General features: G+C 41.1%; 1 protein-coding gene across 1 annotated transcript; it reads right to left on the bottom strand.

The window, feature by feature from the left end:
• Positions 1-26487: 26487 nt before the first annotated feature.
• On the bottom strand, positions 26488-142174 carry MARCHF11 (membrane associated ring-CH-type finger 11). The gene is made up of 4 exons (XM_069556128.1): positions 141543-142174; positions 140203-140358; positions 53087-53279; positions 26488-26901 (listed from the first exon to the last, which is right to left on the bottom strand). Exons 1-4 carry the CDS (start codon positions 142071-142073, stop codon positions 26579-26581), a joined length of 1203 nt encoding a protein of 400 aa, XP_069412229.1. The 5' UTR covers positions 142074-142174; the 3' UTR covers positions 26488-26578.
• Between the last annotated feature and the right edge of the window lie 2005 nt (positions 142175-144179).

The following is a 144179-nucleotide window of genomic DNA, read 5'->3' as shown; positions in this document are numbered from 1 at the left end:
AGCAGCGTGAGTACAATGAGGGACACACGACAGGGACCTCTGTTCTCAGGCCCTAGGACAGTACTGATTCCACTTCCCCCTTGGTGGGGTCCATCTTTACCTGAACTCATGACTGGTGCTGTGGGCATAGATGTTGACAAAGAATTATACAAATTGGTGTTTCAGGCATGTACAGTCATTCAACTGTGTCCAACTCTGCTACCCCATGGACTGTAGCCCACCAGGCTTCTCTGTCCATGGGATCCTCCAGGCAAGAATATTGGAGTGGGTTGCCATTTCCTCCTCCCAGGGATCATCCTGACCCAGGGATCAAACCCTCATCTCCTGTATTCTCAGATTCTTTACTGCTGAGCCACCTGGGAAGCCCAAACACTACTTTTATTTTTAGATATTTTGAGAGTTTCATGAGTTGCAGGGGAGAAGAAAGTAAACTGTGGAGAGGTCATGTGTTAATTATTATTTGTTTTTCCCCTCTATGTCTAAGCCCTCTCTCCCCCACCCGCATTCACATTGCCTGGCACATGATGAGGAAGGATGAATATTTATCCAACAGAGTAGCCTTATTTCCAAGGGCAAGTTTTACATGTCCCATCCTGGGTGCTGCTGGCATTAAAGACTGTGAGCCCTGGGTGAGGTCATAAGGCTAGAATAGGAGCCAGACTTCCCCACATCTCTGAGCACAGCTAGAATTGATTCTAAGTGAGTCTGAGGAGCTAGCATGATAAATGAGAATTAGATTTGGCTCAATGACTAGGAGCACCAAGCAAGCTCCAGACGTTTGAATCCTTGAGCACTGATGGTCCCAACATTTTGTCTTGGTAATGACGTTTTCCACTGACGCTGACAAACTGCTATAATCTCTGCCCAACACCTGTGCCCAGCTGAGATGCCCACTTCCTTTCTCAAGTAAACATTCTTCTGGTAATGACAATCAAATAAAGGATTTGGAGCTAATAGTTACTTGGTTGTTCTGTAGGATGTTGCAACTGCACATTTATGAGATTTATTTTTAAAAGACCTACTCATCCTGATCATATTTTCAAAACAAGTTCTGAAGAACCACAGAATCTCCCAAGTCTGATACCAGTAATGATCATAGCATGCTATTATTCAGCCAACCTATAAGTCACAGACCTTCCAAGCTTGTGTATGTCCTGGATGAAAACCCGCTTACTTAGTTTCAAAGCACATTCTCTCCTATGGCCAGAAAAATCATTACCTGTGGAAGTGGTTTTTTATTTTAGTTAATCAGAGCTAGACATCTTAATGCAATTTTAGTCCAAACATAAAAGACTTGAGCCAGAAAGTTGTATATAAAAAGTTTTCCTGTTATTTTGATTAAGGCTAGTCTTACCAGCCTCAGGAAAAAAAAAAAAAAAGTCAACATAAGTAATATCCTGGTGTATTGTAAGTAAAAGTGAAAAGGAAAGGAAAAATTTCATCCTAAGTTTAATTTGCTCTTATTTTGTAAGAGGTTAATGCAAATTCTTCATAAACGTGGCTCCATGAAGATTTCTAATGAAACAGATAGTTGAGAAATTTAAAAATGCACATGGAATTCTGTTTCCTGGTGGCTCGGAGGTTAAAGCATCTGCCTGGAATGCGGGAGACCCGGGTTCGATTCCTGGGTTGGGAAGATCCCCTGGAGAAGGAAATGGCAACCCACTCCAGTACTCTTGCCTGGAGAATCCCATGGAGGGAGGAGCCTGGTAGGCTGCAGTCCATGGGGTCGCAAAGAGTCGGACATGACTGAAAAACTTCACACCACAGGCTATCAGAACTGAAGCAAGCAATAAGGATTAAAACCATGAGAGATGAGTGTTATACCCTCTCTCCGAATATTCTTCTGACATTACAACATACCCCAGCTATAGATGTTGACAAAGAATTGTATAAATTAATATTTTAAATGGTACTTTTATCTTTAGAGATTTTGAGGGTTTCGTGAATTTCGAAGGAAAAGAAAGGAAATTGTGGAGAAGTAACATTAATTGCTAACCATTAATTGTTTTTTCTCCTCTATGTATGTCCTTCGGAAATGAAAATAGAAGAGAATAATACTTCTTCCCCCATCCCCCAGGCTGTGTTGGCCTCTTTTTTGTGGTTACCAAGAGTTTTTCTGTTTACTATTATTATTACTTTCCTGAGGAGAATTTCACTGGGTCCTGAAGGGATGGGACGTAGAGATGCAGGGATGATGTATTCTTGATCAAAGAATGGTCTCCTACATACACACAAATTCTAATCCCAGAAAGTCGTGGCTATGGTATCTTACATGACAGAGGGGAGTTAAAAGGCAAAAATGTTCAGAGTGAATAAAAAAGCAGGACCCAATCATATCCTGTTTACAAGAAGCAGACTTTAATTATGCACGTGTGCTCAGTTGCTCAGCGGTGTCCAGCTCTTTGTGACCCCATGGACTGTAGCCCACCAGGAGTGGGTTGCCATTTCCTCCTCCCGGGTATCTTCCCGATCCAGGGGTCAAACCTGCAACTCTGCATTCGCAGGCGGGTTCTTTACCGATGAGCCACAGGGGAAGCCCAGACGATACTTTTATCTTTAGATATTTTGAGAGTTCAACGTATCTAGATCAAAGAATTTAATGTCCATGGTATTTCCCAAGCAAGAATACTGGAATGGGTTGCCATTTCCTCTTCCACAGGATCTTCCTGACCTAGGGATCAAATCTGGGTCTCCTGTATTGGCAGGTGGGTTATTTACCATTGAGCTACCTGGAAATTCAGAACTTTAAGTATAAAAATACAAAAAATTAAAAGGATGAGAAAATGTATATCATTACAAATATAAGAAAGCTGTTACAGCCCAGCTAATATTGACCAGGTAAAATTTCCATATCAGAGATAGAGAAGAACATTTCATGATGAAAAAGGTCAATTTATCAGGAAAACAAATGATATCTATTAGAGCAAAGCTTTGCAATATGTGAAATAAAAAGTTACAAGTGAAAAAACAGACAAATCTACAATGATAGTGGAATCCAGTACAACCAGTTAAGTTTTAAAAATCTGTAAGGATATAGATTTGAAAAACATTGACCAATTCATCATAATTGGAATTTATGGAACACCACACCCAACAATTACAAGAGCACACTTTTTTCAAGAATCATGAAAACTTCATGAAGTGTAGTACATTAAACTTGGCCACCAGTTAATTGTCTCTCCTCCTGTGAAGCGGTAGAATCTATTTTCTCACCTCTTTAATTTGAGCTGGTCTTGAGACCAATAGCACAAGGCAGAAATGATGTTATACTACTTAGGAGTCAAGGCCTTATTTTTGAAAGGATTAAAGGTTTAAATTAATTCATGGTCTGAGTTTCTTCCATAAGAAGCAGACAAAGAAGAGAAAAATTAAGTTCAAATTTAGTAGAATGAAAGAAATAATATGGTCATTATTTATAGATATGGACCTGATTGTGCATGTAGAGAACATCAGGTCGTAACAACAACAAGACATTTGAGAATAATGAGGGAATTTAGCTACATCTCAAGACACAAGGGCTACATAGAAAATCAAATTTTTTCTACGTGCTTGTTCAGTCGCCAGTTGTGTTTAACTCTTTGCAATCCCATAGTCGTGTCCGACTCTTTGTGACCCCATGGACTGCAGCCTACCAGGCTCCTCTGTCCATGGGATTTTCCAGGCAAGAGTACTGGAGTGGATTGCCATTTCCTTCTCCAGGGGATCTTCCTGACCCAGGGACCGCAGCACACCTTGCCTTCCTGCCCCTCACCATCTCCCAAAGTTTGCCCAAGTTCATGTCCATTGCATTGGTGACTCAGCCTCTGCTGCCCTTTTCTCTTTCTGCCCTCAGTCTTTCCCACCCTCAGGATATTTTCTAATGAGGCAGCTGTTCACAGCAGGTGACCAAAATATTGGAGCTTCAGCTTCAGAATCAGTCCTTCCAATGAGTATTCAGGATTGATTTCCTTTAACATTGACTAGTTTGATCTCCTTGCTGTCCAAGGGACTCTCAAGAGTCTTCTTTAGCACCAGAGTTTGAAGGCATCAATTCTTTTCAAAGAATATCGGTTCAAATAAATATATTTCTACATGCTAGCAACAAATAAAAAGATAAAATATAATACCATCTACAAAACCATAAAAATATAAACGACTTAGAAATGATTGGGAACTCCTGTACACACATGGCTGATTCATGTCAATGTATGGTAAAACCAATACAGTATTGTAAAGCAAAATAAAGTAAAATAAATAAATAAATAAAAATAATAAATAAATAAAACACACACACACAAAAGAAATGACTTTAAGAAAATATGCAAAGGACTTCCACACTTAAAACTATAAAACATGAATGAGATAAATTAATGAAACCTTAAATGACTGTTTATGTGTTGAAAGACTCAATATTCTTACAATGTCTATTTGCTCCCAAGTTCGTCTATGACTTCAATGTAAAGCAAAACAAAATCCTAGCAGACTTTGTTCCCTTTTGTAAAGCTGATGAGATGATTTCAAAGTGTATATGGAAATTTAATGAAAAACTGACAGAGCTGGAGGATTTACTTACTCTAAAAGTTCTCATAACTAAACTATAAGCATAAATTCTACTCCTAGGTATTTTTATCCAAGAGAAATATCTTAAAATATTTCTTCACAGAAGACTTATGTGAGAAAGATCACAGCCATTTTCTTCGTAACAATTCCAAAGTGGAAATAGCCTAAACATCCATCAAAGAAGAATAGACAAAGAGTCTGTTCATGTAGTGGAATACTACTCAAAAATACAAAAAAAAAAAAAAAAGAGCAAATAGCTGATACATACTGTGGATTAATCTCAAAAACATTTTGAAGAGCAAAAGTTGTCTGGCATAAATTGTACATACCATAGTATAGAGAATGTAGTATTTAATTTACATGAAGTTCAGAACAGCCAATGCTCATCCATCTCAATAGAAAATATGACAGCAGCTGTTTCTGGAGGGCACAGAAACCAAATGGAAATGGACATAAAGGAACTTTCCACAGTGATGAATATGTTCTCTATTTTCATTGGGACATTTGTTGCACAGGTATATACATTTGTCAATACTTATCAGTATTCTTGCCTTGAGAACCCCATGAACAGTATGAAAAAGCAAAAAGATAGAACACTGAAAGAACTCCCCAGATCAGTAGGTGCCCAATATGCTACTGGAGATCAGTGGAGAAATAACTCCAGAAATAATGAAGAGATGGAGCCAAAGCAAAAACAACACCCAGTTGTGGATGTGACTGGTGATGGAAGTAAAGTCTGATGCTGTAAAGAGCAATATTGCATAGGAACCTGGACTGTTAGGTCCATGAATCAAGGCAAATTGGAAGTGGTCAAACAGGAGATGGCAAGAGTGAACATCGACATTTTAGCAATCAGTGAACTAAAATGGACTAGAATGGGTGAATTTAACTCAGATGACCATTATATCTACTACTGTGGAAAAGAATCCCTAGAAGAAATGGAGTAGCCGTCAAAGTCAACAAAAGAATCTGAAATGCAGTACTTGGATGCAATCTCAAAAATAACAGAATGATCTCTGTTCGTTTCCAAGGCAAACCATTCAATATCACAGTAATCCAAGTCTATGCCCCTACCAGTAATTCTAAAGAAGCTGAAGTTGAACGGTTCTATGAAGACCTACAAAATCTTCTAGAACTAACACCCAAAAGATGTCCTTTTCATTATAGGGGACTAGAATGCAAAAATAGGGAGTCAAGAAATACCTGGAGTAACAGGCAAATTTGGCCTTGGAGAACAGAATGAAGCAGGTCAAAGACTAATAGAATTTTGCCAAGAGAACACACTGGTCATAGCAAGCAGCCTCTTCCAACAACACAAGAGAAGACTCTACACATGGACATCACCAGATGGTCAACACCGAAATCAGATTGATTATATTCTTTTCAGCCAAAGATGAAGAAGCTCTATGCATTCAGCAAAAGCAAGACCGGGAGCTGACTGTGGCTCAGATCATGAACTCCTTATTGCCAAATTCAGACTGAAATTGAAGAAAGTAGGGAAAACCACTAGACCGTTCAGATATGACTTAAATCAAATCTTTTATGATTATACAGTAGAAGTGACAAACAGATTCAAAGGGTTAGATCTGATAGACAGAGTGCCTGATGAACTATGGACAGAGGTTCATGACATTGTACAGGAGAGAGTGATCAAGAACATCCCCAAGGAAAAGAAATGCAAAAAGGAAAAATGATTGTCTGAGGAAGCCTTACAAATAGCTGTGAATAGAAGAGAAGTGAAAGGTAAAGGAAAACAGGAAAGATATACCTATTTGAATGGAGTTCCAATGAATAGCAAGGAGAGATAAGAACGCCTTCCTCAGCGATCAATGCAAAGAAATAGAGGAAAACAATAGAATGGGATAATCTAGAGATCTCTTCAAGAAAATTAGAGATACCAAGGGAACATTTCATGCAAAGCTGGGCACAATAAAGGACAGAAATGTTATGGACCTAACAGAAGCAGAAGATATTAAGAAGAGGTGGCAAGAATACAAAGAAGAACTAAACAAAAAAGATCTTCATGACTCAGATAATCACGATGGTGTGATCACCAACCTAGAGCCGGACATACTGGAATGCGAAGTCAAGTGGGCCTTAGAGAGCATCACTACGAACAAAGCTAGTGGAGGTGATAGAATTCCAGTTGAGCTATTCCAAATCCTAAAAGATGGTGCTGTGAAAGTGCTGCACTTGATATGCCAACAAATTTGGAAAACTCAACAGTGGCCACAAGACTGGAAAATGTCAGTTTTCATTCCAGTCCCAAAGAAAGGCAATGCCAGAGAATGCTCAAACTACCACACAATTTCACTCATCTCACATGCTAATAAAGTAATGCTCAAAATTCTCCAAGCCAGGCTCCAACAGGACATGAACCAAGAACTTCCAGATGTTCAAGCCGGATTTATTTATTTTTTTTTTAAATTTTTTTCCGTTTTTTTATTATTTTTTTAAATTTTTTTTTTAATTTTAAAATCTTTAATTCTTACATGCGTTCCCAAACATGACCCCCCCCCTCCCACCTCCCTCTCCACAACATCTCTCTGGGTCATCCCCATGCACCAGCCCCAAGCATGCTGCACCCTACGTCAGACATGGACTGGCGGATTTAGAAAAGGCAGAGGAACTAGATATTAAATTGCCAACATCCGCTGGATCATCAAAAAAGCGAGAGAGTTCCAGAAAAACATCTATTTCTGCTTTATTGACTATGCCAAAGCCTTTGACTGTGTGGATCACAATAAACTGTGGAAAATTCTGAGAGAGATGGGAATACCAGACCACTTGACCTCCCTCTTGACAAATCTGTATGCAGGTCAGGAAGCAGCAGTTAGAGCTGGACATGAAACAACAGATTGGTTTCCAAATTGTGAAAGGAGTATGTCAAAGCTGTATATTGTCACCCTGCTTATTTAACTTATATGCAGAGTACATTATGCAAAATGCTGGGCTGGCTGAAGCACAAGCTGGACTCCAGATTGCCAGGAGAAATATCAATAACCTCAGATATGCAGATGACACCACCCTTATATCAGAAAGTGAAGAAGAACTAAAGAGCCTCTTGATGAAAGTAAAAGAGGAGAGTGAAAAAGTTGGCTTAAAACTTAACTTTCAGAAAACTAAGATCATGGCATCCAGTCCCATCACTTCATAGCAAATAGAGGGGAAACAGTGGAAACAGTGACTGATTTTATTTTGGGGGGCTCCCACATCACTGCAGATGATGACTGCAGCCATGAAATTAAAAGACACCTGCCCCTTGGAAAAAAAAGTTATGACCAACCTAGACAGCATATTAAAAAGCAGAGACATTACTTCACCAACAAAAGTTTGTCTAGTCAAAGACGAACTGATTTTTCCAGTAGTCATGTGTGGATGTGAGAATTGGACCATAAAGAAAGCTGAGCGCTGAAGAATTGATGCTTTTGAACTGTGGTGTTGGAGAAGACTCTTGAGAGTCCCTTGGGCTGCAAGGAGATCCAACCAGTCCATCCTAAAGGAAATCAGTCCTGAATATTCGTTGGAAGGACTGATGCTGAAGCTGAAACTCCAATGCTTTGCCCACCTGATGTGAAGAACTGGCTAATTAGAAAAGACCCTGATGCTGGGAGATTGAAGGCAGGAGAAGGGACGACAGGGGATGAGATGGTTGGATGGCATCACCGACTCAATGGGCATGAGTTTGAGTAAACTCTGGGAGTTGGCGATGGACAGGGAGGTCTGGCATGCTGCAGTTCATGGGGTTGCAGAGTGGGACATGACTGAGCGACTGAACTGAACTAAACTGATCGACTGTATGCTTAATGTGTGTTCATTTTGCTGTTGGGTTTTCCTGGTGGCTCTGTCAGTAAAGAATCCGCCTGCAATGTAGGAGACCTGGGTTCTGTCTTTGGGTTGGGATGATCCCGTGGAGGAGGAGATGGCAACCCACTCCAGTATTCTTGCCTGGAGAATCTCCATGGACAGAGGAGGCCGGTGGGCTACAGTTCATGAGATTGCAAAGAGTGGGACATGACTGAATGACTAACTAGAGCACACAGCACATTAAAACAATAGAATTAATTTATAAGAAAAACTTAACTAACATGTCTATTTATTATAATTAGTAATTAACTATTACTTGTTTTAATTAATAATGTTAATTAGCATTGAGTTTTCAACCCCTTGGACAATCAAACGCCATAGGATAGGTAATCCACTGCTAGGCATTGATTGAAGGACCTGGGTAAGGCTCAGACAGTCAGCAACCTCATGAGATCCCAGGTTGGCGGGACACTCAGCCAGGAGTGGTCGCCAAACTCCCTTGGAGCGGTCACCATAGAAACCACAGTGAGAGAGGAGGCATGTGGGCTACTGGAGCAGCCAGTAGGAAGTGGGCACCGAGGCTGATGCCCCTTTGGTCAACCAGCTACACCCGAGACTGAGGTCAGTCTGCAGAGTAAGATCACATGCAGACCAGACATCCTCCTCCCACCACTGGTATACAATACAAATCTTTCCACTTTCCCTTCTGCCTCCTAAATAATAGAGAAGAAAATGGAGGAGAGTTAAAAATTATTTTTTAAAAAAGATTTAAAAATTAAATTTGCTCTTATTTGTTCACAAGATACAGCTTTTATTTAGAAACTTGTACTCTAAACCAGAAGAGATTGAATTATCTTAACCAGCGAATTTAAACATCTCACCCCTACCCCAACTGCACTTTCAATGCGAGTAGGGACCCCAAAACTCTAGAGTCACACTCGTAAAAACTAAAATCCCTTTTGTTTTGTTTTTGACAATCTGGGCTACAGTATATACATTTCAATTGGCTTCCCAGGTGAGGCAGTGCTAAAGAAACTGCCTACCACTGCAGGAGAAGAAAGAGATGTGGGCTCAGTCCCTGGGTCAGGAAGATGCCCTGGAGGAGGGAATGGCAGTCCACTCCACTGTTGCCTGGGAAATTCCATAGATGGAAGAGCCTTCTCAGGCTACTTACTATCCATGAAGTCGCAAAGAATCAGACACGACGGAGTGACTGAACACACATATACATTTCCATCCTGATTCATTCTGGTTTTTAGTCTTCATTCTGTTCTGGCTGGAGCAGGTGGGATCGTGGCAAGTAATGAGGCTGGATAGAGAGAAAGGAATCAACTTTTGGGTACCATTTTAGGAGTCTGGATCTTATCCTAAAGGCAAAAAGGAGGAGGCTTTGAAATGTTTTAAGTCAGTGAGTGACACAATTAGATTTGTCACTTGGAAAAATCACTCTGACAGAAGTATGGGGTTTAGTGTGAGCAAAATTAGAAACTGAGAGAACAGATAAGAGACTATTGAAGAAAGCTAGGCAAGAAGTCGTGAGGGTATTTTTTTTAAAAGAGAGTGGCAGTGGGTGTGGATAAAATGGGACTGGATGAGATCAAGGAAGTAAATCCATAGGAAGGCAGAATATAAGAATGATGCTTACATCTTGGCTTGGCCAACTGGGTGGGTCGTGATGTCATTTAATAAGAAAGGAATATGGTGCAGGGGTGGATTTGAGGAACAGAAGGGAGAAATGATGAGCTTTTAACCTGTTACTGTGAAATGTCCATGGAAGATTCAAGAGGATACCTCCAAGGTCCTCTTGCATTTTAGGTCTTAAAACTCAACAAAGAATTTTGGCTTGATGGTAAAGAAAATAAAGAGATTAGGAAGAACTAAGTAAACTCCTGGCTAAAAATTCTACAATGGAGTGGTAAGAAAAATTGAAAGATTAGGTGTTCAGTTTGCAAAAGGGTTGCTTTTTTTTTTTTTTTTTCAAAAACAAAACCAAATCAGAAAATGAATGACAGAGTTTCATTCATCTCACATAGCAAAAAGCTAACAGGTAAGTGGTTGCTGTCATTGGTTCAAATGTTCAATGATGTTAGCACCAATGTGTCTGAAGTTCTGTTATCCTAAAATTTCCAGATGGCTGTTTCAGCTTTAGCCTCCATATACATTCAAAGCAGGGAGGGGGAGGGTCACCAGTCTGACCCTTCTAATCAAGAAACCAGGAACTTCCTCCCAGTTACCCTACCTGGCTTGTGTCTATGTATCTTTTCCCAAATGGTGGCACATTGCCATCCTTGGCCAAAAAGCTGAAACTAATGATGAAGTTATATGTGTTTATACATATATAGTTGCAAGGGCTTCCCACATGACCCTAGTGGTAAAGAACTGGCCTGCCAATGTAGGAGACATAAGAGCCTTAGGTCAGGAAGATCCCTGCATCAGGAAGATCCCCTGGAGGAAGACATGGCAACCCACTCCAGTATTCTTGTCTGGAGAATCCCATGGACAGAAGAGCCTAGCAGGCTCTGATCCATTGGGTTGCAAAGAATCAGACACAATTGAAGAGACTTAGCACACACATACACATACAGCTGTAAGAGACAGCTGCAAGAGAGTAGGGAATTGGTGTTGGGTTGACTAAGAAATGGCATTTGCAGAGGCCAAAGCAATAGACAAGTGTCAGTGATAAGGAAAGTTGGGGAAGTCTATAAAGGGCATTAAGCAGAATCTTAATAGCTTCACTTAACAGAAAATTTAAAATCCCTTATCTGGATATTTTGGGAAATTTTAAAACATTTTATTTCGAGAGCTTTATTCATTTCCAATTTTTGGCTGCATCTTGTGGCGTGTGGGATCTTAGTTCTCTGACCAAGGATCAAACCTGTACCCCCTGCACTGGAAGGTGGAGTCTTAACCCCTAGACCACCAGGGAAGTCCTGCGAGCTTTACCTTTATGGGATACTAAAATAACTAGATGGTAGGTGGAATATCGTTGAGGCTCCGTGAGTCTGTACTCAGTTTCACCACTCACCACCCAGTAGTCGTCCATGTTTCATTCACCTCTTAGGCCAGACTTCCTTCATCCATAAAATAGAAATTATAACCTTTCCAAACACTGGACAGCAAGAGGATCAAACTAGTTAATCCAAAAGGAAATCAACCATGAATATTTTTTGGAAGGGCTGAGTTCATTGACTGTTCACTGGACTGATGCTGAAGCTGAAGCTCCAATACTTTGGCCATCTGATCAAAGAGCTGACTCACTGGAAAAGACCCTGATGCTGCGAAAGATTGAGGACAAGAGCAGAAGGGGGAGACATGGTGTCCAAGGATGACATTGTTGGATGACACCATCATCTCGAAGGACATGAGTTTGAGCAAATTCCAGGAGATAGTGAAGGACAGGGAAGCCTGGGGTGCTGCAGTCTATGGGGTCACAAAGAATGAGACAAAACTGAGCAACTGAACAACAAGAAAACACTGCCTAGCACAGAGTGAAGACTCATTAATGTCAGTTGCTTTTCTTAAATCATACAGTCTCTTTGAACAGGTCATAATATTCAATTATCATAGTGGAAAATTACATTCAAAGAAGTAATCAATTGATTTTTATTCTAACGCTGTGCCTTCTAATAACCATCCTCATCCATGATTTGCCAAGTAAAATTGTTTTTAAAAATTCTAAATTTAAATAAGCGTAACAAATAAACAAAAACTAACGCAAGGGAAATTTGGAGAGTGACATGATTCTGCTTGCAGGTCTATCTGATTGCATTGCATTATGCGTGAATTCCAATAGGTTTCTTAATTCAAGAGGCAGTCCCTGCGTGAAGGGAGATCTAAGCCATTAAGGGATTATGAAGAAACTGAAGCAGATTGTTCTGTGATGGCTCTTCCTGGAGCCTGAGCACGTATGCAATTTGCAACTTGAGTAGGAAGGCCAAAACCTGCACTTTTAAGACTTTGCCTGCTTGGTAGAGCAGCTGCTCTGGGTCCTGGAGGTAAGAGCAGAACAGTGCTCTCCCTTTTCACCCCCTCTCTTGTTTGGCTATCTGGTGACCTAGACTCTGCATGCTTTAAAGGTTTTACTGCAAATAATTTGATGACATGAATATGATGAAGGTATCTCTGGAAACATCTGCTTCCAGCAGTACCTGTGCCCAACTGGGACCCAAACTTAGAAGAGGCAGCCTTACTTAGCAAAAGTTTAGACACTGAGAATAATAAACTTGCAGGTGAGCACAAACTGAAGATTACTCTTGCTGTAGGCACACCAGGCAAATTTGTCCTAAAAAGACTTGGAAGATAATTTAATTTAATCCTTAATTAAAATTAAGTATCTTGAGATGGGGATAATTGTTAATAATATATAATTATAATAATACTCATTCTAGATTATCTGGGGGGACCAAGTGTAATCACAAGAGCCCTTATAAGAAGCCCCTATAAGGGACACAGGACAGTTAAAGTAAGAGAAGAGATGTGGTAGTGATGCACTTTGCTGATGGAGGAAGGGACCACAAGTCAAGGAAAGTGGGCGGCCTCTGGAAGCCAGAAAAGAGAAGGAAGCAATTCTTCCCTTGAGCCTCCAGAAGGAACCCTGTTGATTTCAGCTCCTGAAGATCCACTTTGGACTTGTGACCTCCAGAAATATATGATAATAAAGATGTGTTGCTTTAAGCCATTGGTGGGAAGTGGTAATTTGTTACAGCAGCAACAGGAAACTAACACCAGAGCTCATCATTCGTCTGTTTCACTGTCACATTTCTCAATGACCTCCTCCTCATCTTCTGAGAAGTGCCCAGGCTGAGATCCTGATGCTGGTAAAGACTGAGGGCAGGAGGAGAAGGGGACAAAAGAGGATGAGATGGACATGACTCAGTGACTAAACAACAACAATTTATCACCAATATTCTACACAGGGCATTTAAACATCAGTTGCATAGATAATTTTTGAAGCTCACAGAAGAGTCTCTAGGAAGCTGATATAATGAAAAATTGATTTTTTCATTTCAATAGCCATTAGGCCAACTCTATATGCAGTGATAAGATTAATCCTAGCCCAATCCATCCAATCAGGGACTTGTAAACAACCTAGCTTATGTGTTCCCAGAACACTTATGACTGCTTCCTTTCAGGAGATTTTGCTTCAAGCACAAAGGCCCTTAAGATATTTGTGGGACTTTTCCAGAGATCCTAGCTGGCAGAGTAACTTTTGGAAAGATGATCTATTCAGGAAAGAGTACATTTTTTTTTTCTTCTTCTAGGCTTAATATAAAGCATACTCCTTTTTTTTTTTTCTTTTTTGAAATGGTGACAGTCAGAAAGAGCTCTCTTTTCTCAAAAAAGGAAATAAATTATGGATTTTGATAGTGGTGGTGCTGCTGAAGAATGATGAAAAAGGAAGAGGTGGAGAAGGAACAGAAGGAGGAGAAGGAGAGGAAGAAAGAAAAGAAAAAAATTGCCAAGTGTTATGGTTAATGAGATCTTGCTAAGTCACTTCAGTTGTGTCCAACTCTGTGCGACCCCATAGACGGCAGCCCACCAGGCCCTGCCATCCCTGGGATTCTCCAGGCAAGAACATTGGAGTGGGTTGCCATTTCCTTCTCCAATGCAGGAAAGTGAAAGTGAAAGTGAAGTCACTCAGTCGTGTCTGACATTTCATGACCCCATGGACTACAGCCTACCAGGCTCCTCTGTCCATGGGATTTTCCAGGCAAGAGTACTGGAGTGGGGTGCCATTGCCTTCTCCAAATGAGATCTTAGAGGTTATCTAATCTGACTAGACCATGCAGTGCAATCTCCTAGCAGGTCAATGACCATGCTTTATTTTGCTTTAAAAATTGTCACATGATTTCTTTCTTCTTTTTTTTTTTTAACAGAAACAGGCCAGTGTATTTACTTAACATTTTACTTTACATCAATTTTAGATATATAGAAAAACTGTAGATAGTACAGAGAGTTACCATATGCTTTCATCCAGTTTCTCTTTAAGGCTAGCCAATTAATAAGGGACTTAGTGGTGAGCAGAGCCTCTTTGGCACAACTGAACCCTCTTTGTGCTTAAACCCAGGTGTGGCTCTCACCGGGTTGACTGAACTCACAGTATCTGCTATCAGCGGTCCCCTCAATATTCCAGCAGTCCGTCTCTTTCTCAGGCCCCTTTCTTCTCCATTTTTCACCCATTTTAAGTACTTTCAACAATCTCCTCTGATTCCAGCCTCTCCCTTTTTATTCTTAGCAGATTCATTTAGTGATTTTTCTCAAAATATAATTGTTGAGGACCCACTCTGGGCCAGCCAGTCTCCTAGGCATCGGGAAAGCAGCAATGAGCAGACACGGCCCCAGATTACATGGAGCTTGTACTGTGTGGATGCAGAGAGTACTTAATAAGTAGGCATACACTGTGTTGGGTGAGGAAGTGTTTTGCCAGGGAAACAAAGTGGAGTAAGGGAACCGGGAGGAGGGTGCCATTTTTAAGAGGTCCAGAAGGACCTCCTGACAAGAAGAAACTGAAGTGGTGCTGTGAAGACTGGAGGGCAAGAGTATTCTGGGCAGAAGGAAAAGCAGGTGCTAAAGTTCTGAAGCAGGAATATGCCTTATGTGCTTGGAAACCAGCTCAAGCCAGACTGAGCTGTGAGAAGGGTAAGAGGAGCTGACATCAGGGGGGCAACTAGAGTTAGACCACATGACACCTGTGAGAATGAGGACATTGATTTCATGTTCAGAGGGAAGGGACCTCCTAAGAGGGCCTTTGTGTAGAGGGAGACACGACCTGATTTACATTTGGAAACGAGGACTCTGCTGCTCCATTGAGCTGGGACAGTGGGGGGACAAAAAGAGAAGACTAGTTTCTTGGGGCAAAGCAACCAAAATTCTATTGTTCAGTCACTCAGTTCTGTGCATGTCCAGCTCTTTGCGACCCAATGGACTGTAGTACACCAGGCTTCCTTGTCCTTCATCAACTCCTGGAGCTTACTCAAACTTATGTCCATTGAGTTGGTGATGCCATCCAACCATCTCATCCTCTGTCGTACCCTTCTCCTGCCTTCAATCTTTCCAGCATCAGGGTCTTTTCTAATGAGTCGGCTCTTCGCATCAGGTGGCCAAAGTACTGGAGCTTCAGCTTCAGCATCAGTCCAATGAATATTCAATGAAATCAGCCCTTCCAATAAATATTCAGGGTTGATTTCCTTTAGGATTGACTGGTTTGATCTCCTTGCTGTCCAAGGGACTCTCAAGAGTCTTCTCCAGTACCACGGTTTGAAAAGCATCAGTTCTTCAGTGTTCAGCCTTATTTATGGTCCTACTCTCACATCTGTACGTGACTACTGGGAAAACAACAGCTTTGACTATAGAGACCTTTGTTGGCTGCTTTCTAAAATGAGGCCTAGGTTTGTAAAACTTTTCTTCCAAGGAGTGAGCATTTTTTAATTTCATGGCTGCAGTTCTAGTCTGCAGTGATTTTGGAGCCCAAGAAAATAAAGTCTACCTGTGTTTCCATTTTTTCCCCACCTATCTGCCGTGAAGTGGTGGGATTGGATGCCAAAAACCAAAAATTTATTCTCTCACAGCTCTAGTGGTCAGAAGTTCAAAATCAAGGTGTTCGGAGGGCTGGTCTCTGAAGGCTCTAGACGTGCATTCTCCTTCACCTCCTCCCGGCTCCCAGTGGCTGCCAACAGTCCCTGGTTTGCAGTTGCACCATCAAGTCTCTGCCTCCATCATCATCACACGGCATCCTCCTCGGCTGTCTGTGTCTCTATATGTTTTCTCGTGGCCTTCATATGAGGATGCAACTGTTGGATTTAGAGATCTGTTATCACCTTATCTTAACTAGTTATAAATGTAAAAATGTATTTCCAAATAAGGTCACATTCTTGGGGTCCATATGGACATGCATTGGGTGGGAAAAAGCATTCACCCCAGTATCTCTGGCTAAGGGAGCTGTGACAATGGTCCCCATGAGTGATGATGGTGGTTTAGACCAGAAAGGGAGGGAATGACCAGCCATCAGACTCAGGAAAAATGTTACAGAATTGACAGAATTCACTAGTGGCCTTACTGTGGGACACAAGAGGATTCAGGGGTGACACCAAGACTTTTGGCCTGAGCAGTTAACTGAAAGAGTGGAATATTCATCTATGATGATCGCAGGGGAGCAGGTGTTCAAAGCAAGATCAGCAGTTCTGGTTTGGATAGAGTCGGAGATGCCTCAGCTCCTATTTCAAGAAGACAGGTTCCTCTAGGCAGAGGCACCTTAATTTTCTTCCCCCAAAACTACAGACTCATCCTCACCTCTTGCTTCCCTTTCCTCCTTCCCCTCCAGTTGAGGTCAAAGTTTGAATACTTTGAATACTGTTTACAAGCTCCAGAGAAACCTGGCTACAGTTCATAGTGTTGCAGAGTCTGACAAAACTGAAGTGACTTAGCATGCACACACACACACACACACACACACACACACACACACACACACATCTGAGCTCCAGATCCTTGCCCGCCCCACACCCTCCTCAGGGAGCTTGTAAGGATCATCTCCTTCCCTCACTTAATTAATTAATTATTATTTGGGTGCACCGAAATGCATGTGGGATCTTAGTTCCCCTACCAGGGATCCAACAGGCGTCTTCTGAATTGTAAGAGCAGAGTCCGAAACACAGGACCACCAGAGAGAGGTCCCTTCCCTCATTTATTTACAATTTCAGCCTCTCAGTTGTACCCTATCCCATGTCAGCTTATTTCCATTTTTGCTTGCTTCCTGGAATGAAGGAGAGAAAGAAAACCTTTTTTAAGGGAGAAAGAAAACTCTGTTCTGAGAACACAGCTGTCATGTAGTTTTCGTTGCCATTCATAATTGGATCACAAATTCTTCCCCACCACCAGCTTTACAGAAACCACTTCTGTCGAGATTATCAAGGCCCCCTTGCTAAATATCACTGATGCTTTGTAGTCTCCACCTAACTTTTTAGTTACAATGAATACTCTTGAGGGCTTCCCAGGTAGCGCTAGTGGTAAAGAACATGCCTGCAGATGCAGGAGACATAAGAGACGTAGATTTGATCCCTGGGTTGGGAAGATCCCCTAGAGAAGGGCATGACAACCCACTCCAGTATTCTTCCCTGGGAAATGCTATGGACAGAGGAGCACGGCAGACTACAGTCCATGGGGTCAGCAAAGAGTTGGACACGACTGAAGCAACTTGGCATGTCCGAACTCTTGACCTCTTTTCCCCTTTTGAAGCAGGTTTTCCCTTTGACTTCTAAACTTTCATCTTCCTTGGTTATTCTCCCCATTCTGGCTGCCCCTTTCTCTTGTCCCCTTCCTGCTCCACTGTATGCTGATCACTCTCTCTCTCTCTCTCTCTCTCTCTCTCTCACACACACACACACACACACACACACGCACACACAACTACTTCCAGCAGAGACCTTGCTCTTGAGCTCTGGACTCACACATCCGAATGCCTCTTAGATGTCTCCACACTGCTGTCTTACAGACACACACACTCAGCTAATCCACAACAGAACATTGGCTCCTTCTGCCACCTCCTCCTCTCCAGATACTCTGGCTTCTCCTGAACTCTCTCTCACTGCCTCCTGATTCTTCAGGTTCTCAGTTTCGAGGTTACCTTCTTTAGGAAACCTTCCCTGAGCCTTCCATCTGACTCCTTAGTCCTTCTTATGCACTCCTTTCTTAAATTCTTGTTTCTGACATCGCAACCCTTAAGCCACCTACAGTAAGTCCCCTACATAGGAACCTTCAAGTTGCAAACTTTCAAAGATGCGAACATGCATTCTGTCAATGTCAAGCATGAGTGGAATTGCCATTTGCCCTCATCTCCTATTGCTGACAATCCTTCAGTGCTACCATCTCCCATTTCCTCCACCTCCTTCAGCCAGTAGCTCTTCTTGCCTGTTCACTTCATGCCAGCCCCTGTGTGCCAGCTGTTGTACTGTATTATTTCATTTGTCAAGGTACTATACTGTAAGAGTAAAAATGTTAATTTTTGTGTTTGTTTGCTCTTTATGTGTTATTTGTGTGAAAAGTGTTACAAAAATACTATAGCACAGTGCTATATAGCTGATTGTGTTAGCTGGGTAACTAGGCTAACTTTGTTGGACTTACAAACAAAATTGGACTTACGAATACGCTCTGGAACGGAACTCGTTCATGTGTAGGGAACTTACTGTAATTGATTTGCCAATATATTTGACCTCATCCTCCCCAAGACCACGAACTTCTTGCAATCAGGCTGTCTCGTGTCCATCCCCAGGTAGCCTTCCCTCGGTGTCACCTCATGGGCAGTCCCTTGGGCTTGTTACCACCATGCCCCACGTTTTCCTGTCCTTTCATTTTTGCTGCTTCACCTGATCTCTTCTTGACTTCTCTAAGGAAGGGGGTGTGTCCAGCTCATCAGGAAAGCTGGTTCTTCATAGTCACCACCAGGAGCAGCCTGCTGTGTGCCTAGTCACAGTGCTTTTAACCATGGCCTAACAGGCTACAGGGGCTTCCCATGTGGCTCAGTGGTAAAGAATCCGCTTGCCAATGAAGGAGAGGCAGGAGACTCAGGTTCCATACGTGGGTCGGGAAGATCTCCTGGAGAAGGAAATGGCAGCTCACTCCAGGGTTCTGGCCTGGAAAATCCCATGGACAGAGGAGCCCACTGGGCCACAGTCCATGGGGTCACAAAGAGTGTGACATGACTGAGCTCATTCATGCATGTCACATCAAAGGATGGCTCCACCTCATCCGCCTAAGGCAAGATTGATGAATAAGAGAGGGAATTTACAGAAGTAGCATCCTGAGAGCTGCAGCTAACCCAGCCAATCACACTGTGAGCAGCATAAGTTGGGTGGCACTGTTTCTTCTTCTCCTAGTCTCTGAATCAATGCCTTGGTTCCTTCTTAATTCCTGACATTACCAAGACTGTTATGGGAAGAATGTCCCACAGAGAATCTCCAGCATCCTTCCACATTGTCCTTGTTGCCATAGTAGCCTCTAGGCAATAAGTATTCCCCTTAGAGCTGTGATAAGGAGCTAAAGGTGGCATTGTCAGAAGGTGTTTCTCTCCTGGCTCCTCTCGCCTATGGGTGAGGTCCTTCTGTGGTCCAGCAGCTAGGATGAATGTTCCTGCTTTCTGGCTCCATACAGCAGAATTTAAAATGCCCAGGTTACCATTATTCGCTTATATATATTAGATTCCATTGTCTGTGCATCTGACAGCAAATCTCTTTTTTCTCCTTGGGACACTATGATGATTTCCCCTTAAAGCCCTGAAAAACTTCTCAAAAATACAAGAAATCTTCACGAAAATTAAGAGACTGCTAACCTGTTTTGGAAAATCAATGTGAAATGCTTTGGAGTAAGGTTTTTTATTTTAATACACCATCAAAATTTTACAGATGTGGGACACCCTTGGCAGTCCAGTGGACAAAGCTCTGCCTTCCTGCTACAGGGGGCATGAATTTGATACCTGGTCATGAAACTGGGATCCTGTATGTTGCATGATGTGACCAAAAAAGAAAATTTAAAAAATTTTACAGGAAATCATACATTGTTTTCATTCCCCCACTGGATCCTAAGGGAATATTTCTTAAAATAACTTTGTATATTAGTCTTGACTAATTGGCTAAACAAATTCACTGTGTATAAAATAGCATCTTTATGAAGATAGTGAATTATTGTGTAGATTCCACAGAGGCCTGAGCTTTGAGCTTTGTTATAAAATATGGCACCTGTTGCGATTCTGTATCACACAAACACGATGGGAACATTTTTTTCTGAACTGATAAACCGTAACTAAACTAACAGCCTAAAGTATCTTCCTAAGATCTTTAACCAATTATTTCTAAATATACTGAACGTAAATTTATACTGTATGTGTTACATCATTATATGAGCATATATATTAAAAATAAAAATCAAATTTTCACCACTGAAGTCTGATAAAGGATGATCTTGGAAAGAAAATGTTAGAATATCTGGTATTTGCAATCAACTATCATTAAAATTTTTAACTAAAAAAAGTAAGCTTTAAAGGAAAATATGGGTAAGACATGTCCAGTGTTTAAATTGAAGATAAACTGCTAGATGATAAGGAATCAAACTCTGGATAAGCAAAGAGAAATTAATTTTGTGATTTAACTCCACAGATAAAGAAGGACTGGGAATCAAAAATAATAATACAGTATGTAAGTGTTGCTTAGTTATGAGGGAAAAATCAAAAAGAGAAGAAGAATAGCAGTCCTAGACTGAAACAGAAGCCGACAGTGAGAGCTTGCTTTATTTTGGTATAATTTTAACATATAGAATTAAAACATTTTTAATGATATTTAAGAAAAGACAGATGATAAAATTTATTTACTCTGGGAAATGTTTAGAAGTACTGTCAATAAGTACTGCTCAAAATTCTCCAAGCTAGGCTTCAACAGTAAGTAAAGCAAGAACTTCCAGATGCTCAAATTGGATTTAGAAAAGTCAGAGGAACCAGAGATCAAATGGCCAACATTATGCTGGATCATAGAAAAAGCAAGAGAATTCCAGAAAAACATCTACTTCTTCTTCAGTGACTATGTTAAAGCCTTAGACTGTGTGGATCACAACAAACTGTGAAAGTTTCCTCAAGAGGTGGGAATACCAGATCACCTGAACTGCCTCCTGAGAAGGTCAATAAGAAACAGTTAGAACTGGACATGGAACAATGGACTGGATCCAACTTGGGAAAGGAGTACTTCAAGGCTGTATATTGTCACCCTGCTTATTTAATTTTTATGCAGTGAATATCATGTGAAATGCCGGGCTGGATGAAGCACAAGCTGGAATCAAGATTGCTGGGAGAAACATCAATAACTCAGATAGCAGATGACATCACCCATATGGCAGAAAGAGAAGAGGAGCTAAACAGCCTATTGATCAAAGTGAAAGAGGAGAGTGAAAAAGCTGGATTAAAATTCAACATTCAAAAAATGAAAATCCAGTCCCATCACTTTATGGTAAATAGATGGGGAAACAATGGAAACAGTGACAGACTTTATTTTCTTGGGCTCCAAAATCACTGCAGATGGTGATTGCAGCCATGAAATTAAAAGATGCTTGCTCCTTGGAAGAAAAGCTATGACCAACCTAGACAGCATATTAAAAAGCAGAGACATTACTTTGCTTACAAAGGTCCATCTAGTCAAAGCTATGGTTTTTCCAGTAGCCTTGTATGGATGTGAGTTGGACCATGAAGAAAGCTGAGTCCCGAAGAATTGATGCTTTTGTACTGTGGTGTTGGATAAGACTCTTGAGAGTCCCTTAGACTGCAAGGAGATCCAACCAGTCCATCCTAAGGGAAATCAGTCCTGAATATTCATTGGAAGGACTGATGCTGAAGCTGAAGCTCCAATGCTTTGGCCATCTGATGCAAGGAACTGACTCCTTAGAAAAGACCCTGATGCCGGGAAAGATTGAAGGCAGCAGAAGAAGGAGATGACAGAGAAGGAGATGGTAGGGTGGCATCACCAACTCTACGGACATGAGTTTGAACAAGCTCTGGGAGTTGGTGATGGACAGGGAAGCCTGGTGTGCTGCAGTCCATGGGGTTGCAAAGAGCCAAACACGACTGAGTGAAGGAACTGAACTAAATTGTCAATAATAAAGAAACTATATTCTATTTCACAAGAGCTTCAGCATGCTCTTTGCTTCAGAATTAAGGTTTTTCTGTCTTCTGGGAGAGAGGAGGAAAATCCGTTTGATGCTCCAGTTTTCTATGGTAGCTAGCGTATAGCAACAGTGGCTGCCTGCTGCCTGCTGTAGGATGTCTCCAGACTCTCTTGAGGACAGGGTCATAATTCATTACATTTTGCCCCTGATCTTGAGAACTGGGAGTGTGACCCATAGTTACAGGGTCAAGAGAGGATAGTTATTCCCCCCAAAGTTGACCTTGCCGGCTTTTAGCACCTAATGCTTGAGCACCATGTTCTCACTGGTCCCTGTGGGATTCAGTCCCAGCTACTTAATCAAATCCCATAGGGTTTGCCAACAACAAACTGGCGCTTGCCCTGGGTGCTTGCCATCTGCCTCCACAAGGACTGAATCATGTGCTGCTGCAGCTGCTGACCTCCAACACCCCCTGAAGGAGTTCAGGGTGGAGAGCAGAAATGAGGCACTCTGTGCTCCAGGAAAACTGGCAGGATGGGTCTTCAGATAGATAATCTCAAGAGCTGATTCTATGAGCTCTATGAGCCCAGTTCTTGTATCTCCTCATATAGAGAAAAGCAGACACCCTTCACAGTGCTGACTGTTTTCTCATGACTAGCAGAAGCCTCACAAGACCAGCACAAATTTCCACACACACACACACACACAAATGTGCATGATTGCATGTATACTTAGCAGCAGCAGCAGTGCATACTCAGTCATGTCTGACTCTTTGCAACCCCGTGGACTGTAGCCCACCAGGCTCCTCAGTCCATTGGATTTTCCAGGCAAGAATACTGGTGTGGGTTGCCATTTCCTCCTCCAGAGGATCTTCCCATCTCAGGGACTGAACCCACATCGTCTGTGAATATCCCACATTTCAGATGGATTCTTTACCACTGAGCCACCACCTGGGAAGTCCTGATTGCATGTATTCCCCCTTCAGCAAAATCACATATATGCTGTCTCTTGCCCCATACCTCTTTAGAGGAGCCTCTCAGAGCTGTCTGGGTGCTATCTCCTGGGCTGCGGTCCTCATTTTGCCCCCCAAAAGCTTAACTCGAAAGTCTCAGGTTGTGCTTTATTTTTTTTAAGTCAACAGGTTGTATCACTTTTTCAGATGTACCCTACACTCCCTCATGTGAGCTCTCTCACCATTACTGGGACATACCTCTGTTTTACCCCCAAGCTGTTCCTGGAATGTTCTTCTCCACTTACCTGATTTGCGAACTTCTGCTCATGCCTCAATGCCCAGGTCCTGCCAGTTTCTCAGTGATGCTTTCTTCAGTTGCCCCAGAGACACCTGACTGCTCCTGTGGGCTGCCACTGCCTTTCACTCACCTGGAACCTGACCCATATCATGCAGTGTGTCTCCCTGAGAACCTGGGTCATTCCACAGCCACGGCTCCCAGCTGGCACACTGAAGGTGCCCCATCATTGTTTGTATTGCAGATTACTGGTTGAAGAGAGACAGAATGGATACAGGTCTAGATTTATATATATTGAAAAATACTCTTTAAATACTTCCAACTGTTTTTTCTACCATGGATTGTTTTGAAATTTAAGACAGCCTTAGCTAGAACTATAGCATTCACAATTGAAAATTGTTTATATCTGCAGTGAGTTGCCATTCCCTTCTCCAGGGGATCTTCCTGACTCAGGGATTGAACCCAGGTCTCCTTCAATGCAGGCAGATTCTTTACCATTTGAGACATCATGAAAGTTCACAACTGATACAGCATATTAGAATTTTTATTTATTTATATATTGGCCACCCCACGTGGCATGTGGGCTCTTAGTTCCCTTGCAGTGTAAGCTTGGACCACCAGGGAAATCTGTAGAATATTCATTTTGAAACAGAAAATTCAGTTCTCTCAATGCACCCACACTACCTTCCACCCAGAGTAATTTGAGTTTCTACGTAATCATTTCAGGGACCAAACATTTTGTTGAATGGAAATTCTGCCAGATTCTTTTCCAGCATTGATTCGGGTCACATATGGGTATGGGAGTGTGTCAGGAGCTGGGGCCTGTGAAGATGGTGAGGGAAGATAAAGGTATGGACAAAATGGGTGTCCATAGGGCAAGGCCATGGGAAGGGGAGACTGGGGTGAATCTTCCTTTCAGGTTGACAGACCTGTTGAGTCTTGTCATCTCCAGGTGCCTCAGCCTTGGGCATTCCATGCAGGGTTACAGAAAGAGTCTCCCATCCTCTCCTCCTCATTTTTTGAGGAAGTTGATATGAATACAAAGGTTGGTATGAATACAAGGGGTGAAGCAGTGATAGTCTCACTTGTGTTTGCAGTCTCTTGATCCAGTATTTTTACCACCATGCTGTAAACAAGAGCACCCAAAATTAAATGTGTGTTTAATTAAACAAGAGCACACTGCATTAAATGTGGTCATTGAAGACTGCCTTGGTGATTAAAGTGTCTAGGGCAAGTGTCCACGCTCATGGGCACAAGTCATGGATTGCCGCTTTGCCAGGACATTTGCATCCCTGGTTTTGTTGTCTATTAAATAAACAGTCTTCTTTTCTGCCCCAAGTGGCAAGACTGAGGGCAGAGAGCGGGTAGACAGGACTGAGCCTCACCTGGGATGGTGCTCCTGTTACATCAGGTTCAAACAATCACCACTTCCTAGATCCTCTCACTTTCTAGATCCGTTCTGAAAGAGTAGTTTTAATTTTCCTTCTTTCATGATTTCCTGATTCTTTCTTCATATTTCTGCAAATGGTCACACCTTTAACTCATTTGTGATGCAGCTTTTTATTAACTGGGAAATTATTTCAACTTTTAGTAGAAGTGGCTCTGTATGAATCACAAGGCTACCTGTAAATGTTAACTGTTCTATTATGAATCATTCAAAGGTTATTTTTAGAAAATAGAATGCAAAGCATTTGATTTCATGCGCTTTAAAAATCTCACCATCAGTTACTTCAGACCTACCTGTTCGTCTCGTTTCCAATGAAAGCAGGACCGCCTGCCCCCTCGTCTATTCAGTCATTACCCATTAAAACGTGCCATTTACTTCCATGAGGAGGAGAAAAAGGTGGAAAATTTCCAGGTATATCTACTTAGCCACCTGTTCCTGGGGAGTCAAAAGATTAATTTTTCTTTTCCTCTCTTCTCTTAAAAAATACTTATCTAGTAAAAGAAAACCACTTCTCGATGCTGGAGAATATATTCCCCAGGACTTCATTAAACCAAGGAACAGAATCAGTGTTTAAATGATTAAGCAGGTATATAAGCTCTCTCAAAAACAAAATCTAATTAAGATGGTACTCAACAGAAATCAAGATACTAATAATCAACAGAAATAATTGCGGCTGGTCTATGAGAGGGTTAGGAAATATGAGGCAGTGTTATTATTACATGGTCAAGATGAAACATTTTGGTGAGCTTTTAGAGTTATAAGTAGGCGGGGTGCCCTGTCTCTGTAACCTGCACTATAAGACAGGCATACCTTGTTTTATTGCACTTCATTTTTTTTTTAATTTGTGCCTTACGGACATTGCGCTTTTTACAAATCAAAAGTTTAGGGCAACTCTGTGTGGAGCAAGTCCATTGGCACCATTTTTCCAATAACATTTTCTTATTTCATGTATCTGTGCCATATTTTGGTGATTCTTGAAATATTTCAAATTTCCCATTATTATACTTGTTATGGTGATCTTGGATCAGTGATCTTTGATGTTATTATTATAGCTTGAAGGCTCAGATGATGGCTAGCACTATTTAGATTTTTAAAGTAAGTACATTGGGTTTTTTTTTTTTTAAGAAATAATGCTATTGGACACTTAACACACTGCAGTACGGTGTAAACATTTTTATATGCTCGGGAAACCAAAAAATTCGAGTGATTTGCTTTGTTGTGATATCAGCTTTATTGCAGGTCTGGAAGGGAACCTGTAGTATCTTTGAAGTATGTCTGTAAGACTATTTTTATTCCAATCATCTGTATCTTTTTATAAGCTATCTGAACTATTTCAGAAGTTAGAAAACAAGCCATAATTCCTAGGACTTGCATTCCTGGTGACAATTTAATTGATCCCACACAAAAAAGTCACGCTTAGATTGACAACCAGCCGGAGGCATGAGGAGCACCAGTGTGAGCATCACAGAGGATGTTTTGCTTTGTCCTTGATGGGCCCTTTGGAAATTTCCCACAGCATTCTAAAGGCTTCCCCACTCGTAGCATGCCTGAAAAATTACACATGGAGCAAAACGTTTGATAAAAATATATTTAAAACAAGCAAGAAAAAATAGTTTTGACCTTAAGTATAACTTTTATCATTCTTTTAACCAAGTAGAGTTAAATAATACATATAATGATTTCAAGTACCAACTTATAAAAGATGTGATAAATTAGAAAGCAAAGAACAGGAGGACTCTTTTTTCAGAAAAATGTATTTGCAATTCAAATGTTCATATAAAAAGCATAAATTTTAAAAAGTTCATAGATGTGTGTTTTTAGAAGTGCTATGGTTTTGCCATTCATTGCAATTACATTCCAAAATGTGCAGGGTGGTCCACACCGCACCTTCTCAGCTTTGTCACACTGAAGTCACTCTCATCACAACCTCCCCCGAGCTGTTATCTTCTGACAAATCTTCATGGGCCCTCATTCGATTGAACAGATGTAATAACACGTAGCCACACTGAAACCTTGGGGAGGTCAGCTGGGTTGGGTGGACCAAGTTCCTGTTCCGCAGAGCCGTCAACGGCAACCATAAAGTCCTGCTTGTGGAAGACTCTCCCCGGCTACTTTCTTCAATGTCTGTGGCTTTGTCATAATTTAATACATCCCAGTGTAAGTTGACAGCTCTCCAGCGCTTAAACACTCTGTAAACTGCAGCTCCTTCATGGACAATGAGACCTGAAATTTGAGGGGGGCGGAGGGAAAGACAGGTCATCATCCAAAAGGTGAGAATGTTATTTTGTATCCAAGTAAGACATTAAGGAAATAGTCAATTATCTGTTATTCAGCATCATCAAACAAATTGGTATTCTGATTATTCAAATATTATGTCTAATGGCAAGCTACTCTCTGTATTACACAGGTGTAGTCAATGTTCCAAAATAAGAATCTACTGCCATGCAGACAGTAAGGTCATCCTGGGTACAAACGACTTGCTTCATTTTGGCGCAGGGTATGCTTAGGTATTTAATACAATGCTTTCAATCTGCATTTTATTTAATAAAATGCTGCCTTAGGAGAACCATCTGGGCTTCCCTGGTGGCTCAGACAATAAAGAATCTGCCTGCAATGCAGGAGACCTGGGTTTGATCCCTGGGTCAGGAAGATTCTCTGGACAAGGGAATGGCAACCCAAGTCCAGTATTCTTGGCTGGCGAATTCCATGGACAGAGGAGCCTGGTGGGCCACATGGAGTCCACTGAGTTGCAGAGAGTCGGACACCACTGAGAGACCAACACTAACACTAGGAAACTCTCAGGTTCGTTTATTCAACCAGCATATATTTCCCGAGTGCCCACTGTGAGCCAAGCAATGTGTTAGGGGCTTGGTCTGTGTTGCCAACTTGATTTGTGAAACAGATGTCAAGCTCATTGCCATCTCCGCAGCTTCTAAAACGATGATATGAAGGAGGTATGAGCAAACCTTCTGCTATTTTTCCTCCCCTCACCAATTCAACAAATATTTATTAAGCGTCTACTTGAGAGCTTTTGGGCTTCCTTTGTGGCTCAGCTGGTAAAGAATCCACCTGCAAAGCAGGAGACCTGGGTTCGATCCCTGGATTGGGAAGATCCCCTGGAGAAGGGAAAGGTTACCCACTCCAGTACTCTGACCTGGAGAATTCCATGGACTGCAGAGTCCATGGGGTCACAAAGAGTAGGACACAACTGAATGACTTTTATTTTCACTTTCTTTCTTTTGAGAGCTTTACTTATATCATTTCGTTCAGTTCTCACCACACCCTTATGAAGCAAGTATCAGCATGTTCTCCACTTTACAAGAGCACACTGGTGGCAGCAGTGAAGCAGGGATTCAAACCCAGGCAGCCAAGCTCCAGAAGGCTCCCTGATGCTATACAGTGAACGGATGACCACACATTTCTGAGACAGACTCAGAACAAGATAAACAAGATAACACAGGAACCTCGGGGACAGCAAACTGGCCATCTGTAAATGTGGTGCCCCGATACACGGCTCCATCTCTAGCATCCATCCAAGATCCCAGCACACCCTGCATTTTTCACACATTTACATTTTACCGCATAGTCTAAAAGCTTTTGAATCTGTGACCCATCACAAAAAGGAGTCTCTGGTGGAGAGATCCCTTCAGATAGAAAAGCAAGAAGGAGTATCTCTTAGAGGAATCTGAAATTCCATTGAAAGTTGGAGGTGAGGCCAAAGAAGTCTTTCTTAAAATGGAATATGGCAGGTAAGGAGGATGTGTCAGTTGACACAATCACATCTAACCAAAATTTGAAAATGAGAGGATCCTACCACCTCCCAGCATCTAGAATCTTGGGTGCATGTCCTAGAAAACTCATGTCATAAATAAGGAAAAGGAAGTGTGTAAAAAATGTTTTATACATTTGTGTGTATTTACAAAAAAAATCACAAACAATCTCAATATCCATCCTGAGAAGAATGGATAAACTGTAGTGTGTGGATCCAAAGGATCATAGCAATGAAAGAGAAGGGAACAAAGTCACAGGCACTACAAATCTGAAGCAATAGTGGAAATCTCAAAGCCATATATCAAATGAAAGTTTTAGAAGTATAATTGATTGGAGTGAAGAAATACTGAACGTTTTTTATGGATATAGATACATATGTGGTAAAAATGTTAAAATGTGCATGGGAATAATGACCAATAAATTCATGATAGAGGGGGATTACATTGGAGAGAGGCTTCAAAGAGGGCTTTCTATTGTATCTTTAGTATCGTGTTTTTTTTAAGCTCGGTGGTGGAGATGTGAATGTTCAATGTATTATTCTATATGCTTTTGTGTACCCAAATAATTGATCATTTCAAAAATACTGGGAAATTTGTTAGCAAAATTGATCTAAGATGGGTTGAGGAACAGGCAACAGAAGGAGGGGGACAAATAAGGAGTTTACCACATTTATGTGAGGAGCAGAGTGTCAGCAGCAGGAAAACAGAGAAACAAAGAAAGAAACTTGTCAGAGGAAAAACTGACAGAAATTGTAAATGCAAGAAGGGGAAAAATCAGTCTCCCATTTTTAAGGCTAGAAGAAGGGGTGATTGAAAGAATGATAATAACCTCCCATGCAGACAATGAGTTAGTGTTTGGGACAAGTTTTTGTTGAGGAGATTTTTGTTTTTTTGGTCAACTAAGACGTCTATTTCTGCTTTATTGACTATGCCAAAGCCTTTGACTATGTGGATCACAATAAACTGTGGAAAATTCTGAAAGAGATGGGAAATACCAGACCACCTGACCTGCCTCTTGAGAAACCTATATGCAGGTCAGGAAGCAACAGTTAGAACTGGACATGGAACAACAGACTGGTTCCAGACAGGAAAAGGAGTACGTCAAGGCTGTATATTGTCACCCTGCTTATTTAACTTCTATGCAGAGTACATCATGAGAAATGCTGGGATGGAAGAAACACAAGTTGGAGTCAAGATTGCTGGGAGAAATATCAACAATCTCAGACATGTAGATGATACCACCCTTATGGCAGAAAGTGAAAAGGAACTGAAAAGCCTCTTGATGAAAGTGAAAGAGGAGAGTGAAAAAGTTGGCTTAAAACTCAACATTCAGAAAACGAAGATCATGGCATCTGGTCCCATCACTTCATGGGAAATAGATGGGGAAACAGTGTCAGACTTTACTTTTATGGGCTCCAAAATCACTGCAGATGGTGATTGCAGCCACGAAATTAAAAGATGCTTACTCTTTGGAAGAAAAGTTATGACCAACCTAGATAGCATATTTGAAAGCAAAGACATTACTTTGCCAACAAAGGTCCGTCTAGTTAAGGCTATGGTTTTTCCAGCAGTCATGTATGGATGTGAGAGTTGGACTGTGAAGAAAGCTGAGTGCCAAAGAATTGATGCTTTTGAACTGTGGTGTTGGAGAAGACTCTTGAGAGTCCCTTGGGCTGCAAGGAGATCCAACCAGTCCTTACTGAAGGAGATCAGCCCTGGGTGTTCTTTGGAATGAACTGAAAGTACTGAAACTCCAGTACTTTGACCACCTCATGTGAAGAGTTGACTCACTGGAAAAGACTCTGATGCTCGGAGGGATTGGGGGAGGAGGAGAAGGGGACAACCGAGGATGAGATGGCTGGATGGCATCACTGACTTGATGGATGTGAGTTTTAGTGAACTCCGGGAGTTGGTAATGGATAGGGAGGCCTGGCATGCTGCAATTCATGGGGTCGCAAAGAGTCAGACACAACTGAGCAACTAAACTGAACTGAACTGAACTGAAGACACTGCTGGTAGGTGGTGGAGATACCTCATCTTTGAAAGATCATACGTCTCTAATATCAGAATTTAAGTTGTATATCTATCCCATTCTGTTGTTGTTCAGTTGCTGTGTTATGAACGACATCTATCCTTTATCAGGAGATAAACTTCTAACACACATGACTTAAAGCATTCCAAAGACACTAACACAGGCCACTAAAAAATGCGTGTAGTCTAATAAACAAAAATATCTTGAACTCAATTATTATATACCACTAAAATAATAAGAAGAAAGGCAAACTTTTGTCAATCATAGCAATTCAGTTGTTTGATTCTTGTTTTCCTAAGGAATAATCAGAGTTGACCCAAATGACCAGATGTTTTGGGGAAGCAGTCAGAGTTATAAGTCAAGACCACCAGGTTTTAACTGATAACTCTAATATTAGATTTGTGAAATCTCCACAGGTAATAATTTAACTTTTCTGATTCTGCTTTTCCTCCTTAAAATGTGATTGGAATACCTAATCTGTATATTCCACCAGATGCTATGAAGATAGATCGAAATTAATCAATTATAAAGCACTCAGACTTCCTTGGGGTGGTAACTATCTAAATACAAGACATTATTATTAATTAAAAATCAATAGTGAATCTTTGTGGTGCAGAGAAAGTCGTTCAGTGGCGCCCGACTCTTTGCGACTCTATAGTCACATGGACTGTATAGTCCATGGAATTCTATGGACTCTATAGTCCATGGAATTCTCTAGGCCAGAATACTGGAATGGATAGCCTTTTCCTTCTCCAGGGAATCTTCCCAACCCGGGGATGGAACATAGGTCTCCCAAATTGCAGGGGGATTCTTTACCAGCTAAGTCACAAGGGTAGTGAGGGGCATTCAGTCACAATAATCACAAGACCATTCCAGTCTGCAAGAGGTTCATCCTGGATAAGGGCAGCAATGAGGGGGCGGGGGGTGGTTTCACCAGGGAAATCCACTCATTTCATAGGATCCTAGTCTTTTTAGTTGATTTCCTTTGAAAGACCAGAAATCAGATCATTTACTTGAGCTTAAATCATTTTCTGGGAATATATTCCTGGTAGCCTTTTCCTAAATGCATAAATATACCCAACAAGCAGAAATAAATCCCACAGGTCTTTATAGTACATTCTGAACTGAATTTAAAGAAGGAGAACTACTTGAAGTTCTCATGAGGACAAGTCCTCTTAAGTTTTCCCCTGCATGTGCTCCTTCTTAATTGCATTTAAGTTATGAGAGGTGTTTTGACTTGGCTTTATTCTCCATAGTGAAAAGTGAAAGTTGCTCAGTTATGTTCGACTCTTTGTGACCCCAGGGTCTATACAGTCCTTGGAATTCTCCAGGCCAGAATACTGGAGTGGGTAGCCTTTCCCTTCTCCGGGGGATCTTCCCAATTCAGGGATCAAACTCAGGTTTCCTGCATTGCAGGTGGTAGATTCTTTACCAGCTGAGCCACAAAGGAAGCCCAAGAACTCTGGAGTGGGTAGCCTATCCCTTCTCCAGCAGATCTTCCCAACCCAGAAATCAAACCGGGGTCTCCTGCTTTGCAGGTGGATTCTTTACCAACTGAGCTATCAGGGAAGCCCATACTCTCCATAATGTCTGGAATTGCTCCTCGCCCTCTGGAGGCTTTCATTTTACCAAAATATGAGGTACCCTATCTCACCCCTAGACTGTCCTTTGCAATGTGCATGTTCCCTCTTTCTCCTTTACATTGTTTGAAGCTGTGGCAAATATCATTTGTGTTTATGAATGTTCATGAGAAAATTTGACTACTATGGTCATTGAAATCCAGAGGTAAGGATTCATTTTATTTTAGTTCATGTGTTGAGAATCCTCCTGATGATTGGGGGTCCCCTCTTGTTTCATAACTGATCACTTCACATCATCCATAGCCACTCTCTGACTCACATCTCTAGATAAGCTTTAAAATGAATTTGTCATCTTGACATTTTGGGTCATAGGGAAAACAAGCTTAGATTTACTTCATCTGAGTCACTAACTCTGAGGTGAAAAGCAATGATAATTTCTAGAAAATGTAAATATTAAATATTTTATTGTCCTTGCTACATTATTAATGGCAAAGATGTCAACAAGGTGTGATTCATGGTAACTTGGAGTTTTGAGACTTGAGGAGAATATGTGTGTAGGGCTGTCCCTGTGTGTGTGGTTGGTTGTGTGGTTTCATTTTTTTTTATCATTTTCTTGCCAGTAGCATTTAATTAGATCATCCCTTTACTGATGTACAAAGGAACATTTTTGTTATGAAATAATCTTTATCAACAGAAAAGGTTTAAATAGTTTCTGGGTTCATTGAAATAAGGGGACAGTGGTTATGAAAGTAAAATATATCCCAAATTTGGAAGTGATGTGCTAGTTGAAATTCTTATATGGTAGTAGAAAATGAGCTAACTAACCAAGAAATGATGGGAAGACTCTCAAGGTACACAGGCTAATGTGTGCATCTGTGTACACACATAGACATATACACTATTTGTCTATGTTTATTTCAATATAGACAAACATGTTATACTGTGCTGGTCTTAGTCACTCCGTCATGTCTGACTCTCTGTGATCCCACAGACTGTAGCCCATCAGGCTCCTCTGTCCATGGGGATTCTCCAGGCAAGAATACTGAAGTAGGTTGCCATGCCTTCCTCCAGGCATCTTCCCAACCCAGGGATCAAACCCAGGTCTCCCGCATTGCAGGCGGATTCTTTACTGTCTGAGCCACCAGGGAAGCCCAAGAATACTAGAGTGGGTAGCCTATCCCTTCTCCAGAGGATCTTCCTGCCCCAGGAATTGAACCAGGGTCTCCTGCATTGCAGGTGGAGTCTTTACCAGATGAGGTACCAGGGAAGGCCATAGACAAATGGTAAGTTACAATTAACAGAGACTTGCAAAATTTATGGTCAAATATAAACAAATGTTGATATTAACTACCAAACCACCAGTCTAATAATTTCATTTCTTGTGTAATCTTGATGTAACTCTACAAATAGATATATTATTGAATAGTTTCCCTGTTAAGAAAACTGAGACCTAGAGAGATTTAGCCAGTTGTCCAATGTTATGATGATATCAGCTCTGACACTGAAGCACAAATTTGTCTAGTTGCAAATCTTGAGTGCTCCAAGCCTATTCATGGTAAATTTCCAAAGGATGGTTGTATCTTCTAGTCACATAATGAGCAACTGAAAGAGTTCACTTTATTGACTGAATGTGTCTCCCCTAGTTCATATGTTGAAGCACCAATCTGTAACATGATGGTATTTGGAGGTGGGATCTTTGGGAGGTAATTAGAGTTATAATTCCTGAGAGTGACCAATGCTCTTATACAAAGGGAAAGAGATGTGAGTTTTCTGTGTGCAAATGTGTGTGTGTGTGTGTGTGTGTGTGTGTGTGTACACCAAAGAAAGGCCTTGTGGGATAATAACAGGGTGAAGAGGGCCCTCCCCAGACTGAGTAAGCCAGCACCTTGACTTTGGACTTCCCACAACCTTCAAAACTATAAGAAATAAATGTTTATTGTTTAAGCCACTCAGGCAGTTCAAACAAACCAAGACAGACCTGGTATATAAACTATAATACCCTCATTTAAAATATAAGTAAATTAAGACCCAGAAACTATGATTTGGGCAAAGTGATATAATTAGTTGTCATTTTTAATATCCTTGTGTGTCACCAACACTATTTCATCTCTAGGAGTGCCACTAAAACAGCCCTTTCCGTTTGCCCCCATCTTTAGGAGAGAGAAGTGTTGAGGAACCTTATATGCAGGCAACACTGTGAGTGTTGCGCTCTCTATCTGGTAAGCTGTACCCATCCTGAACTGTCCCAAGGCATGCAAAATCCTAATTATAACACAACCTAAAGGCCTGTGTGTGGTTCAGTCACAGAGACCCTTGGGAAAGCTAAAGAACTCTCAGCAGATAATTGGCCAGAAAAGGCTCTCTTGATTGTGAAAATGTCCAAGATTTCTCAATTAAATTTAACCACTCTCCCTGAAAAGGCTCTCTTGATTGTGAAAATGTCCAAGATTTCTCAATTAAATTTAACTATTCTCCCTGGCCAAGATTCTTTTTCTCTCCCCCTCTCTTTCTCAGTGAGTTTCCACATAACTGAACTCTGTAAATATAACCTGTGTCATTCTGAAAAGTCAGTGTGTACCATCAGTAGAATGGCGACTTTTGGTCCCCTTTAACTCCATTTAAGAAGAACAGATTAGAGTAGATTAGAGTTAACCTCATAAAGTAGCCGGAGAAGGCGATGGCACCCCACTCCAGTACTCTTGCCTGGAAAATCCCATGAACGGAGGAGCCTGGTAGGCTGCAGTCCATGGGGTTGCTGAGGGCCGGACACAACTGAGAAACTTCACTTTCACTTTTATGCACTGGAGAAGGAAATGGCAACCCATTCCAGTGTTCTTGCCTGGAGAATCCCAGGGACGGGGGAGCCTGGTGGGCTGCTGCCTATGGGGTTGCAGAGTCAGACATGACTGAAGTGACTTAACAGCAGCAACAGCATAAAATAGCCCAAGTTTTACTACTTAATTCCCCTGGAGGAACCTGGGGAAGACCAGAGTGTGGTTACAACAACGAGGGTTAACCAAATAAGACAGTGGCCCAGGATATTTTCTGTTGAGGTCATCTTTGCTAGAATGTAATAAAATGCATTAATTCTTCTTTCACATTTTCCTAAGATACTCTACAGTTAAATGCCCAACAGTTATGGAAACTTAAATGTAAGAGTAGAGGTAATCACTTTAAAAGTCACTCTTCCATTGTTGAATCTTGTTAATATGAATCTTGAAGAAATAACCACAAGTTATTTCTATGTATGCTGAATGGGTTTTGTTGGACTCAAATATATATGAAGCTTAAAGTAAAACAAAAATCAGAAAAACAAAAAGAAGTGCAAAAATACAAAACTTAAATAGAGATATAAAGATGGAAGTGAAAGTCACTCAGTCATGTCTGACTCTTTGTGACCCCATGGACTGTATAGTCCATGGAATTCTCCGGGCCACTATACTGGAATGGGTAGCCTTTCCCTTCTCCAGTGGATCTTCCCGACCCAGGAATCGAACTGGGATGTCCTGCATTGCAGGTGTATTATTTACTAATTGAGCTATGAGGGGGGCCCATAAAGACTGAAAGACAATACATATTCAATTACAGAAATCACTAAGTTCACAAAGGAAAGTGATCATTCTGATACCCTAAATCTAGGCCTCTAGGAGCTATCAATACAGTGTCCTGATTACATATGGGGATTTTTGAGAATACAAATTTGCAATGTTGCCCATCAGAACAAATAATAAAAGGAGATATCCTACATAAATGCATTTTTATCTATTAGGGATGAGTTTATTTTTCTATTGTTGATTATTATATTTTGATATACCCCAACCCCCAGCACCCTGGTGGCTCAGAGGGTAAAGCGTCTGCCTGCAACGCGGGAGACTTGGGTTCGATCCCTGGGTCGGGAAGGTCCCCTGGAGAAGGAAATGGCAACCCACTCCAGTACTCTTGCCTGGAGAATCCCAGGGACGGGGGAGCCTGGTAGGCTACAGTCCAAGGATCGCAAAAAGTTGGACATGAAGGAGCGACTTCACTTCACTTCCCTCCCAGAACCAAGCTGAGAATGGTAGGCTGGTTATGAGAGTTTAAAGCTCAGCAGTTCAAAAACAGACTCATCGTGAGCACTGGCAATAAAACCTTCTGCACAAGAAATGAGATAAAGACAACAATTTATTCAGTAACTTCTCACAATATGGAAACCCCTGACACTAGAGACTGGCTAATATCTAAATATGGATGATCTAATCCTCTGCATCCTCAAAGTAGAGAATGGCACCCACGAAGAAATGATCATAGTGAAGACCCTAAATGACCGCACCTCTGAGAGCACTCCAAAGGAAGTTTGCAGCGTTTGTGTTACAACATCGTCACCCTCTACACCTTCCTCTCCACTCAATGAAGTCTGTGTCACCAGCCTGGATGCTAAGTGCACATTCATGCTGCCCCTTCAGTGCAGATGACTACACTGCCTGGGAACAGAGCAAGATGCAGAGGCAAACTTTAACACGAAGTGTCACTTCCCTTAGTTGGTAGTGAGGGAAGCCCTCCCTTTTCTAGAAGGTCCTGACATAATTTGGATTTGCTTCTCAACCTAATATCCTTAATTCAGCTAATGACCATCCCCTCAAATCAGTTAAGCTAAAACCCGATGATCACCTAGGTAGTCTTAACTTCTAGCACTGAATTCTGCTAATTCTGTCTTCTTAACAAATCTGAGATAAAATCATAGAACAGAGAACCTTCTGTCTGTGACCGCAATCAGCCATGTACTCTCTGAGGACAGGAATCCTAATCCAATTGCTGATACATAGTAGGAACTCAACAAATCTTTGCTAAATGAGAGGGAGTGAGAAAGGGAAGAGCAACTGTCACTAGAATCTAAAAGGTGATAAGACTGACTCCATCTGGGTGCAACAGTCTTGTTAAAACACAAAATGTCTCCGGTACTGTTCTTTCAAAAGTTAGAATAATACCTGGAGATACCAAAGACAAACGGAAACATGTATTTCGAGACTAGAAATGAAAAGGGTTTAAAAATTTGGGCCTTTATTTCATAACAGTGGGTTTTGCCCCAGTGGCTCAGATGGTAAAGCATCTGTCTACGATGCGGGAGACCCGGGTTCAATCCCTGGGTTGGGAAGATCCCTTGGAGAAGTAAATGGCAATCCACTCCAGTACTATTGCCTGGAAAATCCCATGGACAGAGGAACCTGGTAGGCTACAGTCCATGGGGTCACAAAGAGTCAGACACGACTGAGCGACTTCATGTTCACGTTTCAAAATAAACACACACACATACACACAGCCTGCCAGAAGTAGAAGAGCGAAAATTCTTTACATGGGCTTGTTTTAGCCTCACTAAATTGTAGCAGCCTCTCCCTCTATCTTGTTGGCCTGGTCATCAAATGTTTACTTGAGTTAAACAGTCATGAATGATACAGTTACAAATGCCTGTGCCAGACCAAAAAGCCTACCATTCAGAAGTGGATATTCTCTCCTATTTCCAGACAAAACAGGAGAATTAAAAAAAATGCTGGCCATTTTTCTGACCACTTGCTCTGTTCAGAAATCAATCCATCAATTAATTATTTTAATGATTTCTTTTCTTCCTTTGTAGAAAGGAGATTCTTCTTCTGCTCTTTCAATCACCAGCCCTGGAGCACAAATCTACCATAGGCATATTCACAGAATATTCCTCAAAAGCTGCAAACTTGTTATACATTATAAAATACACAGTATGCAAATTTTTTAAAAAAAGGATTACAAGAATTCACTGGAGAGAATTGTTATATTATCTAAGTTTCCACCCAACAGGGCTCAAGGAAAAAAAAGATCTGTGGATATTACTATTTCAATAAAAGACGTAAAGGAATGAGTCCAATACTTTTTTTTAATAGATAATACAGGTATCCTAGAGTTCCCCTGGGCTTCCCAGATGGTAAAGAATCCACCTGCCAACGCAGGAGACCCAGGAGACTCGGGATTCAATCCCCGGGTCCGGAAGATCTCCTGGAGAAGGAAATGGCAACCCATTCCAGTATTCTTGCTGGGATAATCCCATGGACAGAGAGGCTACAGTCCATGGGGTCACAAAGAGTCGAACACAACTGAGTGACTGAGCACACAGACACACAGAGTTTCCTTGTAACTGGAAGCATGGATTAGAATTGGTTTAATTTCAGTTGAATGCAACTCCAATTCTGTCCTTCAAATTATGGACAGATGGAACACCTGGCATCAGAGAGATATGAAGTGGACAAACACAGTAACTAAATCTCAAAATTAGGAAATACTGGTATGATTTAACCCAACCTGTTCATATGCAGAGATGACGTCTCTGAAGCCCAGAGAAGTGACATAGCTTGACCAACGGGCCACAGTTACGTTCAAAGCCAGAATCAGAGCTAGACCCTTGAAGCCTGATCCAGTATACTCCTCTGCAAGAACTCAGATTTCAGGAGCCATCCCTGGCCAAACTTGTCCTCACATGTGTGTCTCTGACCCGAGGGATATTACCTGACTATGACTAGACAGTCAAAATCTTTCTTCAGTAACACAAGAGGCTGTGATGGTCAGCTCTCCTCTGACCTTTATCCTAAAGTGTGCATGGCCACATCTGGGTAGGAAAGGGGAGGACTATAGTGACCTTCACAATATATAAAATATTAATAAATAACTCTGCAAACCTCAATGCTATAGCATCTGGTTTAAAGATAGATGTCTATCTTCTGTGAATTAATTCTTTAAGGATTCAGGATCTACCTTGGTAGATTTCCATTTGTTTCCCACACTCTGGACCAAAGCCAGTTCTGAGAAGGAGGCTATCAGTGGACTTTTCTTAGTGGCAAGCCGAAATATGTTTATGCAAATTTCCCTTCCGTCTCCAATGGATTAACTACTGCCAACCTGCAGATTATGATTTTATTAACCTTAGGGATAAACAATACATGTATTGATTCTTCCATTTCATGGGGTGAGAACAATATTTTAGAAGTTTTAATTGAAATATCTAATTAAAACCTGTTTATCTTTGGACCTGACATAGGCTAGTTCACTTTTGTTGACTTTGCTTTTCATTTCTCTTAAATCACACAGACTGTGAGTAAATATTCCAAACAGAAGCTGTCGTCTCAGCATAAGCAAAATGTATAACTCTTTGACTTCAGCCTCATAACATCAGTAATATTTTGTAGTTGAGAATATCAATTAAATTTGATATATTTGAATTGATGTTAATTAGAATTTTTAACCTGAATATAAAAATGCTCAGACTTTGCTGCTGCTGCAGCTAAGTCGCTTCAGTTATGTCCGACTCTATGTGACCCCAGAGACGGCAGCCCACCAGGTTCCTCCATCCCTGGGACTCTCGAGGCAAGAATTCTGGAGTGGGTTGCCATTTCTTTCTCCCATGCATGAAAGTGAAAAGTGAAAGTGAAGTCGCTCAGTTGTGTCTGACTCCTAGCGACCCCATGGACTGCAGCCCACCAGACTCCTCCGTCCATGGGATTTTCCAGGCAAGAGTACTGGAGTGGGGTGCCATTGCCTTCTCTGGCTCAGACCTTAGACTTCCTTCAGTTCAGTTCAGTCGCTCAGTCGTGTCTGACTCTTTGCGACCCCATGAATCGCAGCAAGCCAGGCCTCCCTGTTCATCACCATCTCCCGGAATTCACTCAGACTCAGGTCCATCAAGTCAGTGATGGCATCCAGCCATCTCATCCTCGGTCGTCCCTTTCTCCTACTGCCCCCAATCCCTCCCAGCATCAGAGTCTTTTCCAATGAGTCAACTCTTCGCATGAGGTGGCCAAAGTACTGGAGTTTCAGCTTCGGCATCATTCCCTCCAAAGAAATCCCAGGGCTGATCTCCTTCAGAATGGACTGGTTGGATCTCCTTGCAGTCCAAGGGACAATCAAGAGTCTTCTCCAACACCACAGTTCAAAAGCATCAATTCTTTGGCGCTCAGCCTTCTTCACAGTCCAACTCTCACATCCATACATGACCAGAGGAAAAACCATAGCCTTGACTAGACGGACCTTAGTCAGCAAAGTAATGTCTCTGCTTTTAAATATGCTATATAGGTTGGTCATAACTTTTCTTCCAAGGAGTAAGTGTCTTTTAATTTCATGGCTGCAGTCACCATCTGTGGTGATTTTGGAGCCCCCAAAAATAAAGTCTGACACTGTTTCCACTGTTTCCCCGTCTATTTCCCATGAAGTGATGGGACCGGATGCCATGATCTTCGTTTTCTGAATGTTGAGCTTTAAGCCAACTTTTTCACTCTCCTCTTAATATACTATTATTCTGTGATCTAGCAAGAAAATTCAAGGCTGAGATGTGATTCTTCACATAAATAATTCTTATCAAGAAACTGCTTCACTTAAAACAATGGAGAGAGAGAAATGGCTTTTGGTATGGTAATATTAAATATTTTATCTTTAATATGTTTCTGCATAGTTTTTGTTCTATTACTTAATAATAAATAAAAGATTCACAAAATAGCTAATTACTTTGAGTTTTTAGGGAAATTTTTTTCTCCATTTCTGATCTAAAACTAAAGTGTTAAAACAAATATTTATTTCCGGTATCATACCTTAGGTATTTGAGACAGTAACTAAAGAAGTAGTTTCAGTTTATTGAATAGTCAGGAACATTTTATAAATTACCAATTCAAGCTCAGCCTGTAACAGGCTCTGGAGCCACAATCTTGCATCCCTCTTCTAATCTGTATGGCCTCTGGAAATTAGTTAATGGTGCCTTAGTTTTCTCACCTCTGAGATGAGAAGAGTACCTACACCCCATAGGGCTGTTATGAAAACTGAGTGTGAAAACCAAAGTAAAGTGCTTAGAATGCTGCTTGGATCACAGTAAACATAATCTCAGCCATCAGTGGAGATTTGGTTTGAAAACCTCCTTTCAACATGTTTGGAAATGCGCTCATCTCTGCGGTTCTTCCTGACCCCAGAGGAACCCTGTCAGGATACCTACTTGTGTTCCAAGTAGGAACATAGTTTAGAAAAATCACCACATTCACACTCTCCTTGGTGAGAAAGTTCTTTGTTGCAAAATCGTCTGAAGTCAGGAGGTACCCAAAGACTGGATGCCAGTTCTGATGAACCATCTCTAGGTTCTGAAGTGAAGAAGCTGCTTTACTTCACCGTTCCCATTACCACGGGCGCCTTTGCTTTCTCTTCCAAGAAAAACTTGCCGTGTCCAAGTTGAGTTGTCCTATTTAATAACCTCATTTTAGAGTAGCCTAGGGATATATTCAACTCTCTCCAAAGTTGCTGCAATTGTTCCAAGTCTCATGTGTTTAGAAATCACACAACCGCTCTTGTGGAAAACAGTCAAGTTGGAGAGAGAGTGAAGTCACACAAAACACACACACACACACACGTGTGCATGCTCACATACAGAATGAAACCACAAGGGATGTCCCCTGCTGACCCCTCAGCTGCTCCCAATAATCTCGGATGACTGGTTCCCTGGCTCCTGGATCTCTGCAGCCCCACACACCCACCCCCTTCACGTCCACGTGGATGACTTCACCGTGACCTGACTTGTGTAACTCTTACCCTCTGCTGTCCCTCCTTCACTTCAGCTCAGGCCTCTCCCTTCCAGAAACTGGTCCAACCACAAGCCCTGACACTCTCCCAGCATTGCTGGCAACCACCGCCTCCAGCGCGTCTCACTCATCCACTTTCTTCACTTTAAAGGTGGTGGTGGTTTAGTCACTAAGTTGTGTCCGACTCTCGCGACCCCATGGACTGCAGCCTGCCAAGTTTTTGTGTCCATGGGGTTCTCCAGGCAAGAATACTGGAGTGGGTTGCCATTTCCTTCTCCAGGGGATATTCCCGACCCAGGGATCAAACCCGAGTCTTCTGCATTGCAGGCAGATTCTTTACCAACTGAGCTACTTCATTTCAATGAATGCACCCTATTCTGCTTCCTTATGACTTCAAGCCCCTCTATTGGGCAATCTTCCTTGGTAAGCTTCTTTCTGGCTTTGGTTCCTTCCCCAGTCTCTGAGAAAGCAATCCCATCCTGTACTTACTCTCCACCTCTCAAGGTGAAGGACAAGGTTGATCTTTGTCCTTGCTGGTGTTCCAGCAGCTCTGGATACAAAGCCTCATCCTAACCTAGTCTCACTATTTCACCCCTCTGCACTCACTCTTCAGCCCTAATGGGTAAAAACATACAGCCTCCTGGCCCTGTAGACTGGGGCACCCCTGGCCCAGCCTCAGGAGGGCACTCAGCCATGTCCTGTGGTTCTTCTTGTCTCCTGGCTCAGCCTCCTCTCCCCAAAGCTCTCTGCAGCTGACCATCACTTATAATGCTCTCGACAGACTCTTCTCCCCACACAGTGCCTTCTCCATCTCAGCAGAGGACCACACAACCTACTACCAAGCAGGGGATGCAGGAGAGGGCAGATTCGATCTCTGGGTCAGGAAGATCCCCTGGAGGAGGAAACGGCAACCTGCTCCAGTATTCTTGCCTGGAGAATACCATAGACAGAGGAGCCTGGAGGGCTACAGTCTACAGGGTCGCAAAGAGTTGGACATGACTAAGAGACTGACCACACACCCACCTACTGCCTGAGCAACAGATCTTTTGCAAGGAGGTCCCTCTGTTTACTCTCCCAGAGCAGTGCATGAGGCATCTACAGCCATGCCTACCCTTTCCTGCCCCGCCTGCCTATTTCAGGGTTGGAGGACCCTTCCTGTGCAAGACAGACCCCTCTCCTGAGTGCTGAGTTCCATCTCTGCACCTAAAGGGCATCAAGCTGTCCCCCCCCCCCCCCGGATCTTCAATCTGCCTTCTGATTCCTTCTAAGTCTGTCTTCTCAACATTTGCTCAAACCTCACTCCGCCATGAAAACAAGCGAATAGCAACTTTCTCAATTCTACACCCCCACCTCTAGATTCTACCCTCATTTGACTGTGCTCTTTTTCAAACATGATTTATAAACTTACATCCTGAGCCCCTTCTGCCTATCCCAGCCATTCTCTGCAATCTGTGTCTATCCAGCCAACCCCCACACTGCCAAATCCAGTGATGCATTTTGGCTTGGTTTCACCTACTCTTGATAAAGCATCTGGCACTGTCAGCCGCTTGCTTCTCCACCCCCAAGTCCTTTCCTCACCTCACCCGACCCCACTCTCTCCTTCTCTGGCCATGCTCATCTCTCTGCTTGCTATGTGTCTGTCTTCTTCAAAATGCTGCTCATCTCTCCTGAATCACTTCCCTTGCAGATGCTGGTTTCAGCTACCAGATATAAACCCCCAGCTCAAATTTCCAACCCTAAGGATGATTACCTTTCCCCCATCTACTCTCACATATATTTCTCTCCTGGCACTTTCCATGTTGTATCTTAATTGCTCACTTCCCTGACGGTCTCTCACCAGCAGCTGGAGAGCAGAGAGGATGCTATAGTCCAAAAGCTCTTCTGCAAAGGGCCAGACAGTAAGTACTATAGGTTATACAGATATCATAGTCCCTCTTTGTTGAAGCTGCAACCACTCACTGATAACATATCAATGAATGGATATGACTGGGTTCCAACAAAACATTTTTTATGGCCATGGAAATTTATATTTGACATAATTTCCATATGTCATGAAATAATATTCTTTTAATGTTTATTCAACCATTTCAAAACACAAAAATCATTCTTAGCTCTTATATGGTAAGAACAGGCAGCAGACTCTGAACTAATTGTATCTCTAGCCTGTGCTCCAGGCTTGGGACACAATAAATACCCAATTAATGTTGGCCCAATAGATGACTAATACTTGTTTGGCTAAACCACCCCCAATTTCACGCGTGCTTAGTGGCACAGTTGTGTCCCGACTCTTTGCGACTTTGTGTCCGACTACAGCCTTCCAGGCTCCTCTGTCCCTGGGATTCTCCAGGCAAGAATATTGGAGTGGGTTGCCATTCCCTTCTCCAGGGGATCCTCCTGATCCAGGGATCAACACAGCATCTCCTGCATTGTGGGCAGATTCTTTACCATCTGAGCCACCAATTGAGAGAGGTTGAAAGATTCACACTTTTTTCTAAAGAGGAAACAAAAGTCACCAACAACAATATATTTGATCTGCTGTTCAGCTAATCATGTCCATGTTTCACCAAAAAAAAACTTGAACTGTACCCAGTCACAGGAGGGGAAGGTCTGGGGTTGGGTTTTCTCTGCCAGGAGGAGGGCTGAAGAGTGAATTCACTTTGAGAGACCCTTTCAGCACAGTCCTGAGGGTAAGGAGCAAAAGCAAGATCCCTTCTACTTTCTTTCCTGGGGTTTTAAAGGCATCAGTACCACTAATAACCAACTATGACAGTAATCTTTGGAAAAACTGGTAAACATCAGTATGATTAAGGCATAGACAAGCCTATAATTTGTACCTCCAGAGTAAAGAGATAATAACAGCTTACTTCTCTCAGCATATAAAGGGTAAAGAGCTGTTCTTTCCCTAATGATGTTGAATTACAAGGGGCCACTCTGCCTCTCCTTCCAAGGGGTCTGGCTAGATTCTAAGTGAAGTTGGGGCATTTCCTGGGGGCATGAAGCACACCAAGATATTCTGAAATCAGGAAAAATGATTTGGGCTTGTAAAGGAATTCTGCTCTAAGAAATAATTCTAAACGAACCAGGAGAGCATTCAAATCTGGTTAACAGCCCTGGCTGCAAGGGTAACACCAGGCAGCGTGGCCAACCTCCCAGCCCAGTCTTCCTCTGGGGAGATGTTTGAAGAGAAACCCAGGGGAGCTCCGGGCTGGAGAAGAAGGCTTCTGTCTGTCCTAAGTCAGCAGCTGGGCCAAGGTCTCCCAGGATGCCAAACTGAGATGCTGGAGGGATGTTGGTCCCCGATCAAATTATAGACCAGGAAACAGAAGAAGGAAATGGAGCTGAGGTGGCTGACTGGTCCTCTCCTGTCTAGAGGGAAAACTGTAATAGGAAGATTCAAAAAGGAAGCACTGGGCTAATTGACTTTTCTAGTTATTTTGCCAAACACTTTTTAAGTTGAGCTTCTTTCCTTCTCACATCTTATGATTCATGCAGATGCACCCACATCTGTGCTTCCCATGAAAATAGGTGTGACACAAAGGCAACTACAACCCCCACCATCCACTGCAATGCAGAGCGCCAACCAGGGCACGCAAGTAGCTTTCACATCCCCATCCTCTCCCCAAGGCTCCATGTGGACCTACTGGCAGTCTAAGCTCTGTTTTCCCAAGTGATTCCAGTGACGCAGATCCCAGATTTGGTGGTGATGGTGGTGGTGGTGACTGGGGTGGGACAGGGTGGACTGTCTCCCACCAAAAAAAATCTACTTCACGTGCATCTGAAATCTCATGATCAAAGTTGCTGGCAAGTTTGAATGAGTCAGGGCTGTGTCGTTTGGGCAGAAGAGAAGAAGAGAAAAGGGGTCCCCCTGTCCCACAGAGAAAGCCTCTTCAAGTGGAGATGCCCCACTTCAGGTCAAACTGGGCTCTGTGGCCCAGGCTCTCTGCTGGGAGGACCGGGCAAGAGGTGACCTTGGCGGACATCCACACCTGCTCTGTGCAGGACCTCACCGGCCCTAGGAGTGTGGTGAAATGGAGTGTTTGACAAATTCTGTATTTATCCATACATACTCGACAGCTTAAGAAAACGCTGTCTCTCAGCATGTACACACTACTATATATAAAATAGATCAGTAATAAGGACCTACTGTATAGCATGGGGAACTCAAATCAATACTCTGTAATGACCTATATGGGAAAAAATGCTAAAGAAAGAGGGGATATATGTATCTGTATAACTGATTCACTTTGTTTTACACCTGAAACTAACGCAACATTGTAAGTCAACTATACTCCAATACATTTCTTTTAAAAAAAGAAGAAAGTTCTGTCTCTCTATCACAGCCTAGGGGCTGCACATTTTGCAAACCTCACCAACAGCTGCACCTCTGTTTTGTGACGACCCCTTGTGACAAGGTAAGAACAGGGAAGGGGGTGCTCTTCAGTAAACCCATTTTTTTTCCTGCTTGAAATTATTGTGGCATGTTTCAATTTCCTTCAGTAAATGTGTTTTTCACCTAAAATACTCTAAGAAATATTGTCAACTTCTGAATCATGCTGGGAAATGCCAGAAAGCATGGAAAATTTTAAACAGGGGATGGTTTCAACGTCACTTATATTTTGTTCAGAAATATAAATATGCATTAGGATTTTGTTCCCTTAGTTGATTCACTTTCTCAATTATGCTTCACTTATGTAATTAGGCTGTATGTGTTGAAACCCAGCCACAGGAAGGAAGATGACCTAGAAGCATCATTTCAGGGGAAAACAACCCCACCATGAAATACACATTGGTCATCCTTCATGGCAAGGATTCATTCCTTGTAACCAAGACTCTGAATATCCGGAAACTTTCTGTCAAACTTCATCTTTCCTCATATAATATTAAAAAATGGAAAATTTGCATTTTATACTTGCCATCAATCAAATGTTAAATTCTGTGTTACTTTTAGCTATTCTGACTGAAGGGAAAAAAATAGAGAAGTGAAGCAATGTCAAAAGCAAGAGAATTTGTGCCTTTTAAAGAGAATTATTGTGCCTTTTAAACAGTAAATGTAGGTCTAATATCGTCAGTCCAAGACCACAGGAAACTGTTGTATTTATTTGTTCTTCCAAAGTTCTAGAATGAAATGTGAATAAAAGTTATCAACTGGTAACTCTAAATAGTTTTCTTGCATTTGCCTGAGTAGCTTTAGCTAGATTTATTATCACCTATGAAAAACAGATTTTCAAAAGGGCCTCAATAGATACAAACATTTATATAGATTTTAAAAAATGGGCTTGAAACTTAGAAAAACCTTATATTGGAGAGCATGAAATTTCTGCAGAAGAAGCACTGTTCAGTATTGACTATAATTGATGCAGAAAGAAGAAGGCACCTTGATCTGATCCTTATTCTAGTATGTCTGGGGTTATTTTTGAATACAATACTGAAATAATGCATCTGCTCTGAAGATCTTGGAAAGCAAAATCCAGCAGGGGTGATCCAGATCACTGCCTCCCAAGACCCCCAACCTTCTCCAGCACATTCAGGAGCTCTGGGATGACTTTCTTCTATACCTATTACACTGTTAACACTGAAAGGCCTTCACTTCTCAATCTCTTTTTCTCATGTAGTAAACATTCCCAGAAATTGCTTTAAGAAAAATTGCTTCCCTTTGTCGCATGGCTCTGTGGCTAATGTCCCAATTCTGTTATTGCTGACTCTCCTGATTATTCTATTTCTCAAACTCAAGTACAAGCATGCACAACAGCGGATATACTCTCTCTCTCTCTCTCTCTCTCTCTCTCTCTCTCTCTCTCTCTCTCTCTCACACACACACACACACACACACACACACACACACACAGAGATGTAATGAGCAGGAACCAGAACTACCTCACAGGATGCTTTTGAAATAATGAGAAAAATTATAAGATGGAATTTACACTGTCCTTCTCTTGAAAGCTGCGCATGGCAATCCTGATGTCCCTGAGAGATGCCAGACAGGACAAGCCACATAGGAGCAAGGTCTGGAGTGGCCACTCCCACTTTCTTAGATAAACTTGTCCCACAAACCTAGATAGTCATGTGTTCAGTTGCTCAGTTGTGTCTGACTCTTTGTGACCCCATGGACTTATACAGTCCATGGAATTCTCCAGGCCACTATACTGGAGTGGGTAGCCTTTCCCTTCTCCAGGGATTTTCCCAATCCAGGGATTGAATCCAGATCTCCCGCATTGCAGGTAGATTCTTTACCAGCTGAGCCACAGGGAAAGTCCAAGAATACTGGAGTGGGTAGCCTTTCTCTTCTCCAGCAGATCTGCCTGACCCAGGAATCGAATCGGGATCTCCTGCATTGCAGGTGTATTCTTTACCAACTGAGCTATGACAGAAGAGCCTGGTGGGTTACAGGCCATGGGATTCACCAGGCAAGAATATTGGAGTGGGCTGCCATTTCCTTCTCCGGGGATATGGTCATAGAATGGATTTTAAGAAAACCATTCTAATGGCGTTAAATACAATCCAAACTACCGCTCACCATGTCGAAAAAGGAAAGTGTGAAAAAGATCTCAAAGATATACATCACCATTGGAGAGGGGACATTTCTGCACAGGAAGTGACATGAAAAGGGGCAGTGGGAGGGAAAGGGTCTTTTTTTTTTAACTTTATATAATTTCGCAGTTGTAAACATGAAAGGTGTTTTAGTCTGAATACATATGTGTTTATATTATGTGGATGACTAACAAAACCTTTCGAAAGAACAACAGTGATCCAGATTTCTAAATTTCGTAGCCATAACCCTCACCACCCTTCCCTTATCGTTCCAAGGAAGATATGGATCTTCCAGATGTGGTTTTGGCACTAACCTGGCGTGTGCAGGAGACGAGGTAGGTATTAGCACTGCTGCCTCTGTTCCAGGAATCCCACATAACAGGGAACACAATGAGGCTTTTGTTTTAGTTTACTGCTTCTATGAGAGACTGAACTCACCTCCTCAGGGTCACCAGACACTGAGGGGACCTGGTAAGGGCCCTCAACTTTCCAGATGCAAGTTCATCAGATGACTCCCCGTCGTATGGTCGCATCTCAATCCCTCATTTCTTCGAGTCACTCAGAAACATATTCCTCTTGTGGTCCAAGCATCCTTAGAGGGACACGGCTGATATAAGCAGGAGTCTTGTTTTTTCCATGTGCCATGTACGGAGCTGAGAACCAGTTCTTGTGCCCAGAGCCTTCTCCCAGGCACTTGCTTTTAATTTCTGAGTTGGCTCATCTTTCTGCGTCCACTGTGCAAAACTTCTTAGGAGGGAGCCACTGTGAGCCTGCTGTGACTATTACTTCTCCCTAAATTGCTGCCCCTGGGCTATAGCATCTCAGTGATTGAGATCCTTTATATTAGTTTTCCTAGTACACAGTTATAGTCTGAATGCCATCTACTTAAATATTTAAAAGAGTTCCCCAAATATGATCTAAAGTTACATCTCTCTGTACTCCCATTTCCTTAAGACTGCTCCCTCTGACAGCTCTCTGTCTAGCTCCGGACCACCTCCCTCTCACTGTTAATATTCTTCTCCCAATCCTCTTGCACTCATTTTCGCTTTATTCATCTCATGAAACAGAGTTACTTCATCATTTAGGAACTGTAACCTGTTATAAAGACAAGGTGAAACTTGTCAATCAAACCCTTACACATTTACCATCCCATCATCTAGAAATCTGTCCAATATGGTAGCCATGAGCCACAGGTGGTTATTTATGTGACGTTTCAGTAAAATTAAATTTAAGATTCCATTTCTCATTCACACTAAGTACCTTTCAAGTGCTCAACAGATAAATGGAGCTAGTGTCTCCGGTACTGGGCAACACAGAAACACATTTTACTCACTGCAGAAAGTTCTGGAGAACTTTGGACAGCCCTGATCTAAGTATTTAAGTTATCATGGTACCCAGACCCTTGGGAGAATTCAAAACTTTAACAGCAAGAAGAAACTGGATCTTGAGAAAGCAGATATATTAGTTGATAATAAATGAAAACAACGAATTAACTTTGGGAATAAGTAAATTTCCCCAAGTTATTTTCCTAAACATTATGTTGGCTTCCTGGATGGCGCCAATGCAGGAGACGCCAAAGATGTGGGTTCCATCCCTTGGTCTGGAAGATCCTCTGGAGGAGGAAATGCCAACCCATTCCAGTATTCTTGCCTGGAGAATCCCATGGACAGAGGGGCCTGGAGGGCTATAGTTCATGGGGTCACAAAGAGTCGGACATGACTGAGTGACTGAGTACAACACGTTACTTACCCTGACTGGACTATAACATTGTTTTGATTCTAGAATAACCTTCTATGAATTGACAGAAATATTTTTTAAGAAGAACATTTATGAAGCTGTCAATCTGCTCCTTTTTCATTTAGGTATAAATAAGTTTGAAAAGCTTAGACGAACAGGAATATGGGAATGTTTCCAGCCGCCTTAAAGCCTTCCAAATGGAGAGCCAATCTTACAGCCTCTAGCGGTGATAAGGGGGCTATCTCCCCATGTGCCAAGCATCTCTTCATCCATCAGCCTGCTCAGCTATCGCTTCCCCATGAAATCTGCCTGAAACAGTTCCCTTCCCACGTAAAACAACCAGTGTCAGTCTCCCCCAGCTTTGCTCAACTACCATCTCCTGTGCTTAAGTCCATCACTGCACATCCTGCTGAATTCTAGCTCTCATATCTGTCCTCCCTGTGTGGCTGGGAGCTCCTAGAGGGCAGGAAAGTGATCGGCTCTCATTTGCACTCCCAGCACTTAGCACTGTGTCTGACACATAGGAAGCTGATTGAACTGAATAAACTGGACACAAAGATGTACACTTTTCACTCTGACTCTGGTCTTGCAGTCACGGGTATTTGAGGTATAATCAATGTGAGCTACTTTGTTACTGTCTACATTTAGTTAGCTGACATTTTAATTAATTTGAAATGTTAGCAGGAATAATTACCTGCCATGATCAAGCTGGCTGTTGGTAGCCTACATGTATTTGCTTTCTAAATCTAACAGGTTTCCAATTTCTTGGGGGAAAAATAAGCTTTTCTCTGGGTCCAAAATGGAGAAGGGAAATGGCAACCCATTCCAGTATTTTGGCCTGCAGAATTCCATGGACAGAGGGGCCTGACGGGCTACAGTCCATGGGGTGGCAAAGAGTCAGACACGACTGAGTGACTCTCACTTCACTTCTGGGTCCAAAAAGCCTAACTAATGACATTGCAAAGTGAAATAAATACTGTTGTTCCATCTGAATTCTTTAATATTTTTCAAAATATACAAATAAATCATTGAATGATGGGATTTTGATTTGATGAGCCAAAAGACAATGAAAAGCATTGTCAATATTTAAAACCTAGATAAAAACTCACTCTCCAAAGCTTCTCCAGGAAAATGTCCACTGGGTTTTCTTCCTAAGAAACTTAACTTTATAAAATGGGCAAACACCCACATTTCAAAAGGGAGGCCCAAATATATCTTATGTTGTCAAAAAGATCATTAGTGCCTATGTATGTGCTCTTAAAACCAGAATCCTAATAATCTTGATTAAAAGACTGGCATCAGCAATCAAAACTCAAGATATAATAACTCAGTATTAAATATAAGCTATGATATTCAAGAAGATGATCTCCTAAGCAAGAAAGGCCTGGCCCTTTCAGTGCTGTAATCAACTCAACTGGAATTGTTTTTCCCTTCAGGTCAGATTAGGAGCCTAACTGTTCTTTCATTTTTCATCTCTCCTTTAAATATCAGTGGAATACCACATTTTATAACTTTTATATTGAAAGATAGAAAACACTATTTCTGAATTTGTTGAAGGATTTATAGAACAATTCTGTAATCCTTTTGAATTTAGAGCCATACCTCAGAGATTTATTTGAATAGAGAGTTGGAATTTCCAAATGCCTACATATGTATTATCACATTTAATGCAAATTGTTCGTATACATGATTAGCCCAATTATTCAGGCCGCATCTGCTCAGTTTACATACTTTTCATGACATCTCCCTCCATTCACTTTTTATTCTTGATTTGAAATGTTATACTTTTCTTTCTTACTAGTCTTGTGTTAGTAACAATGGTGAAAAGAAGAAAAAGAGGTAAAATTCCAGCTGATCATAGTTTTTAAATGTACAAAGTTCTCTTAGAAAAACTGACTGAGAATATTGAAATTGCTGCTAATTGAAAGGCTTTTGTGAGTAGAGGCATTACTCTAAGTGATTTCAAGTCTTTCAGTGTTTGTGTCTTATTCAAACACAATCTACAACTCCCAGTTACTAACATAATTATTTTATAATAGTCTTTTCCTTTATTTAAGTCTGTGTGCTATGGAGGCTTATCCCCATTTTTATAGGTGAGGGAAAAAAAAAAAAAAGGAATAGAGAGAGAGAAGGTTGACCTGTCCAAGCAGAGGCCAGGGTTAGAAACCAAGGCACTCGATGGCAGGTCGAGTCCATTCCCTGAAGTCAGTGGCTCTCATATCATCTGCCTGTTGGTGAGCTTGTGAACACAGACGGTGGCTGGAGAGGGGGTGCCCTGAAATGTTGGATTTGGCGGGTCTGGGGTGGCTCTTGAGAATGTGCATTTCTTTATAAGGCGCTGCAGATGCTGCTGCGGCCAAGAGTGGTCCTCAGACCATACTTTCCTCCGTGGGTTCACTTTACATCCCATAAGTTGTGAGCCACATTGGAGCAGGGGCTCACCTGGGTAAGGTACGGTTGCTTTCCATGCCTGTCCACTGGTGCCAACTGGTCACCATTGCAATGCCTGTGGCACCTCATACACATCAAGTAGATGCTGCCTGCATCAGCTTCCGTTTTCCCATGGTACAAGGGAAATGAGATTGGGCCAGTGAAACGTATAAAGAACCTTTTTTGTAGCGTCTATTTTGGCTAAAGTGTCCCATCCTTTTCCTCTTCTGAACCACTAAATGTAATAAGTGAAACTAAGCGGCACAGAATGGCAAGGAAAACTGTCCCCAAGTCCTTACCCTTCCAAGGAGCCCTTTATGTCCAGGGCAGGGAGTCTGAGGTTGCCAGGCCACGAAGTAAGACCTCCAGGTATCCGTGTTCTCCCCAGACACACACTATGGCCGTTGACATTAGTCAATACCTTCCCAGCTTCGTGAGGGGGATTTAGTTGCTATTCTTTCTTGACAATTAAATGACCATCCTTCCATCGCCCACCCCCAAATAATTTCTTCAACTCCTCCTTCTTTATGGTGCAAAATAAACCACTTTAAAGGGGCATTATCCTGTTCATTTTATTTTTTTTCAGATTACTTGGGAACAGAGACGCTATGCTTTTTGAGAAAAGTGGTGGATTGTGGTGCCCCAGGTAGTTAATGAGCTAGAGAACCAAGATCACGTGAACCACCACATTCTAGGTGAGATCCGACTGATGGAAACGAAAGAGCTGGAAGAAACGGATTACTGACAGTTTGTTAGCGTTGAACGTCATGGTCTTACCTATGCACACTAGATCCATAAAACCATACATTCCATAGCAGATCTGAAAAAGGATGTCCTTCCTCTGCCACACTGCATAGGGGCTGAAGGCGGACCAGAGGAGCCAGGTCACACTCGCTATTAAGAACAGGGATCCTAGAATTACAGCGATCATCTGAACTTTCTCAACCAGTGTTATAGAAATGCTTTGCCACTAAAAGAAAAACAGAGGCATGTAAGAAAAGGTGCTGTGGATAATTTAAAAAGAAAAAAAAAACATTTTTAGCCCCATGTTTCTCTTCACATTAGACCCTTTTCAATCTGATCGGTCCCCCAATGATTTTTTTTTCCCATTTCATTCAGTGTATAAAAAATAGACCAGTAGATAAAGATTAATGAATTGCCTCAACTTCATTATTTTCAGTAATTCACCACTCAGCAAATTTAATCTAGTTTTATTCCAGATAACTGTACTGAGTGTGAATGGCTGAGGAATATTTAGTACCGAGGAATCACATTGTCATCTTTCACACATGCATGAAATTAAATGCACTCTGAAGAAACATGGTAAGGGCTCCTCTGCCTGGAAATTTATTTTGCTCTTAATACATCTGGCTACTGCAAAAAAGGGAAGTATCTCCTTTTGTGAAAAAACATAAAAAGTAAATAAAGAATCTATATAAGAACATCTGTGAAAAAGTCATTTAACACACTGAAATAATTATAAGGAAACTATAAAACTGTATGTTATCTGTTATTGCTACATTTCATATGCTCAGATATTACTGGCTATTTATTATCTAATGAGCAATCCATGAAGCCATTCTTGTCAAGATTTAGAATTTGTACTTTAAGGAGTATCTTTGAAACTCACAAACTGTATAAGCAACCACCATTCAGTGGAGACAATAATTTGGTGTCCAAAGCATCAACATTTGAGAGGATTTATTGTACAAATGATGAAAAATCTTTCAAGGGTGTTAACAACTTGAGAGAATTAATTAATCATGTTCTCACTTTTGCATCACTGAGACAGAAACACAACTAGAATTGCTATTATGGTCTGCCAGTAAATCAAGCAATGAAACTCAAAACAACCCGCACAGTCTCCTCATGTGTGAGAGTTGTGGCTGTTACAACATATGGCTTGTCAGAAGAATTGCTAAACAGTTTAAATAATGAGCTTCAACAGTCAGAATCCACTGGGTGAATCTGACAACCTCCTTAAACCCTTTACTTACCTGGAGTGTGAATATGTGAATCCCCAGAAAGAAGTCTATCACTACTCATAACTTCCCTCTCTTCCTCATTGCCTCTCTCACCACAAATAAGTTACATATAATGATTTTAAGCATGATTTGAACCTTTCGTATTCTTAAGACACATAAGTCTACACTTGTTAAAGATTAAATATTAAAATGAATTCAAAATACTTAATTCTCTCAAGTCACTTACTGGCTTCTCTTGAAAAAAAAAAACAAAACACACACACACACACACAAACCAGAACCAAATGAAAAAGTTTGTGGATTCTATAATGAAGACATTTTTAATCATTTTAATATGAAGATTAATTTATTGAAAAGTGGTTCTTATCTTTATAAGTTTGCATGAATAATAACTAAACTAGTCAATATAATTTTATCATATTATTATATCATTACAAATAAATCAGTATTATATTTTGAGCACATTTCTGAAGCTTTATTTTTTTCCCACTGTCTTCCTGACATAACATTAAGCACATTAATTTCAAATGACTAGGCATTTGAATTTTAAACCATTTTAAATTTGGTGTTGCCAGCCAAGTGTGAAGTGTCAGTGTCTGTGGTCTTGTTTAGTTTTGATGTCCATTAAAGTCTGCATGAAATACAACAACATAGTAAGCAACACAGAAAACTGCTTCCAACTAATCTCCAACTTAGATGGATGCTAACAGGTCTGTATACACTATGTTAGTCTTTATCAATTTATTAATCACATCACACAGACGAAAACAAAGCATCATTTTAAACCCATGAGGCAAAGGTGTCCAATTTGTGTGCGTATGTATGTATGTTTGATTTTCACAGGATGGGCTACAGGTTTCAAAATACATACGCCTGCATCACAGGAGTCAGAAAGTCCAAAGTGTGTGAAGAGGGTTCACCAGGAATGCACTCTACATACTGATATCTCTTTTCCTTTTGCCAGGAATCCTTTATGTTTCAGATTCATCATGTAATTTCAGCGGCATTAAATTTGGACAGCTCAATATTGTATAATTAATTATATTTTGCTCCAGTTAAGCTTATTAATTAATTAGTTGATCCAGGCTGCCTGCATGACAATTGAGTAACAGCATAACTGATGGTGGCCACAGACACCCTCAGGGGCACTTGGATTTGGGAGAACTGGTGGGGCTGATTTTATGGTGCTGTGGTGCGTCCTGGGACAAGGAAGCTGGTGACTCTGGGTCTCAGAGTCAGCTGACTGCCAAGACAGGGAGGCCGTGCTCAGGCAGCAGGCTTCCCAAACATGAGGCTCAGCTGTGCCTTGACAAGAAAGGTGAATGAACAACAAGACAGACTTACTAGAAATAAGAAGCATATGGTATCACTTATATTTGGAATCTTAAAAAAAAAAAAAAGAAAAAAAACCTTGATACAAATGAACTTCTATACAAAATAGAAATAGGCCCACAGTCATAGAAAACAAATTTATGGTTACCAAAGGGGAAGGGTGGGGGTGGGAAGGGATAAATTAGGATTGGGATAAATTAGGATAAATTGGGATTAAAATATACACACTATTATACTTAAAATAGATAACCAGCAAGGACCTACTATATAACACAGAGAAGTGTACTCAATAATTTGCAGTGAACTATAAGGAAAAAGAGTCTGAAAAGAACAAATATATGCATATGTATAACGGAATCGCTTTACTGTACAAATGAAGCTAACACAACATTGTAAGTCAACTATACCCCAACAAGAGAAGAAGGAAATATTGATGCTTCATACTTGTTTGGTGTTACCAGATTTAAAATGGTTTAAAATTCAAATGCCTGGCTGTTTGCAATCAATGCATTTAAAATTATATCAGGAAGCTAGGATAAAAAAGAACAACTCTTGATTACAATACACCTGGAGGCTCAATTATTTGCTATCATAGAAATGATTTTTTAGTGGTGGATATAAGAAGTAATTTGAGACTTTTGAAGTTTATTTTTAAAGAATGACAAACTGTTCAAAATCTGCAATGAACTCCCTGCAATTTTGGTTTTCTGTTACTTCGCTAATAGTGCAAATGTGTGTGCAAGTGTGTCTGAAAGTGCATGTATATTCTTCACATGCTGATGAACCTTAAAATTGGTACTATTTCACTGAATAGCTAATGAGGACAAACCATTACTGAAATTAAATTTATGAAACCAATTATGAACTTAGAGATTGCCCTTTGAACACTGACACCATCTTGATAATTTCTTCACCCACTGTATACCACTCTCTTATTTTTACCATTATGTACAAAACGTGGGATTTTTCACATTCTTCCCCTAGGAAAAATACTACTACTTCCCACCACAAGGAAATACTCCTTGCCCTGGAAGACACTCATTATCTACCAGGCTCAGCCTAACGGAACTGTGTTAATGGACCATTAGCTTGGACAATAAAAACAGTAGACAAGTGTCTTGGGGCATCTCTCTACCATAAGGATACTGAAGGCCTGGACGGCAGTTTGTAAGGCACTTCTGAATCTTGAACAAAATTTGTCAACTGCTGAGCACACTTTTTTTCTCCTCTAAAACTTCATACATAAGTATGTATATATATATATATTTTCACTTAAATGTCTTCCCAAGTTTGGAAAGGAAAGTAACAATAATCAGATTGGTTTAAAGCCAATAATTGCTGTTTTTTCTTTCAGTCTATAATATGTGAATACGTATGACTCTTTTATATTCCTGAAAAGCTGTTCACCTCTACACAACTATTCAACCTATTGTTTCTAGAAAAAATGGGACCAATTGGTTCCTCTTTGGGAAGTTCTTCTAATTTAGTGTACTAGAAGAAGTAATTTAATATTCATGCCCTGTATTTATCCAAGACTAATATGTGTCAGGCACTTTTATAAGAAGTTATACATATTAACTCATCTAATTCCCCTGGCTACCTTAGGAGGGAGGTACTATTACAATCCCCATTTTACAGATAAGGAAACAGGTAGAGAGAGGCTTAACAATTGCTCCAAATTAAAACACCTAGTAAGGACTGGATTTGAGATATAAACCCAGATAGTCTGGCCTCTAGGTCATGCTCTCAACCCTGTTACTATTCTGTGTGATAATTTCATTGAGCTCTGATAACAGTTAATTGCATGCACGCATGCATGCATGCTAAGTCGCTTCAGTCGTGTCCGACTCTGTGGACAGAGCAGCCCACCAGGCTTCTCTGTCCACAGGATTCTCTAGGCAAGAACACTGGAGTGGGTTGCCATGTCCTTCTCCTATACCCCATCATTTCAGTGCCATGGCAGTTTTTTGATAAAAGCTTCAAGACTGTCTTTTCTGGTCTACTGAGACAGCTTTCTAGCTGCATAGCCAGCTGTGAGTCACTCACTGATCCTCTATTTAACTCCCAAATCTATACTCCTAATGAAAGAAAACCTGCCCCCATTGGGCTGGACTCTAAGCTCCATTAAGGAGGCTAAATATTTGGTTCAGCACATATTCCCAGGGCCTGGCACATAGCTATTGCAGGAAGGATGGAAGAAAGGGATGGAAGAATATCACAAGGAAGACAGAGAAGAAGGGAAGAAAGAGGGAGGAAGGAAAGAAGCAAGGTAGGGAAGGAGGGATGAAAGAAGGAAAGGAGGGAGAGAGGAGAGAGAGGTGTACTCCTCAATTCAGCTTTATCTGATTCTCTGTATTCTCCCAAAGGCTGTGTACCTTTTACTTAGGTCCCTTCTCTGCTTTGGAGCACGTTCTCACTTGATGAAATCTCTCATCCATCCATAACTTGCTGTGATGCCAGCTCTTCTAAAAAGGCAGCCCCTCCTGCCCCTTCTCTTCTAAGCAGAATTCCTCCTTATGGACCCCCCAAGCCACTCTGTATACTTCTGATTAGCATGGATTTCTTTCATTGGACTCCCACGTTGTCTTGGAATACTATCGTCCACACATTGCATGACATGATAGCAGAAGCTGAGTCTCACCTCCCGTTGTGTTCACCAAACAGTAGAGCGCACCCAGTCAATGCTTTAAATACACCATACCTGACTTTAGTTTCCATCACCTAACTGATTGCCAGATTAACATTCTCTCCACATCCATTCTGTCATTGCCTTCAGGATAAAGTTCAGCTCTGGCGAAGCCACCAGTGAGTAAAGAAGTGAGAATTTAAACTCAGATTTGTTTCCAAAGCCTGACTTCTTTCTTAAGTGTCTGCCTCTGCATATTGTCTGCTTTTCACATCTTCTGTCTATTTAAACTGACCCATCCTACATCTAAAAGCAAAACCAAAGAGGACATGGCTATACCTACCTAAAGGTAACTCTAGGGATGAAAAAAGTCAACAAATGCAAAAAGCAGATCAGCAGAATACCAACTAAACCTAACCAATAGCTTTTCAAATGGGATCCTCACATACTTCTTCAGTATGAAAGTTGCAATGCGTTAAATGAATATTGGGCTTTCCTTGTAGCTCAGATGGCAAAGAATCCACCTGCAATATGAAACCCGAGTTCAACTCCTGGGTCAGGAAGATTCCCCTGGAGAAGGAAATGGCAACCCACACCAGTATTCTTGCCTGGTGGGCTACCTGACTGAGGGACTAAGCACATACATATACACGTAAATGAATATTAACATAATGATGACATGCTAATGGAATTATACTTCTTTAATTTTAACAAAGTTTGGAAGGAATTAAATAAACTCATACTGGAAACTTTTTAACATTCTCTTTATATATAACTGTTCAGAGATGTACCAAGTAAGGTCCATCGGTGCTAGAAAGACACAGACAAGTGTGTGTGGCCCCAAACGGGGTATGATATTGTGTAAGGGTCCATATTGGTTTGGTATCCCCTTCATGGGAAACTTGATAAGTATCCCAATAATTTCTATAGACTGCTCTGAAACCATGGCACTAACTGTTGCCGTTACCAATGAAATCATACTGCAGCCATGAAATTAAAAGACACTTGCTCCTTGGAAAACAAGCTATGACCAACCTAGAAAGCATATTAAGGAGGAGGGACATTACTTTGCTGACAAAGGTCCTTATTGGTCAAAGCTTTCGTTTTTCCAGTAGTCATGTACAGATGTGAGAGTTGGACCATAAAGAAAGTTCAGTGCCAAATAATTGATACTTTTGAACTGTGGTGTTGGAGAAGACTCTTGAGAGTCCCTTGGACTACGAGGATATATCAAACCAGCTAATCTTAAAGGAAATCAATTCTGAATATTCATTGGAAGGACTGATGCTGAAGCTCCAATACTTTGGCCACCTGATTGGAAAAGCTGACTCACTGGAAAAGACCCTGATGCTGGGAAAGACTGAAGGCAGAAAGAGACCAGGTTGACAGAGGATGAGATGGTTGGATGGCATCACTGACTCAATGGACATGAGTCTGAACAAGCTCTGGGAGATGGTGAAAGTGAGGGGAGCCTGGTGTGCTGCAGTCCATGGGGTCACAAAGAGTCGGACACGACTGGGCGACTGAACAACAGTACAATCACAGGTGTATTACTGTCTTCAGACAAAAAAGGATGGAAGAAAAAGCCAGGAATTTTCTTTAAAGAAATGATTGGAGCCCAAGCCATGACAAGATCGAGTCCCCTCCTTGTATAAATCACTTCTAGCCAGTAAAATGAGAACCAGAGAAAGGCATGCACTCTATCAGGCCTCCAGGAAGCTGTTTAGAATGATGTGTTCTTGTCATTCTGTTGTCTGAAAGAGTTAATGCAGCCTCTCAATTTAGAACCAATTTCCTCCCTGAAAATAGCACGTGCTCAGAGGGAATGAGGCTAAACTCAGAGAAAGTAGATTGTTTCAGGGTGCATTAAATCATTCAGTCTGAAGCACTGCTTCATCTTTGTTTTTATAAGGCAGGTCAGATATGAATCACAGCTAATAGATTTGCAGAACAGTGATTTATAGCATGCAGTGTGACAGGTGGTATTACTTACCAATGTCACAGGAGAAAACACCTGTTCTTAAGAAGGGTCCTCTACAGAAAAGTGAGTTCAGCGAAAACCCATTTTCAATCATCTTTAGATGGTGTTTAAATTGAACCACTAAAGTTGGAATTTGAAACGCTGGCAGAAAACATCTCAATGTGTAATCAATTTGACAGGCGGATAAAACATTCAGTTAATTATATGCCTATTCTTTGAAGACTCTCATTTATAGGTTGCATATTAAAAATGATTTCATGGCTTAATATGAGTCTTCTCTGTGAGAAAAGCATTTTCATAAATTTGTCAGACCTGAGATAAACGTCATGCAAGAGAAATTTGCTTTGTGTGAGAAAGGTGAAATCTAAGCAACCTAAGAAAAATAATTAGGGGAACACAAAACTGCTTCTTTTAAATGTTAATAAAATCAATAAAACTCTAGAAAAACTAACCAAGAAATGAAAGAGGAAATGTGATGACTGATATTACAGAGGAAAAGAACACTAAGAGGACACTGTAAACAATTTTATGCCAATGGATTCAATTAAAAATATGAAATAGACAAATTCTCTGAAGAAAACAGACTTACCAAAACTGACTCAAGATGAAATAGAATGTATAGAAATAGAATAATACTATATAAAATAAATTGAATTTTTAATCCAAAGCCTTCCGCAAACAAATGAACAAATATCTCCAGGACCAGAGAGTTTGACTGGAGAACTTTATCAAACATTTAGAAAATAAAATGTGAATTTTGCACATATTCTTTCAGAAAATAAAGGAGGACAGAATATTTCCCAACTCATTTTATGAGGTCAGCATCAACCAGGTACCAAAACCTGACAAAAACATTACAAGAAAAAAAAAAAAAAAACAAAACCTTTCAGACCACACTCCTTATGAGCATAGATGAAAAAAAAATACTCTATAAAATATTAGCAAATAAAATCCATCAATATATAAATATAATGATGCAGCACGAGTGACATTCACTACTTCTGGTCTTTGTACCCTTTTCTTTAATAATTAAAGCAGTTGTAAAATGTATGTTTTGTTTTTGTTCAGTTGCTAAGTTCTGTCAGACACATTGAGACTTCATGGACTAGCCCGCCATGCTCCTCTGTCCATGGCATTTTTTCAGGCAGGAAATATTAGAGTGGTTGCCGTTTCCTTCTCCAGGGAGTCTTCCAGGATCAGGGATTGAACCCAAGTCCCCTGCACTGGAGGTGGATTCTTTACCACTGATCCACCAGGGAGGCCATCACAAGGCGTGCTTGATGGACCACAAACAAGATGTCTTAGCATTCCCTGTACCTCAAAATGTGCACACTTCCTGGGATGAGTGTCCAGAACTATGTGCCTGGGTCCTTGGATTATGAAGTAGGAGAGAAATATTCTTCCCCCAGGAAGGAAACCTCTGAGAGAAGGTGGACCCTAAGAAGATTTCCCTCCAGTGTTGAGAGTCATCCCAGTTTTCCGCATGACAACTCGGGTCACATGGAGTTTGCATATGAATGGGCAAAGCTATGGTTTTTCCAGTAGTCATGTATGGATGTGAGTTGGACTGTAAAGAAAGCTGAGTGCCAAAGAATTGATGCTTTTGAACTGTGGTGTTGGAGAAGACTCTTGAGAGTCCCTTGGACTAGAAGGAGATCCAACCAGTCTATCCTAAAAGCAATCAGTCCTGAACATTCATTGGCAGGACTGATGCTGAAGCTGAAACTCCAATACTTTTGCCACCTGATGTGAAGAACTGACTCATTTGAAAAGACCCTGATGCTGGGGAAGATTGAAAGCGAGAGGAAAAGGGGATGACAAAGGATGAGATGGTTGGATGGCATCACTGTAGCAATGGACATGAGTTTGTGTGAACTCCAGGAGTTGGTGATGGACAGGGAGGCCTGGCGTGCTGCAGTCTATGGGTTCATAAATAATCAGACATGACTGAGCGACTGAACTGAACTGAACTGAACTGAACTGAGGCAAGGCTGCCTTTGACTTTAACTCCAGGAGAACAGTCTTGGATGAATCAGGAAAAAAAAATGTTAAACTGGCCTGAGGCCACGTGGAACAGCAAAGGGACCAAAAATTCAGAGCTGGGCCAGAGTGATCAGATAAGCATGGCAAGTTTGAAAATTCAACTCCAGGATGAGAGGAACAAAGAGAAAGCTTCATCACTAAGTAAGAAGCAGGACCAGCAGAGCCCACAGACATGGAGTAGGGAGGGAAGCTGAACAGGAGAAGTGCCTGTGAATGGCCAGAGAGATGGACACTAACTCATTTGTCAGATGAGCCTTTCCACATCATCTGCCCAGAAAAACCCTTCTAACCAAAGCTTTCCTCTATTCAGATCCCAAGTCTTTGTAAATGGAAGCTGAAGACCATCCTATCTAGCTGTCTCCAGAGTCACAGGAAGATGAAAGATCAAAGGAGAAGAAAGTATGACTTTTTTTTATAAGAGATGAGTATTGTTAGATGTAAGGTTTTGCCTCACTGAAAAAAATCTCTCAAGTGACTTGGTATTCACAGGAGCAACAGCTTTTTAAACTAATTTGTGCTAGGTCACTTCAGTTGTGTCTGACTCTGTGACCCTATGGACTGTAGTGGCCCTCCAGGCTCCTTTGTCCATGGGATTCTCCAGGCAAGAATACTGGAGTGAGCTGCCATGCCCTCCTCCAGGGCATCTTCCTGACCTAGGGATTGAACCCACGTCTCTTTATATCTCCTGCATTGGCAGGCAGGTTCTTTACCACAAGGCCACAAGCTAGTATTTTGCTAGCAACTGTAGGGTATGGAGTCTACATGAAGATACCAAAGATTCTGGATCTCACTTAAGAAAATGCATATTTACCCCTGCATTTTATTCATCTAATTCTTTCTGAACCATCCATATCTCGTCCCTCAAGGTAATCTCTTGTTCAACTGTTTTGATTGTTGTAGATGTCCATACTTGTCAAAGGCATGTTGATCCAGATTTAACATTGCAAATGTTCAAATAAAAATACACTTCAGCTCTTCAGTGTTCAAGACCTTATACTGCCCTTTCCCTCTCTGTGTTAATTCTTTCTTGCAACAAAAGCAGGTGCTATCCATTATTTCAAATCAGGGAAATTTGCCTCAAGTGTCAACTGTCTAATATAGTTAATCTCAATAACTAGATTTTATCCCATATGAATTAAAAGTGTATGCCTGCATATAAAGCACTTTTGTTTCAATACTCTTCTCAATATTTGGTACTGATAATGTTTGAACGGGCTTCCCAGGTGGTGCAACAGTAAAGAACCCACCTGCCAATGCAGGAGACCCAAGAGATGCAAATTTGATACCTGGATTGGGAAGATTCCCTGGAATAGGCAATGGCAACCCACTCCAGTACCCTTGCCTGGAAAATCCCATGGACAGAGGAACCAGCTTGGTTGTGGGTTGCAGTCCATGAAGGTCATGACTGAGCAACTGAGCATGCATGTATTAGCACAATGTTTGAACACACACTGCCCAGGGCATCTCTAAGTAATTAGTAGGTGGTCACAATCGTATTTACTTGTTCTCTCCACGAATTGAAAGCTACCTTTGTTAATGGAACTAAAACTCTCAATGGGCTGTTACTAGTCTTCAGCCTTGCTTTTGGAACAGGATTTGCATGGAAAGCAACTACCTTCTCATTTGAAATATTCAGTTCATGCAGACTGATGAAAGAAACGTTCACATCCTGAGGTACAGGGAAGTCATTCGGCTTGTACTTGAGTTGACGTGAATTTTATGCTACCTAAAACATCCTGTTTGTGGCCCATCAAACACACGTTGCACACTGCTTTAATTATTAATGAAAAGGGTGCACTGAGGAGCAAAAGAGAATGTCCATGCTAAAAATAAAGAGTAAGTGCCTCCCTTCCTGAGGTGCCAGTGCTGGTCCTCCTTTGATGATAAGACTGTCTTCCAGGTGCCAAGGCCAAACTGACTGGCTGTGGACATCCTGATCTGTTTTTCTTGAAACCTTCCAGGAATGTATCCCTGACTTGTTTCATTCTCTTTGTTCTGACAAGCAGGAAAACCGTGCTTCTCTGGAGCAGTTCCTTGGAGTTAGATGAGAGGGTCTCTCCTGAGATACAGTCTTCAATTTATCTCAGATAAAGCTCTTTTCTATTCTTACCATAGATGGTTTATTGGTTATTTTCATTGAGAAGACTGAACACCATATACTCTCCTGGGGGGTCAGAACAGTATCCCCTGATCATTAAGGACCAGAGCATGAATCAAAATGACCTCTTCTGTGTAACTGATGCAGGCTTTACACAGTGGTTTTCCTTGGCTATGGGGGGCCTGGTTCCAAAAGAGAACTGGAATTGGCCGTTCTACCACATGAGTTACTCTTCCCCTAAGGACCTCAGTGTTCTTCACTGTAATATGACATCTGACATGGCTGTCTCAGAATAACTGTGTACGGACATCTTCACACCTCGCACTCCTTCCTTAGTTGGGTTCTAGAGACTGAGGCAGCGGCTCACCCCAGGGGATTCCCCAGCAACCACATCTGTGCACACATCACTCTCAAAGTGCAGAGCAGAGACGCGCTTCACAATCTGAAGCCACAAAAGCATAAAGAGGAAGGTAATGTTCTCCAGGGTTCTGACGCATCAGTAGAGGTTCATTAGGCAGAAAAGAACGTGCCAGACAGAAGACCAGGCACCTCTCTCTCTTTGGCTACAGGTTTTGCTTTAATTTCATTTTATCATCCTTTTACCTGTCTTTTATAATAGATTTTAGTTCAATTCTCACACTTAGTTTTGCAAGCCAACAGCAGTCAAATAGTGACTTCTTAGGCCATTAATGTAAACATTTGAGTATAATACCTGGCTTCCACCTCAAATAGCCCATAATCTACTTGAGGGATGAGACCAATGCATGAGAAACAGGGGAATCAAGCAATACAGCATGCAGTTTAGCCATCGACTGTGCAGAAGAGACTGTGAGTTTCATGATGGGAATTAGGTGGGCAGACATCAACGCAAATTCAAGCGACCCAGAACGGCTCCCTGGCCTGCCTGTGAGTGATGGGAAATGTGGAGATGTAAAAGTCTGACATGAGATGTTTCAGGAGGAGCAACCTGAGCAAGGCTCCAAGGTGAAGGAAAGAACAAGGGATGCTTCCGGGGTCGCCGATCTAAAGGCAGGCTGTATTTGCAGGACCCCAGAAGAATCGTTTGAGAAGTGATGTTGGCCTACAATCTGAGACACAGAACATCCAGCAATATGACTAACTTTCTCCCTATTAAGTCCCATCGATACATGGTGATCAGTTTACACGTCTGCTTCCCCGACTTCACTGGGAGCTCTGTGCAGGCAGGGACAAAACCGTATCAATGTCTGACTGAATCCTTGTCACTTGGCACTGTGCCTGGCACATCATCAGAACTCACACTGAGTCAGTGAAGGAGACTTAGTTCTGCTTTATCTCTTTATGTGAGTGATTTGTTTTGACAGCATGAAAGGATCCCAAAGTCACTGTAACTTTCTGGTCTAGTTCCCAACCAAGGATGATTTTTGCCCACCTTCTCCCCTGGAGACATTTGACAGAATTTGGAGACATTTTCAGTTGTCATCACTGGAAATGGTGCCCCTGGCATTTAGGAAGTAAAAGCCAGGGGAGCTGCTTACATCCTACAGTGTACAAGTCAGCCCCACAAAATTATCAGTCCCCAAATGTTGATAGTGCCAAGGTCGAGAAACTAGTCTCTCACACTTAAGACTGAAATAGACACTGTGTTTGGATTGTGGGTATTTTAGCTGTACTCTCTTCTGAACGTAAAGCATGCTTATCTTAAAAAAAAAAAGAAAGAAAGAAAATGAGAGGGAAAAAGCTTGATTCTTCTCAAGATAATTCAATATAGTTTCCTGAGAAACCTAACAGCGGTGATGTCCAAAGTGTGTCAGGGGTCAGCTCATCAGCCAGCCAACTGCATTACATGGTGACTTAGCTGGAAAATTCGTGAGAAACGGTGCGGGGAGGACAATGTCAGACGGTGACTAATGTGCCAATTAAAAAAAAAAAATTCCAATTCCTTGTGATTCTGCATGAAATAACCTACAGGCATCTATTAACCCAGCATGCTAATTTTTGAAATGAATGACAGATGATTCAGTGAAGCATTGATAAAGGAAGGAAAAGCATGTTGCTAAGGAAAGATTTCTTTATAACTCCAGATACAGAGGGAAGTACGGAAAGAAGGAAGGAAGGGTGGGAGTGATGGAAACAAGGAAGGGGGTAGGGAGGGAGGGACAGAGGGAGGAAGGGAGGGAGGGACAGAGGGAGGGAGAGAGAGGGGAAGCATAGATGAGTGGATGGATGGATGATAGGTAGACAAATGATTGGATAGATGGAAAGACAGACTGACTTACCCCCATCCAAGGCCACAGCCAAGGTCACTAAAGCATCCATAATGCTGTATTATCATCCTGCACAGAGTCTCCATACACTGAAGAAACCCAAATTAGCCTTTTATGGTTTTTGATTAGGAATTAGAAGAAAGTTACTCAACAACTTTAGGGTATTTCTAACATTCTGATACCAAACAGCTTTTGCATTAGGCACCTCAGAGAGGGAACCTACCCTAGAAACTAAATAATCCTGTGGTCCTGGAGAGAGGAGAGCTCTTCAGATAAGAGAGAAAAGCAAAGATAATCTGGTTTATAGAGAAATGATGGGTGCGGATGAAAGCCATGTCTACTGAGGTCAGAGATCAACCTGTTTCAGATTTGAACATGCACAACCAAGAACCTGTCCTTGTAGAAACACATGTGGAAGGAGGCAAAAAGCTGCTCAGAGGCCCTTCGTTTTAAGGAAGAGAAAAGAGAGGTCCCAGCAGAGAAGCAAACTGCTAGTCAAGGCCACCAAGCTGGCTGCTGGGACATCAACGTGACCATTGACGTTGGTCCAGCCACTCTGCCGTGATGCCTCTGAAATTACCCTGAAACCTCTCCTCTCTCAACTTGGGCCATCTCACTCCTATGAGCTAATGTACTGCTGCTGCTGCTGCTGCTGCTGCTAAGTCGCTTCAGTCGTGTCCAACTCTGTGCAACCCCATAGACGGCAGCCCATCAGGCTCCACCGTCCCTGGGATTCTCCAGGCAAGAGCACTGGAGTGGTTGCCATTTCCTTCTCCAATGCATGAAAGGGAAAAGTGAAAGTGAAGTCGCTCAGTTGTGTCTGACTCTTCGTGACCCCATGCACTGCAGCCTACCAGGCTCCTCCGTCCATGGGATTTTCCAAGCAAGAGTACTGGAGTGGGGTGCCATTGCCTTCTCCGATGAGCTAATGTACTAGTCACTCTTAACTCTTCCTCGTCAAGCCCACAGATCCAGCCCATAACTCATGATAGTAGTAGAAACCCCCTGCCCCACGACCCACAATGTCAGAGGCAACTCAGGGCGGATCCTCAACACTGGCCAGGGACCTGCCTACAGGTCAGGTGTTCACTAAGCTGCTCCTCTACTTCTTAGGAAATCTCAGTCTATCCTGAGAAATGTTCCAAAATGATGCACATTGCAGAAGAGATGAATATTAAATTATTCACATGACAGCTGACCTAGCTTTTAAGCCACTTCATTATGAACAGGATTTATCTAAGAGGAGATGTGAAGGCAACTTTTCCAGAGCTTTCCCTTCCCCAAGAAATGCTTAGAGTGAAAAAAAGTAAGTAGTTTAGAGAAAAGAGAAGGGCTTGAGGGAAGCATTATTGATTTTTTTTTTTTTTTTGGAAATTAGATTACCATATTACTACTTTTTAGAAGGCTGTATGTGTGCGTGCATCATGTCTGACTCTTTGCAACCCCATGGACTACAGCCCACCAGGCTCCTCTGTCCATGGGATTTTCTAGGCAAGGATACTGGAGTGGGTTGTCATTTCCTTCTCCAGGGGATCTTCCAGACCCAGGGATTGAACCTGCCTATCTTGCATCTCCTGTGTTGGCAGGAGGGTTCTTTACCAGCTAAGCCACCAGGGAAGTCCTTTTAGGAGACTATATCCTTATTAAATAAAAATCTATTCTTCAAAAAACTTCTCTGACAAAAGTTTTATAGTTGGAAGCCGGAAGAATGAATGCCTGAAACTAAGCATGCTTTGCAGACAGTAAAATAAGGCCTCCTGTGCTCCCAAGTAATTAACAAATTATTAAATAGCTACAATATTAAACGTGCTCCTGCTAAAGAAATAAAGCCTAAATCTCTGGCTAAGAGATGGGAGAGGAGGGCAGGTACAGGGCTGCAGTGATGTGCATGGAACTTGGAAGGTCCTGTCTTAACATCTGTCAGGGAAGAGAAAGGGGGCCTGCTGGTGGCAGAACCATCCCCAGGAAGGACAAGCTCTGGAGAAAAGGGAGAGCGGATCAGTTCCATTCATTTCCAGAAGGCTTTTCGACCCGGGGCAGAGGAGGGAGCGGTGAAGAGGGGGTCTGCAAAATGATAGATTCCGAGCTGAAAGTGGCCCAAGAGAGCAGGCAACGGAAAACAGGGCCAGTGTCTTTCCAGGTAGCTGATGGCATGAGAAAGGCATGCTCTGGTCTGAGTTTCTCCTGCAGCTACAGGAGCAGAGCTCTGTGCAAAGAGCTCTGTGCAGACGGCATTTGTGCAGCGTGTGTGGTGTGTGTGTGTGTGTGTGTGTGTGTGTGTGTGTGTGTGCGTGCATGCCTATGAAAAAGGAACACTGCCAGCCATCCCAGTAAACTGTGAGTGTTGCCCACCAGCAAACCGCCAGCCCTGGCAGCGGTACCCAGTGGTGTGCCCTGAGGGGAATTCAGAATGAAGAAAAACAGGAAATGTTCTGTACTCTGGATACTGGCCCTCGATAGTTAAGATGCATATCTAAGAAATCATTTCAATGAGCCCAGACCCTTGCACTTTCCTATACAAGGAAAAGCACTATAATCATTTTTTGTGTGATTAGCAGTAATCTTTTGGTGTTTGACTACGTGTTTCTTTTTTTCAGCAAAAATTCCTATATATCCAGGCTCCTCTCTTACCTTTTTGGAACTGTTCCTCAGAGCCGAGTGGCTGGCTCCCAGGCTATAATCCTCAGTAAGGAAGCCTGATGTGCTATAGTATGTGGGGTTGTAGAGTCTGACACAACTGAGTGACTGAACTGAACTGAAGGTTTCCAAATAAAAATTTACAACTTGTATGTTGTATTTTTTTCTTCTGTCAACACACACATGTATAGATGAGTATGTGTGTTTATGACCACATACCTGTGTCCCCCGCCTGGCATTGATGATAGTTCATATCATAAGCCTCAGTGTGAAGCGTGAACTTCCAGATGTTCAAGGTGGATTTAGAAAAGGCAGAGGAACCAGAGATCAAGTTGCCAACATCTGTTGGATCATAGAAAAACCAAAAAGAGTTCTAGAAAAACATCTACTTCTGCATTATTGACTATGCCAAAGCCTTTGACTGTGTGGATCACAACAAACTGTGGAAAATTCTGAAAGACATAGGAATACCAGACCATCTGACCAGCCTCCCGAGAAATGTGTATGCAGGTCAGGACAACAGTTAGAACTGGACATGGAACAACAGACTGGTTCCAAATTGGGAAAGGAGTACGTCAAGGCTGTATATTGTCACCCTGCTTATTTAACTTCTATGCAGAGTACATCATGAGAAACGCTGGACTGGAAGAAGCACAAGCTGGAATCAAGATTTCCAGGAGAAATATCAATAACTTCAGATATGCAGATGACATCACCTTTATGGCAGGAAGTGAAGAAGAACTAAAGAGCTTCTTGATGAAAGTGAAAGAGGAGAGTGAAAAAGTTGGCTTAAAACTCAACATTCAAAAAACGAAGATCATGGCATCCGGTTCCATCACTTCATGGCAAATAGGTGGAGAAACGATGGAAACAGTGACAGATTTTATCACTACAGATGGTGCCTGCTGCCATGAAATTAAAAGATGCTTGCTCCCTGGAAGAAAAGTTATGACCAACCTAGGCAGCTTATTAAAAAGCAGAGATATTACTTTGCCAACAAAGGTCCAGCTAGTCAAGGCTATGGTTTTTCCAGTAGTCATGTATGGATCTGACAGTTGGACTATAAAGAAAGCAGAGCACCAAAGAATTGATGCCTTTGAACTGTGGTGTTGGAGAAGGCTCTTAAGAGTCCCTTGGACTAGAAGGAGATCCAACCAGTCAATCCTAAAGGAAATCAGTCCTGAATATTTATTGGAAGGACTGATGCTGAAACTGAAACTCCAATACTTTGGCCACCTGATGCAAAGAACTGACTCTTAAAAAGATCCTGATGCTGGGAAAGATTGAAGGCAGGAGGAGAATGGGACGACAGAGGATGAAATGGTTGGATTGCATCACTGACTCAATGGACATGAGTTTGAGTAAGCTATGGGAGTTGGTGATGGACAGGGAGGCCTGGCGTGATGGACAGGGAGGCCTGGCATGCTGCAGTCCATGGGGTCACAAAGAGTCGGATATGACTGAGTGACTGAACTGAACTGAACAAGCCTCAGTGTGGTCCAGTCTCAATGACAGTCCTAATTCTGCTATTTCCTACATAAGCCTGGAAATCTGCCTGACCTTTCAGAGCCTCAGTTTCCTTATTTTCAGAACAGGATAATCATACCTACCTTATTGGATTACTTTGAGCATCACAGGAGATGATTTTAAGCACTTAGTGGCATCCTTGGAACAGAAGGGTTCAACGGACTGCATCTAGCTACTAACTGTAAAGAGGTCAAAGTTCCCAGAAATTCACCAGCTAAGCCCTGAGAGAAGGCACGCCCAGGCATGTTTAATCCAACAGGCAAAAACAGCAACTGTCACTTTTTTTCCCCCAGGACCATTGGTGCAATGTATTGGTAACATAGGGAATATATTTTCTCCCTAGATAGCTAGACAAATTATATTCATATGTTTTTATTAATTTAGAAAATTTCTAATACATGTAATTTTAAAGGCCTCCTTTAGAAAACAAGAACAAGACACATGTTTAAGACACTAACTGAGATCAAGATCACATAATTCACTTTCTGTACCTGTAAGACTGTTTTGCACAAATGAATCATTAAATTGTGTCACTGGACTCAAAGGAGACCAGATTTAAAGAAGAAAATCACACAACCCAAAGAAAAAATTCATTGCATTTTTCACTGCTTATATGTGGATTACTAGTTGTGGGTGAAGAGCAGCATTTTTGTATCTGAATGTACAATTAGAATACAATACAATTATATAATATTAAATATGTATTTATTTGAGCCCAACCTTGTGGTACAACTGTAACACATCTGACTCCAGATCAAAAGATTGTGTGTTCAAATCATTTTGGGGTTAGTGTTCACTTTTCTGGGCTTCCCAGGTGGCGCTAGTGGTAAAGAATCTGCCTGTTAATGCAGGAGATGTAACAGATATGGGTTTGAGCCCTGCATTGGGAAGATCCCCTGGAGGAAGGCATGGTAACCCATGCCAGTATTCTTACCTGGAGAATCCCATGGACAGAGGAGCCTGGCAGGCTACAGTCTATGGGTCACACAGATTTGGACACAGCTGAAGTGACTTAGCATGCACGCATTTATTTAAACTAAACATTAGACGTTTAAAAAAAGCATTTAGAAGGCCTACCTCAAGAAACAAGAAAAATCTGAAATATACAACCTAACTTGGTGTATAAAAGAATTAGAAAAAAGAAGAACAAAGCCCAAAGTCAATTGAAGGAAAAAATAAAGATCATAGAGGAAATGAATAAAATAGAGATCCCCTCCAGTCCAATAGAGAAAATCAATAAAACCAAGAGCTGGTTTTTTGAAAGTGATAATCTATGAGTCAGGCTCATCAAGAAGAAAGGAGAGAAGACAGATATTAACAAAATAAGAAATGAAAATGGAGAAATAACAATAGCAAACCAAATCTAACAATATATAAAAAGGATCACACACCATGATTAAGTGATTTATTACAGGAATGCAAGGACACTTTGATATTTACAAATCAACTAATGTGATATATCATATTAATGAAAAGAAGGAAAAAAGCACATGATCTCAGTAGACATAGAAAAACATTTGGTAGACTTCATCATTCATTCATTCATGATAAAAATTTTCATCAAAGTTAGTACAGAGGGACCATGTTGTCATGAGACAACCTCATAGTTAACACACTCAACAGTGAAAAACTGAAAGCCTTTCCTCTAAAATCAAGAATAAGACAAGAATTTAAACTCTCTTCATGTCTACATAATAGAGTATTGGAGTCCTAGCCTCAACAATCAGACTAGATAAAGAATAAATAGCATCCAAATTGGAAGAGAAGATTAAAACTACCACTATTTTCAGATGACATAATATTTAATATAGAAAGCCCTAAAGTCTCTATCCATTAGAACTAATAAATGAATTTAGTAAACTTACAGGATACAAGATTGACATATAGAAATTGATTCTTTTTCTATACACTAATAATGAACTATCAGAAAGAGAAAGGAAGAAAATAATTATTTTAAAATCTCACCAAAAAGAATAAAGTATCTAGGATAAACTTAACCAGGGAAGTAAAAGACCCATACTAGGGAAACTATGAAACACTGATGAAGGAATCTGAATATGAAACAAAGAAAAGGAAAGATATAATGTGTTTTGGATTGGAGGATTAATATTGTTAAATGTTGATACTACTCAAAGAAATCTACAGATTTAACACAATCCTTATTAAAATACCCATGATAATTTTCACAGAAACAGAACAAATAATCCTAAAATTTATATTGAACCACAAAAAGACCCTGAATTCCCAAAGCAATCTCGAGAAAAAAGAACAAAGCTGTAGGTATCATGCTCCCTGACTTCACACTATAATACAAAGCTACAGTAATCAAAACAGCATGGATTGGCCCAGGTCAATGAAGCAAATAGAGAGCTTGAAAATACACTCACATATTTATGGTCAATTAATCTACAACAAATGAAGCAAGAATATGTAATGGAGAAAACAGAGTTTCTTTAATAAGTGGTGCTGGGAAAACTGGAGAGCTACCAGAAAAAGAATGGAATTAGAACATTTTCTCACACTACCTAAAAAGATAAAATCAAAATGGACTAAAGACCTAAATGTAAGACCAGAGACCATAAAACTCTTAGAGGAAAATATAGGCAGAACCCTCTTTGACACAAATCTCAGCAATATTTTTTTGGATCCCACTCCTAAAGCAAAAGAAATAAAAGCAAAAATAAACAAGGGGTACCTAATTAACTTCAAAAGTTTTGCACGGCAAAGGAAATCACTGAGAACACACACACACAGAATTTAAAAACACACACAACCTATTGAATGGGAGAAAATATTTGCAAGTGATATGGCCAATAAGGAGTTCATATCTAATATGTATAAACAGTTCATACAACGAAACATCAAAAAAATAATTTGATTAAAATATGAGCAGAAGACATGAATAGACATTTTCCCAAAGAGGACAGACAAATGGCCAGTAGGCACATGAAAAAATGCTCAACATCACTAATCATCAGGGAGATACAAATTAAAACCACAATGAGAAAGCATCTCATACCTATCAGAATGGCTATGATCAAAAAGAACACAGATGACAAATATTGGTGAGGATGTGGAAAAAAGAGAAACCTGGTACACAGTTGGTGGTGATGAAAATTTGTGCAGCCACTGTCGAAAACCATATGAAGCTTCCTCAAAAAAACTAACAACAGAACGACCATAGAATCCAGCAATTCCACTCCTGGATAGAGATCTTAAAAGAATGAAAACACTATTTCAAAAAGATACATGCCCCCAATGTTTATAGAAGCATTATTTACAATTGCCAATATATGACTGCAACCTAAGTGTCTATTCACAGATGCACAGATAAAGAAGATGTGAATATATATACATACAAAGCAGATTTTGTACAATCTAAGCCACCAGGGAAGCACTATATATGTATACATATACACATAAAATGGAATATTAGTAGAGTTCAATTGTTCAGTCATCTCCAACTCTTTGTGACCCATGGACTGCAGCATGCCAGGCTTTCCTGTCCATCACTAACTCACTCAAACTCATGTCCATTGAGACAGTGATGACATGCAACCACCTCCTCCTCTGTCATCCTCTTTTCCTCCTGCCCTCAATCTTTCCCAGCATCAGGGTCTTTTCAAATGAGTCAGTTCTTTGCATCAGGTGGCCAAAGTATTGGAGTTTCAGCTTAAACTTCAGTCCTTCCAATGAATATTCAGGACTGATTTTCTCTAGGATAGACTGGTTGGATCTCCTTGCAGTCCAAGGGACTCTCAAGAGTCTTCTCCAACATCACAGTTCAAAAGCATCAATTCTTTGGCACTCAGCTTTCTTTGTAGTCCAATTATCACATCCATACATAACTATAGGAAAAACCACAGGTTTGACTATTCAGACCTTTGTTGGCAAAGTAATGTCCCTGCTTTTTAATATGCTGTCTAGGTTGGTCATAGCTTTTCTTCCAAGGAGCAAGCATCTTTTAATTTCATGGCTGGTTGCATTCACCATCTGCAGTGATTCTGGAGCCCTGAAAAATAGTTTCTCACCATTTCCACTGTTTCCCCATCTTCTTGCCATGCAGTGATGGGACTGGATGCCATGATCTGAGTTTTCTGAATGTTGAGTTTTAAGCCAACTTTTTCACTGCCCTCTTTCACTTTCGTGAAGAGGCTCTTTAGTTTCTTCTTCACTTTCTGCCATAAGGGTAATGTCATCTGCATATCTGAGGTTATTGATATTTCTCCCAGCAATCTTGATTCCAGCTTGTGCTTCATCCAGCCCAGCATTTTACATGACGTACTTTGCATATAAGTTAAATAAGCAGGATGACAATATACAGCCTCAATGTACTCCTTTTCCTATTTGGAACCAGTCTGTTGTTCCATGTTCAGTTCTAACTGTTCCTTCTTGACCTGCATACAGATTTCTCAGGAGGCAGGTCAGGTGATCTGGTATTCCCATCTCTTTTAAGAATTTTCCACAGTTGTTGTGATCCACCCAACAAGGTTTTGGTGTAGTCAATAGAGAATAAGCAGATGTTTTTCTGGAACTCTCTTGCTTTTTCGATGAGCCAGTGGATGTTGGCAATTTGATCTCTGGTTCCTCTGCTTTTTCTAAATCCAGCTTGAACATCTGGACATTCATGGTTCACGTACTGTTGAAGCCTGGCTTAGAGAATTTTGAGCATTACTTTACTAGCATGCAAGATGAATGCAATTGTGCAGTAGTTTGAACATTTTTTGGCATTTCCTTTCTTTGGGATTGGAATGAAAAGTGACCTTTTCCAGTCCTGTAGCCACTGCTAAGTTTTCCAAATTTGCTGGCAGATTGAGTGCAGCACTTTCACAGCATCATCTTTTAGGACTTGGAATAGCTCAACTGGAATTCTGTCACCTCCACTAGCTTTGTTCATACTGATGCTTCCTAAGGCCCACTTGACTTTGTATTCCAGGATGTCTGGCTCTAGGTGAGTTATCACACCATGGTGATTGTCTGGTCATGAAGATTTTTTTTGTACAGTTCTGTGTATTCTTGCCACTTCTTCTTAATATCTTCTGCTTCTGCTGGGTCCATACCATTTCCGTCCTTTATTATGCCTATCTTAACCCAGCCATAAAAAGAGAATGAAATTGTGCCATTTGAAACAACATGGATGGACTTAAAGAGTATTATGTTAAGTGAAATAAGTCAGACAGAGAAAGATAAATACCATATGATAACAGTTATAAGTGAACTATAAAACACACAATAAAATAGTAAATATAACAAAACAGAACCAGACTCCCAGATATAGATAACAAACAAGTGAGGAGACAGAAGGTGATTAGGGACAGTGAAAGGGTAGGGAATTAAGATGCAAAAACTATTATGTATAAAATAAATAAGATACAGGATGTAATGTATAGCACAAGGAATATATCCAATATTTTATAGTAACTATAAATGGAGCATAACCTTTAAAATACTATATCGTACACCTGAAACTTATACAATATTGTACATCAACTATACTTCAATTTAAACAAATCTCAACATCACAATGTCTTTAAAAAAAATTTAGCAATACAATCCTCCCTCCTAATACCAATACTTTATATCAAGAGCATATTTTTTTTTTCAAAGAAAGGCTATTTTCATAGTTTTTTCACAGAGCTGGTTTATAGTATAAGAATTTTAAAAATTAACACAAACTTTGGTTATAATATACAAACTGAGATTTATGCAACTCAAGAAAAAATACAGAAGGAAGCCAAAATCCAAAAAACATTTCTGGTGTTTCACTTGTGAACTGATTAGGCTTGCAGGTCAATTGCCAACATGCCCTTTTTTCCTATTTCCAGCTTGTCTGTTTCCCAAGAAGCATCATTATTGTTGAGCGGCAATCTCCCTTTTGGTCCAGAAGTGTCCCACTGTGGAACCAGTAGGTGAGGAGGAGCTTGTGGCGCATACACAGGGCCGACATTATTGGAAGTCTTTTGTTATCAGGAAGACACGGCTGCCTTAATTAATGATATGAAAAAGAAATGCGATGTGGTCTCATATTTTCCCTTAATTAAATCTACTTTTATTACTGGGCTTGTTCTTTTAAGAATTAAAAGAAGAACAAAACTGTGTTGTGGAATCAAAAGCCATTAGGCTAAGCTCTTCTAGTTGACGGTATTTACAGTATTTAGCTGCACGCCATCGGAGAAGGCAATGGCATCCCACTCCAGTACTCTTGCCTGGAAAATCTCGTGGGCGGAGGAGCCTGGAAGGCTGCAGTCCATGGGGTCGCTGAGGGTCACACATGACTGAGCGACTTCACTTTCACTTTTCACTTTCATGCACTGGAGAAGGAAATGGCAACCCACTCCAGTGTTCTTGCCTGGAGAATCCCAGAGACCGGGGAGCCTGGTGGGCTGCCATCTACAGGGTTGCACAGAATCAGACACGACTTTTTAACGGCTGAGTAATACTCCATTGTGTATATGTACCACAGCTTTCTTATCCATTCATCTGCTGATGGACATCTAGGTTGTTTCCATGTCCTGGCTATTATAAACAGTGCTGCGATGAACATTGGGGTACATGTGTCTCTTTCAATTCTGGTTTCCTCAGTGTGTATGCCCAGCAGTGGGATTGCTGGGTCATAAGGTAGTTCTATTTGCAATTTTTTAAGGAATCTCCACACTGTTCTCCATAGTGGCTGTACTAGTTTGCATTCCCACCAACAGTGTAGGAGGGTTCCCTTTTCTCCACACCCTCTCCAGCATTTATTGCTTGCAGATTTTTGGATCGCAGCCATTCTGACTGGTGTGAAGTGGTACCTCATTGTGGTTTTGATTTGCATTTCTCTAATAATGAGTGATGTTGAGCATCTTTTCATGTGTTTGTGAGCCATCCGTATGTCTTCTTTGGAGAAATGTCTATTTAGTTCTTTGGCCCATTTTTTGATTGGGTCGTTTATTTTTCTGGAGTTGAGCTGCATAAGTTGCTTGTATATTTTTGAGATTAGTTGTTTGTCAGTTGCTTCATTTGCTATTATTTTCTCCCATTCAGAAGGCTGTCTTTTCACCTTGCTTATATTTTCCTTTGTTGTGCAGAAGCTTTTAATTTTAATTAGATCCCATTCATTTATTTTTGCTTTTATTTCCAGAATTCTGGGAGGTGGCTCATAGAGGATCCTGCTGTGATTTATTTCTGAGAGTGTTTTGCCTATATTCTCCTCTAGGAGTTTTATAGTTTCTGATCTTACATTTAGATCTTTAATCCATTTTGAGTTTATTTTTGTGTACGGTGTTAGAAAGTGATCTAGTTTCATTCTTTTACAAGTGGTTGACCAGTTTTCCCAGCACCACTTGTTAAAGAGATTGTCTTTACTCCATTGTGACCCAGAGAGATGTTGTGGGGAGGGAGGTGGGAGGGGGGGTCATGTTTGGGAACGCATGTAAGAATTAAAGATTTTAAAATTAAAAAAATAAATAAATAAAAAATAAAATAAAATTTAAAAAAAAGAAAGAAAGAAAAGAAAAAAAAAAAAGAATCAGACACGACTGAAGCGACTTAGCAGCAGGAGCAGCAGCAGCAGCTGCACAGCATGGCTCACTCTCTTGCTATTACTTTATCTTTCTGCAGTGAATACATTCCTGTCATCAGTGAAGGTCATAAATAAGATTTTGAGTCTTGACTCTGCAGTAACATTTTTAATGGAGGCTAAGGTGGGACTTTGTAAAGGGCATCTTGCAGTGAGCATAACTTGAAATATTTCGTCAGTCGGCTTCTTAAGATAAAATCTGTGAATCTAATTTAAGCCATTATTTTGTACTGAGTGCCCTCTCATTCCTTAATTCATCCATTTCCTTCATAACACTTGCATTCGACATGCACTCGGGTCCGCTTCCTGTGCTTCCCTGCAGTGCGTGTTGTGAGTTTCTGGCTTTCTCCTCGGCTGAGGAAAACCGTCAGGTGCAGCTTGATGCCACAGCCCACAGCCTCATGAGTTTAGGAGAGAAGAATGAACTCATCACTAAATCCATCTTTTATCTTCTTTTAATTTTTATACTGGAGTATAGTTATTAACAATGTTATGTTAGTTTCAGATGTATAGCAAAACGATTCAATTATACATATACATGTAACCTTTTTCAAATCTTTTCCCATTTAGGTTGTTATATAATATTGAGCAGGGTTCCCTGTGCTATACAGTAGGTCCTTGTTGGTTATCCATTTTAAATATAGCAGTGTGTACATGTCAGTCCCAAACTCCTTAACCCTCCCTCCCTCCACCACCCTGCCCCTTTGGTAAGGATGAGTTTGCTCTCTAAGTCTGTGAGTCTGTTTCTATTTTGTAAATAAGTTCATTTGTATCACATTTTTTTTTTAAGATTCTGGATGTAAGTAATATATGAGACTTGACTTTTTCTGCCTGACTTACTTCACTCAGTTTGATAATCTCTAGGTCCATCCATGTTCCTGCAAATGGCATTTCATTCTTTTTAATGGCTGAGTAATATTTCCCAGTATATATGTACCCCATCTTTATTCATTCATCAATGGGCATTTAGGTTGCTTCCATGTCTTGGTTATTGCAAACAGTGCTGCAATGAACATTGGGGTGCATGCATCCTTTTGGACCATGTTTTTCTCCAAATATATGCCCAGGAGTAGGATTACAGGATCATATCACTAAATTTGAATCAATACCCTTGGAAGGTAGAAGAGAAGATAGAAGCAACGACATGTGAAGAGAATATTTTTTTCTTAAAAAAGCATTTACAAATAAATTTTTTAAAAAGCATTTATAGGAAGCATGTAAGTTAGGAGTCATCTACAATTTTTAAAACATTGGGTAAGCAGGATAGAATAAAAAGACTGATGTAAAAATTTTATCAGTTAAACTGAAAACTTGGAGCTTGCTTACTTTTCTAAAACTCATCTGTCTTCCAGGAACATTTCAGTATGAACACCTGTGTTGAGATTGGCTTTGAGGGTTTCTCTGTGGGAATTAGATACTCTTGGAAACCCACGTTGCCATGCATTTTGTGAGGCTGAGCATCACTGAGAGAGAGATGGCAAAGTCTAGTGACTTGATTCTCGCCTTTGAAATAGGCGTGTACTTCTTAATGACCATCAAAAGAGACGCTGCAGACAACAAAGAAAACCACTCTCTTTATGCTTGAGTATTTCAAAGTCAATGAACAGCATTCTTGACGTTACTGTCCTCAGTCTTTTCTGTCTGTCTGTGAACAACCACAAAATTGAATCTCACACAAAGAAATCAAACTGACCACACTTCAATGCCTGGAACCAGGAACTGAATCCTTCTCACCAGAAAATATACTTCACCCACTACACTACCTTCATGATGTGTGCCTGCCTAGCAGGGGGCTGGGATTGCCTGCTTCTCCAAGCTCATGAAGGAGAAGGGAATGGCAATCCACTCCAGTATTCTTGCCTGAAGAGTCCCATGGACAGAGGAGCCTGTCGGGCCGCAGTCCAGGGGTTGCAAAGAGTCGGCCATGACTGATCACACAGACACACTCATGCATCTAAATAAAGAGCTATCTAAATCGAGGGACAAATGTTTAAGCAATCAAATTTGGGTAAAATTCCCCCAAAGCACCCTTATAACAGAAGTTGCTTTCTCAGAGTCCTATCACCTCATGAAGGGTCAGGCACTAGGAAGTGCTAAGACTTTCTCAGGCACAGGAATGAAAGCTCAAGGAGAAGATATGACATTGTCCAGCTAGGACGTTTAGGGAAGACATGGATAAAGGAGAAGAACTAAACTCTGACGTAAATGTCATTCTGACTATTAGAACCCCAGAGCCATCATTTAAATCACAAGTCAGAGTGTACCGAGGACAAATGTGCAAAAACTGCAGAGGTGTTGAATACCTGCAGTGAAGATCTTATCAGAGAGGCAGAAAGAGCAGGAGGAAGTTGTGCAGCTGTTTCACTTGAAAAGAACCATCTAACTTAACACACCTGCTCAGCCATAGCAGGTAAGTACCAGGATACTGGGATTGCCCTGCAAATCTCCTCAAACTGATTTTCTTCAATCCAGAGATAAATAAAATATGACTGAATCAGCTGTGCTGTAATAGGACTCATTTAGGATGCTGTGAATTATTTATTCCTGACTGTGGACCCATTCAGCATGTTGACTTACTAACCTTTTAAAGCCATCTGATAAAAATTGACTTTATCAGATTTTCTTTGCTAAAATTGATTCATTTGCATGAACACATTTCAGGGCCAGCTTCTTTCTTCACAGTCCTGAACTCACATCCATTTATACATCCGGGAAAAAATAACATGCATGGAGGAAGTACTCTACACAAAGCAACAGAGCCAAGCCACACCCACTGGTGGATTTGGTCCCTCAGGAAGGCCACAGGCCCAAGGAAGTTGATGACTGCTTTCTTCCCCAATAAACTCAGACATAAAACTCACTCATTCATCCTATAACTTAGTGCTTACCACGTGCCTGATGTAGGACCTGTGTTGGTGAAAAGACAGGCAAGTTCCTGCTCACATGATACTTACCGGCCAGCAGAAGATGCAGAAATTAGACCCAAAATGGCACAAAGGAAGCTGGCACGTAACTATAAATTGTGACAACTGCTATGAGACAGCACAGGCTGCTCTGAAGGAGGAAGGGAGGATATGGGTTTAAGGGTTCAGGAAAGCCCCTTCAACCAAAAGATTCTTTTATACTGAGACGTGAGGGATGGGCAAGAGTTCATCAGGAGAAGAGCTTGGGGACAGGTGTGCACAGCAAGGGGAAGAGCACTGAACACCTAAGGGGACTCTGAGGAACATATAGAACCAGAGATGGAAAGTGGCAGGTTGAGCATGCAAGCAACATGAAAGGAGCTTGAAGATATAGGCGCGGCCCGGGTCAGGCAGAACCTGCGAGTCATTTTAAGGACTGAAATTTTTTTCCAAGCGCACAGGGAAACAAACCACTGAAGGATTTTAACACGAGAGGTGATGTATAGATAGAGAATGGATCTGAGTAGAAGTAGAAAATTCATTTTAGGATGGTAGTTGTTGGATTTATGAGCATGAAAGAATTACCACACTATATAGAGAAGGAAGAACCAGGATAAAAATTCAAACAAACAAACAAAAAAGCCAGAGCAGTCAGAGAGAAGATAAGAGCCCAGGTCAGGGAAATCAAGAGCAATAGAAGAAAAGGAGGGCATCACCCACTGTATCGTATTCTGGAATGTCTGAAGACCCCTCTCCCAGGCCATGACTGGTTTTACCAGAACAGTTTCAGGAACATAACAGAAGAATCTTGCTTAGTGTGGGTTGAAGAATGGCTGGGAAGCAAAGAGGTAGAAACAGTTAATCATGGGGAATACTTTTAAGGAGTGTGGCTGGGAAAGAAAAAGGAAATAGTAGCTGAGTAGGTCAAAGGTAGGTTTATTTGTTGGCTTTTTGCTTTTTCAGTTCTGTTTCTTAGAATGAGGGGAGACTATAGAACTCTGTACCACCACTCTTGGAAATAATCCAATTGAAGAGTCAAGAAAGAGAAGAAACAACCAAGGAACAAAAGACTCGAGCTGTTGGTAGTGGCGAGGGAGGGCTGAGGTCTGGAGCAAAAGAAGAGTTATGAGCTCTGAAGAGGCTGCTCTTCCCTCTCTGGTCCAAGCTGGGGAGAGATCACACCAGAAGCATCACTGACATTATACACACGGCTTGAGGAAAACTTGATTTTAATCCAAATTCCCAGAGCCGTGAAGATTGGAAGCTTTGGGATTTTAAAATGTTAAAAGCTGCCTGCCCATGAAGACTCTGTTTGGTGATGCTGAAGTCCAATCAGCCAACAGAACAATTATGTTTACTGACTTGCTGACAATACCTTTTAAGAATCCTCCAATTTTGAGTTTATTCTACCAATTATACCTCTAAGGCAAAAAACCCCAAGGCTCAGTGTTTTATTACTTCTATTTATGGTAATAAAAACTCAACCCACAGATTCAAATAAACATGCAGAATGAAATGAAGTAAAATGAACTAGCTTAAAATGCACTGTGTACTAAATAACCCTTCACAAATGGATTTCCCCTAGGCTTTATGCCCATACTTACTTACACTGCTAAGTGCTTAACTCAAGGACACTCCCCTCCCAGCAGATGGTCCAAGGACAGCAAGCAGGGCCTGCACCTGCTGTTCTGTAGGAACCATGAGCAGCCCAGAGCCACTGGATCCCGGGAGGAGTGTCTGAGAATGGGGCTCTATCTCTTTCCACAAGTTCACCTTGGAAATCTGAAGTCCAGCAGATTCATTTACTCATTCAACATATATGCTTTGAGCATCTACCACATGGCAGCCGTGGTCTTAGGAGCTGAGAAAATTGTGGGAAATAAAATATTCCTTGCCCACAAGGAGTTTTCATTCAAAATGACAGAGAGTGAGAATAAGCCAGGGATGACGTTCAACATACATGGAGAATGTGGTCAATTCTCACCTCTTTCACTGCCTCCACCCCAGTTCAAGTTGCCACCAAGCCTCACTTAAGATTACTGCAACAGCCTCCTAACTGGATATTCAACTTCCACTTTGTCCCTTTATGGTCCCTTCTCCACTGAGCAGCCAAAGAAAGACTTTTCAATTATTAATTCAGACCATGTCAAAGCTCTGCTCCAAACCTTTGGATGGCTTTCCAGCATACATTTACAACTTACTTTATGAATAAAATATCAACTCACATTTACAACTTGCAAGGCTGAAATCCTCTGACCTCATGCCCTGCCATTCTCCTTAGGGCACACTGCAAAAAATGGACACAGTGTTTGGCCGTTTGTCCCAACAACAGTCAAATTCTCCAGGCCTTGAACCTGGGATTGACCATGAGACTTGCTTTGACCAATAGAATGCGGGAGAAGTGAGCTGCCATATTAACAAGTCTCCAATAACTTGTTAGAGGATGCGGACCAGAGATAAGCCATCCTGTCTGCGGCCCCCAAGGCCAATCAGTGCTCGGCTTCTGATAGCTGCCAGAGACATGTGACTGAGCTCCGTCAAGTTCAACAGAAGACTGTCCAGCTAAACTGCCCACAAATGGGTTACTAAGCTAAATGAATGGTCACTGTTTTAAACCACTAGGCTTTGAGGTGGCTTGCTGCTGCTGTCACTGAGTCGCTTCAGTTGTGTCCGACCCTGTGCAACCCCACAGACGGCAGCCTACTAGGCTCCCTCGTCCCTGGGATTCTCCAGGCAAGAACACTGGAGTGGGTTGCCATTTCCTCCTCCAATGCATGAAAGTGAAAAGTGAAAGTGAAGTCGCTCAGTCATGTCCGACTCTTAGCGACCCCATGGACGGCAGCCTACCAGGCTCCTCCATCCATGGGATTTTCCAGGCAAGAGAACTGGATTGGGGTGCCATTGCCTTCTCCGAGGTGGCTTATTACACAACAAAAGCTAACTGATGCATCTCCCTTCACTCATTTCATCCCCGCCACGCCCACTTCCTCACTGTCACATGAATACAACTAAACTGTGTACCTCCCACCCTTTGCAGTTGCTATTCCCTTTAGAGCACTTCTCAACCAGATATCCACATATATCACACTCTCCAGATCTCTGCCCAACTGTGAGCCTTTAGTGAGACATTCCTTGCACACAGTATTGTTGTTCAGTCATGTGTCTGACTCTTCATGACCCCATGGACTGCAGAATGCCAGGCTTCCCTGTCCTTCACCATCTCCCAGAGCCTGCTCAAACTCATGTCCATTGAGTTGGTGATGAGTGAAACTGTGCAGTAGTTTGAACATTCTTGGCATTGCCCTTCTTTGGAATTGGTTCTTCTTTCAGCATTCTTGCCTTAAGAACCCCATGAACAGTATGAAAAGGCAAAAAAATTTGACACTGAAAGATGAACTCCCCAGGTCTGTAGGTACCCAATATACTACTAGAGAACAACAGAGAAATAGCTCTGGAAGGAATGAAGAGGCTGAGCCAACATAGTAAACAGCACCCAGCTGTGAATGAGTCTGGTGGTGAAAAAGTCTGATGCGGTAAAGAACAATATTGCATAGGAATCTGGAATGTTAGGTCCATGAATCAAGGTGAATTGGATGTGGTCAAACAGGAGATGGCAAGAGTGAACATCGACATTTTAGGAATCAGTGAACTAAAATGGACCAGAATGGTGAATTTAATTCAGATGACCATTATATTTACTTCTATGGGCAAGAATCCCTTAGAAGAAATGGAGTAGCCCTCACAGTCAACAAGACTCTGAAATGCACACAGTATATAGTACTGCAAACTTACCTACCTACTGCAGCCCAGCACTTTTCTTATGTCTCTGCATGAGGTTTCTCACCATCTAATATATGATATTTACCATACATTTATATATTTATTTATTTTTAATCTACCTTGTCCATTAGAATATAAGTCCCATGAGGACCAGGACTTTTTCTTGTCTCATCATCCTTATGTTTCCTGTAACTGATACAATGCCTAGCACATGGTAGGAAATAAGTAAGCCAATGAGTGAAAGAAACAAACCAGGAAACATAAGATAGCAATAACTAATATAAAAAAATTTAAAATAGGATGATGAGGTAGTAAGTGTACTGGTGTCTCCTGCAGATTTGGTGGTGACAGAAGGAATTGCTGAGGTAGCGACATTTGCATGAACACCTGAATAAACGCTTCAGTTTGCATGGAAGTGTCACACCAATAATGCCACTGTTTCTGAATACACTCTAACTGCCGAGGGTCAGTGTCCACCGACAGACCCAAAAAGGAAGGCTAGAGCTTTGTACCAGTCCTAAAGTAGGTAGTCTTTCATGACCTCTCCTATCAATTATGCCATCAATATCATTATAGCTACCCTATCCTAGGTAACAATAATCACAATATGAATCTTTTCAAGTGACTGTACTGCTCCAGGTACTGTCTATGGTACACTATGCATTTTAACTCATTGGTGATTGTAGCTATGAAATTAAAAGACGCTTACTCCTTGGAAGAAAAGTTATGACCAACCTAGATAGCATATTCAAAAGCAGAGACATTACTTTGCCGACTAAGGCCCGTCTAGTCAAGGCTATGGTTTTTCCAGTGGTCATGTATAGATGTGAGAGTTGGACTGTGAAGAAGGCTGAGCACCGAAAAATTGATGCTTTTGAGCTGTGGTGTTGGAGAAGACTCTTGAGAGTCCCTTGGACTGCAAGGAGATCCAACCAGTCCATCCTGAAGGAGACCAGTCCTGGGTGTTCTTTGGAAGGAATGATGCTAAAGCTGAAACTCCAGTCCTTTGGCCACCTCATACGAAGAGTTGATTCATTGGAAAAGACTCTGATGCTGGGAGGGATTGGGGGCAGGAGGAGAAGGGGACGACAGAGGATGAGATGGCTGGATGGCATTACTGACTCGATGGATGTGAGTCTGAGTGAACTCCGGGAGTTGGTGATGGACAGGGAGGCCTGGCGTGCTGCGATTCATGGGGTTGCAAAGAGTGGGACACAACTGAGCGACTGAACTGAACTGAAAATTATTATCTTCATTGTACAGACAGAAACAAGGAGACAGAGAATTTTGGTATGTGCTAAGCAGTAGCTGGATGGCATCACTGACTCGATGGACATGAGTTTGAGTAAGCTTCGGGAGTTGGTGATGGACAACAAAGCCTGGCATACTGCTGCAGTCCATGGGGTTGCAACGAGTCAGACACAACTGAGTGACTGAACTGAACTGAATCAGTAGTACTGGATTTAAACACAAGCAATTGGGGCAATCCTACTCCTGGGTATATATCCAGAGAAAAGCATGGTTTGGAAGGATTTATGTACTCCAGTGTTCGTTACAGTACTGTTTACAATAGCCAGGACACAGAAGCAACCTAAATGTACATCAGCAGATGAATGGATAAAGAAGATGTGGTACACATATAAAAAGGAGTATTACTCAGTCACAAAAATAATAAAATAACGCCTTTTGCAGCAAAATGGATGTACCTGGTTATGATCATTCTGAGTGTAGTAAGTCAGACGAAGATAAGTATCATATAATATCACTTATATGTAGAATCTAAAAAAAGTGATGCAAAGGAACTTATTTACAAACAGAAACTAACTCACAGACTTAGAAAACAAATTTATGGTGATCAAGAGATAAGGGTACCAACATAATTGGTTAGTGTAGGGAAAAGAGTGGGAGTTTTGGATGAACATGTACATATAGACATGTTTAAAATAGATAACAAACAAGACCCTACTGTGTAGCACAGGAACTCTGCTCAATATTCTGCAAAAAGAATTTGAAAAGAATAGATACAGGGATGTAACTGAATCACTATGCTGTATACCTGAAACTAACACAACCTTGTTAATCAACTATGTTCCAATGTAACATAAAATATTTTTGCTGCTATACTGCAGCAACAAGGATGGACCTAGAGATTTCATACTAAGTGAAGTCAGAGACAGATAAATATCCTATAGCACTTATATGTGGAATCTATAAAATGATATGTGTGTGTGTGTTAGTCAGTCAGTCATGTCTGACTCTTTGCAACCCAAAAATACTAGCATGGGTTGCCATTCCCTTCTCCAGGGATCTTCCTGATCCAGAGACTGAACCCATGTCCCTTATGTCTCCTGCAGTTCGTGCAGAATCTTTACCGCTGAGCCACTAGGGAAGCCCACAGAGCTGCCAGCATAATTGGTTCCAGTGAAGATGCCTCCTTGAGTCTGCCCAGGGATTCCATAAGACTGCCTTCTTATATCCTTACTGGAAGAAAGACAGCTAGGCATCTCTCTGGCCTTCTTCTTATAAGGGCACTAATCCCATCACTGGGCTCCACCCTCATGACCTAATCGCTTCCCAAAGGTCCCACCTCCTAATATAATCACACTGGAGACTGGATTTCAACATATGAATTTGAGAGGTATACTTACATTCCATTCATAACACCAGGTACCTGAGATAAAATAAGGTCATTCATTAGGGTGGTCCCTGATCCAGTAAAATAGGTGTGTTTGTAAGAAGCAGGAACTTGAACACAAAGACACATATACAGGGAAGACCACATGAACACACAGGAGAAAACAGCCATCTCCAAGACATGGACGGAGGCCAGGAACAGACCTTTCCCTCACGGCTCTCAGAAGGAACCGCTCTGCTGACGCCTTGATCGGGACTTTCAGCCTGAGAACTGTAAGACTAGGAAGTTCTGTGGTCCATGACGGCCAGTGTGCAGCAGCACTCTATTACTGCAGCCGTAGCAACTCATACACAGTAAAAGGCCTTAGGATATGTCCTGTGCTGCCTTGTCACTGAACACTGAGGGTTTTATTTTGAGGCTGAGTTGGTTGCCTGGTATTGTTAGAATGTGGCGGGGATAACAAGGACTCTAATTCAACCTGGAATTCAAAAGTGAGACTCAGTAATACAGAAATTATGACCTCTCTTATTCATTAATCCATGAAAGGACAGAACCATGATTCGGGGACCATACTTCTACACAAGATGCATAGCTAGGGCTGGAGGTCAGCAAAATGGATTGAAAAGAGATGTGCAGGGAGTACAAAAGCATGTTCCCTAGAAACGAAGACAAAACGCAGGCATGGCCTCCTTCCCTATATGTTCTATTAATACTGATCACTACTGCCCATAGGGAAGGCTGGAACATGCTCCCCTGCTAAGGAGCCTCATATCTGTTTACATCATCGACAGCTATAGGTGTTTGGGTTGCATCCTCAGCCTGCATCATCACAGCTGCATAATGAAATGAAAACCCAAGGTAAGCCACGGTTCTTGGAAATTCAGTCACCAATTCAGGGTGACTAATGCCTCAAGATAAGAGCTGAGGTCAGACATGGTGAGAACTAGCAGGTTTCATAAGACATTCATAAAGATTCTAGGCACATGAGTAAAAATGATCTGCTTAAAATGTGATTTGAAACTATCTTTAGAGAAATGATGTAATAGATTTGTTCCTTTTTGCCTATTAATTTTTGAAAAGGTCTTGGTAATGATGGATTTACAGGCAAGAATCCTAAATGTTTCACAGGGCCTCTATGATCACAATAAATTTTCTCACATTGCCCCTAAGCCAAACAAAATAGCTTAAAGTCCTGTTTGTTTATGAAGTAGTCAGATTCAGACAATTAAATAAGTACCTTTCTAAACAGCTTAGTAGCCACTTGAAGAAATAATAATTGTCATTACTCAATGACCACAATTACTTGTAACATAACATGTGTCCCTGCTGGACCCTGATCGGCTTCTCAGGTTTTCAACTGAGAGAAGACACTGCCTCCTCCATTCCCTGCTTCAGCTCTATCTTCACGGGGCACTTTCATCGTATCCCAGCAATCCTGAAAATCTGACTTTACAAACTTAGGCTATCAAAAGGAAGCTGGAAACCTGAAACAATGAACTACCCTGAGCTGGCAATTCACCCATTTCCAGACAGATGGTGCCATATTTTCCTTGAAAATTGACAGTATCCAGTGGTGCCCCTGGAAGTTGCCAGGCATAAATTTCCAAGCCAGAGACTTATAAAATCATTAGTTTATATCTCAAACATAACATTACACGTATGGGCAAGTCTCATAATTAAGAATAGAAGATGCAAATCTACATCTTTCAAGTTCTACTAATCTGTTAATCGTTTCTAAGTTGTGGGCTAACTGTTTTGTCAGATGTCTAGATTTGCACTACTACGAGGCAGCTGAACCGTGTTCTTATTGTTTGATTAGGTGTGCATTGTTATAACTGCCTTTCAGCCAAGCTTTCTTTACCAGAATGTTTTTTAACCTCTTGTCAGTTGTGTGATGGTAAAGTGGAGTTTAAACCAAGTACTGTCATCTGCAATATCTATCCCATGGGGTCCTGATAATGGGATATGTCACATTAAGCTGAAACGCAACCCCAATGAGGATGACACTGCCAAGGTTCCTTCTTTGGAACATTGCTGATAGCATATTCATGACCATCTGACGTTTGAACTGAATACTGGCGCAAAAGCCAACTCGTATATTAAATATCAGTAAGGCTGCTGCTGTGTCAACTAAGGATGCTGCTGTTGCTGCTTAGTTGCTAAGTTGTGTCCAACTCTGCAACCCCAGGGACTACAGCCTGCCAGGCTCCTCTGTCAATGGGATTTCTCAGGGAAGAATACTGGAGTGGGTTGCCACTTCCTCCTCCAGGGGTTCCTTCCGACCCAGGGATTCAAACTGTGTCTCTTGCATTGGCAAGTGGATTCTTTACTACTGAGTCACCTGGAAACCCAGACTGAGGAAAATACATGTAACTGTCCTATGACTTGGATGGCATGTGGTTCAAGTTCAATAAATCCTATTATCTTTGAGCTCTCAGTACTGTTTGGTCTCCAAAATGGCCACTTGCCATGTGGCTTTTAAAGTATGGAATATTCCCAGCAATACCTAGCCCGCCACGAAGAATCTAGCCCCAAGGCGGGCATCTCAGGACGGATTCAGAGCTTGTAAAAGTAGCCAGGACCTTAGGACTGCTTCATCCATGGACTTCTCTCAGCAGGGGAACCCTGGCAGTCTGTAAGTTCTTGTTGACTTCTGCTTCATTATACTATCAAAGGGATCCATGTCAAGAAATCCAGAATGTGTGAGAACAAAGACACATGGGCCCTAAAACCCCTATATATTAATACCAAGTCAGTGCGATGAGAATGTCCTCATTCTGATTTGTGAACATAACTTCTTGCTGGCAAGTCTTTAGAAAGTGTTCACTGTAAAGAATTCAGATGAATTCCTTAACTGCTTCAGTTGAGTTTGTGTTTCTTAAATAACATCACTCCACCTAACAGTTATTGCGCAAATTAAGCATTGCAACCTGGTGCAGTCAAGAAGAAATTGTTAACGAAGGAAAAAAGGAGCCATCATTTTAACATAAACCATGGATGGTTTAAAGTTGGGGTGGTGGGTGTAAGGGGTTCATATGGATCACTTGACATCTAAATAAAGGAGACTCAAGAATTAAGATGAATCCGTTTCTCATCTGCACAGTGCTTCCATGAAGTCGCATGCTAAGAACGTGCCATATAAATGCCTCTAATTAACAACTAAATCTTTTACAAAAAAAGTTGGCAGATAGACCAATTTTTAACACATGAATTATTTGGTACCCTATTTCAAATTATAACACTTTGCAGCTGGAATTCAACTTAAGTCTTTAATTGCAAAGGCTTTCTATATTGTTCTTATTTTTACAACAGCTACTATTTTAATGCCCTGCAGAGATATTTTTAAAGTGCTTATAAGAATGAAAAATATTAGCATTATATGATGGTCCTGTATTTCTTAAGGCAAGAAAAGCTCAATGACATATTCTCCCTTTGGACTTCTCTTTAGTCCTAAATATTTGGTTTCAAATATTTTACGGTACTCATGTAATGGGACATATTGAATTAAGATTCCAGTTGTAGAATTAAAATTCTAATAAGTACTGACATTAAATCAATTCACCATAGTAACTGCCCACCATAATATTGTTTTTTTCTAACCTTAAGATATGATATCTCTAAAAGTCTTGCTTTGATAAGCATCTACTTTTAATGGGCATGGATGCTTTATAAAGAGATAAATTAATAACTTGATTAAGGTACTAAACATTGGGGAAATATATTTGAAGGGTCGTAAATCTCTAATAACAACATAAATCTACCTACTTACATCATCTCAACTCAATCAAAAAATCAATAAGTAAAAAGCACCCCCCACAATGGTTCTTCCAAACATGAATTGTGGAGATAAAGTTACATAAAATTAATTAATTGGATAATTAAAGATTTAGAGTAACTAGCAAAACATTCAGGTTTCACAGGCTATGCTGGAAATCCCCAGGATAACAAGAATGAATGGATATGTACAATTGTGGAGGCTTCCCCTGTGACTCAGTGGTAAAGGATCCCCAGTGATGCAGGAGACTTGGGAGAACTCAGGTTAGATCTCTGGGTTTGGGAAGATCCCCTGGAGGAGGACAATACCGGTACTCTTGCCTGAAAAAAATTCCATGGGCTTTCTCCCAGAGCCTGGTGGGCTACAGTCCATGGGGTCGTGAGGAACTGGATACGACTGAGTGACTGAGAACCCACACGGTGGGGGCTGAGTATTCAATGAACATGTCCTAAGGAGCTCCACTCACTCTAAGTTATATTCATTGCTGGGCTTCAGGCACACAATAGGGACCGTCAAAACTCTTCAAAGTCCTGCCTTTCTTTGCATGCAGTGTGGAACCATGTAACTAAGAGGTCAAGAGATTGTGAGTGGCCAGATGTCAGCCCCACCAGGCCTGGCCATAAAATTATCTTTTGTAATCCTCCCTTTCTCTTCCTTCTCTGAATTCTGGAGACCCCATGTGTAGACGGTTTATCTCCAAGACAGAAAGCACTTGACCCATCCTGGACTAGAACATGAGTGAGCAGTTCTCTTTGGGTTAAGTGGGTAAACTCTCCGGAATTTTGCAGTCTGATCCACACTGCAGCCTAACTCCTCTGACTAATATGAGGCATGTCTGGGCAAGTCTGGAGAAGCGCCTGGGTCAACACAGGAGTGCATCTGCCTGAGTAGCCAGCCTTCTGCATGTGAACTCAAGCACCACGGTTACGAACTGTCACTGCTCTGCAGAGAGGGACTCTTCTGAGAGTGATAAGCCACCTGCTTTGCAGAGTTCTACTCAGACTCAGCTCCCAGGACCCAGTCTACTGCAGCACAGGAGACGCAAGGGTGAGGGGAGGGGAAGTCGGTGCGCCAGGCACTGTTAGTTTGGCACTGTTAGTGCCAAGCATCTCCATTCTGTCTGCTCTCTTCTTTATGAAACCGTCACATCAGCTCCCCAACCCTCGGGATTCTGGTTGGATGGGAAGAGCCTGCAGAAGGTCAAGGGGAAGGAGCAGAGTGAAGGTGGGGTGTCTGCTCCCCCTGCTTCCTCCTTACCTGAGACGAACACAGCAGTGGCTACATTCTTCTAACCTCAGCTCACCTCCTCTTCCACAGCACAGCTCTGAACAATCTCCAAGAACCCTCCCCCCATCCCTTCACATCCTAGCTGTCTCGATGGTTCTCTTTACCCCTCTCACTAGTGGTCCTAGCGGTAAAAGTGGTAAAGAACCTGCTTGCCAGTGCAGGAGATTTAAGAGACACAGGTTCAGTCCCTGGATCAGGAAGATCCCCTGGGGGAGGGCATGGCAACCCACTGCAGTGTTCTTGCCTGGAGAATCCGCATGGACAGAGGAGCCTGGCAGGCTACAGTCCAGGGGGTCACAAAGAGTTAGACACGATGGAAGTGACTGAGCATACACACACCCTGCTCACAGCATCCACAAGACACATCTAGAGATCTTTGTGTTTCCTATCAGGGCTGCATTCAGGCTGCGTGTAATTTAAAAGGCTAAAACTATGTTTCCTCAAATAATGGTAAGACACCAAGACACAAAGTGGCCTCATCAGGTGAAATACAGCTGAACAGAGAAAGTGAGGTGTTCTCCCTGTCCTGACTCGAGGCAAGGCGCAGCTGGGCTATATGCAGACTCCCAGAGACCCACGGGCACCCAGGGCCCTAGTGAGTGAGTCGCATCCGCACACCTGTTGGGTGGAGGGACCTGCAAGGACTGTGACGGTTTGCAGACAGCTCGAGTACGGGCTCAAGAGGCCGTGGCTGGCTCTTTCCATGCGGTTTTGACCACTGCTGTTTTGCGGAACAACTACTAACTGCCAAGGTGTATTCAAGCCCACTGCAATGGCCCCTGGGTAAGCCCAGGAGTATCTGGAAATGGTCTGAAGCTGTACAGGGTTCCTCCCAAGAAAGGAGAGGCAAGAACCAGAGAACCAGAATTTAATGCTCTTGCTGTCAGTCCCTGTGTAATTCCAGAGTGAGGTGTCAGAAAAGTCTCTGATAATAGCACGTGCCCTAGCAAAAGAAATGACTTCCTTGGAATGAATTTACAAGTCATATACTAAACTTTGGTGTGTGTGTGTGTGAAAACACCACTTCAAATGAGTCTTTCAAAGTTCATAGGAAAACTGATCCACTATTCCAAATTTCAGGGGGAAAAAATGTAAGCAAGCTTGGCCATCTGTTCATGCAAGTAACTTATAAAACACCAATTCCAGATGGATATTTAAACCTTAGACTTTCACTTACTCTGCCCTTTGGTGCTGAGCTGGTTTCATTTTCCAAAGTATCTATTTTGTATACAAAACCACTCCCTTCCAACATTATGCTTATGCAAACAAGTCCCATGAACCCTTGATTAGTAAGGACTGATGAAAAGGTGATCTTACAGATGAATGCCTCTATTTCTTTTCTTTCCTTTTTTTTTTTTTTTACTTTTTACTTTACAATACTGTATTGGTTTTGCCATGCATCATTCAGTCCCTCACGTGGCAACCCTGAATCTCTCAACTGTTCATCATAGTTCATGCAATTGGGGTAACTGGCATATAATTGACATGAGCTGCTATGCTGCTGCTTACCTTGGCACAATGCTTTCTCTCATTTCTGAAAAGCCAGATGCTGTACAAATAAACCAGTATTATGTCAAACCATCCAAAGACATTTATAGGTATTTAAAGTTGTGGAATGCCTGGAAATGTTTTCTATCATCTTCATACTATTTATCAGTGTTTATTGAGTATATTTTCTTGGCATTGCTCAAGAAACATTTTTCTAGCATACAGTTGGTGCCCTTCATTTTTTTCTATGAAGCAAAAGACTATAACAATTTTTTAAATCACAGTTTAAAATGGAAAAATGTCCTTATTTTTAAGGCAACTATTTTATAGGAAATAGCTATGTCAAATTTTATTTAATGTGTGCTCCAGTCATGTCCGTTGTGTCCAACTCTTGGCAATCCTATGGACTGTAGCCCACCAGGCTCCTCTGTCCGTGGGATTTTCCAGCAAGAATACTGGAGTGGGTTGTCATCTCCTCCTTCAGGGTATCTTCTCTCCCCAGGGATTGAACCTGCATTTCCTGTGACTCCTGCATTGGCAGATGAATTCTTTACCACTAGTCACCTGGAAAGCCCTTTATAAAGATGTCCAAATAAAGATATTTATAATACTTATTTTAGGATTATTTTACATTCCCATTATACCTTAAGTAAATTATTTTTCAAGCAACTTGCTGGCTGAGCAATACTTTATTTCTATACTGAGTTTCAGAGCTCCAAGAAAGACTTTATAAAAATTAGCTGTAGAATTGAGTAAGATATCACTAACATCATTTTTGAGTTTGTTTTCAGGTGTTTCAATAGAGAAAGAGTAATTTCCAGTTGACATTCATCCCAATAAGTTACACAATTCTTTCATTTGAGGTCATTTTATGCCACTTGTCCCAACTTATTTTTGTCCTTACATGGCACTGGGACTGTTATCAGAGTGAGGAATTCCTATCAGTGATCAAGGACCAAAAGAAAACTAAATCAAAATTTTAAAAAGAGAATGCAATGCTATGCATTTGTGCTATGAAGTTAAAAATGTGTGCTAGTAAACGTAAGGATGATGAAATTTCCATGTTTCCCTTTCTTAGCATTTCAAGATGTGAAAATTTCCTAGTAAATTAATAAAGACAAAATATTACATCAGTTACAGAGAAAATGAGATAGTTATTTGTTGCCCTAAAGATACTGTTCTAACTGAATTATGTAAATATGAGTAAAATCTCACTTTAATAAACTCGATAATTAAATCCAGATTTAATTTTGGAAATTTGGTCCACCTCTCAGCTAATAGTTCATATTAATTGCGGTGCTGATGGAAGTACCATCAATTCTAGGTGATAAACACACATATACAATAGGTGTATTCATATTTTTACTAACTATTTGTTAAACATTGGTCAATGTTTCCAATCAATGAAGATCATGAGCTATTTGAAAAGATCAAGTGTTTACAAACCTTGAACTTGAAGACTTCTATTATGCTAAACACACTCAAAATTAAGATATTGTGACACAAAATGCTGTGCCCATGACATTTGGGCATTATAAAGATAGTTTTACTGTCTTTCAGACTTCTGTAGAGTTGTTGGATATACTGCTACTGCTGCTAAGTCACTTCAGTCGTGTCCAACTCTGTGCAACCCCACAGATGGCAGCCCATCAGGCTCCCCCGTCCCTGGGATTCTCCAGGCAAGAACACTGGAGTGGGTTGCCATTTCCTTCTCCAATGCAAGAAAGTGAAAAGTGAAAGTGAAGTCGCTCAGTCGTGTTCGACCCTCAGCGACCCCATGGACTGTAGCCTTCCAGGCTCCTCCGTCCGTGGGATTTTCCAGGCAAGAGTACTGGAGTGGGTTGCCATTGGCTTTTACTGTCTTTCAGACTTCTGTAGAGTTGTAGGATATCACAGAACAAAATCTGTGCAGGGTGCTACTCAATGAAGGAAAATAAAACATCCTTGGCTCTGGTAAAAAAAAAAAAAAAAAAAAGCCTGATGGTGATATACATAAAGGGACAGATGCAAAAGGGCAAAAGGCAGTAATAATTTCATAGGTGAAGACAACTGAGACAGCATTATTAAACAAAGTCAGAGTGCTCAAAATATACTCTAATTTGTCATTATTGAGGCAGAAGACAATTGTGTCACCAACAAATCAACCCAGTAACACTGCCAGAGATCCAACTGTAAGCTGACAGTCTAACTCCAGATATGTCCCTATAGTAGACAACACGCTCCATTCTTACTGAAATCAGCTCACTTCCTAAATCTTTTTCCACCTGACAAAATTTACTGCGGTCTATAGATCACGGCTTCCAGGACCATCACTTCATGGTAAACAGATGTAGAAACAGTGACAGATTTTATTTTCTTGGGCTCCAAAATCATTGCAGACGGTGACTGATATTTCATTTTAAACAGATGAAATAATGATGAATACTTACAAATGCATTTAGACACACACTTTAAAGCCAGCAGTGGCTTGACTGTTCCATTTAATAGGGGACAGCCTGGGGAATTCAGACAGAAGGCCAGGCTCAGCTCACCGGGATGCATGTGCAACTTAAGGCAATGCATGTTAATAAAACAGTTCAACATAATGCTTTGTGTTTTAAAGTTCAACATTCTAATCCTAATTGCAGTAACTCCTCATTAATTTGTAAGGAAGAAACCAAACAATCATTATGAAAGAAATAGCAGGCAGTAATGTACTCTAGTTCATAAGCAGTAACATAATGCCATTAGAATTACCTACTATGGAGAAAGGAAAGCAGAAAATAGTAAGTTACAATGTCTTACTTAGGACTTTCTATTAGATTATGGATATATTTTCAATTTTGAAATATAGAAAGTATACAAAATAGAACAAAGGTGAAAAAGATTTCAACCCAGGTAGCTCAGCTGGTAAAGAATCCGCCTGCAATGCAAGACTTCCTGGTTTGATTCCTGGGTCAGGAAGATCCCCTGGAGATGGGACAGGCTACCCACTCCATATTCTTGGGCTTCCCTGATGGCTCAGGCAGTAAAGAATCCACCTGTAATGCAGGAGACCTGGGTTCGATCCCTGGGTTGGGAAGATCCCTGGAGGAGGGGATGGCAACCCACTCTAGTATACTTGCCTGGAGAATTCCCACGGACAGAGGAGCCTGGTGGGCTACAGTCCATGGGGATCGCAAAGTGTCAGATACGACTAAGTACAGTAGAGAGAAAAGAAAAAATCCACAATCTAAAATAAAATATGTTATCAGCAAAGCAGTGTGAAGAACCAGAGGGAAAGTTAAAAATAAAGAAGCAATGGATTGATGGGACCTGGATCTGAATTCCAATTTTGGAATCATGAATGAATCATCCTTACCCGTCTGGGGCTCATCTTCTTCCAGGTACAGCTGATGATCTCTTAGATCCTTTTCAGCTCAAATAACCTGGGAACATTGCCATTTCACAAAGAACAGCTTAAATAGAAAGATCATTTTACTTTGTGCTTGGAACTGGAATATATGTCCTTTTGTATCTAAATACCTACTCAGTTCTATCTTCTGCCAACTTGTGAAGCAAAATATTTAATAGCAGTGATGTGGTAGCATTTAAAAGGGAGACGCAATGATAAAGTCACAGATGCTCTGAGGTAGGGTAAGGTTCACCCACATAAAAGAACAGAAAGGAAAAGCAGAGACAAGGTCAAGGACTTAGGCCCCAGAGTGTAGCCCAGAGCCTGCTACAAAGGATTCCTTTCATTCTTGATCCATGCCCTCAGGACAAGAGCTCTAAGCATCCCCAGGTGCGGCTGGAGAAGCTGCCCAAGTGATGCAGGAGAATGAAGCAGAAGCTGCTGCTATGGCCAGAACGAAGCATAATGTGACTTATTCTCAAGTTGTATGAATGGCTTAAAAGCAAAAAGGAACTAATATGTCTGAAAAGGTGATGATAAAGAGAATAATGGGCCCTGTTTTGAATATGTTCCTTTTGGTCTGATCTTATCAGCCTCAGGCCAGTCATGTGTATCCTACCAGTCCAACTTAGTACCCATCTCAGGGCTCCATTCCTTGCTGGTCTAGGAGCTTACACTTTGCATCCATCTTTGACTTCTTCCTCCCTAACACGACCCTCATAAACTCCCTAGAGTGTCTGGACTGCAAGAACCAAGGATGCTTAATGGTGTAAAGTGTGTACAGCTGTCCCTGGTACCTGCAAGGGATAGGTTCCAGGACCAAAATCTGTGAACTGTCGAGTCCCATAGGCAGCCCTTTGTATCTGAGTTTCTGTATCTGTTCACTCAACCAATAAATGTGTAGTACTGTAACATTTATGAAAAAATCCACGTGTAAGTGGGTGTATGCAGTTCAAATCCATGTTGTTCAAGGTTCAACAGGACATGGAAATTTAGGTGTATAAGGAGAGCTCTTTATAAGCAAGGTATTAAAATATGGAAAAAGGTTCAGAAACAGGCAAATCAAGGGTTGCATTTGGATATGGATGATTTATATTTAAAGTGTCAGAGAACAAGACAGTGTGGAGTGTTCGTCTGGAGACCAAAAATAAGAGAACTGATGTTTTATTAAAGAAACCCAAAGAACATCTTAAAGACTTCTTGGAAGCCTCAAGAATAAAAGAAGCAATGCCTTATAAGAGCTAAAAGCAGAAAATAACAAGTACAGAAAACCCTCAGATGAAAAGTTAACAGGAACAGATAGAAACACAATTTGCCACAAAAGAGACAAATAATTGCAAGGAAATAATAAAACATAACAGGTAAGACAAAATTCACATTGGAGTAAGCAACTGACATTAACACAGGCAATCGGAATACATGCAGGCTTCCCAGGTGGTGTTAGTGGTAAAGAACCCACCTGCCAATGTAGAAGAGGTAAGAGAGATGTAGGTTTGAACCCTGAGTCAGGAAGATCCCCTGGAGGAGAGCACGGCAACCCACCCAGTATTCTTGCCTGGAGAATCCCATGGACAGAGGAGCCTGGCAGGCTACAATCCATAGCGTCGCAAAGAGTCAGACACAACTGAAGCGACTTAGCATGCACATAAGCAGGAACAGATACAATAATCAAAGACATACTTGAGAAAATCTTGCACTTAAAGAAAAGTAAAATTAAATTTTAAAATGTCTTTTAGATATGTCGTAGAAAAATCTTTGAAACAAAGGGGTGAGGAAATATCCTAAAAGGATTCAATGAAAACCAAAAACCAAACTAGTTAGCTACTGTGAAAAATTTAAAGAATGTTCACAACTGTCCCCTCCTCCCTTTATCTGTGTCTTTGCAATGCTTTTTGCAGTTCCTCCCACTGAGAGGTGGAGTCTGTTTCTCCATTTCTTGAATCTGGGTTGGTTCTGTGACTTTGGTTCTGGTTTTTGCCAATAAATGTACCAAAAATAGCTGTGTACCAGTTCCAAGCTTTTTTGAAATCCTATCATTTGAACAAGCCATTCTAGCCTCCTGAAGAAAACAGAACTCAGTTGCCCTAGTTTAGGTCATCATTCAGCCAGCCTGTCATTGCCTAAAATGCCTTGACTAAGATCAACAGAAACATCTCCCTACCCCATAGCTGACAGCAGACACATTAGACACTGCAGTCAGGATCAAAAACCCATAGAAAGACTGCCCAAAAACTAACGAACAATGATAAAGGATAATTGTAAGACACTGAGTTTCATAATTTTTTTGTTACACAGCACCAGCTAACTAATTTACCTAAATAGGAACAAAAATATTGTAACATGCATACACATGCACCCACATATGCATACATATAAGTATATGAAAAATGTTGAAATATTTGAAATGCTTTTGAAGGAAATAAGCAAAACTCTACACACCAACAGACAATTGGGCAAAGAACTTCTTTAGACAATTTACAGAAAAAATACAAATGGATAATAAATATCACAGTCAGTCCACACAACTCCATAAGATGGAAGAAACAAAAATTAAACCAAAAAAAAATGCCATTTTTCCATGCTAAATTGACAATAAAATTTAAAACTCACAAGGCTAAATGTTGAGTGTGGCATGGGAAGGCAACCACTCAAACACATTCTTGGTGAGAAGGTAAAAATGACAAGCCATTCTTATGACGAGTCTCATATTTTGAGTCTGAAAAAGGCTCATGCTTATATTACATTTCTACACATGTAGTACTTTACAATGAAACAGAAAACAAATAAATGGCACTAAAAAAATCATGATATTTCACTTATTAATTCTATACTCAGACATTGTCTTAATAAAACAGATAACAAATATGGACAAAATCTGATAATACAAGAGGTTTAATAATAAGGGAGTGACTAAAATTTGGTGTAGCCTTATTTAAAATTAAGTAGCCATTACAGAAACCATAAATAAAGAATATTTACCAAAATGAGATAACATAGCAATACAAAGAGAAAAACAATACTAAATTTTAGATATTTAAGCATGACTAAAATTTAATAAAAGTGTGTGTGTATATAAAGACCAGAAGGAAACACAAAGCATGCTAAGTAATCATTGTGCCTGCAGGAGTATGCTTATGTAACATTACACACACACACAGTTTTCAAATGCCGCACAGTAAGCATACATTTAATGTTATAAATACAATCAGTAAATTCACTTTTTAAGGAATAAGTTATATAGCAACCTTAGTGTTGATCAATAAATTAATGGGTAAAGAGACAGGGTGAGAGGAGGGAGAATTAGAAGAAGACAGTCAAAAGATACAAACTTCCAGTCATAAGTACTAGAGATATGATGTATTACTACAATATGATAAATATAATTAATATGGCTGCATGTTATGTAGGAAAGTTGTTAAGCCTAAGAGTTCTTATCACAAGGTGAAAATATTTTTTCTATTTTTCAAGTTTTGTGTCGATGTGAGATGACAGATGTTCACTAGCCTCACTGCAGTCATCAGTCCACGATGTATGTAAGTCAAATATTTATGCTCTACACCTTAAACTCCTACAGTGCTGTATGTCAAATATATTTCAGTAAAACTGGAGGAAAAAAATAATTACTATAGCTTTGGATGAATTTTTGAAGTCAATTCCTGGCTCAGTACATTTTATAATCTTTTCATTGGTCACTACACAGTGGCGCAGTATTTAAACATAATAGCTAAACCAGAAGACTTTATGAATTTAGAATGATGTTGTTAAACGCTGAAGTAATCAGAAATAAATAGGATGAGATCCAAAAGAGATGTCTGCTGGGTCATTTACAGAACATGCATATTGTATCTCATCCTCTGTAAATACATGCATTAATTACACTAGGCAATACAGAGAGGGAGTGCAGGCATGTCTAGAATGGATCTAGGAGTTAGTGGACCAGGAACTGAATGAACATGAATTAAAAAGCTGTGTATAAAATCAAGTGCATTATGGAAATCTACACTGACTAACAAAAACGTGAGCTGAATTCCTTCCCATCCCATTGACCATGTTCAGTCTTTAATGAATATCACCTATAGTTTTTGATCCAAAGTTTAAAAAGAAAGGCTTAAAGGAAAACATCATATATCACAGTACCTTTTCAGAAACAAGATCACATAGCCCAAAGAGGACACTATTGGAAAGTTTAGAAGGCTTAGGGTCCATGAAACATAACTGAGGTCTCCATGTCTACTGAAGGAAATGCCTCCAAAACAGTATGAGTAAGCAATGTGACCTTCATGCCAGCTCCTTCTCTTCCACCACTGCTTCCAATGACACACATTGTTACAGCCACATTTTTATTCAGAACGTGTTCCTCAGTGAAAAGATGTGGGGAAAGATGTTAAAGACAATAAGAAGGAATGAAAGTGAGGAGGGAAGGGCAGAGAGAGAGGTATGTGGTGGGAGAACGTAAGGAAGAAAGGAGAGAAAGAGAAGGAACAAACTTAGAAAGATCTTCAGTAGGAAGACAGGTGCCCCTCTACAAAGACACAGAAAAGGTAGACCTGGGTTTGAATCCTTGCCAGTCCTCTCACTATGCCTCAGTTTCTCATCTATAAATTAAGGAGTAAATGTAATCTGGTATTTAAAAATTCAGGGACAAAGTGATAGCAATTAAACAAACAGAGGCTATATTTGTATAAATGCTGCAGAAAAAAGGAAAAACAAGTAAGATAGATAAATATATATATATATATATACATACATATGTATATACAACAGGTAAGTAATACAAGAAAATATTAGAAAGAAAAGATTCAAAGCAGACTGAAAGTGCAGTCTTGGATACCAAGGGGAAAAACTGCTAAGTAACAACCAACATGAAGCTAGGGGACTTCAAATAAAAAAATTGCTTGGGTATCCAGATAAGATAAAGAGATGACTTTATCTTGAAGGAAGAGACATGAGCTAACTTTGGCTTCTCCCCCAGAAACATTCAATATTAAGACATGGTAGAAGACCTCAGGCAAGAAGTCCTCAGGCAAGGTAAACCAAGAGATGATTAAAAAAAAAAAAAAAAAAAAACCTTCAGCAAAATGCCTAGTACTGAGCACTGACTGCGTTTAATGAAGGAATGGGGATTAAAGCCACCATGGGAACTGTAGCTATAGAATAGAACAAAAATGGTATAGAAACGAGGTAGCCCACAAAAATCGGGGCACGCAGAAAGAGAAGTCAAGACGTGTGGAATGCACGGGTTGACTCATCTTTTATTGCCAGGATAAAAACATAAAATTCAAATCTGGTAAAGGAAAGGAAATTTAAGTGAAGTAAAAATATAAAAGGAAATAGAATAACTAAAAATATATAGTATAATCAACTAAAACTAGATGGTAGAAGGAAGGAATGGAATGTAGAAATAAGCAGAATTATACTCATTTCTTCATGAGTCTTAGGAGGCATAGATAGACACTAGTTAACAGATTATAATTAACTATGAAGCTATTACATCATGAGAAACGCTGGACTGGAAGAAACACAAGCTGGAATCAAGATTGCCGGGAGAAATATCAATAACCTCAGATATGCAGATGACACCACCCTTATGGCAGAAAGTGAAGAGGAGCTAAAAAGCCTGTTGATGAAAGTGAAAGTGGAGAGTGAAAAAGCTGGCTTAAAGCTCAACATTCAGAAAACGAAGATCATGGCATCTGACCCCATCACTTCATGGGAAATAGATGGGGAAACAGCAGAAACAGTGTCAGACTTTATATTTTTGGGCTCCAAAATCACTGCAGATGGTGACCGCAGCCATGAAATTAAAAGACGCTTACTCCTTGGGAGAAAAGTTATGGCCAACCTAGATAGTATATTCAAAAGCAGAGACATTACTTTGCCAACTAAGGTCCGTCTAGTCAAGGCTATGGTTTTTCCAATAGTCATGTGTGGATGTGAGAGTTGGACTGTGAAGAAGGCTGAGCATCAAAGAACTGATGCTTTGGAACTGTGGTGTTGGAGAAGACTCTTGAGAGTCCCTTGGACTGCAAGGAGATCCAACCAGTCCATTCTGAAGGAGATCAACCCTGGGATTTCTTTGGAAGGAATGATGCTAAAGCTGAAGCTCCAGTACTTTGGCCACCTCATGCGAAGGGTTGACTCATTGGAAAATACTCTGATGCTGGGAGGGATTGGGGGCAAGAGGAGAAGGGGACGACAGAGGATGAGATGGCTGGATGGCATCACTGACTCGATGGACATGAGTCTGAGCAAACTCCGGGAGATGGTGATGGACAGGGAGGCCTGGCGTGCTGCAATTCATGGGGTTGCAAAAAGTCGGACTCGACTGAGCGACTGAACTGAACTGATGAAGCTATTGTTGTAAAGGTTATCACTAAAACAGTTATGGCATGATGGGCAAGAACTTTCCAAATAACAGAAGAAAAACATACAATTAAACTGAGACCATATAATAAAAAGTGAGGTAATGAAGTGAAGAATAGCATAAAGTATAATTACAGAATTAAGGCTGAACATATCTATTATAAAGAAACATATATGCATTATATTCAAAAAATCAAAACAAAAAGACCCCAAACTGGTTCTCAAAGTAAAAAAACAAACAAACAAAAAAATTGTATGTTCTATGTCAGAAACACCTAAAATAAAATGACTCAGAAAATTTGAAAATAAAAGTTTGGGTAAAGGCATGCCAGGCAAGCACCAACAAAAAACCAGAAATCTTAATCTTAGTATCAGGCACATTGAATTCAAGGCAAAGATATCCAATAAGAAGTTTTGTTTAGATGCTAAGTTGTGTCCAGCTCTTGCAAACCCATGGACTGTAGCCTGCCAAGCTCCTCTCTCCATGGGATTCTCCAGGCAGGAATACTGGAGTGGGTTGCCATTTGCTTCTCCAGAGGATCTTCCTGACCCAGGGATCAAACCCAGGTCTCCTGCATTGGAGGCAAATTCTTTACCAACTTAGCTACAAGGGAAGAGGGTACTTTAAACCTGCAGAGAGTACAATCCACAATAAGCATTTATAGATATACCATCATCATTTATATAGCAAAAATTATCTGAAGCACAGAAGTATAAGAAATACAGATGACAATTTATTCCTGCTGGAAAATGATCACATGAACAAGAAATAATAAGACACAAAACTGTTCTAATTGATATATAAATGGAACTCTATATCTTAGAACAGAGAATACAGCTTCTTTACAAATACTCCATTTTGAGTATTTATGAGGTCAAAAATAAAGCCCCAATCAATTACAAAAGTTAAAATGAGATAAAAATAATTTATGTTCACAGTAAAATAATAATCTATAACAAAAGCAGAAAATCAAGAGATCTTACCATCTGAAAATTTTTTAATTCTCCAAGATAAACTTTGTGTCAAAAATAAAATCAAAACCAAGAATACAGAATATGCAGAATATAATCAAATGGAATGCTCTCTGTTGAAATCTCTGGGATACAGCTATGATGTGCTCAAAGGAAAATTCACAGTCTAAACTACCTATATATATATATATATATATATATATATATATATATATATATGAGAGTCTTCTTTTTAAGTTAAGGCCAATAAATAAGATAAACCTTTGACTAACCAAAATAAAGAAAAAGAAACAGAAGTGAGACTATAGAAATAACCACAATTGTTCATAGAATATGTGCATCATAAAAACTACTTGGCTGAAAAATATTATAATAAATGTAAAATCCTAAATGGATGGATGATTTTTGCACACTAGCAATTACCATAAATGAAACTGTAGTACATTTTTAAAAGAATAACCCCTCCCAAAATGCACCAGACTTAATCAATTTCACACTTGTGAATTCTACAAATCCTCAAAGGATCAGATTTCACCGCTACTTACAATGCACACTGAAAAGGAAGAGAAGCTTTTGACTCGACAAAACCAGCATAAAATCAGCACCAACATCTGCAGATGGCACACCCACAGGAAACAAAACTACAGACAAATTTCACTTATGTTCTCAATGCAAAAGTCTTACATTAACGTAAGCCAAATTATGCAGCTCACTGGGGCTCACAAGAGGCGTTCACTGACTGTTCAATGTTAGGGGCTTCCCTGGCAGCCCAGGGTTAGGACTCTGCACTTCACTGCAGGGGGAATGGGTTTGATCCCTGGCTGGGGAACTAAGATCCTGCAGGTCACATGGTACGGCCAAAAAATAGTAAATAAATAAAAACTAGGACCTGCAGCATAGCACAGGCAACTCTACTCCATACTCCACAATGACCTATAAGGGAAAAGAATCTAGAAATAAAGAGTGTTTGTATGTATAATTGACTCATTTTGCTGTATACCAGAAACTAATATAACATTGCAAATCAACTATACATGCATTTGCAGTCGCTCAGTCATGTCCAAGTATTTGCAACCCCTGTAGCCCGCCACGCTCCTCTGTCCCTGGGATTTTCCAGGCAAGACATACTGGAGTGGGCTGCCATTTCCTACTCAAGGGGCTCATCCAAACCCAGACATTGAATCCGTGTCTCCTGCCTTGGCAGGCAGATTCTTTATCACTAAGCCATCTGGGAAGCCCATAAATCAACTATAATCCAATAAAATTTTGGACTGTTCAACATTAGAGAATAATGTTGACAAAACTTTTCATTGTAATAATGAATAAAAAGAGAAATGATTTTCATTAAAAATTAATTGGACAAAATTTGATAAAATTTAAAATTTATTCACCTGATTTTTTAAAATGTTATGGGGAGGGAGGTGGGAGGGGGGTTCATATTTGGGAACGCATGTACACCCGTGTTGGATTCATGTCAATGTATGGCAAAACCAATACAGTATTGTAAAGTAAAATAAAGTAAAAATAAAAATTTAAATTAAAAAAATATAATAAAATAAAAACTCAATAAAATAGAACATGGTGACTTCAGTAACATCATAATAACAACTAATATTTATAAAGTGTTTACAACGTGGTGTTTTAGGTGGATGTGTACTTATTCAGACTCTCTTTTTTCTTTTCTGAAAGTAACACAAGGGCAATGGGAACAGAGGAAGCAGGGAGGCAGGGCCCACCCGGTAGGACCCTTGATTTATTCTGAAAGTTGCAGGAATCATCTGGTTGCTAAACCAGAAGAAGACACATCTATAAGCTTACCTCCCAGAGTCCGTTGGACCCTCTAGACAGGGACCGTGTAGCAGGTGCTCTGCTTTACCCAACAGCCAATGCATATCTCATCAGATGGCAGACACGCTCGTGGAACATGCAAATATTTATTGAATGCCTGCAGGGTGCCGGATATGGTTCTAGGTGCTGGAGATTTACCAAGAGAATAAACTGTCCTCATCTGTCTCGCATTCTGGTCCTAAATCTAAATACAGGAAGCACATAGTAGTGCGAATCCTATTTATTATTAGCAAACACTCCCCAAACCTCAGGCACTAGATTAAATGAATACAAAACTTGGTCCTTCTCAAGGCACCCATGGGATGTGCAGGCCAAGCGTCACCAGGAACCGTGACTACCCTGTCATATCCTATCAGCAAAATAAAAGAAATCGGTGTCTTTGGAAACTCAGAAACAGAAATAGGAAAGAAACACACCCATCAGAAGTTAAGCAGTGGCTTAGGACACCCTCATCTGCACAGCAGGTTCACTTTAACATTTTGAAGGAAAAGGACATTTTAAAAAACCAATAAAATTTTCCTTCCATTCACCTTGAAAATGTGGATTGAAGCTCAAGAGCCAAGAAGCACATGAGAACAATATACTGTGACCCTGAGGAGGTAAGAGTGATGTTGCCTACAAACCCTCTGCCCTGTCAAGGGTACTTTCCAGGATCTGGGCACTTCACGGTCATTACCTCACAGTACAGGAACGCCCCCAAGGCCCTCCGTGACCAGGATGTTGCTGGATTTTTAAAAGACTTCTTTCCCTTTTTCCTGGCAAATTACTTTCAATGTAGAGATTTTTAAAAGGCAAGTCAGAGCCTCCCCGTGGTTTCCACATGAGTCACTGCCAGAAATTTAGGAGCCCAGTCTTGTGACCATTTTTTTAAAGGAAAAACAGCAGATTCTATCTTATTCACAGAGTATCAACTCAGGCCAACATGATAAAAAACCCCACTGAAGAGCTGGCACTGCAGTTTCCAAAACCAAAACAGTTCCCGACAAGTAGTTAAAATGAAGGGGGAAGCTATTAAATGGTGCTCTGTTGACAAAGGCAAGTCGTTTCTGAGGTGAGATGTTTAAGAGGCAACAGCATCCAAGAACTTGACAACCAGAACACAGTCTTCCGGGCGGACCTGGTACCTTCATCATCTCCTCCGCTCGCACTCACTTTCCTCGTTAGAATCACAACAGGAAGAGTAATTCCGCTCCAGGACCACTGGGACAGACTTCAAATATTCCTCTTCTGAGTCCAACAGTGTCTTCCGCCAAGTGGATGGCTCTTAAGGCAACCAGATTAAAAATATATATATACCCTAGAGGAAGTACCGTAAAACGCAGCCTGGCTTTGCCCTGAGGATTCAAACTGCCGACAAGTTCCGGAAGCCGCCATTATGGAGGAGCACAGGGTGCTGTGCCATCTGGTGGACCAGGCCGAGGTCATCACACCACAGCTTCCAAGACCCCTGCCTTCCTCTCCTCTGTTAGTCCGCTCAGAGGGAAAGCCCTGTTTGTACTTAGTGTATTTTAGCTTCTTTCAAAAATACTTAAAAATGTTCATTAAAATTTTTTTTTTAATTTTAATATTGGAGCCTCATTACTTCACCATGCTGTGTTAGTTTCTGTGGTACAACATGAATCGCCTCCCTCCTGCGCCACCATTCCACTGCTCCCCACGCTATGCAGCAGCTTGCCACCAGTGAGCTACTTTACACATGGTAGCATATATATCAGTGGTACCTTCCCAATTCGTCCCCTCTCCCATTCCCCTCCAGTTGTCTGCATGTCCATCCTAACAGAACACCAAATATCATATATAGTAACACATATATGATGGAATCTAGAAAAATGGTACAGATGAACCTATTTGCAGGACAGGCATAGGGACGCAGGCATATCCCCGCAGGTGTATCACCTTCTAATGTATACATGCAAATCGCATCAGACCTTAAAAGAGACACCCCCCCCCCACCCGTGCCCATATCTCCTCCCCCTGCTTTCTCTGTTTCTGTTTCACCTCTCCTTGGCTCTCCACTCTATTTGAAGCTCTTCTAGCTGATAGCTTTGTTCTATCCCTATTTCTGGGGCTTCCCAGCTGACTCAGACTGGGAAAGAATCTGCCTGCCAAGCAGGAGACCCGGATTCAATTCCTGGGTCAGAAAAGAGCCCTTGGAGAAGGAAATGGTGACCCACTCTAGCATTCTTGCCTGGGAAATTTCAGGGACAGAGGAGCCTGGGTCACAAAAGAGTCAGACAAGACATAACGACTAAACAGCAGCAGCGTCCTATTTCTAAGGCAGCACAGGGAGGTGGGGAGTAAGAGACCGCTGTGAACGTGCTGGAGCTGGGGAGGCAGACAGGGGGGCTGGCGAGGGCAGTTGACGGGACACACATCTTGCCCCGCCCATTGCTCCTTTTGTGCAGTCATTCCGTGTCCCTCTTAACACCTCGATGCCAGGTCTCCTGGGCCCCCCTGGCCAGTCTGCTCCTCCTGGCTGACTCCCTGGAGTGGGTCACTGTGCCACTGAATGTGGACCTTCTCCCTTTCTGAGGTTAGCCTGTCTTGGAGCTAACCTGAACATCACTCAACAAGAATGTGTTCAAGAAAGAGAACTGTCCTAAGTAAGAGCCAAGCCCTAGGAAATGTTGTAAGAAAAAAGGGATTTTTTCCTCTAACCCTAATCCACCCTTTTTACCTAAACCAGGGTGACTAGGGCAAGGTCAGAGAAAGGGAGGCAGGCATTGGAGAGAATCTTGCCTGAGTCTAGTGGAGTGTGGGCACGGAGTAGGAGGGGTAGTCATAATCAAGACTGAGTTTGGGTGTGTGTGTGTGTGTGTGTGTGTGTGTGTTAGTCACTTAGTCATGTCTGACTCTTTGTGACCCCCATTGACTGTAGCCTCCCAGGTTCCTCTGGGCGACACCTCCCAAAACAGAAACTTGGCTTAGACATCCTGATAGTAAAATCTCCTCCAAACACTGGCAGGACTTCAGAATTCTGATTTAAATAGACTGCAGTGGACTCCAGTGTAGAGAGCAGCTGTATGGAGACCCAGGTGTACGACTCACTCTCATTCAGTCAAGGTTACTCACTTATGTTCACTGAAGCCAGTCAACTGAAATTAATAGAAATTCCTGCTTATCTCTGAGCAGGTGAGCCAGAATAAGTTGGTTAACCTCCCCAAGCCTCGAAAGACCCATCTGTAAAATGGGACTAAGAAAAAAATTAACATCATATATTTTCATATGAGATTATTCAGTGAATGAATGTGAAAGCACCTTATGCATGGAAAAACAAGAATAAAATGTTAATTTACTGTTTCTCAGAGAAACTCAGAATTAACACTATAAAACGAGTTTAGTAAAGAAAAAAGTCAAGAATGCGTTCTTGAAAGAAAGATAGCACTAAGTCGTGTCTGACTCTTGGGATCCCATGAACTGTAGCCTGCCAGGCTCTTCTGTCCATGGGATTCTCCAGGCAAGACTACTGGAATGGGTTGTCATTTCTTTCTCCAGAGGAACTTTCCCACTCAGGAATTGAACCCAGGTCTCTCCCGCATTGCAGGCAGATGCTTTACCGACTACAAGGGAAGCCCATAGCTGCATTCGTGAATACTATTTAAATACTCACTGAGATGACTTGTGCCCTTTAAAATAAAACTTATCAAATTGCTCCGAGTTGCCTAGACCATACATGCTCTCCCAGTGCGTTATCATCTCCGTCATCTGCCATCATCAGCACGCCCTCTCGGCCCTCTCCATAATGGGACACTTCCTAACAGCATCACTTACAGTCCTATTCTCTCTCTTTGTTCTCCAGCACTAACTACTAAACGTGTGCTCACTGGCCTTCTCCTCTCTATCCCCTAACCTTACTTGTTTCTCCACCAGCCCACATGATTGACTTAGGGGTTTTCACTTTTAGTTAAAGCATGCAGCCCGCTGATTCTTAATCAAAGCAACATATTGCAATCTGTTTATCAAGCCCACAGAGGAATGCTCAAATATGAGTCATGTGGCTCCACATCCCTTGAAATTATATATAATTTAATAACAAAGTGAGAAATTCACGGTGCCAAAGTAAGTATATCACCCTACAGTGCCAAAATCTGTAATTGAAAAACAATTTTCAGTTTGTTATCTGAATTTTTAGGCTATTAGGCAAACATTTAAATTAAGTGGAAACAGGAGGATAGCTGACTAAAATTTTCAGTCTTAATCTGGATTTTAAATGCCATGTGCACACAACAGAAAAGAAAAAAGGGGGGGCAAAGTTAAGAATGACAGCTGACAGAAATGACAAGAAGAGAATACATGGAGCTTGCAGGAAAATCACAAGAGAAAATTCTTCCCATTACACGCACCCCAGTGTTCACAGCAGCACTGTTTACAATAGCCAGGGCATGGAAGCAACCTAAGTGTCCATCAACAGACGAATGGCTAAAGAAGATGTGGTGCATACAAACACAGCGGAATACTTGGCCATAAAGAAGAATGAAATGTCATTTACAGCTACATGGATGGACCTAGAGGTTATTTTACTAAATGAAGTCAGACAGAGCAAGACAAATATTATATGATATTGCTTATATGTGGAATCTTTTTAAAAATGATATGAATGAACTTATTTAAAAAACAGAAATAGACTCACAGACCTAGAAAACAAGCATATGGTTACCAGAGAGAGAAAGAGAAGAGGGATGAATTAGGTGTGTGGAATTAAAATATATACATTATTATATATAAAGTAGATAATCAACGGCGACTTGCTGTGTAGCACAGGCAGCTAAACTCAGTGTCTTTTAATAACCTATAATGGAAAAGAATCTAAACAAAAATAACGTTAAGCCCTCAGCTGTGTCCAACTCTTTGTGGCCCCATGGACTGTAGCCCACCAGGCTCCTCTGTCCGTGGGATTCTCCAGGCAAGAATACTGGAGTGGGTTGCCATTTCTTTCTCCAGGTATATATATGTATAACTAAATCTTTTTGCTGTACACCTGAAACTAACATTGTAAATCAACTGTATTTCAGTAATTTTTTTTTAAAACTTTCCATTAGATAAGGATAAGAATTGGGACTCACTTTAACAGTTTAGGGTAATAGAAAAGAGTTTAACACATTTGTTTAATAAAGTCAAAGATCTTCTACCCTTTGAATACTCGACATGTTAGTCTCTCAGTCTTATCCGACTCTTTTGTGATCTCATGGACTGTAGCCCGCCAGGCTCCTCTGTCCATGGTACTCTTCAGACAAGAATATTAGAGTGGGTGGCCATCCCCTTCTCCAGGGGATCTTCCTGACTCAGGGATCAAACATGAGTCTCCTGCATTGCAGGCAGATTCTTTACCATGTGAAACACCAAGGAAACCTGTGCTTACTAACTTGTTTTCAAAAGAGTAAATTATGAAATTATGGGAGGAAGTAGGAAGAGGAACATTACAGTAGAGAAACCTGCTAAATATTATCTCAAACTAGGTTAACATCAGTGGTTACAATTCCTAGTGGTAGCAGGTATCCTTAATACAATGTGTTAAGAATGACAATTTGCCTCTCCCTGAAAACCATAGTCATAATCCCAGTCTGCCTAAGAGAGAAAAACATCAGCAAACCCACACTGAGGAACATTCTAGAAGACACCTGACCAATTCTCCTCAAATTTGTCAAGGTCATCAAAAACAAAGAAAGTTTCAAAAATGTCACAGACCGAAGGAGCCTAAGGAGACACAACAACTGAACATCATGTGCTGCCCTGGAGAGGATTCTGAGCCAGACAAAATTTATTGGGGGTGGGGAGAATAGTGAAATTTTAATGAAGCTTGGTCAATCATAATGTGCCAGTATTTCCTCCTTAGCTGTGACAAGTGCACCATAGTAACTAATGTAAGATGTTAATCAAGAGGAAGACTGGGTGTGTGTATACCAGTATGCTCCCTACTAGGTGGTAGAGCTGGAGATGGTCAGGTAAGCAGATGCTGAGCTCATCTCCCACCATGAACACGTCAAAAATACAACCACATGAGGAGCACCTCTTACTGAAGACGACCAGGAGGCTGGTGAAAGGACTTTTCTACAGGCAAAGCTGTAAAGAAAGATCCACAAAGAGTCTGGTAGGAAAGGAGAAGACATAGTCCTGTAGGGACCTGTACTCCTAGCAGGGGACAGAGAAGAGAAGGAGGGTATCACACCCACATAAGATCAGTTCAGTTCAGTCGCTCAGTCGTGTCCAACTCTTTGCGACCCCATGGACTGCAGCACACCAGGCCTCCCTGTCCATCACCAACTCCCAGAGTTTACTCAAACTCATGTCCATTGAGTCAGCGATGCCATCCAACCATCTCATCCTCTGTCATCCCCTTCTCCTCCCGCCTTCAATTTTTCCAGCCTCAGGATTTTTTCAAATGAGTCAGTTCTTTGCATCAGGTGGCCAAAGGATTGGAGTTTCAGCTTCAGCATCAGCCCTTTCCAATGAATATTCAGGACTGATTTCCTTTAGGATGGACTGGTTGGATCTCCTTGCTGTCCAAGGGACTCTCAAGAGTCTTCTCCAGCACCACAGTTCAAAATCAATTCTTCGGTGCTCAGCTTTCTTTATAGCCCAACTCTCACATCCATACATGACTACTGGAAAAATCATAGCTTTGACTAGATAAACCTTTGTTGGCAAAGTAACGCCTCTGCTTTTTAATATGCTGTCTAGGTTGGTCATATTTTTTCTTCCAAAGAGAAAGCGTCTTTGAATTTCATGGCTGCAGTCACCATCTGCAGTTATTTTGGAGACCCCCCCCCAAATAAAGTCTGTCACTGTTTCCATTGTTTCCCCATCTATTTGCCATGAAGTGATGGGACCAGATGCCATGATCTCAGTTTTCTGAATGTTGAGTTTTAAGCCAGCTTTCTCACTATCCTCTTTCACTTTCATCAATGCATTCATTTCCTGATGGTAGGTTGGAGGCAGCCTCTTCTATCCATGTAACCATCAAAACTGAGGTAAACATTCACATTTATTTCTAGCATTATTCACTCCCCACATAGCTAACTCACCCTCTGAGTTTCAGCTCACACTCACTACTCCTGGAAACTTCCCCCATGGAGCCCCTCCCCATCTCCCCTCCTCCTCATTCACCACTCTCTAGACTTAGGTAAGTACCCATTTTCAGTATTCTCACAGTGCCCTGGGCACAGTTTTACAGATGCATGTTCCACACTGGATTGTAACTTAGGTGCTTTTATTCTCCACTAGTCTATAAGCTTCTTCAGTGTGCAGGCCATAACTTATATGTGATTCTTGGTGCCTGCCCTCACTGCTTCATACCAATGAGGCAGATGAATGCTTTACTCCCACCTAAAATGCTGTTCCCGCCTCTCTAGCCGCTCAAACCCTACCCTGGATAAATGAATCAATCCAAGTGCTTCCGACTATGTGAGACCCTCTGACCTTTCTTGCTACACAAAGCTTCTCCTTTTCTGAATCCCTGAGACCCTAAGAATTACTGTATCTCTCATTACTCCCCATCAGCTTTGAATCTGCATGTATCTGCCCAGTTGAAAGTGAAAGTTGCTCAGTCGTTTCTGACTGTTTGTGACCCCATGGAATATATAGTCCAAGGAATTCTCCAGGCCAGTAAACTGGAAAGGGTAGCCATTCCCTTCTCCTCCCAACCTAGGGATTGAATCCAGGTCTCCTGCACTGCAGGTGGAATCTTTACCAGCTCATCTTCCCAGTTAGATTTTTAATTTCAATGTCAATATTTTAGCATATGTTTTTTCTAACTATCTCTTTACATTCATAGATATGTTTAGATATATAGATAGGAATCTACCTGTCTATTCAACTACAAAGTAGAATTAGACCATACACGTGCTCAGGAACCTCCACTTTGTTTTCAAAATAAGGATGCAGAAATTCTCCCAAGTCCATACATTTCACTGGTTTCGTACTACTGTATGGTGTACAATGCCTTGATGGATGAGCATTTAAATCTCTTCCAATATTTTTCTATCACAAACAAGACAGAAGTCAATATCCTAGTACATACACCATCTCAGACTTGTATAATTATATCCTTAGAGTAAATCTCAAGGTGTGATTGCCAAGTCAAAGAGTTGAAGATTTTATATTTGTATAAACATTCCCAGATTACTTTCCTAAAACAGAGTATCAGTTTATAGGACCCAAATCAGTTTCCCAGAACCACTCCCCAACACATCCCACTCTTGGAGACTGATTAATTACTTTGTCTCCTGCTGCTGCTACTGCTAAGTCGCTTCAGTCGTGTCTGACTCTGTGCGACCCCATAGACGGCAGCCTACCAGGCTCCCCCATCCCTGGGATTCTCCAGGCAAGAACACTGGAGTGGGCTGCCATTTCCTTCTCCAATGCATGAAAGTGAAAAGTGAAAGTGAAGTTACTCAGTCGTGTCCGACTCCTAGCGACCCCATGGACTGCAGCCTACCAGGCTCCTCCGTTCATGGGATTTTCCAGGCAAGAGTACCACAGTGGGGTGCCATTGCCTTCTGTTAGAAAGACAAAAACCTGGCAGCTTAGTTATTTACTTTGCCTTAAGAGCCCACATGCTTGTGTGTGTGTGCGCGCGCATGCACGTATGAGAGAGAGAGATGGGAGCTATCGAAAAGTGATGTCAATCAGAATTTCCCTTCCATGTCTCTAGTTATTGCCACAAGTAAACATTTCAACACTCACTCTTAACTTCGCCAATAAACATATGAAAAGATATCCAAACTCCCACTAACCAAAAGAATGCAAATAAAATAATAATGACTATTTGGGTTTTGTTTTCTTGTTGCTGTCATTTGGAGGCGAAGGCAAAGAGTAATATTCTCTCTTGAGGCAAGTGTCAGGGAAAGAAACATATGTCCATTTTTTTGGATCTCTTTCCAAATTGCGTTAACTTGCACTTCCAGAAATTTTTCAAACAGCTGAGATGACAGCGGTACTTGTGTTCTGACCTGACATTAGCAGTTATATTTCCAGTATCTCAGTTATCAAGCACAAGACACTTTTTAGTTGAGTTTTATATTTTTATTTATATTTCTCTCACAGTTCCATTATGATTAAATGACTTTTTCCAAATGAAGCTTTTGTGTATCTATCAAGATGAATACACACTGACTGAGATACTCATGGTGAGTGTGATATGAACCAGACAGTTTCTACCTGCCTACCCATCTGTCTAACAAAGACCTTTTTTTCAGTTTCTGTCCAAACATGAGATTTGTTCCAAGTTTCTGTACCAACTTGCAAAAATAGAGTTAAAGCACATGTTCTGAGTATATGTACAATGTAAGAGTAATAACAGTATAATCAAGATCTGTGTCACAAACCAAATCAATTTCATTAATTTTATTAATTCATCTTAGAGACACTAAACCAAATTTTGGCAAGATCTAGTCTGATGTAAAGAAATCCTGCTTGTGACCAGATAGATATAAAACCACAGGATAAGATTACCTACAAACAGCTTTCACAGCAAAACCAGACATCCATTTCTTACCCTCCATCAGAGACACAAATGGAACCTGAGATGTTTCATCACTCTTTCCCAAAGTTTATGAAATAAAGTGCCCCCTGATGAATCCAATTTCAGGAACCGGCATTGTTTCTAAATTCTGCTTCCTCTGTTTGGCTAAGAATAAATCTGTTAAAATATTAAGATATGCCAGTAAGTAGGATCTTGTTTCTCTCACCACCTGCAGCTGGTCATGTTATCTTTGAACTGAAAGAATCTCTGCTTATTACTGTGATCAAGAACCAACTATATCATCTGGACCACACAGAAAAAGAATTACATGAATGTAATTTAATACTATAGATTTGTATAAAATAAATATTATGGCACTAAATACACACATTTTATAAGCAATCAATCATTCACTTTATTTACCCCTTTACTGATGTATTATTGCCCAATATTATACACATGGCTAGGCAGAGGATGGAAAGTAACTCAGGCACTAGATTGGCCCTCACAAGCCTCCCAGTGTAACAGAGAGACAAAATGTGTACACATTACAGAAAAGATAAAGTGTCATAGTGGTCCCAACAGGAAGATAATGCACATTCTGGAGTGATCAGAGACGGCTCAATGGACAAGCGGCTTTCGGATTAGACTTGGAAAGCAAGAGATTTCTCCATGTAGAAAATAGAGAAAGCACACTTCCTAGATGACAAAGGAGCTTAGGAACTAAGGCGGGGTTCATGGTTTGTGTTGGGAAAATAAGAATAACTCTTTACCAGGTTTGCAAGAAGAAGACCAGGAAGCAGGCATATATCGGTAACTTAAGCTATGACAAGGTCAATTAAGACCTTGACCACCATGCTAGAGAGCAAGAATGTGACTAAGTAGGCAACTGGTAGTTGCTGAAAAAGCTTTTAAGAAGAGATACAGGTGCTCAGAGTTATGTTTAAGATGTAGAAAAGGTGGAGTTCTAAGTATTTTAACAAAGATGGCACACAAAATTAAAGCAGTATTCTTTACATTTCAAGACATTTGCATTCAATAAATTGAGTATTAATTGATATATGTACATATTGATGGAAACTGGTTATGGCAGAGACGGTTAATTGCTACTCAATACCTATTCATCCCTTTTATTAAAGAATTCCCCAGATTAGGCAGGTCACAGAATAAAGACCAAACCCTTCTTAACTTGCCCTGTAGCTGGATAAGGTCATAAGACTAAACTGCAGACCATGGGACATAGTCTGAAGTGCTGCGCACACTTCTGGGAAGTGGCCTCTAGACATTTCCACACATCTCTTGAGGAGGGATCTTTCCCTTCTTTTCCCCTGCATGCTGGAATGTAGGTGTAATGTCTGGAGCTGAAGCAGCCAATATTGGCAATAAGGTGACCGTGAGATGAGGGTCTCATATATCAGGACAATAAGAGGAAGAACCTGGGCTCTGACACATGGAGCACCTGCACAGCACCGGAGCATCTTACCTGACATTTTTATGAAAGACAGAAAGAAATTCTTATCTTTCCTGAGCTTTGGGTATTTTGGATATTCACCACTGGCATCGAAACCAAATCCTATCTGACACGGTTGAGAAAGTGATGCAAGAGGCTTTTTGCAGTCACACATCCAGCAAATCTGTTAACTTCACCTTAGGAACTCAAGAATTCTGTAAGGGGTGAGGCAAGCCATACTGGACGATCCAATCAGACTTGAGAAACTGCATCCAGTAACTGAAGAAAACACATTCTTTGCAGGCACACATTAAATATCTGCAGAAATTACCCATACCGTTGGCCAAAATTCAAGTCTCAGCAAATGCTGAAACACTGAATTCTTATCAAGTATGTTTTCCAATCACAAGGCTATTCCATTAAAAATCAGTAACGCATAGATAATCCTTATACATTTAAAAATTAACTGCATGATAACTTGTTAATGTCTATATCCCAATAGATTCTAAGTTATATAAGAGAAACTGGCAGATCAAACTGGTCAAGAAAAGGGGAAAATTTGTAAAAACATGAACATAGATTTTTAAAACTGATAAACTTGGTCTCAATCAAAAACAAGCCAAGGGTATGAGCATGTAATCTGCACACATGGAGAAATGCCAATGGTCAGTAAACACAGAAAGCAGTGTTCCAGCTCACTGACAATTAAGGAAATAAAATTTAAAATAACAAAGTATCATTTTTATAAAACATTAATAATTTAGTTTACTAACTATTAATAATTGATGATTGCCGGTATTCATGAAGATACGGAAAATGCTCACCTACACTGCTGATGGAGCGTCGTATTAAGACAGTGGAGATGGTGGTCAATTGGGAAGTGACTTTGTCTTTCAAAAGTTTACGGCACATACCCTATACCCCAACATTTCCATGTCTGGCTCCACCCTACCATTATGTTCCCAACATGTGTCTAGGGTTATCTGCAGCACTTTTATAACAGTGAAAAATTATAACCTGAGTGTCCTTCAACAGAAAAACTGTTCAATAAACTTAGATTCAGTCTGCACAATATAATTAATCCATTAATTAAAAAAATAACAGTCATGTAATACATACTATCAAGTAAAAGAAACTAAAGAATAAGGCATGAGGTAAGGAAAAATACTATAATTGCACAAACATATATTTATATATATGTAAATGAATTCTTCCAAAAGGACTTGAAGTATACAGACCAATGTTTCAACAGTGATTACCCAGATTGGGGTGGGGCCTTGAGAGTCAATAAAGAGAGAGATTATTCATTTTTTACTGGCCTCTATATTATCTCAATTATTGCAATTTTAACATGCTTTTTTGACAATATTATGTTTTCCTGAGTTATCTGTGTAAAAACAGTTCAGTAAATTATTAAATTTATCCCAAATCTCAGAGTGACATGTTGTTGTCGTCGTTGTTATACTTGTTCAGTCACTAAATTGTGTCTGAAACTCTGTGACGCTGTGGACTGTAGCCCGCCAGACTCCTCTGTCCATGGGGTTCTCCAGGCAAGAATACTGGAGTGGGTTGCCATTTCCTTCTCCAGGGGGTCTTCCTGGACCAGGGATCAACCCTGTGTCTCCCACATTACAGGCAGATTCTTCACCATTGAGTCACTATATGTGGTGACTCATAAACTAGCATTCAGTCTCCTTAACTGATTGGAAAGGGTTTTTCCATTTTCCCAAACTGATTTAAATGTCACTGAATTGCAGAGAGTTTGGTTGATCCTGTAAATGTAGACACAAACTTAAACTGAAGCACCTCCAAGTAAGATACATTTTTCCAAATGTTCATTCTTACAGTATTTTTGAGAATTAAATGAGGTAATGCCTCTTAAGCACCTACGAGCTCAATAAACAACAGCTGTTATTATCAGTAAGAATCTCCACAAGTGTCTTGTAGTGGGACACAAACTTTACAATAAACACGCTTATTTTCCGAGCTCTTCAAAGGCTCTGCCGCAGAGAAAGTGTGTCCAAGGGGAGATGCTCAAACATACTCTAATCCTCTTGTAGCAGATAGCTCTCAACCATACTTCAGAAATATTTTCAGTCCTGGAAATGACATATTGGGATTTGCTTAAAGTAAACGCTTGTCTAATCTTCTTCACTTTGCACTGCTGCTCACTGTGCAATCACGTTCATTTTAATCCATAAATATCTCTAAGTAGATAGAGCAATATAATTTTGTACTGAGTTCTGAGTGGATTTATTAGATACTTAAAAGATAGTAATTGTATAATTTAATTATTGTAAAGTCACTTTGCTGACACTGGCTGGTTTTGACAGATATCTAAAAGAAATTCCATCACTGGATTCTGATACCATATGAGAAATGAGCTTCTCTTTACTTCTAATGTGCTGGCCAAATTCTGACTCACAGTTGATAAGGAGTTCTGTGTTTTCTTTTCATATCACAGAACTGTCATCTATATATAATTAGCACCTTATTTAAAGTTAAGGCCTTGTCTTCAAACTATAAACTAAAACCGCCTTCAACGATGGCCATTATTCTCATAGTTCTTTATGGAAATACTAGTCTTATATTGCTGTGAAGCTGCTGAGAAATGGTTAAACGAATATGTTTTCACACAGAATGTGTAATGCATATACACGATTAATATAAGAATTTTTCTCCTTACTCTTAATGAAACATTATGCTATTTCATTGAAAATTGTCCCAATTTGCTATTAACTCTCCATTGCAATAACACTGTAAAAATGAGTATGTTTTCATTTTTCTGTAAGATTTAACCACTGAAAGCATGTTATCACCCTTGCAAAATAATTTTAATTTATTCTGTGTTTATTTCATTTAGCACCTAGGGCATTTACTAAGTAATGTAAGCCTTTTTTCTCACCGTACGAAAATCTGATGAAGAACATTTTTCCAGCTGTCGAAACTAAAACTTATACACGACCAAGATAGTCAACTGTAAATTTATCATGCTAATTTATGCAATTAGGATCATGTTCAGCTTTTTAAAATCTTCTCTGAAATCCACACTGGTCTCAAAATACTTTTTAACTTTTGATAAGGCGAAAGAACTACTTGTGCATCTTTATGGAAGAGACAGTGTATTTCTTTTAAATGTTTATCTGTCCACTTAAAATCCCCCTCACATTATCCCTATTTAAAATGTATTTAATGAATGTTATGCCCACATAAGTGTCTATCAGAAGCTTTGTACAAGCCCCCTGCCCCACCTATGAGGCTGGACACTACAGTGCTGAAATCGTTTTCCCCAACAGAGTGTAACGTTCCTTCCACCTTTACCATCCTTTCTTGTACTTCTTGATAACTGAGTTACTCAGGCAAGAGGGCAGGGACAGTATCACAAACTGAGCTCTTTGACCTATTGATAGTTACGTATTATTCATTTTCAATAACTAACAGGTCCTGCTATACAGCACAGGGAACGCTGCTCAATGCTAGTGTGGCAGCCTGGTTGGGAGGGGAGTGTGGGATAGAATGAATATTTGTGTATGTACGGCTAGAGTCACTCTACCGAAAACCTGAAACTATCACAATGTTGTTAACGGCTATACTCCAATATAAAATATAAAGTTTAAAAAACATCTGAGTTTTCTAATCACGGGCAATTTTATATAACCACATTACCAAGACTACTTGCAAAATAAACCACAAGTTTAACACACACACACACACACACACACACACACAGAAACACACACACACAATAACTAATAGGTCTTAGTTTCTGAGCATGGAACCAAGAGTACCTACGGCCTCATTGACTTGGAAGGATATTAACACTGTTCAAGACGACTAAGTTTGTCTAATACCCCTATTAATACTCTTAGAAACCTTTGTATCTCTAAAATAAAATTATATTCCCCGCTTATAAAAAGAAAACTCTACTTATCATTCCTTTTTCTTCTGCTATTATTTCTTTTCATTTACTCTAGTTATTTTGAGGGTACTCAAACCAGACAGAAACACTCTCTCTTCACCATCTCTCCCCACAGTGATAAACCTCAGGAGGTGGCTGGGACCTCAATAGTAACTGCTTAATTAAGGTTCCTCTGGTTGTTAACTAAGAGCTTAAGCCTCCTGGAAAAATGTTCTCCCTCAAGCAAGATGGCTCACCATTAGTAAAACAATCAGCAGTAATTAAAAACCTCATTTTCACATATAGTTCATAAGTTTTACATCATGAAAATTGCTTCTCATCTAATTCTCTTTTTAAAAATGTTGCCTGCAGCAAAATAAAAGGGCCTCTTTGAAAAATCTGAAGCTGAACAAAAGAAGCTGAAATGTGATCAGTCTCTTTCAAATAAAACCGCCCCAATATTCAATCAATAGTTTCTCTTAAGAATTGATGCTTAAGAATTGTAGTGCTGGAAAAGACTCTTGAGAGTCCGTTGGACTGAAAGGAAATCAGTCAATCCTAAAGGAAATCAACCCTAAATATTCATTGGAAGGACTGATGCTGAAGCTGAAGCTTCAGTTGTTTGGCCACCTGATGCAAAGAACTGACTCATGGAAAAGACCCTGATGCTGGGAAAAAATGAGGATAAGAGGAGAAGCGGGAGGCAGAGAATGCGATGAGGCAGAGACAGGCAGCATCACTGACTCAATGGATATGAGTTTGAATAAACTCTGGGAGATGGTCAAGGACAAGGAGAATTGACTTGCTGCAGTTCATGAGGTTGCAGAGAGCTGGACACGACTTAGTGACTGAATGACAGCAGCAGCAGTTTCTCTTAAATACATTAATCCAAATACTAAGGATATTTTTGTCTAATTTGCAAAATATCTAAAATACTTGATCATCAATATATTGCAAATATTTTGACAAAAATGCTCAGTTCAGTGTAGTTCAATTGCTGTCATGTCTGACTCTTTGCAACACCATGGACTGTAGCACACCAGGCTTCCCTGTCCATCACCAACTCCCAGAGCTTGCTCTAACTCATGTCCATCAAGTTGGTGATGCCATCCAACCAACTCATCCTCTGGCATCCCCTTCTCCTGCCTTCAATCTTTCCCAGCATCAGGGTCTTTTCCAAGGAGTCAGTTCTTCACATCAGGTGGCCAAATATTGGAACTTCAGCTTCAGCATCAGCCCTTCCAATGAATATTCAGGACTGATTACCTTTAGGATAGATTAGTTTGACCTCCTTGCTGTCCAAAGGACTCAAGAGTCTTCTCCAACACCACAGTTCAAAAGCATCAATTCTTCAGCACTTAGCTTTCTTTATGGTCCAGCTCTCACATCCATACATGACTTCTAGAAAAACCACAGCTTTGACAGGGATGCTGCTGCCGCTGCTGCTGCTAAGTCATGTCAGTTGTGTCCGACTCTGTGCGACCCCATAGACGGCAGCCCAACAGGCTCCTCTGTCCCTGGGAGTCTCCAGGCAAGAATACTAGAGTGGGTTACCATTTCCTTCTCCAATGCATGAAAGTGAAAGGCGAAAGTGAAATTGCTCAGTCGTGTCCAACTCTTAGTGACCCCATGGACTGTAGCCTACCAGGCTCCTCCATCCATGGGATTCTCCAGACAAGAGTACCAGAGTGGGTTGCCATTGCCTTCTCCCGTCAGGGATGCTAGATGTCATAATCATCTTCTATGTAAACTTGTTGCACCTAGATAGTCAGTGGGGAATCAACATGTGAATGTGCTCCCTAAAATAACTTCAAGTGGGTTTAACATTCTTCTTGAGCTCACATGATTTATGTTCTTAAACTATTTAAGACATAGTTATTCCAAACTCTCTCAACAGACTAAAATTTAATCCTCCATATTTGCAAAGTGGAATAAAGAAACAAGTTTGATTCAATCAAAATCTAATCAAATGGGGGGAACACCTTTTCTAAAACAAATTAGGTAAACAAAAACAGATGTCAAAGCCTTTTATACAAATGGAACCTGGGCCAAATTTATTTTCAAACAAGATGTGAAATATATAGAAATATCTCTAACCTAGTGAAATTCTAGGCACCATGGGTCCGATTTTGAGACCATGACTGTAGTTACCAGGAAACACTAGAGGGCAGAGTTGCACGGTGAAGTTTTTCTGACATCTCACTGGGGAAGGGGATACCAGTCATCAGATGCTTGCCCTTATTACAAACTCTCAAGATACTGAGTTATCTTAAAAGGCTTTAGATTTTTAACAGAAGATCTAAACTAGTTCACTACAGTCAAACACAGGACACCCAGACTGGAGTTCTATGGGGAATATTTGCTGTAAGAACATCTATCTTCCTTCCTGCACGTGTTTATAACATGTCACTCCCCGTGAAGTAACCATCACTTTTCTCCTGAATAAAAGATTGTTCATAACCCACTTATGCTCATGCCTTTGAAACCCAGGGCTTTTAAGTTACAGATGACATTTCCCGTCAAATCTGAGGAACTGATTATCCCATTTTGGCGAGCTAAGTACCATAAGCTGAGACAAAATGTCTCCATATTATTAAAAGTTTTCTGAGGAGGAAGAAGAAGTGCTCAACCTTCAGAGCTCCTTTGTGCTCATTCTCTGTCAATGGCTGAGATTCAAAAAAGATGGGTACCCTGCATTCCACTGCACTGATAAATGGAAGCCGTTTATGTCATGCGGATTTTGGAAATCCAAGTATCAATTTCTGTAGCTTCAGGAGCAACATAAAAAGCCACTTCTCCACTTTCAGCCCCTGCAAGACTTTCAGAGTGGCCAAGTCATGTACATGCCATGTCAAAAACTCTTAATTACAGTACATTGAAAATTACAGCCTCACACATTCATTCTCCAGATAATCAAGTTTCTTGGATGGCATTCCATGAGATGATGGAGCGTCCCTTCAAAACAATCCATCTCAGAAAATGTGTGTTTCTCAACAGAAAAAAAAATGTGTTTGTCCTAGAAAAGTGTTTTATTATCACTATATTTATAAAATATATTGTACTTATAATAATCAGTGTTAAGAAGAATTATAATCCAAACAGGCTGAATTTCTCACGTTTCTCATATATGATAGTTTGTATTTAAGATCCTGCTGCTACTGCTGCTAAGTCATTTCAGTCGTGTCCAACTCTGTGTGACCCCACAGACGGCAGCCCACCAGGCTCGCCCATCCCGGGGATACTCCTAACCCCTTAATAATTCTATAGATTGAACAGTGAATGTGGCAATACAAATGTTTTAAATAATTCAGGAAGTACAAATTGAGCATCTGTGATTCTTAGAATCCAAAATACACTTTTAACTATTCTTTTTCTCTTTATATATATGACAGTGTAGTCTTTTTCCTTGCTTTTAAAACCAATGTCTGAACATTCACCATAATATCCAAGATATACAACAGGTCAAGGAAATAGGGCCACTACCAAGGATTTCCCTGGTGGCTCAGATGGTAAAGCGTCTGCCTACAATGCGGGAGACCTGGGTTCGAGCCCTGGATTGAGAATATCCCCTGGAGAGGGAAATGGCAACCCACTCTAGTACTCTTGCCTGGAGAATCCCATGGATGGAAAAGCCTGGCAGGCTACAGTCCATGGGGTCACAAAGAGTCGGACAAGACAGTGACTTCACTTTCAACTTGCACCAAGGTTTTTAATATACGTATGTAAACTTGAAAACTATAGGCGGTAAAACATGGACTCCCACAGTCTACTCATGGAAAACTAAAACCCAGAATGGAATGTACTTTAGTAGGAAAACTAACCATGGGAAACATCACTGTCATGCTTAGTCATGTCTGACTCTTTGCGACCCTTTGGACTGTAGCCTGCCAGGTTCCTCTGTCCCTGGGATTCTCCTGGCAAGAATACTAGAGTAGATCGCCACTTCCTGCTCCAGAGGATCTTCTCAAGCTAGGGATCTTCCTAGCCTGTGTCTCCTGCATTGCACGTGGATTTTTACCCACTGAGCTATTGGGGAAGCCCCTAAATATTCATGAGTATATCCTACTTCCTATCTCTAGAAAGCCACATATGGAAAATTTCTGTCAATGTCAAATCTCACGCATGGGTAGACTTTCCTAACCATTTCATCTAAAATTTTAGCCACCTCTCTCAGCTTTTCATACCCCTCTTTTTGGCCAAAGTTTTTTCCTTAGCACTTACAATGAATTAATTTACTAATTTTTTTATTTGGAATTTTTATTTGTTTATTATCAGTCTCCCTCTCTGGAGTATATGCCCTCTGAAGGCAGGAATTTTATTTCTTTTGCTTACTCTTCTGTTTATCTCCAACCCTTAGAACAGTGCCTGGCCTAGTAAGTAATTAATAAATATTTGTTGGATTAAATGGACGAGTGTAAATGAATAAACAACAAATACACAACCTAGCAGAATTTTATGTGTTCCAACTCTTGTTCTAACAGAACTAATAAAACAGTTACACGCCAAGAACTTTGAAAATGTTACCTGATTTAACTTTCCAACAACACTAAGGAATGAATACCTACGGTATCACTGTGGGTCACACAACTTACTATGTAGCTGAGCTAAAATTTAGACCCTGGTCTGCATGTTGCTAAAGTCTATGTTTTATCCATTATATCCCACTGACCTACATATAATCTCAGCTCCTCTAGAAGATGTGTAACAAGTGTATAAAAGGATGATCTAAAATTACAAAGGTTAATTGTGTCAAAATGCTCATACTCAGGTGGCTTTGGAGACTTAGAAGAAACAGTTGAGTATTTATGAATAGCTATAAGAATATCCTGTTTATTAGAAAAGCCTGCTGCTGCTGCTCCTGCTGCTGCTAAGTCGCTTCAGTCATGTCCTACTCTGTGCAACCCCAGAGACGGCAGCCCACCAGGCCCCTCCATCCCTGGGATTCTCCAGGCAAGAACACTGGAGTGGGTTGCCATTTCCTTCTCCAATGCATGAAAGTGAAAAGTGAAAATGAAGTCACTCAGTTGTGTCCGACCCTCAGCGATCCCATGGACTGCAGCCTACCAGGCTGCTCCGTCCATGGGATTTTCCAGGCAAGAGTTCTGGAGTGGGTTGCCATTGCCTTCTCCATAGAAAAGCCTAGGGTTCCACAAATTCTCAATTACTGACATCAAGCCTCAGGTGATATAGTTCCTTTCAAGCAATGTTAACAACATTTGTTGATTTTCATTAGACACTGTTACAGGAATAACTACATACAGGTCCAAACTCTTTTACCCAATAATCCAATGATGTGTTGTCTGTAAGAGACACAATTTAGATTCAAGAAACAAATAGGTTGAAAATAAAAAGAATGAAGATAAATCACACAGACATATCCAAAAGACAGCTGGAGTAGCTATACTAGTATCTTACAGATAAAAATTGTTACTAGGGACCAAGAACATTTTGTCATTAAAAAAAAAAGTCAGTCCATCAAGACGTAACACTTATGAATGTATCTGCCCTTAATAACAGAGCCCCAAAATACATAAAAAACTGGGAGAATTGAAGAGAGAAATAGACAATTTAACAATAACATTTGGAAACTTCAATACCTCACTTTCAACTAGACAGAAGATCAACAAGGAAATAAACTAACTACACCAAACAGACCTTTATAGAATACATCACTCAGCAAGAGCAGAATATATACTCTTCTTAAGAGCACATGGAATACTCTCCAGAGTAGACCATATGTTAGAGCAAAATCCCTTACCCAAAACACTTCAGACCATATGTGTTTCAGAATTTCAAATTGTCCGTATTTTTAAAGTATGTTGCATTTTTATTGTGTTAAATAATATCCTTCATGCTCAGCAGGGTCTAGGTCAATATCCTATAATTGATCGCAATATTTCTACAGCAAAACATATGAAAACTGACCCTACCTTAGAAAAAGACTACAAACAGCTTCAACTCAGTCCAGGTGTTTTGTCATGAAATAAATTACAAAAAAAAAAAAATATGTGAACTCTTGCTTCTACTTTCAAAGTATTTTGGATCCACTTCTCTTCATCTCTGCTGCCATCATCCAAATAGGAACCCCTGTTACCTCCTTCCTATCCATCAGGGAGCATTCTAGCAGCATTCCTGCTCTCAGCCCAGGTTCCTTCCAATCCAGGCTTTACAAACCAGCCAAAGGTATTTGTTACTTTTACTATTTCACTCCTCTGCCTGAAACTCTACAATGATGCCCCATGGCTCTTGGAATGAAACACAAATCTATCACAAGTGGCCTGTGTGGTAAGATGCATCCCTAGTTCCCCAACATCTCCTACTCTTCCTCACTCATGGATCCCCTTTTATTCCGCCCAATACAACAAGCTCTTCATGATTTCGAGTCTTTGATCTAGCTGCTCCTCCTTTCAGGGTGATTATCATCAATCGTTAGGTTTAAACTTGACTACCATCATCTCAGAAAGACTTTCCTTACCCCTTCTATCTAGATACACTTAGTGTTTCCCATACCTTAAGGAAAAAAAAAAAGACTTTTAGAGTGGCTTTTTTTTTTTTTTTTAAGTTGCTCAGTCGTGTCTGACTCTTTGCGACCCCATGGATGGTAGACTCTCAGGCTCCTCCGTCCACGGGATTTTCCAGGCAAGAGTACTGCAGTGGGTTGCCATTGCCTTCTCCAAGAGTGGCTTTAGATGTACATAAAAGTTGCAAAGACAAGTACAAAGAGTTCCCATATATGACACACACAGTTTCTCCTACCCTCAGCATCTAACATTACTAAGGTACGTTTGTCACAACTTAGTAGATCAACACTGGCACATTACTATTGACTAAGCTCCACATTTTACTAAGCTTTACTAAGCTTCTCTGGTAGCTTAGTTGGTAAAGAATCTGCCTGCAGTGCAAGAGACCTGGGTTTGATCCCTGGGTTGGAAAGATCCCCTGAAAAAGGAAATGGTGACCCACTCCAGTATTTTTGCCTGGAGAATTCCATGGACAGAGGAGCCTGGCGGGCTACAGTCCATGGGGTCGCAAGAGTCGGACATGACTTAGAAATGAAACCACCAGCACACTTCACTAGGATTTCACTAGTTCTTCTCTAATGTCCTTTCTCTATTTCCAGAATGCCATCCAGGACACCACATTACGTTTTGTTACCGCATCTCCTGGTGGCTTCCCTGGTAGCTTGGGTGGTAAAGAATCCGCCTGCAATACAGAAGACCTGGGTTTGACCCTTGGGTTGGGAAGGTCCCCTGGAGGAGGGCATGGCAACCCACTCCAGTGTTCTTGCCTGGAGAACCCCATGGACAGAGGGGCATGCACACCACATAGCCTTAACTTTCTCTGGCTTGTGACAGCTTCTTGGGCTTTTCTTGTTTTTTCTTCACAGTGTTGAAGAGTACTGGTCAGGTATTTTGTAGCCTGTACCCCAATTAGGTTTGGTCTGCTGTTTTTCTCATGGTTCAGTGAGGGTTATGGGTTTTTAGGAGGAAGACTACAAAGGTAAGGAAGGTAGTCTCATCACACCATATCAAGGGCACATATTAGCAACGTGGCTTATCACTGGTAATGTTAAACTTGGCCACAAGGCTTGGGCGGCATTTGCCAGACTTCTCTACTGTTAAGTTAATCACTCTCCCCACATTCTATCCTATAACCAGTCTATTCTTCGGAAACAAGCCACTAAGTACAGCCCATACTCAAGAGCCAAGGGGAGCCAGGCTCCACTTCCTAGAGAGGACAGTATATAAATATATAATTTAGAATTCCTCTGTGGGAAATTTGTCTCTTTTCCTCCATTTGCTTATTCATGCAGTCATTTATTTATAATAATATGCATACATGGAAGTTCATATTACAGTTTACATTATAATCCAATACTACATTATTTATTTTATTGCTCAAATTGTTCCAAATTTAGCCACTGGGGACTCTTCCAGGCTGGCTCATGTGTCCTTTTCCTGAGTCCCATCATTGTTGTTTTGAGCATTTTCTTTTCTGGAACAACATACTCCAATCTCATAGAATAGCATCTTGTATAAGACTGGTTCCTTTTACTGGAGGATGATATTGGAAACTAAGATCTGGTGCTAGGTAAACTGTAACTGGGGTTTTACTATTAGGCCTTCTCAAGAGACAGAGAGAAGAAATGGGTGTGTGTATACTAACTCATGCACAAGCACATATCTATAAATATTTCCATATGTAACCATTTGTATCCATATTAAGCAAAACATGAGTTTACACTGATGTTTCCAACTCTAACCCAGTATCATATGGTTCACTGCATTTTTTTAATCATTTTTTAATCATTTTTTAAATCATCCAGATTTTTCCTACTGAAATTATTAACAATCTAAAATTACCTAGTTTGCTTACTTATTGTTTATTGTTTGTCCTTCATCATCAAGAATTTAAATTTAGAAACAGAGGCCTGTTTCAACAAATTCCATAGCTCTAGAACTGAGAACAGTGCCTGCAACTTGGGAGTGGTTAATGTACTGATGAGTGAAAAAATAGTCAATAAAAATCATCAACTAATTCATAGTAGAAAAAAAAAGATGAAATATTTTGAGCCTAACCCTTGACATGAGTAAGATCTTCTAAACGAAAAATAAACAGATATTAATCCAACTCTATGCCCTGTTATATCAATAATCACTGTGCATTCACCATCATTAGGAGTTAAAAGTTTCCCCAAAAGCATTTCAAGGAATGCTTGAGAATTTCCCCCTGAAGTTTACTATAGTGGAGCTTAATTATGCCCAAAATGAAAGTAACATATTTCTATCTCAGATGTCCTTCTATGCAACGTATACTACTTCAGTCTTAGTAGGGTGTAGGTCAGACAGAAGAGGCAGACAGGAGGTAAGGATATTCCTCACCCATCCTTATGCTTCACCAAACTACTCAAGGAGGTCTTTTCCCCCAAGTCTAGGGACCACGTGTCACTCAAAGCTACCTGACAAATTTTGGGTACAATTAGTTCTAATTTTGTTGACCTAGCATTTTTCTTCTGTCTATTATTTCTCAAATTATTGAAAAGCCTTGTCTAGTTCTGAAAATGTCTTTCATAGAAGCTTTTGTAGTATGAAAGGTAAAAGGAAGACAGTTTGAGAGGGGACTGAAAGGGATTCTGCATTCAAGACTTTCTTTCCACTTCCAGGTTTGCCCCAAGGCATGCCTGTTGACCCTAGAGAACCCAGCGTGGACAAGGGCTGTCACCCTGTTCAGTGTGTCTTTTCTCTCTGAAGAACTGCAGGCTTCCCTGGAAACCTCCCATCTAGTTATCTTCAGTACAAAGAGAAGGCTAAGATGTTGTCAAGAAAAGGAAGAAAAAGATGGAAGGAGGATAAGAGAAATATTTACAGAATGCTCAGTATATGCCTGGAAAATCCTGTGCTTTTTATTATTATTCTACTCTTCAGCTTACAACTAATTTTACCAAAATTTGGTAAAGTTTTAAATTTCTTTGTGCTCAGTTATGTCTGACTCTTTGCAGCCCCATGGACTGTAGCCCTCCAGGCTCCTCAGTTCATGGAATTCTCCAGCAAGAAAACTGGAGTGGGTTGCCACTTCCTACTCCAGGGGATCTTCCCGACCCATGGATTGAACTTGAGTCTCTCGCATCTCTTTTGTTGGCAGGTGGATTCTTTACCATTAGTACCACCTGGGAAGCCCTTGATTTTCTTATTTTCTTTTAAAAACTTTCTCTTAAAGTGTGTATGTACACGAGGATGCTTACATACATACTTATATTAAAATCTGCAAATGTAACACAGAAAAGAAGTTAACACTGGGGTGGGAAGAAAAGAGAAAAAGTATTTCCTGTGGCTTCTGGAATATTCTGTCACAGGAATATAAATAAAATCCACTAATATTCGTGAGAGATATTATCCTTCTTAAAGACTTTTTTTTAACAGGCTGAACAAACCAAGGCAAGCCTGTATACATTTCTTGAAATAGTTCCTTGTTTATCTGAACTATTTTGTACCCTGGAGTTATGACATGTAAGTGTCAGGGCACAACTGCAGGTCCATATATAACAAAGGCGTGCCCAGAGGGCTCCTGAAATAAGAGCTGGATGCTCCATTCATACCAGGAGGGCCCCTGTGCCTAGATTAAGCCTTGGCCACTTGCACATAATTAGCATACCAAAATGAGAAAGAAAACTGGAAAACATATTAGGGCAACGGAACCCCGTTACCATGTAAAGGACACATGCATTGCCTAGGTGTCATTATTCAAAATCAGCTTTGTTGAAGAGATGAAAACTGGGGAGGGGGGAACAGGTTTTTAGAGTCACTTTCAGAGCATATATACCTAAAAGGAGGGACTGAATAAGAAATATCTCCCCAGTAAGTTCTCATTGACTTTACACAGCAACGTTTTTGTCACGTCTTCCCACGGGACTGCTTCCAGACCACCTCTCCTTATGTGGGACTTCATTTGGCTAAATCACAAGAACAGTTGTTCAACTATAAGTTATGGGCACAGGGAAGATGCTGTCAAATATCCAAGGATACAAAAAAGTACAAGCCACAGTGCAGTTTGTCTTGGCAACGTCCTCAGTGTCCGCTATCCATTTACTTGTAATTGTAGGCGATTATCTTGTCCATTCCCTGCTGCTCTGAAGGGTCAGAAGCACTGTAGCCTCACCCTCAGAGTCATCCCATCCTACTCTTAGAAGGTCCAAAAATAGAAGGAAGCTGAGTTTCCTTTGTTCCAATCCCTTCAGCAAATGTCAGTCACATCACAGCAAAGCCACACGCCAAGACAAAGCAGCAAATGAGTAAGGGAGAGATGGTCTGTTCCCTTTTCGCATCGCCCTGCGTTGGGGTACTGTACTCACCAGTGGAAAATCATTTTGGAAGTTATGTTACAACTGTACAAACTGCTCATTAAAAAATAAAAAAAAATCCATCACCTAGTTTTCAGCCAGGTGGCAGATTTCACACCAAGAAAACTACCCAGTAGACATTCTTAGCAGTTCATCTACACCCGCGATCATACAGTAAAATTTCCAACAAATTATTCAATTTCTCTGAACAAATGCTAGATGAAATCCTTCAACCAGTGACAACCTCAAGAAACCAAGTGTGTCACACATGGGTAATTTCACATTCACAGAGTCTTTTTCATGACATTTTAGTTTTTGAAAAGAGCAGATCTGTCTCACTGGAAACTTTTTTTTTTTTAATTCTAGGTTTTTAAAAATAGACCCTACTTTTAAGATTTTTTTTTCCCTATGGTCTGAAGAACCAAACATATTTTCCCAGGCAGATTCAGATAGGAGTATGAGGTCAATTTAAGAAGGAGTTGAAAATTAACTGTAGATGGCTAATGGGTGAGGAGTAAATGCAACTTAATTTCCTTAAATCATATTCTCACCACAGAAATACAAACACGACCCCCATGATCTTCTCTGTCTTTCTAAAACACTTGCTCATGTGTTCATTCACTCATGCCTACTACAAATACTCATCGAATGCCCACGAAATGACCAAGAAAGTGACTGCCAAGCTACATTATCTGTGTTACCTCATTTTTTTCTAAAATCTGTCCCACAGATTTTTAGGGACAGATTCTTCCTCTACAAGCAGCTGAGTGGAGAGGCCAAGAGAGCAAAGAAGAGAAAGGTGTCAAAAGGAAGATATACTTGAAAAGAGCTAGAATGAATGTAGAAAAGCAGACACATGTGGCAAAGAAAGTTCTGGAGAGTATCATCCATCAGGACTGCATCATTCCTGGTCCTCTCTCCATAAAGGACAAAAGCAAGCACCAGTCCACGATACCCTGAAGGGTCTCCATCTTTTTTTTTTACTATCATCTTGGAACCATCTGGCTTTGAAACAGATTGCTAAATTACTGTACACACAGCCCGCACAGTAAGTAAGATGGCTATAGTAGTAGATGCAGTATAATTTACATGTTGTATTCACTAGAGGATTATTAATCTGTTCTAGTGCAGATTTAACTGGGCAGTGTTTAACTGCAGTAAAATGCAGATCTAAGTGCTTTGAGAATTAGTAAGCAAATGAAACAAAAATCACTTCAAAGGCCAGGGAGATGCCTCATGATGTGTTCTTTGTTTATTTTGATATTTGTAATTACCTATTATATACATCAGTACATGTATTTAAATATTAACATTTCAGCACTGTTTCTCAGATATTCAGGCATGGTAATAAAACGCCCCCCACGTGTCATTTGCTGTGATACCTACAGAGATGCCAACAAGAGCAACAGAGAAAAAGCAAAAGTGGTGGCTTCACCACTTCAGCCATGTTGAACGTATGCAGACATTCTTAATCCATTAAATGCAAACGCCTTGAGTATTTCAACAGACAGCAACGCTGATAAAGTTCATGTTCTGATGTTTTCCTAATACATTTCCAAAATCACAGTCAATTTTCAAAGATAGTTTGTCAGCTTCTCTTACTTCATCAGCTACATCATGAGAACAACTTAAATCACCTCTGAAGGAGGAAATACCCCTTTCACGACAAAGCCCTGTTTAGCAAAATAATGATCACGGGGCCCTCGAGAAGCTCATTAAAGGTCTATAAACGTTTTGTACACTTGTAGTCCAGAAGCTGTACCTTAGAACGGTAGCCAAGGTGAAGCTGCCTCGTGTCAACTTCATCTCTAATTCAAAACTATCACAATGAATCCCATCAGGAAAAGAACATGGATAAAAATGAAAACTACTCTCATTTCAAGGAGTCGCTCCAATCAGTCTCACTGCTAGAAGACTTGGTGCTGATAGCCCATTGTAAGAGCTTCAAGGAAAAGCATCGGGGCAGACTAACAAAAATGTTATTGGCTGGTAAAGATGGCTGGGGCCCTGTTATCTATAAAGGCAGGCGTCCCACGTGGCAGTCTCCGACCCTACCCCACAAGCCCTTTGCCAGTCGTTGGTGCCCCAAGTAACAGGGGAGGAAGGAAAACTGATGGATACCAGATTCACCGTTGACTGATGCCAGACCACCTGCCTGTGCCCTCTGTGATTGCCCCCCAGGATCTTTGGAGCTTCTTCGACCTCCTGCTTATCACACACACCCAAACTCAGGGGTCTTTCCAGAGCGTAAACACGCAGTGCTACTCAGTGACACTGGAGGGTATCGCCTTGTGCTTGGCCATGAAAAAGCATCTCTCCAATTATAAGCAGACTCCAATAAAGACTCATGGGGAGGAACAGCTGGAGGGTAAATATGTGCCCATGGGCTGAGATCATTTTATATCTCACTACATCTGATTTTGTAAAACGCTGATTCCTTCTTTATTTATAATAACCAATCTGGTTGGAAACCTAGGTGGGCTCTCCTAGAAAAAGCAGAGAGTAAACATGCAGGGATAAAGAATGATATGGAAAGAAGAGTCAATAACTTTATTTCAGTGACAAGAGACTGAAGGAAACAACAAGAACTGTTGCTAGGAGCGAGCGAGGGTCCCCATCGCTCAGCCAACTGAACAAGTAAATGTCATCGGAGTCGACATTAAAATGGCACCTACTATGTGCTGGCACTATTCCAAGCATTTTACAGGTATATACATATTTAATCCTCAAAAAATGTATAAAATAGGTGCCTTTATTATCTTTTAAATATGAATTAACTGAGGCACAAATAGTTAACTCAGCCAAGGTAACATAGCTACTGCCTTCCATTAACATTTTATTTTTCTATGTTTAGGCATTATGCTGCTGCTGCTGCTGCTAAGTCGCTTCAGTCGACTCTGTGCGACCCCATAGACGGCAGCTTACCAGGCTCCGCCGTCCCTGGGATTCTCCAGGCAAGAACACTAGGGTGGGTTGCCACTTCCTTCTTGAATAGATGAAAGTGGAAAGTGAAAGTGAAAGTGAAGTCGCTCAGTTGCAACCCCATGGACTGCAGCCCACCAGGCTCCTTCATCCATGGGATTTTCCAGGCAAGAGTACTGGAGTGGGTTGCCATATAATCCATGTCTTATAGCATGTTTAAAGTTTCCCATACAATGCTTCATCTAGTAAATATTCTCTCTTCAAACATCTCTAGTTCTTGAAAAAGTACTGAAAGCATTCATAAAGCTAAATATACTTGCTTAATTAATTTAAAATATCACCAACATCTCAAATTTGATCTTATATGTTCTTAGATTGCACTAATTTTATACCACAGTATGAGATTCAAAACAGAATTAGCTTTTACTCTTAAAATTATCATTAATGCATCATCTTGAATATGGTAATCAATAAAAGATTCTGCAAGGAGGTAGTAGGAACGTAAATGCATGTTAATTACTTCTAATGTCTTAATTAGCTCCTACTGCTAATGATACAGTAATTAAGATTTAAATATATTCTACAGGCTACATCAGATTTCTGTTGGGTCATGTTGATGAGCATCACTAAAAGCTCACAAAATGGGGAGGTTTATACCCCAATTCTCAAAGAATTCTAATCTCAGTGAGAAAAACAAGTAGAACTAAGGTTTTAGATTCATTGCAACATGTTTCCTGCACACACACGTGCTTCTTGGTTAGCTGCTCCGTTCCTTCTCTGTCCCCACATCTCTCTCGGCACCAAGAGGAGCATCATGGCAACAGTCACATCTGAAAGTGCTTCAGTGGATACATCGAGCACTGCCGATGGAGTCCAACTCCCACCCATCTTTTAACTTTCTTTATTTCTGATCCCTGAAAGGGGAGTTATGGTGGTACATGTTGACCGATCTGGACCTGATGAGGGCCAAATGCGAACACCAGGGTAGGTAGACGGCACCATTTTGGAAGCTACCTCCACAGGGGATTAAAGATGTCCACTCTTTTTAAAGAAGGCAGGCTCCAAAGGTGGAGTCTATTTTTTCTTCTCTTGAATATGGTTGGTCCTCTGATTTGCTTCAATCAAGGGAATGCAGCAGGCATAAAACCATGTCACTTCCAAGGCTGGGTCATAACAGACCTGTAACTTTTACTTTTATGTTCCTGGAATCCAATCATCACACCCAAATCACACACAGAAAGGAGTGAAGCACCAGCTGGCAGCCCCAACTGAGCTTCCAACCAACGACCAGCACAAGTCAGTTCAGTTCGGTTCAGTCGCTCAGTCATGTCCGACTCTTTGCGACCCCATGGACTGCAGCACGCCAGGCCTCCTTGTCCATCACCAGCTCCCGGAATTTACTCAAACTTGTGTCCATTGGGTCAGTCAAGTCAAATAAAGTTGCCCCTCTTGGATGTTCCCATCCAGTCAAACCTCACAGCTCTAGAATGATGCCATATACGGAGAGGAACCTCCCAACTGATCTCAGTCAACCCACAGACTCTTAAGAGATAATAAATGATGGATGTTGTTTAAACCACTAAGTGTGTGAAGTAGTTTGTTAAACAGCAGTAGATAAAGCCTTTCCAGACCATCATCGAGACTCAGGCTGAAACCAGTGCCTGCTTGACTCAGCATAACACAGGATAAGTCGTGATGAACCCAGAAACATCAGGATGGCTATGATGAAGTTGAGAAGAACACTTTCCAACCAGGGCACAGTGGCTACGGCCATGGACCTCAGAGCTTCAGACTGTTTGAATCTTGGCTTTGTCTTTTACTAGATATGAGTGTAGTAAAAAGTACTCAACTATGTTGTACCTCAGTTTCCTTTTGTATAAAATAGAGATAATATTCTCTACCTCATAAGTTTATTTTGAAGATTAAACATCAATAATAGAATATGTAAAGCACTTAGAACAGTGCCTGGCACAAAGTAAGTGTTCAGTAAATGCTTTCTCTTACTAGTATTAATTAATCTTTTTCCCTTCTACATCCAAGGAACTACCCACTCACAGCTATGGGAGGGCTCTCTACTTAAAATGAAGGGGTTCAGAAAGTGCAAGGGAAGGACATGACATGGTTCCCGTTTGATCCTATACCATAAGGAGATGGATCTCTGCCGTGTCATAAAAAATCAAATGCTAAATTTGATTAGCTTCACACCAGAGGAAACCAAAACTCAGAGTAAATGCTCAGTGTGTGGGTCATCAATAACAGACATGTCAGTCAATCATTCAAATTTTATCTGAGGATAATCTGCTCCTAGGTATGGCAATCTATGCTATGGGAACCTTATAACTGAGTTCTGTTCATTAAGAGTACTGAGCTTTATAAGCACATAATGCAGTCATGGAAAGTTGTGTTTCCAGGCATGATCTGAACTATCATCATCATGAGCTCATTATCAATTTTGTTTCTAAATATTATTTTGTAGTTCACTGGAACAAACAGGTCAGGCCACAGATTATGACAATATTTGCACATGTCATAATAAAATTAATCCTAAATGTATTAGTAATACTAGGTTAGCTTTTGGTTTTTGGTTGTTTTTGTTTCCTCTTGATTTTTCAGTCATATTACATACACACTTTGGGGACTTGTTTTTATTAAAATAACTACTGATTTTTAAAATGAAGCAAAACTACTGATTTTTTAAATGAAACAAAATACAGTAATAATCTATACTGCTATAGGTTTAGAATTAGTAAATATCATTTTGCCCCAACTCTGTCTCTTCTATTTTAAAATTACATCAAGTGCCTATTTATATTTGCTTTAGAATTAACCACACCAAGTGAATTAATACATCGTGGCCTAAGTTGAAGTTTTTTAAATACTTAGCAATCTATATCAGCTCTGGAACATCTGAGAACATAGCACTTCTCATGGGACTTTTCACTGGAGCCTCAAGGCTCTCCATTTCTCATCTCCACACATTCTATTCATAAAATTATTATAGATTCAATTATACTACTCATATCCTGTTATTTGGGCATGGTTCCCTCTGCTTTTCAAGACAATTATGACAGATCTATAAATCGATACCCAAGTAAGTCAATCAGTTAGTGGTTCTGAGAAAATATGTCAGGTTTGTGCCTATCTTTACCATCATCATCATTCATTCACATTAGTTATTCATCTTCTTTCCAAATTATTTACCAGCCTTAGGTCAGCTTGAGAAAATTCATACTTTTATTTCATGCCAGCTAATCATGCCTTAAATGGTGAGCATCAGAAATGCAAGTTAATTGCAAATTAAAAGACACTCTCTGGAAGGAACGTTATGACCAACCTAGATAGCATATTAAGCAGAGACATTACTTTGCCAACAAAGGTCCATCTAGTCAAGGCTATGGTCTTTCCAGTGGTCATGTATGGATGTGAGAGTTGGACCATAAAGAAAGCTGAGTGCCGAAGAATTGATGCTTTTGAACTGTGGTGTTGGAGAAGACTCTTGAGAGTCCCTTGCACTGCAAGGAGATCCAACCAGTGCATCTTAAAGGAGATCAGTCCTGGGTGTTCATTGGAAGGACTGATGCTGAAGCTGAAACTCCAATACTTTGGCCACCTCATGTGAAGAGTTGACTCTTTGGAAAAGACCCTGATGCTGCAAGGGATTGGGGGCAGGAGGGGAAGGGGATGACAGAGGATGAGATGGCTGGATGGCATCACCAACTTGATGCACATGACTTTGGGTAAACTCCGGGAGTTGGTGATGGACAGGGAGGCCTGGTGTGCTGCAGTTCATGCGGTCGCAAAGAGTCGGTTGGACACGACTGAGCAACTGAACAGAACTGAACTGAATTCAGCTTCCATATTCCTACTGCCATTACTAACAATTCCATCTATTTTATATTGCTCAATGCAAACTAAATTTGGTAATTTAAAGTGAAACAGGGAACATGGGACTTTATTACTTTCTCACCCTCCTAACTTTCAGTTCCTCTTCCTTTTCCTTCCATTACCTCCTTCATTTCTGTTTTGAACCTACTCTTTTATATCGGCTAAACTTCAATCCCATGTCACTATAAGACTTTGTCAATTACACACTATTCTGCTTTAGTCTAAGATGTCTTTCTTAGTATTATTTTACATCCCACCAGTCTATTCCAAGAACCTGAATCTGTTCCACCATTAAAAAAAAAAAAGCTTATCTCTCCAAGAATTTTTGTCTGGTTATGAGCATTATGTGATCATGTGATTATGCACTAAAAGTTCTAAGAATATATAAAATTTCAGTAATATTATTGAGAGTAAATGTTGGGAATACTTCTGCATCCACTGTGTAGTTGAACAGAGCAATGAATGAAAGTAGCCAAAATAAAACTGTGAAAAAATACTCATATGAAAAAGAAAGTCTGGTTAAGTGTAAAAACGGCTCAGATTAGAAATAATGGATCCCACCAAAGTTTCCAGATTAGTAAACTTTTGCTTTACTTGCATCTATCTCCTGTAAATGAAGCCCATTTAGAGTTTCAATGCTTAAATTAGCAAAATACTACTAAAATAATTTGTGTAACATTTCTAATTAATAAAATTGAATTAACTGAAGTATAAGACATTTTGTTTACCTACTTGCCCACTTACAAACTAGGATGAGTATAATTTCATCCATAAACAACCAATTAATAAAGGAAGCCATTTGAATAAAAATGGCTTTGGAGTTTCTCAGATAAAAATGTTACAGACTTCTCAAAGCACATCTCTACAAATTCTAAATCTTGGTTTTAGAGTGATTTGTATAGAATATCTTAAGTAGCATATGCAGATATCCTCATGCTTAGTAGCAAAATGACTTCAAGGGAAGGAAATTTCACAACAGTTTACCTGGCAGGGTTGTTTCATTTTAATGGCTGTGACGTGGTATCTGTAACAGCAGAGTTCGCAGGTCCAAGAACCCCTCTCACTGATCCATTTTAGCAAGCACAGCTGATGTGTATACCGAACGGACCCGTCACATCGGCAGGGGTTCAACAGCTCCCCCTGAAAAGAAAACAACTCAGCATGAATCTTTATGTTTGTGTTTTTGTTTTAAAAACCCAATACTTGCTTTCTTTTCTTGCAAAGCAATTTACTCAGAAGGATACAAGCATCGAACTCCATCCTAGAAAATGAAATTAAATTTTTATATCTCTGGTGGGAATGACACTAAAGTCTTAAAACTATTTCAAAGATATTACTTAGAGTCATGACATAAATGTTCTACCAACATACAAAATGTCTGCAAGATATAGCTCTCAATACCCTTGGGGAAAAGCTGTACTATTAAATCTCTTTAATAACTTTTAAGTGGATGGTCAGATGCATTTCCTCTGCAGTTATTCTTAATCATTGCTAAAGAAGAAATGCATGCCATCCCAGAAAGTAGCTTGCAATAGCATTATGCTTTTATTTTTTTCTAAATGTAGTATCATAAATATTGACTTAGGGCACTATATTCCTGAAAGCTTACATGTTCTTATGCAGTTTCCTTACTTATAAAAATATTAAACCTAATGTTTTCTGAGACCACACGTTTCATAAGAGAGATGTATATCCTGTTTACCCCGAGATTACTTGCTTATAAGTTTTCATGCACCTCTAACGGAGTCAATAATTTTAGAATTGTGTTTCTAATCAAGTGCATTGTTGGCTAAATAGGCTTTCTTTCACAAGATCAAAATCCATTTTATATTTGTCCTATTAAAAACTCTAACATGCTTTTCACATCAGTGAGACTGAGTCACCAAAATTTGCCATAAGGAAAGACTCTGCCCTTTTTGGTTTTGAAATGACTCACTCCCTGTTTGTGCTCTAAGGCTATCTGCCACACGATAAACTTGTAGATAAAGGAATGTAGGTTGGTTTCTATGTATAAACCAAATCCGTTTAGTAATTCACAAAAGAGATACTTATAGCATTATCACTAAAACACCTGAGGAGTGTGTAACTGCAAAACCAGGTAGGAAAAAAAAAAGTGTAGACCAAATCAAGCACTATTCGCCACCGGGACAAGGTTATTTGCCTTTGCAAGAAAGGGACCCTGGGTAGCCGCCACGCAACCGCTCATCCCAGGAACGCAGAAGCGGGCGCTGTCCTTGGTGCTGAAAGTCGGCCATCCGGACCGAGAGCCAGCCCAGCCCTGCCCGAGCCCACCTCCTTCTGCCCCAGGTCCCGCCGGGGCTCACCTGCTCGGCGCCCTGGAAGCAGATCTTGCAGATGGGCTGGTGGTGCTGGTGCTGGTGCCCGGCGCGCTGGTCGCCGCCGCCGCCGCTGCTGCTGCTGCGGCTGCTACACACCGAGCGCGTCTCGGGCTGGTCGCCTGCGCCCCGCCGCTCGCCCTCCCCACCCGCGCCGGCCTCGGGCTCCCCGGGGCCGCCCTTCCCTGCCGCCGCCTCGGGGACCGTCGCCTCCGGAAGGCGCCTCGGACCTTCGCCGGAGTCGCCGGCCGCCGACACCTCCTGCCCTGCCGGCAGCGGCGGTAGCTCCTCGGCGCCCCGGTGCCGCGGGACCACCTCCGCTGGCGGCTCGTCGGACCCCGCGCGGCGCTCAGGGGACGCGGGCGGCGCCGGCAGGTAGCGAGGGGGCGCGGGGCCCGAAGCCGGCTCTGCCGGCGGCGGCGGCGGGGGAGGCGGCGGGGGAGGCGACGGGGGTGGCTCGGCGTCCCCGCTCTCCGCCTCGCGGCGCCGGCCGCCGCTGTGGCCGCCCTCAAAGCTCATGGTGGTGCCGCCGCCGCCCTCCTGCCAGCCCGGCAAGCGGGCCGGGCTCGGGCTGCGGGCTAACGGAGAAGGGAGGAGGGAGGGAAGGAAGAGGGGGCGGGAGGAGGGTGGTGACGGGGGCCCCGGGCGCCTGGGACTGAGGGGCGGGACGGGGAGGGGACGCGGAGGGTCCGGCGGCGGCGGCGGCGGCGGCGGCGGCGGCGGAGGCTGCTGCTCCGCGGAGCCGCGGGCTCGGCTCTGATGGAGGCGGTGCCGGATTCGGCAGCTCGAGAGAGCGGCGGGGCCCAGGGGGGAGGGGGGTCGGGGGGGAGCGAGGGCGGGGGACCCGGCAACCAGGGGAGGGGGAGGAGCCGCGCCGCGAAGGGGATGGGCCCAGGAGGAGGTATTCGGCGGGAGCCGGCGCCCGGCGGTAGGTGGGGAGGAGCCGGGGGTCGTTTCGGGGAATGGGGAAGGGGCCGGGGTAGGCGACTAGCGCAAACCTCCGGTGAGGTGCGGAGACGGCGGGCGGGATGGAGTTAGGGGGAGGCGGGTGGGGGAATCCCTGGGCCGCCTTCCGCGACCCCGCCCCGGGGCCGCTCACGTCTGTTCCGGGGCGGATTACCCCTCTCGGAACCGCGCAGCACTGCGGCTCCGGTGGGTTGCGGGAGGGGGGGTTGGGGGGGGGCGGGTCGGAGGCCACCGGGTCCAGAAACCGTTACCGGACGGGCCGGGGGGATGCCCGCGGGACGGGGCGGGGGCGATCGAACCCGAGTCCCGCGTGGGAATGGAGGAGGGGCGGAGGGCTCGCGACACTGCTGCCCCTAGCGCGCCCCAGCCGCCCCCTAAGCAGGGCGCGAAGGAAAGGGCGCACGGGGCCCTGGGGACTAACGGATGCTTCCCCTAGACCGCTTCCAGCTCCCTGAGCCCTCTCCCTCAAGGGAAGGGCACACTCACTGACCCTCCGGAGCCTCCAAAACAGAAGTCACTAAAACCTGCATCTTCCTTCTCTGCCCCCCTCGCCCTCTCCCTCCTGCAGTGAGTATCCTGGTTTATTTGAAAATATCCTGGTGACATTGGAAACATCATGTCCTAGAGTGGTTCCTCCTAGTGAACCCTGATGCCACGTTTCTGTGGCGGGTGGTCTCTTTCACCTTGTCACAGAAAGGACTCAAATGACACCTCTCCTGCAGAAGTTGCTGCAGCCGTGGATTTCGGTTTTATGCACCCGGAAGCCAGCCAGTTTCTCTGGAACTCCCCTCCGAAAAGCCTCCTCTTTCTGCAGGGCAACAAGCTCAGTTCTTTTCTGAAAATAAACTACCTTACCTGCAGGAAACTAGACTCGGGGGCGGGGGGGCGGGGACCGTTGCACATGCCTAGTTTCCAAATTCGTACAGTGTAAAATCACAAAGCGATAGATTTATATACTGCAATGTGTCTATTCAAAGCATCGGTTTTTTTCACTAGTGTAACACTTTGATGTCTTTGACACAACTGACTTGCTCTCCAGGCAGTCGTTTTTGGCTGCATTTCATAGCTGTAGAGCCAGGATCAGACAGGCAAAGTTACTTGTTCAAGGTCACAGAACTATTAACAAAGAACTTTTGAGCTCCCTGACTCCACAGATTTTCTGACTCAAACACCGAATGAATTTTCCCCCAATTCTGTTTCCTGCCTCCTAAAACAATATTGTATTAATAATACATGGCATGTTTGGTGGCACTGACTTCTATTAATAGCTAGATGTTCTTGAATGATTAAGATAAACTACCAGCCTAATTTAATTTTTCCACTATACATTTGGCAGTAAGAAGTATATTTGGTTTAAAAAAAAAAATAATCCAGCTCTTTCAACAGAAATTGGTTTGGTTGGAAAGCAGAGAAGTAGTGAAAAAGAAGTCAAGAATGCTTTGTCACAAGTGATTCCAGATGAGAGTTCCCAGAGATATCCTCTAACACTTAGCCTCCTCCAACTAGCTTGTTTTCGGTAGCAGAATGGCAAGCAGCAATCACATTTAAATAATAGTAATAATCCTTGAATGCCCTAGGAACTTAACACACTGAAGAAATACGGTTGTAGATAATGCTTTCATTTTCTGTCTTCACCTGTCAAAATGACATCGCACAAGA

Source organism: Ovis canadensis, chromosome 16 (assembly GCF_042477335.2).
Source record: "Ovis canadensis isolate MfBH-ARS-UI-01 breed Bighorn chromosome 16, ARS-UI_OviCan_v2, whole genome shotgun sequence".
In the NCBI taxonomy this organism is placed as follows: domain Eukaryota; kingdom Metazoa; phylum Chordata; class Mammalia; order Artiodactyla; family Bovidae; genus Ovis; species Ovis canadensis.
This window is presented reverse-complemented; position numbering and strand designations above follow the sequence as displayed.

What these genes read in the sequence shown, in the direction of transcription:
- MARCHF11 (XM_069556128.1), bottom strand. Translation starts at nt 142,073, where the DNA reads ATGAGCTTTGAGGGCGGCCACAGCGGCGGCCGGCGCCGCGAGGCGGAG. An exon ending in GCTTCCAGGGCGCCGAGCAG is followed by an intron (nt 140,359 to 141,542) that starts GTGAGCCCCGGC and finishes TTTTCTTTTCAG; the next exon opens with GGGGAGCTGTTGAACCCCTG. An exon ending in TATGGATCTAGTGTGCATAG is followed by an intron (nt 26,902 to 53,086) that starts GTAAGACCATGA and finishes CTCAAATTTCAG; the next exon opens with GTCTCATTGTCCATGAAGGA.